The sequence below is a fragment of the Aplidium turbinatum genome, chromosome 6 (genome assembly GCF_918807975.1).
Source record: "Aplidium turbinatum chromosome 6, kaAplTurb1.1, whole genome shotgun sequence".
Taxonomy (NCBI): domain Eukaryota; kingdom Metazoa; phylum Chordata; class Ascidiacea; order Aplousobranchia; family Polyclinidae; genus Aplidium; species Aplidium turbinatum.
The window spans coordinates 13791655-13935833 of NC_137477.1; the positions used below are offsets into that span (position 1 = coordinate 13791655).

General features: G+C 38.8%; 4 protein-coding genes across 4 annotated transcripts; 3 read left to right on the forward strand and 1 right to left on the reverse strand.

The window, feature by feature from the left end:
• The first annotated feature begins 5993 nt into the window (after positions 1–5993).
• LOC145772423 (protein FAM200A-like) lies at positions 5994–7097 on the forward strand. The gene has a single exon (XM_082584301.1). It carries the CDS (start codon positions 5994–5996, stop codon positions 7095–7097), a length of 1104 nt encoding a protein of 367 aa, XP_082440427.1.
• Positions 7098–7888: 791 nt separating this feature from the next.
• On the forward strand, positions 7889–91157 carry LOC145772424 (uncharacterized). Its single transcript, XM_082584302.1, has 18 exons — positions 7889–8116; positions 8618–8767; positions 9035–9136; positions 9553–9645; positions 28967–29032; positions 29312–29417; positions 29623–29771; positions 32593–32699; positions 32931–33057; positions 68032–68090; positions 74496–74670; positions 75236–75328; positions 75441–75646; positions 76288–76496; positions 77340–77471; positions 87671–87824; positions 90399–90540; positions 90925–91157. Exons 1-18 carry the CDS (start codon positions 7924–7926, stop codon positions 91155–91157), a joined length of 2496 nt encoding a protein of 831 aa, XP_082440428.1. The 5' UTR covers positions 7889–7923.
• On the forward strand, positions 91089–121113 carry LOC145772704 (protein mono-ADP-ribosyltransferase PARP14-like). The gene is made up of 15 exons (XM_082584578.1): positions 91089–91136; positions 91597–91843; positions 92000–92187; positions 93020–93139; positions 93670–93817; positions 95175–95426; positions 97087–97413; positions 97653–97892; positions 99201–99559; positions 99721–99878; positions 100353–100551; positions 107774–107924; positions 111130–111260; positions 117368–117554; positions 117743–121113. The coding sequence occupies exons 2-15, from the start codon at positions 91726–91728 to the stop codon at positions 118021–118023; spliced, it is 2859 nt and encodes a 952-aa protein (XP_082440704.1). The 5' UTR covers positions 91089–91136; positions 91597–91725; the 3' UTR covers positions 118024–121113.
• A 4482-nt stretch (positions 121114–125595) lies between these two features.
• On the reverse strand, positions 125596–135493 carry LOC145771768 (pyrroline-5-carboxylate reductase 1, mitochondrial-like). The gene is made up of 8 exons (XM_082583500.1): positions 135382–135493; positions 133181–133251; positions 132637–132816; positions 132272–132356; positions 131766–131893; positions 131257–131349; positions 130524–130687; positions 125596–129892 (listed from the first exon to the last, which is right to left on the reverse strand). The coding sequence occupies exons 1-8, from the start codon at positions 135491–135493 to the stop codon at positions 129772–129774; spliced, it is 954 nt and encodes a 317-aa protein (XP_082439626.1). The 3' UTR covers positions 125596–129771.
• Positions 135494–144179: the final 8686 nt, after the last annotated feature.

Below are 144179 nucleotides of genomic sequence, written 5' to 3' on the forward strand. Positions count from 1 at the left end.
TCTCGATATTCATCCTCTGAAAAGAAGCGTGTGCAAATTGAACAACCTTGATTGATCAAGCTCTATAAAGAACATATGGGGGGCGGGGGCGTTGATAGAATGGACTAAAACATTTCGAACTATCGCATCGCAATGAGAGGTAAAAAATGTTATTCGTCCTTGATTTCATACGTGCTCGATATTTCTGTCAACAATGCATGGCAACTGCAAGAAATTCGCAATAGAGGCAATTCAATGGATTTTCTTTCTTTTCAAAGATATCTTGTCAGAGTATAGGCTACTTGTCACAACATCGAAAGCCACCTCAACAAGGAAAGTGGGGCAGACCACAAAAGGTTTTATCCGATGAACGTTACCATGCCTAGGCTATGAGCATTGGGTGCTAGCCCAGGACAAACTCGATGCGCCTATTGCCATGCAATAACTACTACAAGATGCGAAAAATGTGATGTCGGTCTGCATGTCAAATGCTTCAAGCAATATCATATTTCCCAATGACTTGTTTCAGTGATGTGTTGCTTTGCCGCTTTTCATCTTCGTATTTTGTGAACTTTCATTTCAATGAAATGCTTGATGACAACGCATTTCCCATTTACCACTTTGAGCGATAACGACTAGGCCTACGCATTACGCACAAGAAACTTGTGAAACTTGATAGCGGATTTGCCTAGCGTCCTATATGTAGGACGGTCTTTTTCTTGACCGGTACTAACATAATTAAGAAAAAATTAATTGTGAAATGTTTTTTAGGTCATGATTATGCAATATTTAAATTTTCAAAAATTTTTTTTAAGTACTTTCACTTTCGGCACAAATGGGTTAAATGTCTGTTGTATTTCCAGACGTTTGATATAAAATAAACAATAATAACAGTAGTAGCCAACCAAGTAGGAAAACCATTTACCTCTTGTACTTACTAATAATCATGTTATGGTTTTATTTATTGTCGCTCTACAACAGCTCAGGTCTTTTAGCGACAGGGCTCATTTTTAATTTATATCAGGTTTACGATGTTATCACATCACCATCCGACTCATTCTCACTGCGCTATGCAGGATAGAACACAATTGGTACCGTTTTTAAAGTCTTCGGTTTGACCCGACCTGGAATCGATCTCAGATCTAGCTGCACCAAAGCCGAAGGCGAAACCACTCGGCCACTGAGCTGGTTCTTGTACTTACTAATAATAATAATGTTATGGTTTTATTTATTGTCGCTCTACAACAGCTAAGGTCTTTTAGCGACAGGGCTCATTTTTAATTTATATCAGGTTTACGATGTTATCACATTATTACCCGACTCATTCTCACTGCGATTTGCAGGATAGAACACAATCGGTACCGTTTTTAAAGTCTTCGGTTTGACCCGACCTGAAATCGATCTCAGATCTACCAGCGCCAGAGCCGAAGGCGAAACCACTCGGCCACTTAGCTGGTCTTGTACTTACTGATTTAGTGTACAAAAGCAACGTAATATATAGTAAGAAAGAAACGAAAAACAATCAACTGAGGAACTTGGTACAGAACGCTTGATTACACGCGCAGTGCGGTGGCAATCACTTCCAGCGTCTGTACCAGAAAACGCTGAATGTAATTATGTAGTGAGACAGGTCACAAGTTACATAATATCAACGTAAATAAAATGACGACTATAACAACATAAGAGTTGAGATGATCAAATTGTAGGGCCCGAAAGATTTCAGAATAAAGAAGAAACGTTCAAGCCAGCGATTAGAGTAATTAAAGGAGACAAAGAGAAAGAATCCTTAAGCTTTCTGAATAAGAAGTGGTTTTATTTTGAACTGTCATTAAAATTAAACAAACAATGCTTTAATTCTTCTGTTGTGTGAAATTTTAATCATCTTTTACGAGGGTGGGGGGGGAGGCATTTTGTGGAAAAATCCAAGGGCGTTATATTGCGTTTCTACGCCACTGACGCTACCTAGCCTACTTTAGTCTACTTTGAACACTTTTCACTGACATTTGTATGTATTTTTTAAAGTATTTATGCTAAATATCTCAAATTTGGTCATTATTAGGTGTAACCAGACAAAAAAACTCGCTGTCCACTTTGAAAAGCACTACAAACACATTGATGCAGCCAAACAAAAAATAGGGAAAGCTAACTTTGAACACTGTCCAAACTTATGTACGCCAACATTGCGGTAAATCGCTAAAAAAAACACTAGATAGCAAAAAAAAAACACTAGAACACTGCATGCAATCAAAAAACACTAGATCTAGTGGAAAAACACTAGGAGTGGCACCACGGAAGCTATCATAGATAAAGATTTATAGGTTTGCGGCGCCATGGGTTGTAGCAACAAAGAGTTTCGTAGCCTACTTGGCTGCGTAGGTAGCCTACAGTGTTTCAAAACTTAAGTTTTTCTGGTGGGTGTTTTCCTTATTGGATCATACGGTGCCGTTTGTGTATGTCGCTTGAATAGGATAGCATTTGGTTCCTCTTTATGGACGTGTCACCTGTTGTATCCAGTTGAGTATATTGTTTTATCCGTAAAGTACATTCAGAGACATAAATTACATGTTTCTAAAGTTGCACTTATACTTATATGCTTCAGCCTTCAGCAAGTTTTAACAAGCAAGATCTCGATATAGTCCTTTTTCCTTTTGTTGGTTTTGTTCCTGTTCACTATTTGTAACTTTATCATTGCTGTTGTTTTCTGACAAAGAAAAAATGAATCGAATTGAATTGAATTGAATTGTTCTAATATATGGTTGCCAACGCAAATGAAATATTATCCCAAATAAACAGAAGGCTTGTTTAGTCTGGTATTGTTTGATGTTTGCCCACAATCATCAGGTGTAGCCTAAATAGACCGCTCTGATGCTCAAGTGAACTATAGGCTACAACTAGAATCAAGTAACTTCTGCTTTTGGTGGCGTAATGACTGTGTCACTGCCATACCAGCCAGTATGCCTATGTCAAGTAGGCTAAGCTTGATTTGAGACTATAGGCTACAATCATTTAGTCAGCTTCTCCCATTTTTCTTTGGCATATAAATCTCATGCCAACACACCGCTGATTGTCAATTGGTCTATCAATGAATTCAACTCAACAACCCGCCTAAACTGCTTTGGTTGCAAGTAAGAGTTGGGTTTATAAAATTTTAGCCCTTTTGCAAAAAAAGTCAAAGGACTATTCATCCCAACATATAAAGTAAAAAAGTGTGTTGTGATCTTTTAACTAGTCAATTTCCAATTGTGGTGTATCAAATTTGCCCATAATGTACAGTAACTTATACGCTTTACCATTAGTCTACAATACATGATAATTGTTTGTTTCAACTTCTTTAAACACTGAGTAGTAAAAGTTTGTTGTATTTTGAATAGACTTATTTTCAACAAAAGACAATAAGTGAAAGACAAGCAAAATAAAGCGAAGTGAAATATAGTAAGCTTATATAGTTGATTACACTACATTAAAAGTGAAAGACTCACCATCTAATAATAATATTATGGTTTTGTTTATTGTAGTTCTACAATATCTACGGTCTATTAGCGACAGGGCTCATTTTCAATTTTGATTCAAGTTTATATTAGGCTACGATGTTATCACTTTATTATCCGACTTATTCTCACTACGTTATGCAAGAAACAACTCAATAGGTAGGCTACTGTTTTTGAAGTCTTTGGTTTGATCTAACCTGCAATCGATCTCAAATCTACCTGCATCAGAGTCGAAAGCGAAGGCGAAACCCTTTGGCCACTGAGCTAGTGATTCACCACCTAATAATGTTATGGTTTTATTTATTGTCGGTTTACAACAGTAAAGATCTTTTAGCGATAGCCCTAAGAAGGCCTTTCTATCTAGCCGTAGGCCTTTCTATCAAAAGCAGCTTGCTGACTGCTGTTTATAATCATGAGAGAAATCACGGGCTATAGTCAAAGGAGCTCCACTTCGAAATCGACGGCATGCCTTTAAATGTCTTGCCAAACACACTACCACATGCTCTTGAGCGTAGTCGAACTCAAACCGGCGGCCATTTTTACGTCGAACCATAGCTATCATCTACTGGCAGGTAGGCTATCACATAGCACAGTGTTTCCCAACTTTTTTTAATAGCGCCCTCCTGGAAGACGAACAGAGCATCCAACGCCTCCTTCGACAAAAAAGTAAAACCAAAGTTATTTTCCATTCATCACAACTTAAAGTCCAACTCTAATGAGACGGATGAGGTTGGTGCAATGTCATCAGCTTCTTGATATCGGGTTCCAGTTTGGATAGGAACAATCTTAAGTCTCCCCGTCTAATTATGTTAAGACGGTTTCTTTTGTTGTCTAGCAGCGTTTTCACGTCACTGAAAGCACGCTCCATCAAGTATGAACTGGGAAAGGCAATGAGAAAATCTTTGACCCGATTCCACACGTTGTGTTGTGTAGGTAGCCAAAACGATTGATACGAGATATTGAACTTCGGTTTGAGTGCAAAATCGCTTTGGAATGTTATCAATTCCTCCTCAAGAATTTCATGTTCGGAAATATCACAGAATGGGTCGATTATCCAGTAAGGGATTTCTAACTAGACTACATCCTGGAATAGAACTCCTATGCTTAGTGTACTTCTTGAAGTTGATTGCTGTATGTCTTTACATCAACATCAGATATGCCTTTGTCACTGGTATCAAGTTGATGTAAGTTTGAGAATTGGAAAAATTTTTGTCTAATTAAATTTCGCTGATAGCCTACAACATGAGAGCTTATTTCGTTACCCTGAAGGGATAAATTAAATTCATTAAATTTGGAAAATATGTCTGACAAGTAGGCGATATCATTTCTCACAACCGGGACACGGAATAAAATTGTGCAAGGGAATTTCTCTTGGAAAGCCATCGTACTTCAGTGTCACGGTGTGAAGTAGTAAGCGCTCAAAAGCTTCATCATTCTCATTGCACAATTGTTTGAATAAGCGTGTATTCTGAACGAGCGCTTTAATTTTATTCTCTGCTTTGATGACAGTCTACATAGACCAGTGGTTCCCAAACTGTGGGCCATGGCCTACTAGTGGGCCACGAAGACAGTTTCAGTGAGCCACAGAGTTATTTGTAATTGAACTTATACTGTTCCTGTATTGTTAACAATTTCTAGATTTTTTACCGAAAAATTTTAACTGCCATTCTTAAAACTGTCTGCCACGGGGAGGAATTGTTACGTAACAATGAGTTTTTAAGCTTGCATGTGCCAGAAATCGTACTTAAAAACAAGCGTTCTTTATGTCGTGGACTGATAGTTGTGAGGTGCAGAGCGAAGAAGAGATTGAATAAAAATTTGCAAATCGAGACATGCTAAACTAAATTACTAAATACTAAATTATTCAATGGCAAACAAAAGAAAGTATGATGATAGTTACGTTAAATTTGGATTTACTTCGTTAAATGATCATGGAGTCGAAAAGGGACAGTGCGTAGTATGCTACCGCGTCTTAAGCAATGAGTCATTGAGACCGAGTTAATTGAGAAATCACCTGGAAAAAAATCATCCTGAGTTGAAGAATAAAAGCATTGAGTATTTTAAACGACTAGAATCTAGCTGTAAACGTCAACGACTTGACAAAACTGGAAACTTTCAACAAACTGATCAGAAACTTACAGAAGCATCTTTCGTTGTTAGCCAAATTATAGCTAAGCAGAAAAAAGCTCATAATATCGCTGAAACTGTTGTTAAACCGTCTGCACTGGCCATGACGAGAATTGTCCTGGGTGATAAACATGAGAAAAGTCTCAAAGCTATTCCTTTATCCAATAACACAGTAAAGAGACGAATTGCAGCAATGTCAGAAAACATTAAGGAACAAGTAATAACTGAAATAAATAAATCTGCTTTTGGTCTATTCGCCATCCAGCTGGATGAGTCTGTCGATGTATCTTCAGTTTCTCAACTTATGGTTTTCGTTCGCTATGCAGTTGACACCTCTGTAAAGGAAGAATTACTCTTCTGCTGTGCTTTGAACACACCAGCACAAAAGCATCAGATGTAATGGAAAAAGTCAACCATTTTTTTAATGAAAACGGAATATCCTGGGACAATCTGTGTGGCGTGTGCACTGACGGTGCACCTGCGATGCTTGGTTCCAAAAGTGGATTTAAGGCACTTGTGCAAAGAAAGGCTACTGGCGTTATGTTTACTCATTGCTTCATTCACCGGGAAGCTCTGGCTTCTAAAACTTTACCAAGTGGTCTCCAAGATGTGCTTAACGTTACTATTAAAATAGTAAATTTTGTGAAGAGCAGCGCTTTGCACACTCGTCTATTCAGAAAACTTTGTGAAGACATGGAATCTGATCATGAAAACCTTTTGTTTTACACAAAAGTTCAGTGGCTCTCTAAAGGAAACGTTTTATGCAGAGTGTTTGAGCTCCGCGATGAGTTGGAAATCTATTTAACTGATGTAAAACCTGAGTTAGCATTTCACTTTACCAATGCAAAATTTATTGCTTGTTTGGCATACTTGGTAGATATTTTTCATTCTTTAAGCACCCTTAACCTGAAAATGCAAGGAAAAGAAAAAAACATTATTCAGAACATGGACTTGATCAATGCGTTTGTTGAAAAATTGGCAAACTGGAGACGAAAAGCTCAAAACGGCAATTTTGCCATGTTTAACAACCTGTCTGATATTTACGAGTTAAACGATGAACTAAAGACCAATATTGTTCAACATCTGAAAGAGCTGGAAAGCGAATTCAAGTCATATTTTTTTGAAGTTAGTGCTGATGACCTATCACTTGCAAGAAATCCGTTTCGACTTTCCCCTGAAAATGTGGAAGATGAATTGCAAGACCAATTGATTGAATTGAAAAACGACTCCAGTTGCCGAGATCTATTCGAAACTTTGCCACTCACGGAATTCTGGCTAAGCATGGCATCATCATATCCAGAAATAAGCAAAACTGTACTTAAACAGTTATTGCCTTTCACTTCTACATGGTTATGTGAATCTGCCTTTTCAGCGCTAGTATGTATGAAGTCCAAGCAACGCAACCGCCTTGAAGTTGAACATGACATTTGCTGTGCTCTTTCGACAACTGAGCCAAGAATTTCTAAGCTTGTTGCTAAAGCGCAAGAGCACCCTTCCCATTAAAAAATAAATTGCAAAAAGCCATTTTGTTTGTTTTTGTGTTACATGTCATATAGTACAGTAATTAGGTAGTAGAACTTGGCCGATTAGCGTAGTGGTAAGAAACATCGCTATCTGTGCTGGAGGTCTGGGCTTCGATCCTCGGGCCAGTCAAATCAGGCACAGCGTCGCCACTTAGAAAATTGCTAGAGCCTATAGTGCTCGCCCATATACAAGTGTATAAAATATTTTGGGTGGGCCACGAACTTTTTTTGAATCAAAATTTAGGCCACGGAGTAAAAAAGTTTGGGAACCACTGACATAGACAGATTAAGACGAACGCTAGAACAAAATACTCTCGGATTGTAAGATCGGGTTTGGGTAGTCGCAGTGCTTCAAAGTAAGTCATGCGTTACGACCTCAACTAACCCGTTAGGCACTGCGAAGCGACGTTGCCAACATAATTGCCACAATATTTGCCACAGAGCTCTTATAGTCACCGTCTTCTTTTGTATTTCTATGAAGCGAAACATGATAAAAAATGCTTTGCCATCCTCTTCTTGTAACTGCTTCGATTTACTCTCAGCGCCCCCCAATCGCCCATTTTATAGCCAGCGCCCCCATTCATGGCCGCAAAAGCCCCCAAAGGGGCGCTAGCGCCTACTTTGGGAACCACTGACATAGCACAATAAAGACAATTACTTTTTTTGCATTGTTATGTAAATTTATTGTGCCATTACATTATTGCAGTTGTAAAGTTGTAGTCTTAAGTGAAGCAACAACATTGAGTTTGAATATTGAATTAACACATCAAAAAACTTCAAAAGTTTAGCAATATCTTCTATGTAAGATGGCCCAAGCAAGTCCAGGTGTATTGGCGACCTTGCATGGAACTCCAGACAAATGTAGTCTAAAAAAGGTGAAGTTAGTGATTGTGGAGATTCTGGAAATGAAGGAATCTGTGACAACAATAAAGCGCTGTAAGGATCTGAAAGGGAATGTCATTTCAGGAAAACTTGAAGTTGTGCTCAAATCTGAAAATGGTGAGAAAATTTTTTTTTAGTAATGGCATTTATCTAACTCCTTATCAATACTACAAACTATGCCCATAAAGGGTAAATACCATACAGGATGATTATATTTAAAATCTCATTTTGATAGTACAATAGAGTGGTTTTTAAGTGTAGGCTATTTTTATTTATGATGCACTCAAGGCTAATCGTACATTCACACATATCTAGTCTCTTTATATATTTCTTCATCTCCTATATTCTTATGACTTATAATAAATTTTTTTAACTTGTAGCCTAAGTGAGGAGTGAAAAAGTGGTAGGCCTACATCAAAAAGTGGTTAAAATACAATGGCGCAGTTAAAAAAAAACATATTGCTTTGATCTTCGCTCTTCCATAGGCTTCTGCAAAACTTTGATAGAACAGTTTTGACAGTCTATTTTACTCAACAACATCACATTTGCATGACACCTAATGGTTGTTTTTTGGTGATATGGGTCAATTTTATGTGAATAACGCAAAAAATATTTTAGACCTGCAGAAACTGCTTCAACAAGCTGTGATCGATTATGAAGATAATGACACTTTGTATTCACTGAAAGTTACCAGGTCTAGACCTGGAACTAGTTTAAATGCTCCTTCTCTCAAAAAAAAAGGTTTGGTTCAAAGTCCACGTGCTATGGGTAACGACAAAATCTTTGAAGAGTAGGCTACTGCATTCTTGCATATGTTGAAAATCTTTCGTTAAAACAATTTGTAAAGTTTGTGTTTCGCATTTTAAGATTAGCCTAACTTACTATGTTTTTTGATAGCATATGTGTAGTCTACCGCACAAGTTGGGACCAAATAACTTCTTGTCTGCATAAAATGAAGTCACAAATGTAACGAAACTGTTTGATCATTTAATGATAACTTGTAGTTTTGCTGTCACTTTTACTTGTTCATTTTAGAAAAGCACTTGAAAGTTTCACCGCACAAATCTAAAACTATTGATGCAAATTCAGAATCCTCAGGTGATACCAGCAGCTCCGAGGAAGACATAAAAAAAACAAGTAAATTTTATATGGCTTCATTCACTCCGAAAATTGGCAATTAAAAAAAAAAACCAGTAATTCGTTTCTGGTTTCCTTATATCATTAGCTCTTTACAGATGGCAATGTAACTGAGTGTATTCTTAAATTTTATTTGGCTATATTAAGTTTAAAATATTGGGTTTACTGATTGTGCTCCTTTAGTATACAAGTGAGTAAATGTTTTCTTTTGCTCCTATTCAACTATTTGTAGGTACAATATAATCAGCTTGCAAATCCCAAAACTTAGTTTCAATGCAATCTTTCAAAGTGGATTAATGTGTTTTTATGTAGTTTGTATATAATTTTTAATGTTGGTTGTATTTTATCCCACCAATCTGTTTGCAATAGCTGGACAACTTTTGTGCTTCAGCTTTATGCTCATATCTTCATTTCAGAATTGAAATCTGGATTTGGTAAGTTCGAAGGAAAATCTGCAGCTGAAACTTCTTCTGATGATGATACCACTTCGGAAGACGACATCAAATCTGGTGAGCCTATAGGTGTTTTACTCTCTCTCTTTCTGTCGCCAATAAAGTTTTATCAGCTTTTATGTAGACCAAACTCCATAGCCATCTTTCAGGAAAGCACAAAATCTGGGTTAATGATCAGTGACGATATCACAAACAAGTCATATACAGTATGAACATTACACAGTGTGTAAACTGTCAAAGGTGATAGCCGTGCTGTGATTCGTAATTTAACCCTATCTGGTATTCGTTTCAAAGATGCTCGAAAAGCACGAGAAGTGGCCATTTAAGCCCTCTCTGATTAATGGCTTATAACTCAGCCGTTAAATATCGCACATTTGAGAAAATTGACATCCACATACTGTAGTCAAATCAGTAGCGCACCCAGCATGGGGCTAAGGGGGCTCAAGCCCCCCCCAAACTCGCCACAAAAAATGAAATTTTTGTATGTTCCCTATGTATACCTTTTGCTTACAGGTTAGATATGAATAAAACACAACAACACAACAGGGATGAGCATTATAACAATATATTTTACATAATTACAAATAGTTTTCACAGTCGAACGTTTTCGGCTTAATTTTAAGCCCTAACCAAGAATCAGAAAATAATTAATAAATGCAATAAATTTTAACTTCTTGAAGGTAAATTTACATTAGGAAAAAGCAACTACATAAATAACTACAAAAAAATTTGCACCACAGGGAACGTGATACATCAAGTAAATGTTGAGGAGAATGGACGCACCTCCAGCAAATAATTATTTGTTTAAATTTGGGTTGTAGCGTATAGCGTTAACAGTGCTTCCTGAATTTTGGTGTCAAATTGGGATGGCTTTTGTGTAAAATTATAAATGAATCAGCAGAGAATTTTTGATCTGTGCAAAAAAAACGCTCCATGATATGGTCTTTGATGGCACCTTTCTTTAACTCCCTATAAAGTTCAGATGCTCCCGTACTCTCGTGGTCAAATGTCTGGTGGACAACTGGACATACCGATGTACCATACCGTCATACGTCAATGCCGAATCACCCGGACATGTAAAACTGTATAGGCCTACGACATTTGAGCAGAGAAACGAAAGCATCTGGGACTTTAATTGAAAATACGAACTAATTTTGAATGTTTTGTAAATAGCAAAAACGTCCACATCAAATTTAGTCTACTCTTTACAAAATTAGTGTTTTATTTCAAACTGTTTTCGTGCTAGTTGTTGGTTTCGCACTTATCTGTGTTGGCAAACGGAAAGCTAATTTTATCTTGTCATAGGCCTACATGACGAAAAGTCGAGATCTATAGAAGATTGCGAGAGTGGACGTAGGGATGAGAGTGTTGATGGTTCTAATAGCTTGGGGTTCACTAGGCCAACTTCTAATCTGATTTGAGGGAACGAAAATCTTGAAAAATTGCTTTAAATTTGGGGCATTTTGAGAGCATGTTCAACAAAAATTTAGGTATGAATATTACTGTAATATGGTGCTGTCCGGTGGCATAGCAAAAGGATAAGATCATGCTTTCCTCAGCACTTTTCGGAAATATAAAGCTATGTCTCTATGTTGATTTGGATGCAACTTATTTCATCCCCTAAAAAACTCTTACCCCGATTCCGTACCCTGAAATTGGAGTAACAAAATTAAATTTCGACCAAATTCGTCCCCTGAAAAGATCGAGAACAATTTTGAAATGTTTGCTGCAACTCCGATCAGCGACTTCGGCTCTGTTGTTTTTTTTCTCGATCTTTTCAGGGTACGAAATGTTCAGGGGACAAAATAGGTTGCACCCGTTGAGTCTCTATGTTTTCTTGTTGCTAATTCCTTTGTTGAATTCACTTTGTTGAATTTTTCCATTGGAAATAACAAAATTACTGCATTTTCTGAGTAAATTGCGGGCCCTGTGCGATCACACGGTTTGCACACCCCAAAGACCGGCACTGATGGCCGGTGATGGGCATTGGCCTACTGTCACTATTGTCGCAAATCACTCGGCCGACATTTCTGAATTAGCCCCCCCCTAAAAAAATTTCTGGGTGCGCTACTGAGTCAAATGCTTTTATTTTGTATTGTAATCATTTGTTTTCAAAATTAATGCTTAGTTTGTGTAATCTGAAAACATATGTTTCAAAAAATCTCTAAAAGCGCAAATTTTGCTGGCATTTAGTCATTTTATGTCCGATTTTGTTCGTTCGAATTTTAATTTAGATAATTTGCGAACATTCACAAAAATACTTTGAAACAAAATATTTTTTCCAACAATAAATGCAGTATTTTACATATTCATACTATATCAAGCGGTTTTGAGATTATTGTGAAGAATTGGTTCTCCGCGGGGGGGTGATGGCTGCTTGGCATCGTAGTATCTCTCATGACAAATCAAAATGAATGAAAACATAAATTAGTTGTTGCGATCCCTGCAAGCAAATCAGTTTTTTTGCATTGTTTCAACGTTCGCAGATAGATTTTCTGGTTGAAAAAACTCTAGTTTATCACATTCTTTCCAAGCCAGCAAAATTGGTCCTTTTTACATTTCTTTGACGTCTGCAAACGTCGAATCATTGTTGAAAGTGGTTGATTTACTGGCTGGGTTAGAAGTATAGTTAACACGATTTCCAGTCAGCTGTTTTGTCAGGCGTTTCATTTCATACTGTAGTGTGTAGCTTTCATTTCAACCTGCCAAAATCTTTAAGAATCAGAAAAAAATCTTCTTTGTGATACTTTTCAAATAGCTAAACGTTGAAACGATATAAAAGCCAACTTTTCTGCCTGGGCTGCTGCTTTTTTTAAAATTTGAGTCTTGTAATGTCGAGACAATGTAAGAAAAGTTAATTTTACTTTTCAAGATTCAAAATGAAATGTACCACAATTCTGGATCAACACACATCGTAGGATCGTGGAGTTATGAAAAATCCAGTTTACAAGCATTTAGCGAAACACAATGCTCGCTGTTCTGTAGTGAGTAGTCAGGTATAGTGCTGACGCCAGGAAGATCGCTCCTTCTCAACCGTACATGTCATGAATGGCATGACATACATAGTTTCAACATGTGCTTTGTGCACAAAGGCATATTGCATTTGGAGCAACAATGAGCAAGTTTGCCGGGATTATTTCTTTTTTTGAAATAACCCGTTTCTCTGATGTCTACACATATGGCACAACGCTTTTTGGATGGCTGTGGTTGATGATTCGGTTGTGATTAGCCCTGTTTTTCTTTTCAGAAGTAGCAAAATGTAAATTAATACTAAAGTAACGGATCATTCCTAGTTGCTAAAGTTTGCTTTTCATGCTTTGAATACGTCGAATTTTTGTAAAAACTGGTCAACTTTACTAGTCCAGATGTGTGATTGATGACTTGACTCGCGGTTGATTGCGGCCACTGTGTACACGATAGCAAAAGCAAAATGAGTTATTTCGAGGCCGATTGCCAAAATATAGGAATTTAGATAAAATTTCTGAACAAATCTGTGACAAAATGCTTAACCCTTACGAGGTTGGGCTCCCTGGAGTCTTGCTCAGTTTGGGGGGGGGCTGTCGATTCTTCTTATGCTTTAGGAGTGATATCTCTGTTATTTTTTAAGGTACGGCTTCAAACTTTGGGATTCACTTTGTAAAATTATTCACGCTGAGCATATCCGAAAATTAAACCTATGTGAATTTTAGAACTGCTCATAGACGTTGAAATGTTGAGGTGACTTATGACTTTTGGATTATTTTGCGATTAAAGCAATTGTAGCGTGAGTTTACACATTATTTTTTGGTAGAGTAATGAAGAACATGCATTGCCATGTTGTGATTAAATTTTTTTTACATAATCTCAATTTGAATCTATATTTTTCATGCAAAATAATAACTTTTCCCACGCTCAAAATAAAGCTTGCTTCTTGACTAAAAGAACAATGCTTCATCAATTACATGCAGTAATGAGATTTCTGAACGCGTGTCACACCAATTTGGATTATGATCTTGTGACCTCGGTTCCAAGAACAGCAACTCCTACGCTTTATTAACAAATGTAGACCAGCTGAAGAAGCAGGGTGGCGTTTATCAAATACTATTATGTAATCCACGAAACGAATGGAAGATCATGCAACAAAAAAAGCGGTTTAAATGCAATGTATTGTAGTTGCAACAGCGTCTCTCAATGTAAGTTCAATGTGAACTCGGCTACATACAAGGCTAGTACTAGGAGTAAGATTACCCGATAAAGTCGATGATGCTTTACATAAACAGAAGTCAGAAAAAAATTCAAAATAAAACAGTTACGGTTCATTAATTAACAGAACGTCACAACGCTTTTCATCAAAAGGAAAATCTGTAATGCCTCGGGTCATTTTCTTGTGGATTCAATAAGCTCTCTAAGATTCATATGCCACACACTAAAATCCAAACAATATTTAGATTTATTCAAAGTAGTATTTATTATGCGTCAAATCATTGTGAACCTGGAGAAATACTTTACAAAGAATTAGCTGCCTTTTTTTTTTGCCTAATGGGCGTTTATGCGATAAAAATGTCAGTTTGGCAGCAAAATATTGATAAGTATTTTGATTTGGTTACAGCAATACCGGACTGCAGCAATTGGCACAAGGCTCTTGCAGCAACGTTTTTCAACTTGATTCAATGGTAAAGCAACCTGTGTTCTGTCAGGTTATGTACACACAAATTCAGAAATATTTAAGAATATGCAATGAGGCACATCGAAATTACAAGTGGCTGCACATTTACAGTTCGATAATACGAGAAATTGAATACAACGCTAATACAATCATTTCGACGTGGATTCAACATTGCAAGACGATGTAAACATGCGCGGGTTTGCAATTAGATTACTTCTCTTCTGTCCTTGTTTGTATAAAAGTCATAAAATCAGTCGTTGTATCCGTGCTAAAATTAAGCTATGCTCAAACCGCATTATATTGATATTTTCTAAATAGAAAATGGATTTATAAAATATGAATACAATACTGTTTCAGCATATAAAAATGCTGAATTTTACATCGAGTATTACGATTAGTTTTATGACCCACTTTTTATACAAAAAAGGATAGATGATTTTGATAAGCAATCTAATTGCAAAACCGCACATTAGGGTGGTCCTCAAATGTATGGTAAAATTTTAAAGTTGGAAAAGTTTGGTTCTTACCCTCTCATTTGGTTCCTTTTCACTAAAAAACAGTTCACTAAAAGTTTAAAGTATTTTGATAAAGGTTTAGAGGTGCCACATGACCAGTGAAAATTGACAAAAAGACAAGAATTTAGTCAAAATAGGTAAACCACCTAACTATAGGCTACGTCTTAAAAACAAGACCTCAACAATATACATTGCACTGCAGATAAAAACGAAGAAAAATAGGCAACAATCTTGTCAAATCCGGCAATAGCAACTATGGTACTCCAGTCTGTAGTTGGCTATAAAGCATGCTGTAATGATACACTGAATATGTTTATAAGTTAGATCGCACCCACCTAGTGTGGACACATTTACAGGTCCCATATATCAAAATATAGTTCAATCTGTGGACTTTAAGTGTTTCTCAATATTTTTTATTGCCATTTGGAAGATCATGTCGGTGCTGCTCTACAACTTACAGAATATACTGCATTGGATCTTGATCTTTTGTCAGCAAATTATTAAAATTTTGCAGTAATGCAACACCTCTTTCAGCAAAATTGTTGATCGCATGAAGACTACTAACAATGCTTTTTGCTTTCTTATAACTTTCATCCACATCCCATGCTACAACTTCTAGCTTTAGAAAGTTAGATGGCAAATCCAGAATCTGGAACAATCGCATGGTGTTGGACGTGACAAAGTCTGATAAATCTCTGGAGAGACATCTGCATTCATCTTGCAATGAAGAAATACGCTTTAATGGTGGACTACTCATACTGTTATGGGTCAAGACAAAAACCATAGCTTCTTTTTCAATACTCAAAACACCATCATAAAAAATGCAAGGCCAATGAGTTCTTCACTTATGTACCATAAGGTCCTTGAGAATGTTTTCATTGCTTCCTTGGCTACCACTGAATCATGTTGCTGATATTCCTTTAGTCTTTTTAACAATTGCAGATCATTCCGTGGGGCTCACGTTGTTTGAGAAGCAGTAAACCAAGATTTTAGGTATACCGTACTTTTAACACAAAAAGGATAAATTTTTTGAAACCGCTTCTTTAAAGGTGCAATTAAATAAATGAAGACAACAACAGCCACATGCAGACAGGCACAGGCTGCCTGCAGTAAAGCATAGAGAATTCACTGAAGCAACATAGGGCAAAAAGTTTGATTTTAACCCTATTTTCAGTTTTTTTGCATTTTTTCAAAAATTAAAGCAGTTAGAGCATACTTTCCTCTTGAGTACAGATAGGAATATGGTTGCTTTGCATCTTTTGACACCAAGCACAGTTCTCTATCTCCTCTGGTTCTGGAGTTATGTAAATTTGAGCAAAAATTCCCCGCAACTCCCCTGCTCGATTTTCAAGTTCATTGTGGCACCCCTAAACGTAGCCCAATGGGTCACAACTTTTTATAGGTTTAGTTTTAAGTCATTTAGAGACTTTTCAAAGGGTAAGACATAGCAATTTCAAAAATTCGATTTTGGGGACCGCCCTACCGCACATGTTTACAAGTATTCAACGTCTTGATATGTTGAATCAACGTAAAAATAGCTATCTGTCTAATAAAAGGAAAAAAGGAAAATCTCTCATTGAGCTCCGCGTTTTATTTAGGCTGTGGTTGAAGCCAAAGTTTATAAAACCGCAATCATTCAAATAGTTTATTCTGCGCAAAAGCAAACTTGACATACTCGTATGGAATGTGCAGGGCATAAAGGCTTTTCACAGCATTGACATTGGCCACGGTTTTTTGGTAGTTTATTTTTTGTGGCTTTGGCACCTTCTCAATAAGCAAACGCAGTAGTTGTCCACCGTGGGGACTTCGCTTTGCACGTGAATGAACCAACCCATCCTTTGGTCGATGATATCGGTGCCACCCTTTGTGAAGTCGTAAGGCTTATACAAGCCTGGCTTCTTTTTGCCGTCATCCTTGGTAATCCCCAATAGAGGTTGCATGGTCGTCAACATCAACACATTCCGCATGCCAGAATTCTTCGTTTTTACTACATAAGAATGTAGGCAGAGATCAGCCTCACTCGTCTGCCAATAAATTTCGTACGAAGATTTCTCCCTACCACTCACTTGCTTCACTTCCAGGGGTATTCCTCTACGTATAGCGTTGAGGGTTCCAGCTGACGTTATACCCCTCTCAAGCAACCACTGCGCGAGTGGTATGGAGGTGTAAAAGCGGTCATACAAAATATTCCGACCTTGAAGGTCACCGTGTTGTTCCAGGCTCATCACCATTCCTTTTACCAGTTCTTCTGTTCCACGAACGTAAAAATTAAATGGCTTTTCCTTCGGTTTACCTGAATAGACCGATGCCGCAAATGTGTATGGGAATCTGCTGGCGTTTACCGACTTGAACAGAAGGCCATATTTCGCAGGCTTGTTTGGATTATATTGCTTGAAGGCAATTTGTGTCCTCATGGGGTATAGCGTTTCGTCCAACGACAAGTAGTCACCTGGAATGACATGTTTGCCGCAGTTTTCGTTAAACATTTCGAAAACGACTCGAAATGCGGCAAACCGGTCATTCTTCCAACGTTGCGGCCTAGTATTTTGGTCGTCGAACGAAATGTTCGAAAATAAAAATTTAAAGCGGTTCTTGCTCATTGTTGCACTAAACACGGGATGTCCTTGCAGTTGATTGAACAATACATCCGTGTAATGACCAGCCTGTCCTAAAAGCCCCCGAAAATACTCCAATTCAACAAAGGCCAGCATCTCCTCGTTGTTGGTTGGGCCAAAATAGCAGTACCTGCTGTCATCTAAAATTCTCTCTGGCAATTGAGAAATGAGTGTGGCAATTTTTCTATTTGTTTTTTGAACAATAATGTTCAAAATGTTTAAAGAAAAAAATGGTTCCCATGCTTGCCGAGGGGTCTTGGCTTCTTTGGCTTCTCCTCTAACACCAATCGGGCCAGATATAATGTTAGCCCGGCCCCTTCTCCCATTGTGCACCGGTCTCGCATTAGACCAAGTAATGCTGACGCCGCCCTCTTGTCTGTTCTTTGGCTTTTCTACAAAAGTTGTATAAGACTTCAGTGTGTCAGGAAAACTCAACAGCATCGTAGTTGTTCATGTCGAGATAGGAATCTATGCTGTTCACCAGTCTTTTCGATGTTATAATCCGTCCTGATGGCGCAAACTCCGGTTGAACATCGCCCATGGAAGGTAACTGGTCGTCAATCTCGATCGGAATCGCTGTTGCGGAAGTTGACGGAGAAGAATCCGCTTCTTCATCTGAATCGGAGTGCCATAAATCCTCCAAATCATCCGCCTGGCTTTCGTCGTCAGAATCCAGTAAAACATGTTGCAATATTTCTTCAGCACTGAATCCTTGCCATGTTTTATTTAAAAGTGAAAAGGACGTAATTTTTTTAATAATGGCGTTGAAATACTAAAGAAAATGTATAATGAAACAAATTGTTAGTCCCATAGAAACTAGTTAGAAAAAAACTGTTACACAGAATTATAAAAATCGAGAATAAATCAAAACTTTGCAATATAATAAATTGTCAGACCGTTGTTAAAAATTGTGAAGTGCACTTTACATATTTACTGATGATGAAACTATATGAATGCTATGGTTATCTATGGTGATTCAGATTAGCTTTTTGAGCAATGCTTCACGTTTATGATAAACTACACGTAGAAGGGAAATCCAACAGGCGTTTGCACAATATCGTCGTTTAGCGACGTAGATTCGACGAAAGCGGCGTAATAATTAGTAGGCCTACCTGGTATCAATATTGGCTGTTTCTGCAATGTTGCGTTATGACCATGAACGCCACGTGGCTTGAAAAACAACATTATAACGCTGAATGAAACCATGTGCATGAAACTGATAATCTATCTAATAAAATTATCTCTGATGTAAATTCAACGATTGGGCAATGGTATGTCTCAACAAAATTACCAAATATTCCATCATTTTGACGGCTAGAATGCATTGTTGAACCTAAACCGAAAAATATAGATGCGTTGTTCATTCATAATTTTTGATATTTGTTTATATGTTTAGTGAAAATAAGCTGTCATTCTTGTTATTATATTGAAAACGAAAAGAGCAGTTTGCAAAACGTCTATATTACCATGAATGCGGTTTCATCTATTTTGATTGTCCCTTGCTGTAGGCCTACTCAGGCAAGTTGTAGTTATCACAATCTAACTTTTCCAAACTGTGAGCACTATATCTCGATGCGCATTTGTGTATTGTGAGAAAATTTTGATGGTGTCCAAAAATCAAATACTATTTACAAAATAACTCGGTCTCTTACAATATCCTCATATGTCACATCAACAAATACTTTCCTGACTTACCAATAGGCCTAACTAAGGTAATAAAGAAACATTCTACTAACGGACAGTTCAGTGATAAAAAAAATCCAAAAGTTTGATATTTCTTGCAAATGCAAACAATATAAGTTTTTCATAAAAAGATGAAGTTCAATAGCATTACAAGAATTCCATCACCATAATTCAAAAAGAACCTTTCCATTACTTGGGTTGACCCTTGCGATTACCCCGCATATGGGTTATGTTATGTACCACTATAGTTCACCGTACTGCCGATTGCCTAAAGCATGAAAAAAGTTGCATCTGTCTGCGGTTATAAGTTATATTTTTTTCTAAATTCAACTAAAACAGCTATTCGCATTATGAAACAGTTGGATAAGTGCCATAAATCAAACTATGGATTAAGTTTGTATCTCTATAAAAACGCCTGCCTGCAAAATGATACCATGTTCATAAAAGTTACTAGATGTACATAACGCAATATACTTTATGATATTATATTTTCTGATTATACATTTCCAGTCCTTGTCACAGACTGCATAATGCTTACTCATTCACTTTCAATGTAACTGAAAGTAGTTGTTAGATAAAACCTATATATCACACGCGCTATCAAGTAAAAGCGTTCTATTTTACATTGATTGGATTGGCTCAATATGAGATGGCTACTTCTAAACTACACTTATGAAGGCAGAGTCTGCAATTGCTTGAATTTTTGCAGGTGTTACCTACAATAAATAATGCGATTAATCGAATACAATTCTCACACAACTCGTAAATATGTCTAGTCAATCAGCGCTGACATAATGCTGGATGATGCATTATTGTTTATTGAATAATTTAGTAAATATGCGTAACTTCATTTGTTTGTTATTGTGAGACGAAACTAGGAAGAATGGAAATAGAAATGGATAAAATAAAGGTATTTTTATTCAATGTAAACGCGCTGCCGCGTGTCATTATCTAACTAAAATATCTCTCGCCGCTAGCCTATGTCGATTCATCGTTTTCTGACGTCACGTCCATTCGATAATAAACGATTTCTTTCATGCATTCTCAGTTCAGTTTGGCAGTTACCCGCCTTTCCGTCGATTCAACGTTGCAAGACGTCGCATAAGTTCATATCTTTAGTTTGGTAAACGGAGATAAGATTTCATTGTGACATTGCTATGCAAACTTATATTTCACATGAGACAACTTGACAAGTAAATACACAAGTTTTCACAATTTATGACGAGTTATAGCACATGGAAATGTTACGCTACAATTGCTTTGCGAGGTACTGCATCGCGGTTTAGTTTATCAGTGACAGTGAACCTGGTACAAGAAGCCTCGAATATATTGATTCAACTAAGCTGCATCACGTATAAACGTGGTGGAACGATCGTCCTTTTCACAAAAGCGTGATGTTCTGGTTTATCCTACACAAATGAGAAGCGTATTGCATTTCAAATCTTTACATGTCGACTTGGAAATAAATGTTTACAAGTATATGTGAGAAGCTTTGGGAACATCGACGCCTTTTCTGCTTTTGATAGTGTGTCGGACAAAAAGAAAGATTTGAAACCAAAATCATAATATGTTACAGAGCAGCTTCTATAGTAGGCAATAACGTTGTAGCCTATGCTTTGTTTGATTGAAAGGACATAATTGTCTGCGAAAAACTATTCTCGCTCTAGATGCATTGGCACCAAGTCTTATGTTTAATTTTACGCAATTTCAACCGCAAGCGACGGTAACTCATCGTATCAAAGTTGAAGCTTTTCTTGTATCGACGTCGCTTATAAGCCGTGGTGAGAACAAAAGGTCCACGCATACTGTCAATTTCCTTCACGCTGTGAAGCAGTTAGGATTAACGAGACATGGGCCAAATTAATTACTTTCATCCAGCTGGTGGGAAAATTTTGAACAATAGAATATGAAATATTTCAGAGGATGTGCTGAGAAATGCCTTATATCTCTCAATTTATAACCTTTATTCGCTCAAAATTTCAGCTCAATAGAGGTGAATGAAAGTTAGGAAAAGTCAAGAAATCTCATAGTCGCAGCCTCAGTGGTTTTAGAGATACAACTGTTGATGCAAAAAAGTTGAATTGACAGCCCCCCCCCCCAACCTTCAAACAGTTAAGCTATTGTGAACCACATAATGTTCCAAAAATAACCAAATCAAGTTAAAACGATGCTCAAATAATAAAAAGTAAAAGTCAAGAAATATCATCGTCTTAGGAATGTTCCCTCTATATAAAATTTCAAAACTAGTGATGGGCGTGGCCATTTGGCCACGTCTGATAACAGGTCGAGTTAAATGATTTCGTATGCTTTTACAGTTATTGCGAATCTACATTGTTGCGTTGTCTGTCTGGATGAGAGCTGCCGACACTTGCAAAGGCCAAGTCAGGGTTTGTCCTGTTCCCCAGCAACCGGAGTGGAAACTGGCTGGTTGTGTTGGGTTGAATAGGAGGGCAAAATGGTTTGTACAGTAGAGGCCCAGTCAGCCAGCAACTCTCTGTCGCTGCTTGTGTTTTTGTAGCCCCAGTCGGTGTGCTGGCAGTTGAAATCGCTAGCGTAGAGACTGGGGAGAGGAACGTTACAAGGGATGATAGTAACATTTGCGAGGGTGGATACTTGTAGACAGTGTTGTACGCGTCAATGAAATAAATTGTCAGCGTCAGCGCAAATTGCCGAAAAACTTCACGGTGCAAAGTAGCCTACTGCGTCAGCTCTTAAAAAATTTGACCGCGTTAGCGTTAGTGCGAATTTAACGAAGTAGCCTACTGCGTTAGCTCTTAAAAAAATTGACGGCGTCAGCGCTCTTTTAGCCAGGGTCTCACAAAGCAGAAGTATTTCAACCAAGTTTAGGCTAACAATAGCTATGAATAAAGAGCAGGTATTATGTTTTGAGACTGTATTGTAATTGGCTGCTTAGCCTATTGTAGTTATTTCCTTGTAGAAACACAAGCATTTCAAAATGTCTCCGACATTCTGCTGCGTTTGGGACGCATAATGTCCTTCCAAGTTAAAACATGCGTTCCACAGCAGTGCTGGATGGTATTGGTGTGTTGTATTTCAAAAACAAGCCTTGAAAACGTTTACTCGGAAAGGTATCACTGTTCCAAGCGTGCTGTGATGGTGCAGCATAATGTAAATCTTTTAACGAGGTCCACTGCACCAACATCGCTCTTTTCAGGGGCATAGATCTCTCGAAACAAAGTATCTTCATTATTCAACCTCCGCGATGATATTCATTGATTTTTTGCTTTCTCTCTCTGATTCCTCGTTCTCGATACTGCTCACAATATGAGTTATTACCATTTGGCGAATTTCTTCCGTTTGTATTCCAGGGAGCCATTCCAATCCACGCGAAAACCGGTAATTCAGATGAGTCGCCCTGGCCAGAATACATTGTGAAACCTTCATTGTGAAACGAAATTTTCCATGAAAACAAAAAATGACGCATAGCGCTTGACGCTTAAAATCGGCAAAATAGTTGACGGCGCTATCACTTCCGTCAACTAAAAAATAAATTTACTGCGCTAGCCTCAGCGTTAACAAAAAGTTGACGCCGTCTAATGGCGCCGTCAAATTGACGGCGTCAACGTACAACACTGCTTGTAGATATTGACGATGTTGTATTCTGAGATACCTACATATGAACATTGCACACCCACCCAATCTCGGCATTAGCTAGAGGTTGATCGACAAAGGTCCACTTCAGGCTCTCATGCACAAACGTGGCAATGTCGTGCTTCCTGCTTAAGGTAGACCAGGCTAACGTGTAGTTTGGAGTAGCTAGCCTATCTGTAGAGGTGTAGTGGGTCTCTTGGAGGGGAATGACGAGTGGGTGGCCAAGCACCCATTTGGGGTGGGCAAGCTTCTACACATCTTTGATCTTGCTTGTTGTGTAGCCTTCAATGTTGATCTGCAGAATGGTGGGTGGTCTGAACTTGCCCATTGTCCCCTGCAGCTGTGCCGTCCCGGTGAAGGCTCTTGGTTGACAAGTTTCGTTTCTCATCTATTTGAAAGCAGATGTTACTTACAGGATGGGGCACGGGGAGCCACTTGTTGTTCATTCCGTCCAAATTGTTGCGCTATACTGTTATAGCATGGCACTCGAAACGTTGCTTAAAAATCTCGCATTCCTTCGTTTTGAAATTGTCTTTCATGTAAGCTAGCATCTCAACTAGTTGTGGGCTATGGTTGAAAACAGAAAATAATGAGAAAGTCACTTAAGCGGAAAACACTGTGCAGTGCAAGTTCGCGGACAACTCTACTCTAGCGTATTTTGTTTTAGCATTTACGTTTAAGAATTAGCCTAATTCATCTCAAACGCAATTTAAGAATGTACTTTCAACAAACAGCGTTTGTATCTTTGTAGTTAGTGCAGTGGGCGACTATCCTTTGCTCTCACAAATATCAATTGAAATTGTATTGTATGTATGAGACAACGTTTTCAACTTTATTGATACGAAAATGTCTGTTACATCACTACCTGTGTTCCCCACCCCTTGCATCTATGCTGGAGATTTCAATTGTCAGCATACTGACTGGGGGTACAGTAACACCAGTGCGAATGGATAATGCTTAGCAACCTGGGCTTCTAACAACGACCTGATCCTTCTTCAAGATCCAAAAGGCTCACCAACTTTTCTTTCAGGACGATGGAACACTGGTACCAACCCAGATTTAGCATATGCGAGAACCAACAATAACTGCCAACTCCCTGACAGACAAGTACTAGGAAAGCTCCCCCGGTCACAACATCGACCCTCTCTTATTACCTCCACTCGTCATGTAACACCAATAACCAGCAAGCCAGTAAAGCGATGGAACTTTTGCAAGGCTGACTGGAAGCGCTACGGCACAATTACCAACCAGTTTGCTAAGGAGCTTCCTTCTCCAGACGCTACTAACGCGGACAAAGCCTACCAGGACTTCTGCGACCTAACCATCTACGCTGCAAAAAAGTGCATTCCTCGTGGCTGCAGAAAATTCTACATACCGTGCTGGGATAATGAATGTGAAACACTCTTCCTCACCACACAAACCTCCACTGGCAACGCATCAGATTTAGCGGCCAGCAAGCTGATCACAAGGCTTGATAACAACAGACGAGAACGATGGGAAGAGACGGTCCAAAACATCGACTTCACCCACTCAAGCCGTAAAGCATGGTCCACGATAAACAGGCTAACTGGCAGGTCCAGACAACCCAGCTCTATTGCATCACAACTTATGAATAATGGGGTATACCCCTTAGGTTAGGGGTTAAAGCACGGCTCTCCAAGTGGCTAAGGAAGTGTCTGAACTGTGGAAGATTCCAACACTACCTGAGCAAAGCACTAAAATCTTGGCTGCACGATTTCCTCTCTTCCTGCCTGCACCACCTAAAAATATTCAAAACTTGGAGACGAGCTGACGTCATAGCCATTCCAAAGCCCAACAAGCCCCTGGATGACGCTAGGAGCTACCGTCCTATCTCACTCCTATGCATCCCCTATAAAATCCTCGAAAGGCTCATCCACACCCGAGTCGATCCAATCATCGACCCACTCTTACCACCAGAGCAAGCAAGTTTTCGCCGTGGCCGATCAACTGTAGAACAGGTCATTCGCATGAGCCAAGACATAGAGGATTGTTTTGAGGAAAAGAAAAAGGCTGGTGCCGTATTCATTGATCTCACTGCAGCATATGACACAGTGTGGCACCGCGGCCTCGCCTGCAAACTTCTTCACCTTCTTCCCGACCGGCACATGGTCAGAATGATTATGGAGCTTGTCTACAACCGCAGTTTCACCCTCACCACCGGACGCGGACGAAGAAGCAGGCCAAGACCCCTCAAAAACGGTGTTCCCCCAGGGATCTATCCTGGCTCCACTCCTTTTTAATGTTTACATCCATGACCTTCCACCAACAACATCTAAGCTGTATGCCTATGCTGAACGATCTGGCTATGGTGCATAACGCTTCGGAATGGTCTCCACTGAAAAGGACCCTAACTCAAGATATGGCTAATATGTCCGACTACCTCCACAAGTGGAGACTCAAGCTCAGTAAATCTAAAACGGTGTCGACTGCTTTCCATCTAAACAATAAGGAAGCAAAGCGTGAGCTGACCATCAACATCGATGGAAACATTCTGCCCTTTAACCCCACTCCAGTCTATCTTGGTGTTAGTTTGGACAAGACTCTCACGTACCGACACCACTTGGAATCACTTTGCAAGAAAGTAACATCACGCGTTGCCCTTATTCATCGACTGGCAGGTACGAGCTGGGGTGCGACAGCAACAACTCTGCGCACCACTACCCTGGCTCTTGTCCATTCCACCGTGGAGTACTGCGCCCCTGTATGGTGTCGCAGTACCCATACTCACTTGCTCGACAAACCCATCAACGACGCCTTGCGTATTTTATCGGGATGCCTGAAACCTACACCTACTGAATTTTTACCAGTTCTTTCAGGCATCGCCCCTGCGGAGCTTCGCCGCAAAGCTGCCACACTCTCCCTGGCTCGCCGGTTACTGGAGCCACACCACGCGCTCCACAGCTACATCACCAGATCGGTAATAAAGAAACGCCTCAAATCGAGAAGCCCCTTTGTCGCTCAAGCAAAATCCTTGCTGGAGCACAACACCAGTGCCTCATCCTGGATCGCCAATACCTGGCAAGAGGAGTGGACAAACAACACCTCCAGACTCCACACCTTTGTTCCGACGCTGGACCCATGCCACCAGGAAAGGAGCTTAGCCAACCTGCCTGGGTACGGTTGAATCGCCTCTGCACGGGTGTTGAGCGCTTCGCTTCCTTGATGCACAAATGGGGCCTATCAACATCTGCGGCATGCAACTGTGGTGCAGAGGAACAGATAGCAGATCACATCCTATACCACTGCCCGACGTTCACTCCTCCAAGGGCAGTTGGCTTGTCAACGCTGGAGAACTCTACAATCAAGTGGCTGCTCGAAGAATGCCCGGACATTTGACCCCAATAAAATGTAGTCCAAAAACAACCTCTCATACGAAAGAAGAAGAAGATTGATACGAAAACAAAATACAGGTCAAAACTTACTGTGGACTATGATTTGCGAGTTGGTCTGTTACAAATATAGCTTCGAGAGTTGATAAATTGTAGAGTAAGAAGCTAGTTTTCTGAATAAATTTCAGGACAACTGAGGCAAGGAAACTTTTTCTTGACTTCAGACGCCTGTGTGCTGGAGTCTGGCCATACAGTGAGTGTCTCAAATCCATGTCCTGGCAAAAGCTTTCCTTTCTGCTTCTAATGTTGCTTCTTCTAATGTTGAGGGGAGCGATTCCAGACAGAATGTGCAACGAGGTGATGTTAGTTGGTTTGAGACAACCTGTAATGAAACGGCAGCTTTGGTTCAATATGGAGTCAATTTTCTTGGCATGTGCTGAGCGTTCCCACGCTGGGCAAGCATATTCTGCAACCGAATAGCATAAGGCTGAAGCAGTTGATGGTATTGTATCAGGGAGGGCACCCCAATCAGAGTTTCCGAGTTTCTGTAAAATATTATTTCTACAGTAGAAGCCACCTTAGCTCTTACTTTTTCGATATAGGTTTGTATGTAAGGGACCTATCTAGTTTGACGCCCGGGTATGTGGGATTGATACAGTGTGTCAGTTTGGTTCCATTCCAGGAAATGTTTAGTTGGGGTAATGCATCCCAGGATCTAAGGTGGAATGCACAGACTTTGGTTTCATTGGGGTTGGCACGCAGGTGGTTGCCGTGTAGTATGTTCTCAGCCCATCCAGAGCATCGCTGAGTACTCTCTCCGTGGAAGTGAAGTGTTTGTGTTGCGTTGTTATACAGAAATCCTCAGCGTGTAGGAAGCTTCTTGTACCAGGATGGATTGTTTGGTCGTTGGTATAAATGTTGTACAAGATCGGGGCTAAAACACTCCTTTGTGATAGACCATTATTCTGCTGTCTCCATCTGATATATTTGCCACAAAAAATAAATTAAAATAAACATAGAAACGGCGATTGCTAAGCAATGATTGTATCAGCTTAGTGAATCGAAAGTTCTCGGTGATATTGAGGATCTTTGATATAAGGATACGATGGTTGACAGTGTCATACGCTGCAGATAGATCTACAAAGACAGCTCCAGTGACGGAACCCTCTTCAAACCTATTCTTTATGTGCTGTGTTAGATTCAAGAGTTGTCCTGTGCAGGATTTACCACGTCGGAAACCTGCTTGTTCATTAATGAGTTGGTCTTTTGTGAAAGATTGCAATCGGTTTAATATCAGCCTTTCAAACAACTTGAACAAATGACACAGCAAAAATATAGGGCAAAAGCTTTTAGGGTCAGTTGGTTTTTTTCCTGGTTTCAACAAGGCAATAATTTTGCTTAGGAATTTGGTAAGAGCTGAGGCAGTTGTTGTAAACCTTTAGCAGCCATCTGAGAGCAATTGAACCAAAATGTTTAATTTGTTCAGTTCGAATCCCATCTAATCCAGCAGATTTACCTTGTTTCAGAAGTTCAATGCTCTTCTTTAGTTCTTCAATCGAGATAGGAGATGTTAGACAGGGGTTGCGTTTATTTTGAGGTCTTATTAGCAAGGGTTTAGACTGCTTTTTCATGCTATTTTTGCTTTTGCCATTTAGAAGAAGTTGATGAGCAATTTGATTGGTAGATGCAGTGTAAGAAGGTCTGGATTTGTGTAGTCAGTCGGCCAACAGCAATTTGGTTGTTTTCCAGGCTTTCTGACTGCTATGAGACAGGATCTATGGATTCGATCATATCTTGCCACATTTCGCTGGCAATAGCTGCCATCACGTTTTCTTCTGCTTCAACTGTAGAGTGAGAGAAAGGATCAGATTGGAACTTTTCTTTATAGTCTTCATAGAGGTCTGTTGAGTCTGAGTTTATACTAGGGGTGTAACGTGTCCTACAGACTCTAAGAATGTTTTTTCTTGACGCTCTTCGTACAGCTTCTATAAAAGTCAGGGTATTTATCTGATGACATATGTAAATTGGCGATGTGGAAGTCCAGATCTGAAGTAAATCCCTTCCAGTTAGTTTTTCGAAAGTTGTATCGTCGTTGATATGGGACATCCTTTGGAGTGACAACTGCCATGATTCGAAAACGGATTGGGCGATGTTGAGTATGTGGGATTAGATCCAATATGTACTTCACACAGCTCATGGTGATGGAGTCACTTTCAAAGATGCGGTCCAGGTTTTAACCTCGTTTCCATCTTCCGCTGTTAAAGGAAGGAGGCAGCTTGGGGTCATGTATGAGGTGCAGGTTATTATCGTCAGCCCATTTTTTAAGAGCTTCTGCATCCTTAGTGGTGTTTTTATTAGCCCCAGCTCGAGCAGTGGCTGTTAAAATCACCAATAAACAGGCCAGTTGTACTGCCATTTAGCACCATCAGATCGTTTGGTATGAAGGGTTCATTTGGGGGCTTATAAACAGATGTTACGTCTATTCCATCGAGGTGGAGAGTCAGGCATTAAGTGTTATTGCTATCATCGGACGAAACTGAATTAATATGTAATCCAGACCTTACGTAGATAGCACTGCCATGTTTCCAATTGGGGATTTCGTTGACGAGGTCCATTCCGGGTATTCTTGGCCTATGGTGTGTAGCACTTCGGTGGGTTTCCTATAGGCAGAGAGCATCGCATTGATGTTGCTGGCAGAGTTCAGCAAGGATGGTTGATTTTGCTGAAGAAAATCCTTCGATATTAGCCGAGATCGCCATTAGAGCAAGCCCTGAAGAAGGCTGGCTAGGCGCTAGAGTGGGCACGGTTGTCGTTTGACGTCGTGAAGACATTGATTTCACTTCTGGTGCTTGTTAGCTCTGGTCGAAGTTACTTGTAGGGAAGGCCACGTGGAGGCTGTCTTCATCTTCCCTATTTGGTCAAACTATATGCTTACTTTACATTTTTTTAATTTTGCAGATGTTCGTCTTTCGAAAAGTAAACAAGAAGTACAGCAGTTCTCCAAGATTCGTGAAGACACTGAAGGTAAATTTAATCAGCAGTGAAAGTACAGCTTCTTGTTTTTGCGATATATCGACTTATAACCAGGGTTATGGAGTAGGGCGAAAAATATACGACTTCAACTCCTCGTTTTATAACTGGCCGATTCCGGACTCCCCCAAATCCCTCCGATCAAGATCGTCCAATTCTACAGTCCTGCTTATAACGCCCATACATTGGGACATTTGGTGTTTCTGTCGAGTATAAGCTTTCTTTCTTATAAAAAGTAGTCTCTTAGTAATTATACGCATTTTTTTCTAAAAGTAAAACGACCATTGAATACCTCTACCACTAAGCTTTCTAAAGCACCTATCGACTGGTTCCATCTTCTTCAAAGTGATCCCGACTTATTCGAAAACTATTGCGACAGGTGAGTTCTTTTCCTATTTTTTTTCACTATAGATTTGCAGTTTTGTTAGTAATGGGCGACATTGGAAGTAGCAAAAGGCGCGTTTTCATAATGTCTTGCGTGTGTGCAAAGTTGAATTGACTAGCATACTTCAATTTTATTTCCTCATCGGCTGGAAGAACTGTGTATAATTATGTGACATTCGCAAATATGTTTCGAAATTTAGGTGTGTTATGGTGCAAGATTCTCTGGATACCATTACCTCAAAACAACTGCTGTCTTCCTTGGAGTTACAAACAAACTCGTCTGCAAATGAAATAAAAAAAATTGCTCGTCTTCATGATGGAATCTTGGTTGTATTCCAGGACAACAAAAGTACGTGATTTTATTAAATATCAATTAAGTTATAAAAAGTTGAACGTAAATTCTTAAACGACTGTAAATTCTTCATTTTCATAGTTTTAATAACAATAATTAAGCTGTCTTGCTTCAACTTACAGTAGTTATTTTTCTTAAACTAACTAAAATAGCCCAATATATTTACCACATTCATGATATAGACCAAACTTCGATATGGCCCAAATTAAGATTCTTTTGTTTTACAAATTTATTTCCAATACAAGATGAAGGAAATCGTGTTTTATGCTTTTCTATTTGCAACAAAAACTTTAAAAATATTTCTACAACAATTAAAAATGTTTTATAATATGAAACATAAGGAACACATAGAAACACCAACATGTAGAGCAGTAGTTCTCAACCTTTTTGTTTTGGCGGACCCCTTTTGGTGCTCTCGAAGCGGTCGCGGACCCCTAAAAATAATATTCTTAAGAATCTGCTGAATTCGCAAGTCACAACTCACTTATGACGATTGGTCACATTGACACAGTTTTGTTATGAGCTATAGGTTGTCATACAGGATCAACATTCAATAATCGATACGCTCGTTTAATCTTTTCCTATAAAATTTATCGAAAATTAATAGAATTTTTGCGACTGTTACAAAAAAATTCTTCCTTTTTTCCTTTGCAATCAATATTTCGTTGTGATCACCGTTATGGCAAAATTTTGAATGCGAATCAGTTGCTGACTAACGTTTGCATTTATAAAAGCATTGATCAATAATCTGACATCTCAAAAGAACTAAGTTGAACATACATATCCTTATGAAAAGAGTTAATTTTTTATATGAAATTTTTGTATTTAAGAGACCAAACCTTTGTGCTACCCCTTGCCCTTTGGAATTTCCATGACCACCTGGAGATGCGGCCTGATTTGTCACATTTTGCAGATTTTTATTACAGCTCTGCTGTGATTTGGCAGAACCTAATATCCGCCATTTTCAAGTTTTCTAGATAAACAACTTTTTGTGTTCATAGCTGTAAAATTACCAAGGTAAAACACTCGAAGTTGACTTTTGTAAAGCTGGAACGGACAACCAAACAAAATTTTTAAGAATGAAACTTGAGCCAGGTTTTTGTTTGTTTATTAAAACATGGCGTGTATTTGGTTTTGCCAGATAACTAGTTATAAAAAATGTATTAGGTTTGAATGATAAAACCTAATATATACTCTCGATGTTGACTTTAACTGCCTTATTGGCTTATTTGATGTTATGATTTTGTATGATAAAGCCTAATATAAGCTAAACGTTGGCTTTGACCCCACTATGTTGGCTTTGTAAGCCTAAATCAAACCTAAAGTACAGGTAAGCTTCTTGATTTCTTCTTGAACTGTGTATCATTTCGTCACTGTAATCTGTAGATAACTTTACTGATATCACAGAAACCTGCTAGTTTAAAAACTATCGCCGACTTAAAATCAGTTGCTGGTAGCCTTCTTGATAACCATGCCTTCATTTAAGGCTACCGTACTGCATTGGCTACACAGCATCTGGTAGGCTACGGTTGATTACAAATGACCAAACACACTGAGTAGCGTACTCCCGGGCCTCTGCTTTAAAATCTTAATAATCGTATGCAAGCTAAGTTATTTAGCGTACCGTAAAGACAACTAAGCCATCAGTACACCAGTAGGCTACGAAAAATCAAACTGATCGGCGAGACGTACATGATACGGCATTTAATGAAAAGAAAAGCTAATGTGTTCGGACGGACATTTTTAGGCTAGTCTACATAATTAAGCTTAGGCTACTTAGTGCTTAACAAAATTTTATCCCAATCTACTTTATCGAACGCTTTTAAATCCGCTTTACGCAACTCAAGAGATGTAAGATGTGGTGAAGTAGCCTGCTGAAACGCTGCTGAAATTTTGCCTGCCACGTGACGGTATCCTGTTACGTGATTGGAGTAGATGAATATTATGTTAGGTTTCAGAAAATTATTCTTGCACAGATTAGAATATGTTAGGTTTTACACACCAATTATCTCAAAAACCATACTACATTTTGGCACAAATTTTTGTCAGGAGATGCATGAAGTCTTTAAACGTAGAAAAATGCAAAAAAGTTATTTTTGGCAACATGGCGGATATTAGGTTTACCAAAATCATGGCAGAGCTACTGCGAGTGTTTGACTGACATTTTCTGCAATGTTTTTACTTTTTGCTGTCTACTAATGATATAAAAGCTTTTTATTGCCTTTGGGAAGCAGTAGAAAATGAGAAAAAGTAAGTTGAAAAACGCTGATCAGTTATTGAAAAATAATTAACAGTCTGACTAAAATTTCCTTTGTTTTTCAACAATTGAGGATGTTAAAACCTATTGTGTCATCTGGGGAAAACAGTAAAGAAAGTGTAAAATATAATTTTTAGAAAATTTTATTTAAACATTCGCCCAAAGTTAGCAAAATCTGGAAATTTCTGCAAAATGTGACAAATCAATCTTTAGGTAGCCATGTATCTTTAGGTAGCCGTATCTTTAGGTAGCCATGGAATTTCAAACGACGCACCAGGGCGTCACGAAGCACAGTTTTAATAATCACTGTAATACACATATAAAGCACAATCAATTTTTGTATGTGGTCGCTTATCAATCGTGCAACAAATCTGGAAACTTTCCACAGACTCCTTGTGGTCCGCTGGCCCCGGTTAAGAACCGCTGATCTATTCTATAGCATATAGCCTAAGCCTACCCTTAGACTTAAAACATAACTTATATGAAAGAGCAGACTTCATATCTGAAAGAAATTTTCGAAAATTTTTTGCAACAAACTTTTGTTTCTTTCATGTTTTGCAGCTGCAAGCAAATTGGTCAGGAACAAGTATCTTGATATCAAAGGAACTAAACTACAAGTTTATTGGAAACTAGTTCCTTCAGTGTTTGATGATCGAATCCTTGTTAAGGTGATCGCTTATCTCACTTGAAATCGGCGAAAAATATTACTTTTTGTTATCTTATTGCTCATTGGAACAATGTTCCAATGCTGGCCACTGTTGCAGTGGCATCAATATTTATCTGGTTACACTCTAGGCGTAGATGATGCGACTGTTAGTTTGTTGTTTGTTAAAAGTGCCCTTTTTCTTCTGTTAGTTGGAACCGAAAGAACAACAAACAAATGGTTGGTTTCATTTCAGGGCAATTTCAAAGGGAAGGATAAAGAGGAGATTGAAGAGACGTTGGAATGCTGTACTGTAACAGAGTTTAAAGTGAAAAAACTTCCTCAAATAGACATGTTTTTAGTTTCCTTTGTGGAGAATGTCAGTAAGTTACTTTGGTTAGATCGCATCATTATTTCTTTTCTTGATATTAATAAAGTACCAATTTTGTGGCTTCTTTAGGGACCGCAAATTGGAAAATTGCTATGTGGGGTTTATAGCTCTGTGGTCACACCCAATGTATCTACTGCACTAACCCTAACCTTTCATCTCTACCCTGGATAAACACGTTTCCTCTTTGAAGAAATATTTTTTTACTCCCAGAAACTTCTGGCACTTACTTCCATCATTCTTCCGTCCTCGTCATACCATCTGCGGGTGCGGCGCTTCAGACAGTATGAGCTTCTAAAGCTCGATCGACTGGTAGCCTATTGCAGTGTTTGAAGGTGGCGTCTTCCCAGGTGGGCGTGCAGCGCTTTCTTTTACTGCAAGCCTACATTGGGGGGCTTTGGCGTGGAGAATCTCTGTTGTGAAAGCGACACGCTTTCGATAGCCCAGGCCTTCAAGATGCTGACGTCTCCTGCCGACCATGGCGTTCGGGCAGCTTAGGTGTCGTGCTAGTCTGAAGCTCGGCACTCCAAATCCTACCCCTAGCCACCTGGCCAGTTACTTTAATAAGGGCCCCCTTTCTGAAGGTACTCGTTCTCGACCGTGCCCAACAGGCGAACGCTTGTGAGGCCGCGTCCCGGCGGCCACCAGTCGTTTAAACGTACGTTGGTCTGCACGCCCGGATGGCGGTCTCGAGTTGACCCCGGGGAGCTTTAAAATCACCCCTTCTCTAAGAAGTGGTGCTGACCCTCCACCAACCTAATGACTTGTGGTAGAGGAGACAGTGGGAATCCAAACCTGACCAAGGCAAGACGGTCAGTGCCTGTCCGGATTTTCAAATTGTTGAACTCGGCGCCCGAAGCTCCTGGATCACGCGAAAGGTGCATTTACCTACAAAGCCCGTCTAAACCTACTGCCTTGAAATCCAAACCAAGCCATGGCCGCCCTTATAAACCTGCCATATGTCGCGCGTGTGGGAAAGCAGAAGAGACTCTCCCCATATATTGAACCACTGCCCTACCGTGATGCCTGTTGTCACGGAACGACACAATTCAACATTGGGGGAGATCGTGAAGCATGTACCTGCCGAATGGCATCCCTTGCTTACCATAGATAGTACGGTTCCACAACACGTGGAAGCGGGCGGTGCTGATCTGCGTCCTGACATTATCCTGCAACGCCCGTGTCACGGTACGGTTGTATGTGACGTCACTTGCCCGTTCGACTACTGCGCGGATTTCCTTCGAAAAGCCGCCGACAGGAAATCCGACAAGTACGGCGAGTTATGTGTAAACGTAAGGGAAGAAAGGACGCACCCTTGCAGGGACGTCCTGTCACTTTCGCTTGTCGTAGGCTCCCTCGGGAGCTATGCCCCGACGAGCTCTGACGGCCATGGGTGTACCTGCTCGTGGGGTAGCAGAGGTGGCTAGAAAAGTGGCTTCCCTCTCAATCGAAGGTTCCCTCCATGTCTGGGAAGCTTGGAACGCCTGGCTCATTCGTAAAGGGGCTACGTCATAGAAAAAGACGACTCCAGCGATCAGAAGCTCATTTTCCCAACAGCAAAAGCTTTGCAATAAGTGTTTGAGCGCGCAAGACAGCAAACTTCAAAACCTGCCAGTAATTGTGTGGTGTCATGGTATGTTAAATCCATTGTTCCATTATCAATTTAGGCTATCTATAAACTATTGTCTATAAACTGTTGAAGGTGGACCTCGGGCTTCTGGAAACATAACCTCATTGCCATACTTTAGGGCCTCTTTAAACAGACTTCCATTAGGGAAAAGCATTTTTTTGTGATTATTCAAGGAGCTGGGGGCTTCGCTCCCAGACCTCCAACGCTTTGCCCCCAACGCTTCTCTGATGTGCGATCCACACTACAAAGAAACACAATACAATTTTTCTTTTTCATTTCTTTGTTTGTGTCAGACAAAAATCCAAAGACGTGTTACATACTACCTGAAAAGTGCTTCGGTGCACGTAGGCTACTGGTTGTTTAAGTTTCGTGGTTGCATAATGCATTATGAAATATTCACCGCACCGCAAAAATATTCAACTTGACAAAATGGACCTTTGCTAATATTAGTTGAGTAGCCCTGGGCTATATAGTAGCTTAACAAATAAATTAAGTATTTATTGCATATTGTGAATGGACTCGTATCATCTATCAATTACGGTACCGTACGTAATATCTTTAACAACACTGGATCTGTATTCTTATCTTTCAATATTTTTGAATATCACAGACTAGGCCTACCTTGTCCTTATAATATGTTGCTATTGCCGGCTCGGATCAACCTCGTGTTGCTTTTAACACATCGATAAACATGATTTTCCGATCAACTTGATGCAACCTCCAAAGTTCCATCCCATTATTCTATATTTTTCCTGGTAACGTAGCCTAGTCATATCTACGCTTCGATAGCTAGTCCCCCGACCCAGCTGGGCGAATCTGCCCCAACGTCTGGCCAGTGCACATCCGTGCAGTGCCGTTGACAGAATTTCTCGGGCCCGGTACCAATTTATTTTCGGGCCCCCTTCATCGACAATGTTATGAATATAAAGATTGTGTACAAACTTTTATTGATGTGCCGTTAAAATGAGGATGACACGTATGCCATTCAAAGTAGAAAATTAAGAGAAATATCATTTATATATAGGCTATATTATTAAAACAATGAAACCTATTAATACTACAAAAAAGTTATCAATGCTAAGCAAAAAAGCAAAGCAGAGCAAATTAAATCAAATATAGTTATTACTATCTGAAACCTTTACAAATTGTTTCACCTAACGGATCATCAGAAGGTCTTATTCAAATAGAATCAAATTATATAATTCTATATTATATATATAATATATTTTTAAGACGTTATATATAATAGAATTCAAATATAATATATATTATTATATTCTCAAGGGCATTAACATTTTTCTACATACCACTATGTGCTTATCACAATCTTGGGGGCTTCTGGTAGCCTGTAATGCAGTAGCATGCTCTTGTTTGTAGTGTCAGTCTTGTCAGATGTAGAGCTTTTTGTTATTCTGTGCTCGATCAAACCTGATATGCCAAAAGTATGGTCATTTAACAAATCTTGTGCAATCTTAAAATTTCCCCAACCGCAAAACTTACTATCTCTATCTAGCGGTTGCTTTTATGAAATTTTATTTGTTACATGGCGCTAGAGTATTACTTCCTGATTCCATTGATGTTTCACTGATCATTCTAGGTTCACCAGAAGAGAATTTACAGCAAAGTTAACACTAGTAATTTATCCAGCAAAGCAGACTATTGCTTAGAAACCAAAATTTGTTTTTTCGAAGCGTATGCCAGTAGGTAGGTAGGCTACTGCATATGAAATTGGTTGCCCGACCATTGACTAACCATTTGTAAGAGGGATCACAGATATTGTGCTTATTTCTAATACAAGAAAAATATATTTTATTTCAATGTATTGTATCGATGAATGTAATGTCTACGCTCAAACTGTCAAAAACATGATAGCCTATACCATATTTTGTTTTTACATACTTCTGTAGACCATAGCATCTTTTCACATAGCTATAAGCTAGGTGGGCAATTGCCCACCTAGTCCCTTCGCTTGCCCCCCTAGCCCTTTCTTTGCTCCCCTAGTTTGAAACTAGGTGGGCAATTTTTAAGACGTAATTTTTGTTTAAGTTTGATCCTAGTTTTTTCTTAAAACAGCAAATCTAGTTTTTTTGCATTCTTATGGAACACTTTACTTTTGCGACCTATCAGCGCTACCGAACATGGGAATTCGTTGTATTTCATTGCAGTTATTTTTATATAGCCTATTTATGCTATAGCAACATAGGGTGGCATCACTAAATGCCTATATCATTTCTTACGAACGAAACCTGCCCGCCAACGCAACTACTACGTCATTCTCATAGCTTTTCCCAGTAGTGACTCTTAGACCCAGGATAGGAAGCTGACTTGAGAGTGTAACCTCACCCCTATGTCATCAAAATAGTCCTTTCCTATTTTGATAAAAGTGATTTGGCAATTGATTCTTAACGAAAAACTATAGGGAATATGTTTTGGTACGATGGGAATCGTCGTATTTTTATATTTAAGTATGAAGATACGACGATTAACATCACACCAAAACATATTCCCTATAATTTAAAAAAAAAATTAACTGGCTAGGGCAAAAATTGAGTAGGCTACAGTTTCCCTTTAAGTAGATTTCGTTTTGTAACTCTGTTAATTTACTTCTTTCTGGCTTATAGCAACTGAATTTTCTTGTTTTTTCTAGGTAGGCTATGTGTAATGATGCATTAGAATTATCAGGTTATGCCTTATTGTGCAATAATGTTTTATCAGCTTGTTGATGTCTCGCTGCTAGTTAGGGCCTTTAGGCTATTCAGTATTTTTATTGTATGATATGTGCGAACTGCTCTGAAGTTTGAATAAACTGCTACATGATCTTCTAAATTTCCAAAAGACATGGAGAAGGATTTGCAAGACTAAACAACAGCCAGGTACCCAAAAACCTTAGTCATCAATAGCAAAAGAACAAGAAAAGTGATAGCACAAGCTAGGCCTACATAACAGATTCTGCACTATTTTTTATTTCAAAAATATTTTTTTGTTAGGCATAGCCTAACAGTTGGGCGAAAACTTTGCAGCTTTTTTGGATTGAACTTTTTAGGTTATAAAAGTAATCAAGTAACGTTTTTGATACTCTTCACATTTTGAACGTTTCTTTGGCAGTTAAAAAATGAACAGCTAAATGGAAAGCTTCAGCAATTAGCATACATCTCTAGAACTTATGAGCCTACGCGTAGGTATATAAAGGTATACCTTTGACCAGGGCGGGATTTACCAATAGGCTAAGCAGGCTGAAGCCTAGGGCCTCAACGTCCAAAGGGGCCTCGAAATTTGGTTTCAAAGTTTGCAATTCTTTTAAAAGATTGACAAGTTTAAACCCTACCTAAAGTATATATATATATATCAAGCTTTTCAGAGTAGAAAATTTTATACACAACTGGTTTGACAGACTTTCTAAGCGAAATTAGAGATGAGTTTGACGAGTTTAATCAGCAAGCAAAAGCAACCTTGCCGAATATTAACTACAGAGCTGTCACTCGGAGACAAAGAAATGCACCTGACGCTTTAAATGAACTCTCTTCAACGGAAAGGTCTAAAATAAATTCCTTTATCCCTATGCTCGACAAGCACTTGAAGCCAATTTAAGAAGAAGCGCTAATGTGTAGGCCCACAGTGACATTGCAGAAATGTTCCTCTTTCTTGCTAATCTGAAAGCAACTAAGGTAGAAATTGTACGAGGCGTAGAACTTTTAAAGGAAGCGAATCCGGGAGATGTTGACCGGAAACTTATTGATGAACTTCTACATTTTCATTGGTACGTGAGACAAACACAAAACCAAGGGCTTGGCGGCACAGAAGAGCAATATATTTCCTTGTCTCATAGAGACCTTTATGAAATTATGTGCAAGGAAAATAATAACACTGCCTTTCCTAATGTGGAAACAATATTAAGACTGTTTCTAAGCTTAATGGTCACTAGGGTGGCTCGTTTTTAAACTTTTTTTTTAATTCTCTCGGGGTAGTGGGGAAATGGTGCCAATGAGTGAGAAAACAATCATGACAAAATTTGAGATTCGTAACAAATTGTCTTCAGCCTCCTCATGGGGCCCAAAAATCGAAAAATGGAGTCAAAAACGAAATTTTTTCCAAAAATATTTTTAGTTTGGGTAGATGCAATATTGTTTAGATATATCTAATTAACCTAAGAAAAAAAATTGGAGTCATTTGAACTATTCCTTCAGCTTCCTCACAGCTTCTGAAAATTTCCATTTTGCTAAAAATTTCGCATTTTTGTTTGTGGTTAGGCCTACATAACTACAAACTTCGTCAGTGACATAAATTCAAATAAAAGACGTAACTTTTTCCTACTATATTAACCCAACTTCATTAAAAAAATGACTCAACAGCTCAGGGCAGGTCTACAAAGAGAAAACAGTGACGTTTTATAGTTGGCAAAATGTCTAACGCAATTATGTATTATGTAACCACAAACAAAAATGCAAAATTTTCAGGAAAATGGAAATTTTCAGAAGCTGTGAGGAAGCTGAAGGAATAGTTCAAATGACTCCAATTTTTATTCTTAGGTTAATTAAGTTAGATATATCTAAACAATATTGCATCAACCCAAACTAAAAATATTTTTGGAAAAAATTTCTTTTTTGACCCCATTTTTTGATTTTTGGGCCCCATGAGGAGGCTGAAGACAATTTGTTACGAATCTCAAATTTGTCATGATTGTTTTCTCACTCATTGGCACCATTTCCCCACTACCCCGAGAGAATTTAAAAAAAAAGTTCAAAAACGAGCCACCCTAATGGTCACTAACTGCTCAGGAGAGAGATCTTTCTCAAGGCTCAAAAGCATCAAAAATAAACTGAGATCGACAATGTCTCAAGAAAGGTTGTCCGTACTGAGCAATATGTGCATTGAGAATGACAAACTTAAACAGATAAATTTAGATGAACTTTTGCATGATTTTGCTTTGACGAAAGCTAGAAAAAAATTTGGTAGCCTAGTCTTACTCTATTTGATGGCTGTAACTATTCCTTATGTCCTCGTAAATAAACTTTACAATTATTGTAACGGTTGTTTGATCAAAGAAATTAAAATTAAAAACAAAACTGCCTTAACTAAATTTTTATTCTTTTAGTTAAAAATTTGCACCCATGAATGTGGAAAATGAAAAGAACGAAGAGTTTCATGCACTCATATTTTTAACATTAAGCAATGACATGTGATGTTGTTTAGAGAAAAGTTCTGAGCTCAAAAATAGGGAGGGCCCTCACAAATGGAGTAGCCTAGGGCCTCTCATGGTCTAAATCCGGCCCTGCTTTTGACCTTACTTATAATATCGTTAATGTTCCATTCAAGCAGATTATCAATGTGTGTTGTGTATAGGCTACCTCAAATTTTGTGTGAGATTTTAAAAGTCTGAATTACCGAAGTTTGTTGCCTGATTTTTATCAAAATGAAATACCAGTTCTTTAGAATTATCTAATTCTGCAAAGATTCAACTCACTATAATATCTTAGCAGTTGTGTGTCATATATTATCATAGTTCTTTCTTTTTCTTTAGTTCAAGAGACCTCTGCAACTAAATGTTGCTATATTAAACTTTATTACATTATTAATATTTATGAAGTATTGTGGGTGGGGATGAATTTTGGAATCAATTATGGGTCTCAAAAGTTTAGCCTAAGTAGAATACGTCTTTTTACCCAAAATTTTCCTGAGAAATCTACATTTTTACTTGTTTTACGCTCGGAAAAAATGCCCTTTTTCCAATCATTTACGCACAAAAAGTGCCCTTTTTAACATAACTCTCGCGCTAGAAATGCCCTTTTTTGAAAATTTGCCCACCTAGTCCCAATTTGTGAAAAGATGCTATGTTGTAGACTAAACTAAATTCTTATTGTACTGTTTGGTGGCTGAAGTGGCTAATTACCCGAGAACTAAAGTAGGCCTGGTACCAAGAAAGGAGCCCGATACTTTACCATCTGACGTCTTTTTTTGCCCCCACCCCAATCAAGCCCTGGGATCCGCAATTCGAACTCGGGCTTGGTGTTCTTATCTTTTTCACTGGAGAACAAGGTATAGGTATTTCCAAAGTTTCAGAAGAAAGGAAGCATACAAAACTGTAATTATTTTTATCGTGTTGATTGTGTACTAATTACCATATGTTCAACCTAAATTCAGCTTTGTCAAGTTTTAAATTAATTAATTATTAGCCTATTTTTCTATTTTACCTTTTTGTTTCATTTTTAAGTTTTGTTTGGTTATTTTCGAAATTTCGGCATTCAAACTCCAACATTGGTAATCTAGTGTTGCCAGTTGTCTGCCAAATCCATTCAAATCTTCCTTTTCTTACATCTGAAACACGCATCTTTCATAACTTTCTTTCTCCTTGAAGTGTTCACTCGAATCATAACGTTACCTTGTTAACATTTTGTACCATAAAGTTGAGCAATTATCCTTTCTATATCTTTGAAGTCTTTTACCCATCCCATTGACTTAGCCTCCTTCCTTATTGCACGTTCAACCTCGTCGTTACTAATAATATTGTCAAGTACACATTTCTGCATATCCAGTTTATTATTAATAACATGGCTGCTTTTGATACCTGTAGAAGTGATCTTTGTGTATTCTCGTGTAATTATATCACTTCTAAGTATCCGTATTTTGCATCAAAGGGTCAGCCTCAGCCTGCTTGCTGGTTAAAGTTTTCAGCAGTGACGTCATAATTTACTTTAAAATCAATTTATTGTTCTCAAAGCGTTTTTTTAATCTCACTTCTAGCTCATCATCAAATTTATTTGAAGTAATTTACTAATATTCAAAGCCTAATTGCATTTAGTAAAGTTGAGTATATGTAAAAAAAAATAATTACAAATTTTTCAGTAGTAACCTCTGATTTAACCCTCTTGTAGTTCTTTTTTTGTAATCCGTTGCTTTCAATTTCCAAACTTTGAGCTGTCGCGTAAACTCTGAAAACATTTTCAACTTAACCAACTTTATATTTATACCTTTATAATTCTACTGACTATGTCACGCCCTTTAAGTCGTACAGGTTCAAAGACTTTTCAAGATAACCTGGCCGGTGTTGATTTTACCTCTCCATCTGCTGAGTCCACTAGTATAGGCTGGCCGACGAAGAAGCAGGTTCCTGTGAGTGGGCACCCAGTCCCACTCAACCCAGATAGTGAAGCCTCACCGGTAGACCTTGATGTTTTCACGAACTCGTTGCTTCGTCATGGCGACGAGTGTCCGATGAGTGATCCCACACCACACACTGGTTTACCTATCGCATACCACGTGTCAGCTTCACTATATTTAAGTTCGAAAAGACTCTAGTTTGTGTGCCCTATTCGCTTCACACTCCCCAATCTCTACTCCCTTCTCTGTACTTTCACTTCTTGCAGGAAGGCATCTCAACTTTACCGAGATGTGCAAGCTTACCAGGGACACTTGCGAGCGTGTCATCGTTCGCGTGCCGAGTTCCTGATCACTTGCAGCAGGTGCAGCCGCGTTTTCCTTCCAGCTTACAAGCTGTCAGGGACCCAAGAGCACTGGCAATCCTGTCCTGAGGGCATTCAATTGCCAACCTGCCTTCACTGGCCAAGCGATGACCCGACATCCTCGGAGAGCCGAACATGTTCCCACAGGAAGACCAACCATGGGCTTTCTTGTGCCGCTGCTGTCGAGCATGGGAAGCGCCGGCCTTGGACCGCAGGCACATCGGTTAAGGGGTCTTCTTCCCTACCTCCTCCTTTCGAGATTGTCAGATCTCAAGTTTTGTATAGCCAAGGCGGCGACCTCAGCTGCCCTACACCCTCTCCATCCAATGATCCCGTGCTCTTCTTCTTTTTCTGATTGTAGCGTCATCTGTCCAAAGATCGGCGCTGTCTGCCTAGGCCCAAACTTTCACTCCCTCCAGTTCTAATCTTCCAACTTCTCTACCTTCTACTCCTACCACAACACTGACTCGCTCCCAAAAATGACGCTATGGCATGCAACCAAGCCACCAATGACCTTGTACTCCCACAGACTACTTCAGGCATGTCAACGAACCTGAATTCTCAACGATCCATTCAATGCCTTGTTGAACCGGTCAGGGAAAGTAGCCTAAGACAAAGAGTTTCAGGCGAGCTCTTTGCAGTTTAGTGAACCTTTCCTTAGCGGGTGGGATAAATTTTGATCGGTTCTGCAGTGAATTGGAAGTGTGGATTGTGGACCGCTGGCGCTTCGCCACTCAAGAGGACTCGTCCTCGCAAACCATGCTTTAATCGTGGTTCGTGCGGCTCGCAGTCGTTCGAAATCGTTCTCGTCGGTCTGATGGCGGAGTTCGCGCGGGAACGGAGCCCGATATCGTAGAGGAGTGGAGTTGCGAGCCGCCTTCTCGCGGGACGCGAAGGGAACGGTCCATCGGATCATTGAAGGAAAGAACTGAGACCGTCACTGCGACATTTCGCCTCAAGAAATTGAGGAGAGATTTCGACGTGACATGACCGCTCCTAAAGCTGGGAGTTGCTCACAGATGCCTGAGTGGATGAACACCCACCGTTACGAGCATGTGCAAACCTCTCCTTCGTCGATGGCAGTGAAGGTCCCATTACGGCCCGGGAGGTGGAGGCGGTTGTCCAGTCGCTTGATGTCGGCTTCGCTCCTGGTTTTGACGGATTGTCCTACGGTTTTTGGAAGACCCTGGACCTAAGAGGGGGACTTCTGGCCAGCCTTTTTGAGATCTGCAGCATCAACCGCTGCGTACCGGACCAGTGGAGAACCAGCAGAATCACACTCATATGCAAAGACCCTGACGGTGATCTGCATAACATCAGCAACTGGCCACCCGTCTCCATCTGCCGAAATGTTTAAAAAAATTATGTTGCCGTATTGGCGCGGCGCCTGCAAGATGGGCGGTGGACGGGAATATTGTCAGCCGAGAATAAAAGGGATTTATGCCCAAAGAAGGCGTCTATGAGCATGTGTTCATGTTCGACATCATTCTTTCGGATGCACAGTCGCGCAAAAATGCTGTGTCGGTTGCGTTTCTAGACATCCAAAACGCCTTTGGCAGTGTCCGGCATAAACGCATAGCCGAGATCCTGAGCCATTCCGACGCCCTTACAGATCTTATTGAGTGCATCTCTGATATATGCATCGGCAACACCTGCAGCGTCCATTGCGGTAACGGTGAAACTGATCGTGTACCTGTGGGTCAGGGTCCGTCAGGGCTGCTATTCAATTTGGTCATCGAGGTGCTCCTCAGAGGCGTCGGGTGACAAAACGGATTACGGCTACAATCTTCCTGCCAAAGAAGACATCAAAGTGCGTTGTATGGCCTATGCGGACGACATCTGTCTCGTTTCTTCCGAAAGCGAGCAGATGATCTTCTTCTTATCTACTGATCCCTTCTCTTCCTGGACCGGGCTACGGTTCAATCCATGCAAGCGTGGCACCTTATCCTATGGGAAAGCGTCGGCGTTCCGTCTGCGGGTCGACCCGGAACCTTTCTCCCTAGTCGGGGAGGAAATTCGAGTCATCTCCAAAGGCGAAACGTACAAATATCTTGGCGCTCGAACTGGTTCCGCCTCGGATGCGTCCCTTACCTTTCATCTCCACACTGGAGAAACACATTTCCTCTTTGATGAAATCTTTCTTCACTCCAAGCCAGAAACTTCTGGCACTTACTTCCATTATTCTTCCGTCCGCGTCATACCATCTGCGAGTGCGTCGCTTCAGGCAGTATGAGCTTCAGAAGTTCGATCGACTGGTATTGCAGTGTTTAAAAGTGGCATGGCGTCTGCCAAGTGGGCGTGCAGCTCTTTCTTTTACTGTAAGCCTGCATAAAGGGCTTTGATGTGTTGAATCTGCGTCGTGAAAGCGTCATGCTTTCCATAGCCCAGGCCTTCAAGATGCTGACGTCAAGTACGGCGAGTTATGTGTCAACATAAAGGAAGACAGAAAGCGCCCTTGCAGGGACGTCCTGTCACTTCCGTTTGTCGTAGGCTCCCTCGGGAGCTATGCTCCGTTGAGCTCTCCTGCTCTGACGGCCTTGTGTTCCTGCTCGTGGGATAGCAGAGGTGGTCAGAAAAGTGGCCCTCTCAATCGAAGGTTCCCTCCATGTCTGGAATGCTTGAAACGCCTGGCTCATACGTAGAGGCATAGACACCTTAAATAGAAGGACTAGTATCTGCTATGCTCGGTATTTGGAACTTGGGTGTTAAATCCAAACTTGGGTGTAGGGGAAGCTTGGGAGAGTTGGGTCATTTTTTGCATTTGAACATGTAACAGAATCTTTGTTCACAAGAGAGAATTTTTTCCTAGCTTGTAACATACACAGACCTATAGCGCTTATATAGCAGGGATGTTGTTACAAGACAATGTAAATTAATACAACGAGAATAAATTTTCTAAAGGCAATGATTTGACCCAACTCTCCCACGCAGTGGGGAGAGTTGAGCCATGCTATTGGGTGAGTTGGGACATGTAGGGGAGACTTGGGACAGTGACATTTTCTATAGATGAAACACATACATGTTCACGAAAATCGTTATATTTTGCGCCAATCTGTATTTCAGCAAAATACGCAAACTCGAAATACGAAAGAATGAAGAGAACTGACTCGCTGAAACATGGAAAAAAATGTTAATATCAAAGCTATTGGCCTACAGATCATACACGAAGATGACTAAAAACTACCGGGCTTCTTATTGCCATACCCATATCATTCAGGAGAAAATCACACTAGGAAATCGAAATATGGCGTAGTCGTTAGCACTTTGGACTGGCAAACTCAAATTCGTAAATTCGATGCGAGGGCTGCAAACAGCCAAAACAATTGTCATTGTCATCAAAAAGTTTCAAATCCGGATGCTTAATAGAATGATGAGAAAAAATCCCATCTTGAAAAGTCACATAAAAATGTAAATTTTTCTGCCCTTCTAGCTGTACCACTGACTTGACAAAGAGCAGGAAGCTTCATAACAATGTCGTGATTAGAAAATGACGCTTTATAGACTACTGAAAAGTTTGGGTGTTCATCAGGACAATTATCGTTTCTAGCACTAGTTGCAACGTTCATCTGATAAAATTGAAAGTAAAATTAACAACAAACAAGATGGTTTATTGCTTCACTGACGTTTCGCGCACCATGACAATGCGCATCCTCAGAGCGAATAACATACAAAATAAAATTTCACCAGGTTATATACTGCAGTGCGATTGAAGGCAAGAAAAAATATAAAACACGCAAATTTTTTAAAAAATTGGCCAATAATGTGTGAGCGGTTACTTTCCACGTTAAATTACGTAAAAACTTCCAACAATTAACATAAACATTCGAAGCAGTGACAACCAACGCACTTTTTTCTGTTGGTCGTCACTGCTTCGAATGTTTATGTTTATTGTTGGAAGTTTTTACGTAATTTAACGTGGAAAGTAACCGCTCACACATCATTGGCCAATTTTTTGAAATATTGCATGTTTTATATTTTTTCGTGCCTTCAATCGCACTGCAGTATATAACCTGGTGAAATTTTATTTTGTATGTTATTCGCTCTGAGGATGCGCATTGTCATGGTGCGCGAAACGTCAGTGAAGCAATAAACCATCTTGTTTGTTGTTGATTTTACTTTCAATTTCATCAGATGAACGTTGCAACTAGTGCTAGAAACGAAATGACGCTTTGTCATTTTCATTGATGACAAAATGGGATGCACTTTAATTGAACAAGACTGCTTTCCCGTTTGAGAAACACACCTTCATACTCGTTCTCATCAACCACATCAATTCGTGCTATGTAATGGGCATTGGGCAATCCTCGATTTGGCTGACGCCAGTTTCACAACAACGAAATCAACTTCTATAAATTCTTCTTCTTCGTTAACATCACTGTCACCACTTTCTGCAAATACCATAGCAATATCACTTTCCTCTGATGAACTAGGTGTTTTTTTCTTTTCTTGCTCGAGCTTGAAATAACGCTTGTTTGGCTTTGCGTTCCACTTTTTTCACATGGTTTCTTAATGCATATTCCACTATCAACTCAAGGGATTTATTTCGCGTGAGTCCGTGAAACTTCTCTGCTAATATTTTTATGTGGATCGAAAGTTCTGTCTCCATCTCTAACGAAAATATCATATTTTTTGTCATACAATTTTTGTACCCAAAGGTTTTGTTTTGCTCGTCGTTTATTTCATTACATTTCTTTCTATATCTTTTTAATGTCATTCGAGCTATGTTCAATTCATCAGCAGCACTGCGTATACTAATTCCTTCTCTGACGTGATCTCTAGCTATGCTTAAATCTTCTTCTGTCGCTCCACGATTAGTCTTTCGGACGTATTTTCGTGGCATCTGTAAAACAGCCAATGAGTGTGCAATATTTATTCAGCACAAAGGCGGGTTAATTAATGTAAAATTTAACCTTTTTGTGTCTGGCCTGATGTAACTAGCCTATAAAACATTTAATTTAAGCTTAAAAGCAAAGAACTTATAAATACCGCTACTAAAAGTGTTTTTGTTAGTTACAATATTCACTAGGCCCCCAATAAATAAGTCAAAATTAGGTTATTTTTGCCATCGCTTTAATAGAGGGAGAGTTGGGACACGGCTCAACTCTCCCAACCATTGGTGTCCCAAGTCTCCCCATATCCAGTCATCTTAACTTTTTGCAACTTTGTAGCTGTAAAGCTAGACGCATGGTTTTCCTTAGCAGCCACAATGAAAGAGTAGCGCACTGGCTACATGACAAAATGTATTAAAATCAAACTGGTAAACATACTTCGATAATATAAAAACTTTTACCTTCAAGTCCAACTTTTACTTTTTTAGTGTAAATATGCTTATTCGTAAAAAAAGTTGTACAACGAGCCTAAACCTGTTAAGCATTTTAGGTCAGAAGCAACTTAACTACAAGTTCTTCCAATAGGTGGCGGTAATTCATTTCTATAACAAGTATATTTTGAAAAAGTCGGGGTGGCTCAACTCTCCCTGTGGCTCAACTCTCCCAAGTTTCCCCTATCTAAAATGTGGTATAAATTATTCATAAAACTTTGTTTTCGGCGTCTGTTATAGGGTTTTGAGGCGCAAGGATTCCATTTTTCACACTTGTTTTTCTCTAAAATGTCAATGAAAGGGCTTCTGAAGCTTATTTGTTGCAAAAATATCACAATTTTGGCAAAAATAGGTGTTTTTTCACTTAAGTCAATGGAACAAGAATTTAAATCAACATTCAGTAAAAGTGATTAGTTAAAACGGCAAAAATTATTAAACAGCAAGATTTAAAACAGCAAATTGGTGCGTGGTATATCAATGACAGCCTAGGCTATATCTTCACCAGACACGTTTCGAGCATAACCAACTACGCGGCCACCTGAGTATCTAAGTGTTTTTGTAAGCTTCACTTCATCGAATAGAACGTTGACAAGACGCTGTTGTGGTTGAAGTTGTTGGAAGAGTTGCTTCAAATTTTCATCTTGAAGGCTACCAGAGAGTAGTTTTTTAATCAGTTCTACTCTTGGCAAAACAATTGAGCCAGAATTCGTAGCATTCTATTCGTAGCATTCTATTCGTAGCCGGTGAAATATTATGAAGTTCTGCGGCAAAAACGTACATATTTCTATCAAAACGACGTCTTTTCGGAGAACAAAGTAATAATTGTAACTGGGAGTAAAGAAACTGATAATGAGGGGAATCGGAACATCTCATGCTATTTAGCATCTCTAAAGAGGAGTTAAGATAATTAATCAATATCTCTTAACTCGTACTCTGATACGCATGGAAAGATTTTGTCAAGTTGTGACCATTTACTAACCAGGCTGTTCTTTTGCAGACAATCGGTTTTCGAAAAGTACATTTTAGGTATTTCTATGCCATTTTTCTCCACACATTTGAGATGTAAAAATCCAAATGCTGAATTCACTTCTTGGAAATGAAGGAACTGGATGACAGAGCGTCCTTTAGCATCAGTTTTGGATATGTAAATATCATCATCATTGCGAATAACATGATGATTTTTTGAGAATCGCTTCATGATGACATTACAAAATGATGAAAAGCTCGCTATTTTATCCAGTGTTTCTGCTCGAAATTGTTCCTTTGCTGCTCGAGCCTCAGCTGAAACTTGTGTACTTCTCGGCACTGAGGAGGCCTGCTTCAAGCATGATCGAACCACTCCAGGAAAGATCGAAGGTGGTCCATTCGGTCTTGTTCCCCCCTTTGCTTTTATCCAATTACAATCAAAATGATTGTATTAACAAAATGATTGTAATCAAAATGATTGATCTATGTCTACAAGCATAGATCTGCTTCAGCTTTAGCAAACTGGAACGTTCATTTGGCAGAGCATCAATCGATCGGTTTCGTTCTGCTTCTTCAGTTAGAAACTTTACAACTTTGGTAGGCTATAAGGCTCACCCTTGTAATTACCACGACATACATAAACATTACATGCTTTCGGCATCTTTTTATGCAGTCATTTCAAGTACCTTAAATAAACATAATTTATAACAGGTTCTCGATCTTTTTTGCCCATCGACATTTATTTTATAAATAACTAACATTCCAATCGACTACTAGGCTACATTCACAAGATCTCAATATTTGCAACTGGGCTACTTGAAATTCCCCAGCAGCGTGATCTACGGCCAGGCTAACCTACAACGGCAAGCAATCAAAAGGCATACCTGTATTTTCTAACCTCCGCTCAAACCAATTGCACTGCAAATTGCAATGAAGCTCAACTCAAAGTAGAGTAAATAATAATGGACTGTTGCAAAACCCCACTTGCATTGTCATGTCACAATTAAATTTTGGCAAGCATTGCTTTCTCTTTATCTGCAATTGTTGTGGAAATATTCAATAGATTCAGCAACAGTTAGTAGCCTACAGCAGCCTAGGTCATAGTCATTTATGCGCATAGTAGTCTTAAGATTTTGGCACTCAAGTTTGAAAACCCGAGATTGCGAGATATGAGTCCTTCTATTTAAGGTGTCTATGCGTAGAGGGGCTACGTCATAGAAAAGACGACTCCAGCGATCAGAAGCTCAAATCCCAAACAGCAAAAGCTTTGCAGTAAGCATCCGAGCGCACAAGACAGTAGCTGTGGTACAGCATGAGAAGTTAGCGTTGAATATGAAGAAGCCATACTGAGCCAGAAGTTTATTAGCGAACATTCCTTGTAACTGAAAATTGAATGAGGCTGTTCGCCAAGCATTTAGTTAAATAACATGATGCGTTCTACTGGTGGAACTTAAACTATTTAGCTTAACTTGCACCAGTAGAATAGATCATATTATTCCTTATAACTGATATTGAACATTTTATAGCTTGTAACTACCATTATTCAACCCTATTTGTAGCTTAAGCTATAAAACAGTAAATGATATCTATCAAGAGCAATCATTTGACATAATTAACGCCTACTGACTACTGTCCAACAGGGTTGTACGACTTTTCTAAGCAACTGTGCTCTTTGTTGACAATTGACATGACCTGTATTTTGAAGATCGTAATGATACGAAACAACAAGAATAGTTACGTAACAATAACAATAGGCTTCGGATTTTTTATTTTGTAGACAAAATCAGATAAAGCTTTGGTAGAGAGTTTGCTTAGTTGAACCATAGAGAAATAAAACAAAGTAACTTCAGCGGGTTTAACATGATGTATTACATACACAAATATAACATAATTAAAAATAAACTCTAACGTTTTCGACACGTACGTGTGTCCTCATCAGGAATTACATATCTGCAATATACATAAAGTGAAAATTGTACGGTAAATTTGACTTTGCACTACAACTGTATAGCACACTAACGACACTCCAGAATGAAAAGCACAAACTGAACGAGTGACACAGGAATGATTACAAGTAAATTATACGGTGGTAAACAGATCACATGAGGTGTAAACTATAGGCATTTGACAAACAATTTGAACACACACAAGAGGAACGATGAGCCACAGGCGAATAACTGCCGGTTGAGAGACGCATTATTACATTTTGGTTGTTAAGTTTGGGTTTAAGTGCTCCCCGGCCCTTGTCAACAAATGTCTGGTTGACATACCAATGTATGTCTGGTTTGCGTCACGCAAACAACTAAATTTATACACAACATTCGAAGAAAGAGCAAAGGGAGAAGGCGACGTCAGTTAAAAATATTGGTGCACTTTAATTGTTTTATATACAGGATGAATGTCTCATGAAAATTTCTTTTTTATAAGTTTGGATAGTTCTTTTTTGCAAAGCTTGTTGAATCTTTTCCTAAAAAGGGTATACTAATAAAATAAAATCTACTTCTTCAGGCGAGTCTTTTGGTTCATCAGCCATGAAGGTGTTTAAGACTTTATTGAAAAAGTAGGAAGGATATCCATTTAAATAAAAGATGTTTTTCATTTTCTTGATTTCTTTCTGAAACAACTGATTATGAGAACACACCAAACGAGCACGAGACAACAGACACAAAATTAAACCAGACTTTCATTTGTTAGGACATAGAGCGTTATAATTTAAAAGCAAACCAGCGTTGGTAGGTTTTCGCCTAATCTAAGTGTCACCAGAATTGTGTTTAATTTCAATTCCAACATCTATAAAAGCGATGGTAGCCTATCATTAGATTTTTCAAGTGTAAATTCGATATTTTTATGCTGCGAATTTAAGAGGATTAAAAATTTTGAGCATGATTCATCATCACCAAAAATGGCAAAAATATCATCGACATAACGTAAATACAGTTTGGGATAAAAGTCACGATAAAATTCAAATAAATTGGTTTCGATGTGTGCCAAGAAGAAGTTTGCCAGTGTTGGGCCCAATGGGGAACCCATGGTGACGCCATCTATCTTTTGAAACAAACTATTGTTGTACAAGAACATGCCTTCTATGGCTAAATGTATTAATTTTATGAAATATTTTTTCTCAATGGGCGATCGATTCGGTTGGTTTTCATTAAAAATATGGTCAGCAATTATAGTAATAGTTTGTTTTAGAGGCACGTTGGTAAACAGAGATACAACATCAAAAATCACCATGCGACTATTGGGTGGACATTTAAAATCTTTTAACTTTTCCATAAATTGATTAGTTGAATTAAGCATGTAGTTATTAGGCATGTACGGTTTTATAATTTTGTCTAAAAATTTAGCCAGTTTGTATTCCGGAGTGCCAATCATGGAAACGACTGGTCACGCAGGAAAAAAATTCGGAAAGAAAGTTTCAAAACTGAGACTGGACCGACAATATTTCGAAACTTGTATCAATCTGAGCATACGCCCCGAATTTTTAAAATGTAAATTTCCGAATCTAACGGTGTTCAAGAAATCTGACGACAGTTTCCAACTGGTCCTCAGAAAAAAGTTGAAAGAAGTTAATAGAGATCTAGGTACTGCTGAATTGCGTTAGCAAGATATGAAAAAACGAACTCTTCCACTTCTCTCTTTTCTGGAAAGAACTTGCTTGATCTCTTTGTTTACTGATCACTACAAGAAGATGGCAACAAAAACCCTTCAAAAACATCATAAGAAACTCACAAATTTATGGAGACAACAAAGACAAAAAAGCCCAAACTGCATTATCAATCTAAGCAGAAATGCCTTAAGCCTAGAAGAAGAGAACGCCCTACGTTACGGCGTAAACCACCACATCCTGCAAAACAAAGTAAAACTGGACGAAGTAAAATGCAATATAAAGCAGCTGGTAGCATCAATAAAGCGAAAGACAGATACACCCATCGATGACGACACAAAAGACCAGGTCATGTTTCTCGTCCGACGGTTTATGTCTGATGCCAACCGAGTGTGCTCTACTTCTACACAACGAAACCAAGCGCTTCACCGCACCTTGACCTGCCATTCAAAAAACCAGAATGTTAAGGTATGCAAGTTTGATAAAGGTAAAGGCACAGCAATACTGAACACTGAAGACTACTTCGAATAACTGGACAAATTTTTAATGTTAATACAAAATTTATTAAAATTAATGACAATAAAAAAGTGCACCCAATTATTTCTAAAGAGAGGTCAATTTAACCTTATTCGGACTAAGCTATTTTTGTGAGGTAATGGCCTGACGTGTGGACTTATTCCATCCACACTTTCATTTGCTAATAACTTTTGATATAAAAACGTTACGAGGTTGCTTTTTTCGCAAAGTTAAAGCAAAATTATTGACAAACTGGTTAAAAATTTTAAGTGGACACACATACTCTATCTGTTATTTGCTATTGCTTTTTTGCTAAAAGTAGTCATTTTTTTTTTAATTTTTCTGATGTCTCCGTCATAATCTCCTGAAATCGTTAATATCTTCGTAAAAGGCACACGGTTCAGTCATGCATGTAATCCGAAATGGTCAGTAGTCATGTAGGTCACGCAGTAAATCTTGGAAGGCACAAAACAATACAAATGTTTGCTAACTTGCTTGTACAAGATGATAAAGTTTTTCAGATGAACTGGCAATTTTAGGAGTAGGGTGTCAAAAACTGCTGATAACTAAAAAACTATACCACATAAAAATGTCATTTTATTACTAAAACAAAGATGAATAATTTTTAGGAAAAGTCATAAAACTTCAGCTAATTTGAGCCAGTAACTTTTATGTAATCGATGAAAGTTTTAGGTATGGACGGAACCCGTCCACCTGTTAGTCCGAATAGGGTTAATATTACATTTGAAAGTATCTAAAAGAATTTGATCAAAGTGTTGTAAAATCTCTTATTCCAACCGGCAGCTGTCCTGGTAAATTATATGGATTAATAAAAGTACACAACCCAGGCAATCCTGCGAGACGAGTCGTTTCCATGATTGACACTCTGAAATACAAACTGGCTAAATTTTTAGACAAAATTATAAAACCGTACATGCCTATGCCTAATAACTACATGCTTAATTCAACTAATCAATTTATGGAAAAGTTAAAAGATTTTAAGTGTCCACCCAATAGTCGCATGGTGAGTTTTGATGTTGTATCTCTGTTTACCAACGTGCCTCTGAAACAAACTATTACTATAATTGCTGACCATATTTTTAATGAAAACCAACCGAATCGATCGCCCATTGAGAAAAAATATTTCATAAAATTAATACATTTAGCCACAGAAGGCATGTTCTTGTACAACAATAGTTTGTTTCAACAGATAGATGGCGTCACCATGTGTTGCCCATCTATCACACACACACACACATCCACACATCGAAACCAATATAGCCTATTTGAATTCTATCGCAGTTTTTATCCCAAACTGTATTTACGTTATGTCGATGATATTTTTGCCATTTTTGATGATGATAAATCGTGTTCAGAATTTTTAAACCTTTTAACCCTTTGAAGGTTGGGGGTGAGGAAGGGGGCTGTCAATTCAACTTTTTTGTATCAACAGTTGTATCTCTAAAACCACTGAGGCTGCGACTACGAGATTTCTTGACTTTTCCTAACTTTTATTCACCTCTATTGAGCTGAACTTTTGAGCGAATAAAGGTTATGAAGTGAGAGATATATTTAAACACTTCTCAGCACATCCTCTGAAATATTTCATATTCTATTATTCAAAATTTTCCCACCAGCTGGATGAAAGTAATTAATTTGGCCCTCCTAACTGTTTCACAGCGTGAAGGGAATTGGCTGTATGTAAAATCATGTAAAAAAATTTTAATCACAACATTGCAATGCATGTTCTTCATTACTCTACCAAAACATAATGTGTTAACTCACGTTACAATTACAGTCATAAGCAGGGGCGCGGGAAGTAGGGGTGCTCAAGGGGCTGCAGCCCACACTAGAGCTAATTCAGCCCCCCTTGGAATTTTCGATAATTGCTTCAGCCCCTCCTAAAAATTTCTGACAATTTAAGGTACATGAAGTTGTAAAGGAGGTGAGGCTTATTGCCGATGCCTACTTCGTTCAAAGAGTTGCAGCTGTAATTGGTGAATAGTTTAAACGTAAATCTTTATTCATGTCGCTTTTTGGTTCTGATGAAGTTGCCTGCAATTTGTGGGTTTGTGTCATATTCGTTGGTGCGTTTGTGCTTCTGCCCTCGCTCGTGTTGTTAAGTGGTACTCTACCCTGTTGCAATGTCTGACCGACACGACGGAAGATAGTGCAATGAGAGGAGACGCACGTACAAAGATATTCGGCTTGGTAAAACGAGCACGCACGATGCGACTTTATTTTGCGATTACCTGCAGCGGCCGGTGAAGTTTTTCAGCCTGCAGAAGCCGTCGCAAGATAGCTCCAAAACAAGAAGATCTCTGCTTCTACAGCTTTAGAATCCATCACCATTCTCCACAAACCGATCAAAAATCTCAGAAAAAATGAATCCGTTTCCAAGCTTATGGAAGCAGCGAACGTCTTTACGTCTGCCAATAACCTAAAGACGCCAAAGGATCTCCGAGAGAGCAAAATTCCAGTAAGATTTCGAAACGCAGAGGAATCGGATGCTTTGTCGTCTACGGGAGAAGAAACGTGGAAACGGTAATACACCGAAGCTCTTAATTTGGTTTAAGCTGAGCTTAATTGAAGATTCGACCAGATCCAGGCGGATCTGCTTACAGCAGCCAACAGAGAGAAAGCCCTTCTGAGCTGTGTAAACGGTGAGGAAAGATCTGATACTGAGATTATCTTACCCGATGCCATCAGAAAGATTGCCTAAAAACGGAACTTACCTTGCTCAGCGATGTTGTAAGTGGAAAAACCGCAAACTCCGTTCAAAAGGTTGCTGAGATACTATCGCAACTAACCCCCCAAACATCAGACCTTTTCAAAGAAACGCAAAAATTCGTGGAGCTCTGCCTTTGCCTCCCGGTTTCAGCTGCATCATCAGAACGTTTTTTTGCTCTAAGACGCCTGAAAACATGCTTGAGAAGCTCAATGACACAAAAAAGACTTACTCATCTTGCGTTGATACATGTCCACCAAAACACCATCGATGTCAAAGAACTCATGACACAGTTTATAGAGAAAACACCTGAGCGAAAAGCAATCTTCGGAAGCGTGTGAGAACTCATTTCCACAAACTGTCGTTTTCACATCACTTTCTAACTTGTTCGTTTTCATTTTGATTACCTGAACAGCTGCTGCTTTGTTGTTACCGTTCTTCATTTGTTACAATTTACAAAGTGTGTGATTTGGCGTCGTTTTTGACACTAGAGGGAACCGAAAACTTACTACCAGTTTCACATGTTCTCCCACATCAAGGGGTCTGGAGGCGAAGCCCCCAGAAGCTGACAATACTACAGCAGCTTCAGCCCCCCTAGAGAAAAATAGTTTCCGCGCCACTGGATAAGTCACCTCAACATTTCAACGTATATGAGCAGTAAATCTAATGATAGGCTACCATCGCTGTTATACTGTAGATGTCAAAATTAAAATTAAACACAATTCTTTTGACAACTGGATTTGGCGAAAACCTACCAACACTGGCTTGCTTTTAAATTATAACGCTCTATGCCCTAACAAATGGAAATCTGGTTTACTTTTGTGTCTGTTGTCTCGTGCTCGTTTGGTGTGTTCTGATAACACTAGCCGATACAATTTTTGGTGCCGGCAGTTTTTGAACTGATTTAGACTAACTTTGGGGCGCTGATTCCTAAAATGCAATCAGTTTTTCTCCATCAGGTTAACTTTTTAAATCACAGTGATTTTGACTGTTTTACAATTGCCCTACAAAGTAGCACAAACACAATAGTTTTAACCCTTAAACGCCTATGTGTTTCACCAACCGTTATTACCTATCTGGGTCTCAAATGACCCGGCCTGTTAAAGGGTATTGCTTTATCTTTCAATCTGTACATCTTTCTTAAATATGGTTATGAAACAAATCACTGTGTTGCAATTTCACTATTATACACTCCAAAGCATAATACTTCAAAAAAAACTAACAAAATTTGCAATACTGAAAAGTTTGGGTGTTCATCAGGACAATTATCGTTTCTAGCACTATAGTTGCTGTGTTCATCTGATGAAATTGAAACGTAATTTAACGTCGAAAGTAACCGCACATCATTAGCCAATCTTTAAAACATTGTGTTCTATTTCTCTTGCTTTCAATCCCACTTTTTCTGTTGGTCGTCACCGCTTCGAATTTTTATGTCTATTGTTGGAAGTTTTTACGTAATTTAACGTGGAAAGTAACCGCTCACACATCATTGGCCAATTTTTAAAATATTGCGTGTTTTATTTTTTCTTGCCTTCAATCGCACTGCAGTATATAACCTGGTGAAATTTTATTTTGTATGTTATTCGCTCTGAGGATGCGCATTGTCATGGTGCGCGAAACGTTAGTAAAGCAATAAACCATTTTGTTTGTTGTTAATTTTACTTTAAATTTCATCAGATGAACGTAGCAACTAGTGCTAGAAACGAAAATTTGCAATAATTGCAAAAGTAACAATTTTTTTTTGTGCAAAAGTAACCGAATTTAAGATCAACACTGCAAACTGTTAACAACAGAAAAGAATTGAAATAATGTGTAACTTCAAAACTCAACAAATTCTAAAGTTAATGAAAGAAAAGCAACAAATTGCAATTTTCTACTAGGCTACTAGGTGCTCTAATGTGGTAGCCTAGCCATAATGACGCTAAGCACAAGAATCATGCTGCACAATAGAGGCATAAAACCGTGACTTGTAGGTGATCGATACAACACGGCTCGTTACATTCCTCGCACACATGAGGTGTTTTACGATCCAGAGAAGATGGACAGATGTGGCACTGCCGTCTTTTACGCTTTCCACCCTCATGTGTAGCTGATGATTGAGAAGAGTCGATGTCAATTTTGTATCCACATTTTTGCAGCGATAGTTTAGCAGCTCTTGGAAGCTATTTTACTTGCACTCGACGTTGTAGCCATGGATGAAGCAAACTTATACCTAAGTTTGCCAGAAATATTCGGCGTCGATGACTTGCTTCTTTTTCCCTTCCTGGAAATTTAGCTCAGAAGACCACCATGCTATTGATACCCGCAATATTAAGGCAGTTGTAGAAGTAGGCAAGTGGCTAGCGATTTGTCCTTTTCTGCACACTGTAGTTGTGACAAAGTTAGTCAACTTTGTCAACAGCTGCTTTAGTAGCATTATAGTCTTGTATCATGTCAAGTAAACCTTTATCTGCATCAACTTTGCTATCATCAGGCCCGGATTTATTTGGGGGGCAGAGGGTGCAGGTGCCCCGGGCCCCCAGACGTTTGAAGGGCCCCCCTACGTGGAAAAAATGTGATTTTATGTTATTATTTTTTTTTCTTTCAGCCTTTGAAGTTTCTTCAAAATGCTGTGCAGTGCAGTGCTGGATTAATGCTACTGTAGACGTAGAGGGGTTTTGTTTTGCGCGGGGCCCTCCCGATCTAAAAGTGCCCCGGGCCCCCCATCAGCTAAATCCGGCTCTGGCTATCTTATGCATAGTTGATAGTAAAACTACAACTTTGTTTTTCCTTGGCGCATACGATAGCCTACTAACGTTTGCCTGTCACTAAAACCAAACAAGCTTGATCCAACCCTTTTCGTCTTTCTTGTTGCAAATTCAACGGGAAGTTTTCGCCTATTTTCAACTATACCAAACTTTCACCAACTATTGAAAAGATAGGAAGTTGCTTTATGGTTTATTTATTATACGAATTAAGTTTAATGTTTGTGGTGGCCTACTTTAAAGAGTTACTGCTGGCAAAATAAACTGTAATTCAAAAAAAGTTGCACTATTACCTAACATGGGTCTAGAGACCCTATAAATTTTTTCTGCTAAAACAGCAGTAACTATTTTACGAGCGGAATATTTTTAAAATTATAAATGTGAAATGGGAGAAGAATAAATGCTTTGAGAATACTGGAAGTCACACTGAATATAGCCAGATGTTCCAAGAGATATGGGGGAAGTAAAGACAGCTCGGGTCACTAGAGACCCACATAGGCGTTTAAGGGTTATTGCTGTCATTATGGGATTACAGCCTTTGTTATTACTCTTGCATTACATTCCAAAACAAACAATGAAAGCAGACAAAGCCAAGACAATTGTCTTCTGTGTTAAATTCTAGTAGGTGCAAATCAAGACAGCATAATAGTGCTTTTGTTTGGGAGGGGGGTGGGGGGAATCTAGCGCGCTTATGGCTACAACATCTAGGGGACTTTGCTCAATAACACTATTTTCTGCTACATCTGTGTTGATTACACATTAGAGCCTAACAGAAAACCAATCGATGATTTTGCATAACGTGCTTATCTTGCTTACTTTAAAGTGAAGCTGGGGGATCAAGATAAGTCTTGGGCTCCCCACATTGTTTCCAAAACTTGCAAAGAACATTTACGTCAATGAACAAACAAAAGAAGAAAAGGATTAACGTTTGCTATTCTAATGGTGTGGCGTGAACCAAAAGATCATAATAGCGACTGCTATTTTTGTGCAGTAAACATAAAAGGCATAAACAGGAAAAATAGGACTTCCTTGCAATATCCAAACCTAGCTTCAGCAATCAGGCCAGTGCTACACAGAAAAGAACTTCCTGATTTTGAAGGGTTGCCACAATTGGATTTACTTTCTGACAGGGAAGACGAGCAAGCTTCCACTGACTGCGATTCCACCCTTGCTGAAATCGAATTTCTTCCTGCTATTTTACCTTGTCAACTTTTTTCTCAGGGAGAACTCAATGACTTGGCGAGGGATTTAAATTTATCAAAGGAATCTTCTGAGTTACTGCATTGCAAATGCTTTTGGGAGAAGCCGGAGAAATAGCGTTTTTGCAAACAGTAATTGTGAGACATACTCAAAATTATGAGATAGGCTCCATTTACACGTAGCAGCTAACTCGATGGCTATATGTCCCTTCCCTGCTTTATGTCGCCTACTTGTTGTTATGTCCTGCACTTTTGTTTCACAGTGCACTGTGTGTTGGTCCAAGAGCGCAAAATAAAGATGATAATATCTCGTCTACACTACAAAATATTTTGTAATGTAGACGAGGCATAAAGCTAGGCGTCATATAAAACAAACAACAAATCAGCTTTCTTGATCATTGATTCAACATTTGAATACGTTGCGCCAATGTATGAGAGGCCGGCTATTGTGAAGACCCGCCATTTATAAACGATCCGATCATACCAAAAGTGGGACAAACTAGTGGATCAAAGAATGAATAAACAATGCTGAGAAAACTAAATCTAAGTGACGAACAATACCGATGTATTCATTTATCTTGGAAAAATGCTGCCTAAACTTATCAACAAAAAATACCGTAAATAACGGCAAGGATCCCGAAAGCAGAATTTGCTCGACTTTGGCATGAATTTAGTTAGACATCTAATAATTCCACACCTACAATAACGGGCTCTCAACGGCTGTAAAATACATAATCAACCTGGTTCTGGGCGGTTTGTGTAACAGTTTAGAGGAAGACACTACTTGAAATAATGCACCACACAAAATATTTTCAATGAAGACTGAGTCTACAAACCAATGTGGATTGTGCTGCACAATGACTTCCAGTTTAGGACAGAAAAAGCACAAAAATATCACGATTAAAATAAAGACCTTGTGGGAAATTTTCGAGAATCATAACACGATGCAAATACCATAAACACGTAGTTTGCATGCTGCTCTGAGCTGGCCGGCAACCACAAAGATACACAATACAGGCAGTTTATAATTCGATAACAGCGCAATAGACATTATAAATAGGTAAACCGACAATTTTCTTTTACAAACGTTTTACATCTAATAGTAAATTTTCCCCAACAATTTTTGTGAAGCGCTTGCAAACCACGGTTTTGTAAAATAATTCATCATTATTATTTTTTACTTCTTGGATGTTGTAAAACGTCATCAGCAAAACCACAAAAAAAAACATTTCATTACTTCAATGTAGTAGGCCTAAGAATTTTTTATAGAATTGTAACCACGTTGTTTCAACAAAGAAACCATTTTTTGGCAATATAAAGTTATAGAAAATAATTTGCAATCATGCAAATGTTTGGAAAGAATCTAGGAAGTCTTCTCACAATCTGGCACAAAATGATTATGTTTATTGTATCTCTGCAATATTTTTACGACAAACTTTGAAGCTTTGTTATAATCATTTTTATCTTTGAAGTAAAAAGTTAATTTTTTCGCCTTATGTCGCCTTTACGCGTATTTTTGTGCTTCAAACAATAAGGACCCAGTCAGCAATTCAGTCCTTTTACATTGATTCAACATTTGTAAACGTTAAATTTATGTAGATTTGCTGACTGTGGGTTATTTCACATTTCCTTTATTTACGCATGTTCCTCAATTCGCTGTTGCATTGTTTCGACGCTGGCGGACTAAGAATGTATTTTCAAATTGATTGACACAATCTTCAATAAAAAGTGAGCTTCGAACTTAGCTCTGTTGATGTAAATGCTGTATTTTTTGTGGATGTAATTCATGAGTCATGTTTATAAACACCCGTAATCGAAATGACATATGATGTAGCCTGCATGATATTTGTGATGCGACTTGAAACAAATCCACAATTTCAAAAGCACCTAATTTGAACTTACAAGTTTCAGATAATTTCAACAACTTGTTCAATTGTCTTCTCTCTCCTAAAAATATTCATACTACAAACTCAATTGTAGACCTAAAATACACAAACGAAAATGTAAACAGCTATTCAAGCAGGCTAAGGTGTTACTTATGAGAAGTTTGGTTCCATAAAACTAGAAGCTAGCCATGAGTTTCGTAAAGCATTAGTTTAGGACAAAAATGTAAAACAACAAACGCATTTTTTTTTTTTTTCAATTTCGTGTAACAATATTACTCTGATTGTAACTATTTTAGAATCAATGAGTACCGGTAGCCTACAATAAGATTTGCTCGCAAATCGTAAATCTTTATCAATGCAATGATTCGGCACACCGCACACACACTTCGTGCGGTTGATCAAGCTCTTTTTTATTCAGAACTTTGCATGAAATCGAATTAGCGCGGTAATTAAACAGCGGCAAGATAAATCAAAATTGTCGTTTTTGGGGACCTTTGCAAAAATTAAAATGTCAAGTTTACCATATAAAATTTTAGAATAATGACTTATCAAACTTATAGACAAATGATTTTTTTCACACCAGTGCATCTTCTGTTGAAATAGCACCAGCGGATAACACGTAACAGCTGATTGAATGTGATCAAAAAACGGCCCCCCTTGAGCAGTTAAATTCCAAAAAAAGGTTGAAAAGCAAAGGGTTAACATGAGCATCAAACTTCATTTTCTACACAATCATCTAGACCAGGGGTCACCAAACTACGGCCCGCGGACATAGGCGTAGCCAGGGGGGGCGAAAGGGGCCATGCCCCCCCCCCCCAAATTTTCAAAGTTTGGATTCCGAAGTTGAACCCTTTGTTGAAAATATAATATAATTTGTATAAATTTATATTATTTTTCAAGACATTTGGCTATTAACACCCTCCAGGACTTGTTAACACACAGAAAGACACCAATGAGTTTTGCAAATCGTAAATCGTGCAAAGTTTACGCGATTTACGCTTCTTTTAACTAATCTGTGGAAGCAACTTCAGGATCGCTTACTCTGTTGGGTTTTTTTGTAGATTTTGTGTAGCTAAGTTTTTTTGTGTTCTCTAATTTTAGCCGCAATTTTTGCCCGTTTGTGTGTAACAGCTACCTTTAATAAGTTAATAGCTGTTTATCTGTCTATAAATTTCATACAAATATTTCCTGAAAGTGTTTCCAGAAAGCGCTATAATCCATTATTTAAGTGTATTTTGCAAAAATTTTCTGGGGGAGCATGCCCCCGGACCCCCCTAGTATACGCGTGCCTTTGGCACGCTCTAACCCCCCATCAGCTTTATTGCTTCCCTTTCTTAACCCACCAGGAAACGCCACTGCAGATGTCTTAAATTAAACACTTTGTCGTTCTTTTCAATTCATCAAATATTTGCCCCCCCTCCAATTTTTTTTCTGGCTACGCCACTGCCCGCGGATCCCGCCCGCCACGTGCTGCAGAAATAACAGCTGCACTACAACTGTTAAGGAAAAAAGTTACCAAACTTTTGTAAAGGACTGACGTTGCTGTTTATCATTAGGCCACCACAAATGGGGACAGCCTAGGCCAAATTTTGAAAGATGTAATGTTTTTTCAAGAGCACGATGCCTTGTGATTTCTCACAGCAGGAGATAACTTTTCCAGCAACCTTTCGATTTTCATCACAACTTTGCTATTCCACAGCTGACTTTGTTATTTATTGTGCTCAATTCAAGTCAGTGGAGATTCTAAATAGTTGTATATCTTTCCGCAATTTGCATCCGGCCCGCAGCTGTTAATCTCGCAGCAATCCGGCCCTCAGAGAAAAAAGTTTGGTGACCCCTGATCTAGACTACTTTTCTGATAATCTTGGCGATTTGAGTGACGAGCAAGGGAGGCTGTTTCATCAAGACATTAGTGAGATGGAAGGCAGATATCAAGGGAGATATAAGGTGAAGAATCAGAAATCCTATGTTTGTGTGTACAGTAGGTTTTTAAGTTCTTTGTTGGCTTGTTGAAATTGATTTATGTCTTTTGACAATATATTTGACTCCTGAATAGATTTCACATGAGCAATTATGTATATGCGCACTCATGCACTGGAATCACCGTAACTAGAAACCTAGACCTGATAGAAAAAAAAACTGACTGCATTTTCGAAATCAGCGACCACAAATTAGCTATAAACAGTTGAAATATCTTCGGTACGACAACATTTTTTTTGTTGGTGACTATAGTGTAGCCTAATCAGTTGTTTCAGAAAGAAATCAAGAAAATGAAAAACATCTTTTATTTAAATGAATATCCTTCCTACTTTTTCAATAAAGTCTTAAACACCTTCATGGCTGATGAACCAAAAGACACGCCTGAAGAAGTAGATTTTATTTTACTAGTATACCCTTTTTAGGAAAAGATTCAATAAGCTTTGCAAAAAAACTATCTAAACTTATAAAAAAGAAATTTTCATGTGACATTCATTCTGTATATAAAACATTTAAAGTGCACCAATATTTCCAACTGACGTCGCCTACTCTCTTTGCTCTTTCTTCGAATGTTTTGCATAAATTTAGTTGTTTGCGTGACGCAAACCAGACATACATTGGCGGGCTCTGGCTTGTATCAATGGCGACGGTTGCCGTTCGGTTTAACCAATGCCGTTCCCGAATTTCAACGAGTCATTGACTGGTTCATCAAAAGCAACAATTTAAAGGGCTGCTTTCCTTACCTCGATGACATCACGATTGCTGGGAAGAACCAAGCTGATCACGATCGGAACTTGGAAGAATTTTTTAAAGCAGCGTCGAAAGCCAACTTAACTATAAACGAGAAGAAGACACAGCACTCTCAATCAAAGGTTTCTTTATTAGGATATCAAATCGAACATCAGTCAATCAAACCAGATCCAGACAGAGTGCAACCACTTCTCGATTTACCAGTACCCAAAGCGCACAAAGAGCTCTAGCGCCTGGTTGGACTATTTGCTTATTATGCACGCTGGATTCCTAACTATTCGGACAGAATACATCCGCTTATCAAAGCTTCATTGCCTCTGCCAGAAAGCGCCAATCAAGCCATTCAAGAAATCAAGTCATTGCTGGCTACAGCTTTGTTGCATCCTAACGACAACTCCCTACCCTTGACCGTGGAAACTGACACTTCCAATTTTGCTATTGCTGCGACTCTTAATCAAGATGGACTCCCGGTTGCCTTTCACTCACGAACCTTGTCGACGGGTGAACAGCGTCATTCTGCTGTGGAGAAGGAGGCATATGCTATCGTGGAGGCTTTGCGCAAATGGAGACACCTATTAATCGGACGTCACTTCACATTAATCACAGACCAAAAGGGCGTATCGTATATGTTCGATGTCAAACACGCAAGTAAAATAAAAAACGAAAAGATAACTAGATGGCGAATTGAACTCTCTCAATTTAGTTACACGGTCTTACACAGACCAGGGAAGGAAAATGTAAGTCCTGATGCACTTACACGTGCATTCTGTGGTGCAATTAGTAAAGACAATTTGCGTGAGCTTCATGTCGCTCTGTGTCATCCCGGCATTACTAGAATGACTCACTTCGTGCGAAACAAGAATCTTCCTTATTCCGTAGCAGAAATACGAGACATGGTTTCCAAGTGCTCTGTATGTGCTGAAGTCAAACCACGCTTTGTCAGGTCGGACCAATCTCAATTAATAAAGGCTACCCAAGTTTTCGAAAGACTCAACTTGGATTTTAAAGGACCTCTTCCCAACGCAACGAAAAATAAATATATTTTGACCATCGTCGATGAATATTCCCGATTTCCATTTGCTTTCCCATGTGCCGACATGACGCCAACAACAGTAATCAAGTGTTTAACGGAACTGTTTGCCACCTTTGGAATGTGTTCATATATTCACTCCGATCGTTGGTCTTCCTTTCAATCTCAAGAATTAAAATCTTGGCTGCACTCTCATGGGGTAGCTGCCAGTCGAACGACCAGCTACAATCCTAGAGGAAATGGACAGTGTGAAAGATACAAAGGAATTATATGGAAAGCGGTCCAATGTGCGTTAAAATCTCGTCAGTTGCCACCTTCCCATTGGGAAGACGTTTTGACCGATGCCCTGCATTCAATCCGTTCATTATTATGCACCTCGATCAACTGCACACCTCATCAACGATTCTTCCAGCATGCTCGACGTTCGGTCAACGGAACTACTATTCCGTCGTGGCTTAAACCAGGTCCAATTTACGTCAAAAGACACGTGCGTAATAAGAATGATCTTTTAGTGGACGAAGCGGAACTGCTTGAAGCAAACCCAGGTTATGCTCACGTTCGTTTAAGCAATGGAAATGAAACCACCGTGTCTATTAGAGATCTCTCACCATGCAACAGGTCTGCCAACGACGCTGCTGTAAATCCGGCGTGTAATTCTGAAAGCGAATCTTTCGCCGAACCTGATGCTACTACTCCAGAATTCTTGTTCATCGTACCTCGAGAAAGTAACAGTTCCGAGCTGTCGTCTTCAGAAACGATGCAGCCTGATGATGGACCAAGCGAAACTAATGAGAATAGCGTTGTCTCTCCAAAGCTGCGCCGCTAACGGAGACGCAAACCTGTCGATTACTACGGTGCTGTGCCTTACGTTTGATACAATTTGTGTTCAACTTCATGCTATGGCACCTGTAAATATTAGGTGTTGTAATAACGGTGTACCTTCAATTGTAATTTTAAGTTCCAATTGCCCTTTTTTTCAACTTTTGGTGTTGTTCAATTTTATATGGGGGAGCATGAGCTGTAATTGAACAAGTGCTCTGATGCCTAAAGCTAGTGCCTGAAGCCGACGTGTTGATTCACTGTTCACTGTTGGTGAAATTGTATTTCTGTTCGCAGTTTTAGTTTGTGCAAGTTGGAGTGAAGGGTGTTGATTCAGCTGGTCTGCTGTTAACTTGAGTTGTGTTATAGAATGATTATTTATTTTGCAGATTCGAGTTTTAAGTTTAATAAAGCCAAATAACGGTTACAACAAGTCTTAAACACCTTCATGGCTGATGAACCAAAAGACACGCCTGAAGAAGTAGATTTTATTTTACTAGTATACCCTTTTTAGGAAAAGATTCAACAAGCTTTGCAAAAAAAACTATCCAAACTTATAAAAAAGAAATATTCATGTGACATTCATTCTGTATATAAAACATTTAAAGTGCACCAATATTTCCAACTGACGCCGCCTACTCTCTTTGCTCTTTCTTCGAATGTTTTGCATAAATTTAGTTGTTTGCTTGACGCAAACCAGACATACATTGGTATGTCAACCAGACATTTGTTGACAAGGGCCGGGAAGCACTTAAACCCAAACTTAACAACCAAAAGTGCAATTAAAGAGCACATTGTCTCTTGTGAAACGTGCACTGACAATGTCTCGATCGACCAATTTAAAATCATCTCTCGAGGCAGATCTGAATTTCAGACTAAGATCATGATAGCCTTAAGAATAAAACGTAATAATCCGTCTCTCAACCGGAAGTTATTCGCCTGTGGCTCATCGTTCCTCTTGTGTGTGTTCTAATTGTTTGTCAAATGCTTGTAGTTTACACCTCATGTGATCTGTTTACCACCGTATAATTTACTTGTAATCATTCCTGTGTCACTCGTTCAGTTTGTGCTTTTCATTGTGGAGTGTCGTTAGTATACAGTTACGGTTATAGTGCAAGTTCAAACTTACCGAACAATTTTCATTTTATGTATATTGCAGATATGTAATTCCTGATGAGGACACACGTACGTGTCGAAAACGTTAGAGTTTATTTTTAATTATGTTATATTTGTGTATGTAATACATCATGTTAAACCCGCTGAAGTTACTTTGTTTTATTTCTTTAAAATCAGATAAACAAAATATAAAGTTGTGAATCCTCGTTTTTGTGAAAAAAAACGGAAGATTCGCGTACCACAGGTTGGGAACCCCTGCTTCACACCAATTAATTGAGCCTTCGCTCCAGATTTAATTAATATTTGTCTCCCACGAGTATTTAAATTTTCCTTGTAGCTAAGCTTCTCTTCCTCGTGGGCGACCCTAAAATTTATCTGCTCTGCCTACGGGCGGACCTGGTATAGGAGTCAAACGAACCTGTGTTACGGTCACGTAATGGAGACATGGGCGCTGTCCGGCTTCAATACTTCTGTCGGTACCAGACGTGAGCCGACCTTTTTGCGTTTGCGGAAAGCTAAGCCCGTCTCTCTGGGCGGTTGCGCCATTCTAAATTTGTCGGACGAGTCGCACAAAATTTTCGATCCACACTTTTCTTCCACAGGTGCTTAGACTCCCCAGCCAGGCCCCCACGATCTAAGCTGGTGGACTTCCCTTCCAGGTGCAACGCCACCCCATAATGACGCCGCTTCCCGCCGCCGCGGGGCGTGGCAGGCCGGTTCTTTAAAGTCTCTAACCTGACTATGTTTATTGTGTTCTTCTCGCCGCGTCAATTATTTTGTACTCGTGCGCTATTGATCAAAATACATTGACACAGCAAGCTGTTAAAATATTACAAGTGATCGCCTTAGAGGATTTTTTGAAAAATTCAGCCTTAATTGTTCGGTTTTCCTTTAATCTTTTGGTTTTCAACACATGTTTGTTAGCCTTGTGCTTTGCCTTAAAAACCAGGTTTCGTGTTATAAGTGAATTGGGTTTAGCATTTTATCCCTCTGGCTTTTAATTGAAGTACCAATTTTCGCCCTTCTGGGACTGGTTAAGGGCTCCAATGAAGTGCACCCACCAAGTTGTAAAAATATTTAAATTATTGTTTTATACAATTATAACAATTTAATTCACTAATTACACAACTTTATTGCTGCTGTCGCATTATCAACGACTACATATGGTAACCATAGCGTGATGCCATATATTAGAAACTCAAAAGACAACCTCTTTTCACTCAGATGTCAATGATATTGCATCAACAATGTCTGAACTACCTCAGGAAGAAATGCATCCACAAGTAAGGCTACGTCACTAAATTCTAAGGTTTAGTATTTAAATTCATGTGTTGACACTGTGACGTAATGAACTCTACTAATATGTTTGATATCAAGCAATCATGAAATAAAATAGCGTATATTATGTAATCAGTGTGCAATTAAAAGCACAATTGCGACACCATTAGTATATGTTAGTTTATCAAACTGAAATAAAATTTTCGATTGGAAGATCTCGTTTCGGTCGACACTCAGGACAAGGTGGCATGGAAAAATGCCATCAATCAAAGCAAATATAGGCTATGGTTGTTTTGTTTGTTAATTTTTTTTTTAACAATGCAGACATCAAACAGAACTTGCTTGGGTTGAACGAGAATGTTGATAAGTTAACTAAAGCAAATGTAGTGAGGTGGTATGGGAATGTTTTGAGAAGGGAGGAAGATGAAGAAGTTGATGTTTCAAAAAGAGCACTGGAGTTGCGAGTGGATGGTCAAAGGAAACTGAAATACTAAATAAAAATGGAAAAAGCAAGTTGAGGAGGAAAGCAGTAATGTCAGCTTGGCAAGAGTGAACGGTTTGGCCATGTCGATGTGGAGGCAGGGTGTAAAAGCGATTGCGACACGTTGGAGTGGACCCGGCAGCTCAGGGTACGTCACGTCAGGGACGTCACCGAAATGTCAGGCTTTCATTGAGACTTTGTGCACAACCCAAGATGTGTCCACTTGCAGTGGTGCCAAAGTTAGTTGAGGATTGGGGGAGATACATCAACATTTTTTCAAATTTTAGACGAGTTTGAACATTGGGGGGAGATGCATATTTTTATACACAATTTTAGTGGTACTGGTATTAAGTTTATTAAACAATTACCGGACCTCGGTTAATCGGCTGCAAACAGCATAATATACAGATAAGAAATCATGGAGATAAAAGTGCTACCAGTGCTCTTGTAAATGACTGCTGCAAGATTAAGAAACAAGCAAAGAAAAATTGGTACCTCCAGCGGGATTCGAACCTATGACCTTCCAATGAATACTTAGTTTTTCCAAAAAGAAAACAGAAGTTATACTTTTCTTCTTGTTCTCTCCTTCATTAGAATCAATACACTTAGTGCACTCAGGCCCGGATTTAGGGGGCAGAGGAGGCAGGTGCCCCGGGCCCCCCGACTTTTGAAGGGCCCCTACGTGGAAAAGATGTGATTTTGTGTTATTTTTTCTTCCTTTCAACCTTTGAATTTTCTGCAAAATGCTGTGCAGTGCTGGATGGATGCTACTGTAGACGCAGAGGTGGTTTTTCGCGCCAAAGGCTTGAAAAAAATTTTTGCAAGGGGGCCCCCCGATCTAAAAGTGCCCCGGGTCCCCCATCAGCTAAATCCGGCCCTGAGTGCACTATAGGATAAGTCATTATTCAGGAGACTGAAAACAATCGAAGCTACAGAAGAACATCGGCAAATTTATGACAAAAATAATAACTTTCAAACACATCACAAGAACTTGTTACAACCGAACATATTGCGTCTTACGATAGTACGCATTGAAAACTCATTAGCAATGTTATTTATGCTGATGTCATTAAGAATATTTTGGTGAATGTTGTAAACAATGCTAGCATTCAACTTTTCCTGTCCCAAAGTATCTCTCAGCCAGATTTTCAATCTACCAAGATTGGAAAACGACCTCTCACAAGCAGCAGAGCTTACTGGGCAGACTAAGAGGATCTTAATCAGCTGGAGCATTTGAGAGTAGAGAGATTATTCCAACTCAGACAATGCCTGGTAAGCTCTTTTAGCATCGTACAGAGATTTTTCTCCTGTTGCCTTTCTGAATGAATCAGTTTGATAACTCATCAATTGTCTATTCAGCTCTGGATAATTTTTGACCATTTCAGGAACTAAGCCGGTCTTGAAAATTCTTGCAAGTTCTTTATACTTTGCCGAATCGGAATTCAGGCTACTTTCAAACCGTTCGGTCAGTTCAGAAATAGCTCTGTCCATGAACTGATTGTAAATTATTTTATAATGCATTTGAGTGTCTGCAGTAGCTGCCATCGAGTCTCCACTCAATCTTTCAAGGATTCTTCTTTGCCGTGGTGCTTTGCAAATTAGCAGCAAATTTTTCCGGAAGTGAAACTGCATTTTTGTAATTGTTTTCTAACTCCAAATCACGATATTTCTCTACTGATTTTCAGGGTCTGAAACAGCTCTTCACAAGAGTCAACGTCATACTTTTTTCTCTGTAGAACAGCAGACACTATAGTTACGAGCTTCGAATAAACGCAGGAGATTAATCCATTGAATATCAGAGACACAAAGCCTGCACAGGAGATTAATACAATGAGTCCCCTCGTAAGCAGTACTGCAGTGCCGTGGCCAGTGGCCTGGTTTAACTCGTCCTTAATACCTTCAATGAAGATCCTTCATTGCTTAGCGTCAAATCCAAGACAATTTAGAACTGTGATCAAACATCAATAAAAGAAAAACAACAGCAATTTGAGATGCTTGCAGACAACTAAATCGAAGTAAACAACTTCATAGCAAATAATTTGTTCTAAATTATTGGAGCGGATGCTGCCAAAACATTGGGGAGATATATCCCCCCATACCCCCTACTTCGGCACCACTGTCCACTTGACTACCCCATCACACCAGTCTTGTACTCCGGTGCATGTTTCCACTTCAATAACCAATAACCATCCAACTAACGACGCATTGATGTACAGATGACAGCTCATTATGGGCTTCATAGCCTAACATTTGAGATTGTGGCACATCGATCTGTCTTAAAATCTTCTGTAGATGGTGATAGTATTTGAGTAATCTGTTTGGTGTTAAGTTACGATCTGTATACTTACGGCAGGACGACAAAGTCTTGTCGTCTGTGATCACTGCTTGGCCCAAATTAAGTTTTGCCTCCTGGTTGTTGTGATGGAAGGTTGCCGTCCCGCTTCGCTTTCGCTGTGCTTCAATTCTAATTGATAAAATTGTTCTGACAATGTCGTCATGCCTTGACTAAGTGTAACGCTTTTTACTATTTGCATATTCAGTTTTCTCGTCAGTTGCAGATTAGGATTGGCAGATGTTAAATGCTTCACACAGTGTTTAGTCAAAACTTAGCCACTTTGTGTAGTGTATTTCAAATTTCGGAAACTAATCGTGAGTGATGTTTTCATTAATATAAAGTAGGCTATCTTACTTTGCAAGATATTTTGCTCTGGATCTATAATTGAAGGTTATTGCGTATTTTATTTCCTTTTTTATAAACGTAATTAGTTCTTCCTCGTGACATGTTATCTAAACGATTTATTTAAAGTAATTTTAAATTGTCTTTTAAAATGGTGCTGCGATTCCATGTGATCTGTGTCAAGACAAGAAAACAAAGTCAGGCCCTCGTTATTCTCCTCCAGGAGACCCACTGCACATCAGTGGATAAGTTGGTATTACCCAACTTCACACTCGCAGGCGCAACCATCAGCAGGAAACATGGCCTCGCCACGTTTGTCCATGAGCAACTGAGCTGGACGCCAATAGACCAATCCAGTGCCCAATCGGAGATAGTGGCTATGCATAGACATATCAGGCTATCACATCATCAATGTCTATAAGCCACCACCCTCACGCTTAACACCAACAGCCATCCCAGTGTTCCCCCAACCCAGCCTCTATGCTGGCGATTTTAATTGCCACCACGTTGACTGGGGCTACAACATCACCAACACCGACGGAGAAAGCCTGGCCTCATGGTCAGCCAATAATAACCTCACCCTACTGCACGATCCCAAGGGTGCAGCGAGCTTCTTCTCCGGACGTTGGAACACTGGTACAAACCCCGATCTGGCTTTTGCAAGTGATGACCCCGATAATTGCCAACCGGACAGACGTGTGCTAGAGAAGTTCCCAAGGGCGCAACATCGACCCTCGATTATCACGGCTCCAACGCTCATAATGCCTGTCCCGAGCAAGCCTGTTAAGCGATGGAACTTCAGAATGGCTAACTGGGAGTACTATAGCCTCCTCACCAATGAAGCCACACAGTATCTCCCATCCCCTCACACCAACAACGTGGAAGAAGCCTACCAGGACTTTTGTGATGCAATAACATCAGCGGCAAAACAATCCATCCCCCGCGGCCGACGAAAGACCTACATACCGTGCTGGGATAAGAAATGCGAAAGCCTCTACTCCGATTTCCTCCACGCCCTTCAGGGCAATGACACCAACAGTTCAGCCACAGCTCTGCTGGCAAAGCTGGACTCAAAGAGGAAGGAGCGCTGGACAGAAGCCGTTGAATCAATCGACTTCACGCACTCCAGCCGCATAGCATGGAGTACACTGAACAACCTAACTGGCAGATCACGTGCCTCTCGTCAAGAATGTCCCGTTTCAGCAAATTCTATCGCCTCACAACTTGTAGAGAACGGGAAATACAAATCGAGAGACCGTGAATGAGGTAGATCCGTCTTCCAAGAAATGACGGACCTCTGGAGGGTAACAACCCCAGATGGGGACAACATTTCGGGTGAGTTCACCCCGGAAGAATTTTCCGCCGCCCTCCAGCACATAAAGCCAGGTAAAGCCCCGGGCCCTGACCACCTATGCCCGGAGTTGATACTCCATGCTGCTGCCTCCATAAAGTCCTGGTTAAAAGACTTCCTTTCCTGCTGTATGCGCCACCTGAGAATTCCAAGAATCTGGAGAAGAGCCCTTGTGGTTGCAGTTCCTAAGCCGAAGAAGCCCCCCAAGGGACCCGAAGAGCTACCGTCCAATCTCACTGCTCTGCATCCCTTTCAAGATCCTCGAGAGACTCATCTACGCCCGTGTCGAACCAATAATAGATCCGCAGCTCCCCCGTGAACAAGCTGGTTTCCGACACGGACGATCAACCATAGATCAGGTCACACTTATGACCCAAGACATTGAGGACAGCTTCTCGGCTAAGAAGAAGGCTGGCGCCGTGTTTGTTGATCTCACGGCTGCCTATGATACCGTATGGCATAGCGGCATTACCTGCAAGTTACTCCGTCTGCTCCCTGACAGACACATGGTCCATATGATGATGGAACTTGTGCGAAACCGCAGTTTTACCCTCACAACCGGTAGCGGTGGTCAAAGCAGACTACGCCGACTTAAAAACGGCGTCCAACAGGGCTCAGTCTTGGCTCCTCTCCTGTTCAACATATACACCTACGACTTGCCCCCCACCATCTCCAGGAAATATGCTTACGCAGACGACCTGGCACTCCTGCACTCAGCAGGAAACTGGCAGTCAGTGGAGAGGAACCTCAGCCAAGACATGCAAACACTATCAGCATACCTCCAGAAATGGAAGCTACAGCTCAGCAAGTCAAAGACAGTGTCGGCGGCCTTCCACCTGAACAACCGGGAGGCACAGCGTGAGATAAACATCAACATTGATGGGGAACGCCTGCCCTACTGTGCCGAACCTACATACCTCGGCATAACCCTGGACAGGTCACTCACGTACCGCCGGCACTTGAAGTCACTGCGCAAAAAACTATTTACACGCGTCGCACTTTTGAGGCGATTGGCGGGTTCCGGCTGGGGAGCTGGTGCTAAAACTCTTCGTACAGCTACCCTAACCCTTGTTCATTCCACCGCTGAGTACTGCTCGCCGGTCTGGTGTCGTAGTTCTCACACCCACCAGATTGATACCGCCATCAACGACGCACTGCGTACTGTGACTGGATGCCTGCGTCCCACTCCAACGGACTGCCTACCCATCCTAGCAGGCATCCAACCCGCTGAGCTAAAGAGCCACGATTTCTCTCGCTCGCCGCGCTTTGGACCCCGAACATCTCCTCCATGCAACATTCATGCGACCACCACCTATAAAGCAGCGGCTGAAATCAAGACGCCCCTTTGTGCCTGCCGCACAACAACTACTTAAGAACGCAGAAGAACTTGGTTTAAGTGCGGCACACTGGACGAACCACATGTGAAACACGGAGTGGCAAAATCACACCTCCACGCTCCGTGACTTCATACCCGACGCTGATCCCCGTCCACCAGGGATGTCCCTCGCAAGGCTTGCGTGGGTCAAGCTTAACCGCCTGCGAACTGGCGTCGGCCGCTTTCGTTCGGACATGCACAAGTGGGGCTTGGCTCCTTCATCAGATTGCGAGTGTGGTGCCACGGAACAGACCGCAGACCATGTCATCCACCACTGCCTAACCCACCGGCCTCCACAGGGTGCGCATGATCTGAGGGTCCTGGACGACAAAACTGCTGAGTGGCTGAAGATTTCCTGCCCTCCAATCTAGCCTGGAAAGATCGCTCATACGCCATCATCAAGAAAACAAAGTGCCATATTTTATTGAAATATGCACTTGGTGATAACCATGACACCACTGTCACCATGATTGCGAAAGAAGTTTGCTTATTTTTACCAGTTAATATGGTATTTTGTCATTTGCAGACAATCAAGTTATGTCGATCAGATTGCGTCAAAGTGGAGAACGTCAAGAAAGGAGCTTCTGATAAGTCCATTAAACTTGCTTTTATGAACAAAAAGTTAAACAGTGGCGACATAACTTTAGTTCAGCAAGCTGCTGCAAGAAACACAGCTTTGGTTTATTTCAGCAGTTACAAAGGTTAGTTAACAAGCTTTGGTTAGATGTGATATTAGTATTAATGGATTGCATCTTATGTCATTACAAACGTCTATTAGAGGTTTGCTTATTGCATCGTTTCAAGAGTTTACATCTTTGCCAACATCATGCACAGTTTTTGTACACATTGGTTGCATCCTATGAGACGCAAGGCTAATATTCTACGCAATCTCAAATCAAGCGTTTCTCGTTGTGATTATGTAATTTTATTTCACACAGCTCTTTACACAACTCATCAACACATTACGCAAATTTAAAGTGAATGTATATGATTGTAATGTGAATAGTATAATCTTAGTCAATAAATTTTACGTATGAAATTATTGTTTTATATTATTCATTTTTTTTTCAAATTAGCAGAAAGACGCAAAGATGCGCATTGCCAGCAGATATCACCTAGCAACACCTAATCGAATGGAAGTACGAACACTTGGCGTAGAAACAAACACTGTAGATACCAGAAAACATGGTGCCATTTCCTAACCGTTAAAATTGCTTTCTAAACGAAAATTATTTGTCACTCATTACACTAATTATTATTAATCAGATGCCGAAAAAATTGTTGAAAGGTCAAAGAAAATGGAAATAAAAGTGGCGAAGAAACCAGTGGAAGTGTCGCTGTACTGTCCTGGGATAAAGGGTGAGTAATGGGGCAATGCATTGGAAGAGAAATAAACTAAGAACCGAGAACTAAATCTTGTTGTCAGCTTACAACTTAAACAAATGAAAGGTTATACTTGTTTTTTTTTTAGGTTCTATAGATTTTTTCTCGTACACAATCAGACAGTTCCGGTATGAACTGGAAGTGGATGGTGATGTGATTAGATTCATCCAAAAGTCCAGAACCCTTCAGCATGAACTTTGCAAAGCAATGGGAGATCTTGCTGAGGTTGAGTTTAAAGAAGGCTCAGCTGAAGAATCAAAGTTTTCTGCTAAGCTAAAGCCTCTTTTGTCAGAAGTAAGTTTTTAACTCAGTTGAATCTCTCACATTCTGAAAATGCCACGTTGTGGTGTTGCTCTTTAACAGATTGCCGAAACTTTCTAATCAGAGTTTGGTTGGATGGCACCAAGGAGCATGATTTTAATTTTGGCACTTTACTTTGATGAATAGCGAAAAATTGACACCAACTAAAATGTGTTACAATTGACTCAATCACCTTCTTTGTGAAGACATTGAATTTTCTGAAATCTAAATCTTTTAACAATAAACAGATGAAACCAAGCAACCAGCACACGGCATTTAACATAATATATTAAACTGAACATAAACTATAAACTACGAACGTTTTCGGCCATACACATGTTAGCCCTTTTCAAGTAACGAAAAAATAACTGATTTTACATCTACATTGAAATAAATAACTGATCTCCTCACTAAATTGAAAACGAAATGCATAAGAATGAAACGGCAAAGCGGAGGAGAAAGGCACACTGTGATGTGATGTGCTATGGTTGAAGAAAGTCACCTCTTTACCAAAATTGTACTAAATCTTTTAAACAGGTCATTTATTAGCTTTTTAGTTTTAATACAAAAGGTGGTGTGATCAATGTATGTTCGAGGTTTGTAGATTGGTAGTATAACATATATCGAATTTTTAGGAAGAAAGTCAGAACATGGAGCAAGACAACTTTGAAAACAAATGCAAAAGTTGCATTCAAAAGTTTTGTTCCAAGTTTAAGTCTAAGTGTCGAAAGTATGAAGATGAAAGCTGTGACAGAGTGAGAAAGGAGCAACACTGGGACGAACAAGATGATGGAATAGTAGAAGTATCAGTGAAACAAAATGATGTCATTTCTGTGTTTGTCAGGTAAGTCTGTAGTACTAAACGTGTTTGCGTCTTTGAATGAAAGTTATTTTCGTACTAGTTTGATGCGTTTTATACCAATAGTTAGTAACTTTCTTGTCCTGTGAATGAATATAAATTAATTCGTGTCGAAACGTGGTAGAAATTCTGAAAATCATGCCTTATTTCCATTAATATCACCCATATGTAAACTGGCTGTGTAGGAAAATTGTAAAGTGCCTCACTGACGACAAGGATATTAACATGTACTGGTAAGCGCAACGTAGCCTACGCCATGTTGATTTTGAGAGTAGGGTAAAGGCAAAGGTGATTCCCATACTGGAACCAAGATTTGGAGATGAGATGATAAGGTCGTCATTAACTAAGCCTTTGGCATTCGAGAGTTGAATGGCCAGTTTCTTTCTCTGGATGGTCTTTCTTTCAGCAATGCTTTTCCAATTTGTTACATCCTGGGTAGAGGTGTTTTTTAACAACCAGTTTAAATAACTTAAAAATAAACCAATGTAACTCAAAATTTGTAAAAGTTATACAAATTAATTTAAAGTGGCCTTTTATCCACTCATCAAGTAGGCTAGGTGTCAGCCTAAATAAAAAAAAAAAAAGTAACTTATCAACCTAATGAATTTGATAAATTTAGGCTAAAATTAATTTTTTTCAAGCTACTGTATATCCTAAATAGCTTGAACAGCTTAAACTTTTAAAAGCATAACTTTTAAAAGCATGTTGATAAGGTGAGTTGAAACATTCATGTTGTCCAGAGCTGCATAGGTTGCAGTATTTCGCTTTCTGTTTCTGTGCAACGTCTTCTGCGACGGTAAAGTAATTTCCATGCTATTTTTACGTCAGATGGGAGCCTAAAGACGAAGATGGAATAAAGGTCACAGGAAATCCAAAGCATGTATCAACATTTCTGGATTGGTTCGAAGAAAAGTGCAACTTTGTCCGAGAGGTGGAAATATTCAGTGACGAAGACTTCCAGTAAAACTTTATGATCAATTTTGTTGAGATTAAATAAATATACATTTTTTTATTCTCAATCAAGGTATAAATATTATCAAAGTTAATTCAAGTTCATTTCTGAAATTACATCTCTCGCTCTGTTTATATAATCAAAACATTTTTTGGCGACATCATGTTTGCATAAATCAAAGCATCTATATTCTATAGTTATAAACGATTTCGATTGCTATTTAAAGTGCCTCTGACAGGTAAATAAATGCGCTAAATTTACCTAAGATACCAAAAAGATGACACTAACAAACTTCCCTGACCAACAAATCGTAAAAAATATCAACAGGCTACTAAGTTACACGCTTGCAAACTTTTGTTGACATCGGCGAATCTGGCACTCATTCAATTGCGAAAATAAAAACGGCAACACCGCTGTGACGTCACAGTAAGCGGGAAGGATACATTCTTTCTCTGTGATGACTTGGTAAAGTATGGTACAGCTACTGCAAAACGTGAATGTGTGGGGCTCTGTTGGTCTAAAGCATGTGCAAATTTAGAATTATCGAAATGAAAAAGTGAATTTATTATTACTATCAGGTTTCGATCAAATAGGTTGAGTTTACTTTTATCAAACAGCATCTCAATTCAATTGAAATTGCAGTTTCATAGGGCTACAATTTTCATACTTTTTTATTGGTCCTAATCTGGCTATAGCCATTTGCAGTGTAACAACAGTATTTCACAAACAGTACCTTAAATTTATGATTGAGGCAATGCCTACAAATTGCTGTTTATGTGACATTGTCAGTGACAAAGACCGTGTGCTTTCTTTTCCCACTTTCCCACAAAACAAGGTAGGCTACTGGGAAGAAAATGGTCAAAGTTTTCTTCAAGTGTTCGAAAGTGGGATGGGCCATACAAAACTAGTCGTATATGTTCACTTCACTGAAGATGATTTTGTTAATAGGCCTACCACTCAAGTAAAAATGCCTACAGGCATATGTTGGAGTGTATACTACAAGGTGATGCTCTCGGAAGCAACAATCGGATTGTGATGCCGTCATGCATTGTAGCTTAAGGAATGTGTGTATGAGAAAACACTTACTGATGGGCTTAGGTATTAGACTCTAACTCAGACCAAGTAGGGTAAAGCTCTGTCTAACTGTTCACACTGTCAGGCACTACAACTTCAGCACAACAATATTATGTCCAAATGACTTGTAATGCACTGAGTTTAAACACTAACAACAGCATGCAACACAAACAAATAAGAGAGCACTTACCACACCTTGATTACAAAACTTACCAACTGGTTAAAACATAATCCAGAATTAGAGTCCACATACAACGCACCATTTGTAAAAAATATTTTCCCTCACAGCAAATTTCTGCCGGTCGAGTCGCGCACACATTCCAAAAAAACGAAATTTAAAGAGCGCTACGGTTCAATGATAAATTTAGACTCGAGGCAGTCGCATTACAATTTAAATAAAACGGGGACATATTATCGTTTGTTACACACCCACCCCCAAAGGCGACAGTCAAATAACGGGAGCCTTTAATAATAAAACAAACCTACTTAATTTTCTCACCTACGGAAAAAAAAATGAAGTCAAATACACAATAGCGGTGATCGGTATAAACCGCAAGCAACAGATAACACAAATAATAGATTTCGCACGATATCGTGCGCACAACAAAAGGAGCACCAAGTTAATTAAAGCAAAGTTGGTACTGCACAGTCTTACAAACATTAGTGCCGTACAAGCATTAACTAAATTGCACACACATTACGGACACTCTCATTCATGTGCATGTCGCGAAGGCAACAAATTGGACAACGCATTACAGCAGCGACATCTGTTGTCATGAAACCATATCTACTGACGTACACAAAACAATAAGCAAAAAAAATTGGGACCAGTGGTTTGTGGAGCAAATAATACAAACACACAATATAATTCACTCCAGCAAATATTAAAAGAAATGTAACACAAGGCAACCAAGCATGCAAATCGATCACCACTTACTGCGGCTGGCCGCTTCGACTATGAGTGAACAAGCAAAGGTTTATTTAATTAACTAACACTAAAACAGATTTTCATTATTAGACATAAGCCATCTGCATTTATTAGAGTTACGCGATTACGACGGCACGCGATTACGACGGCACACAATTACGACATCGGCACGGCACGCGGCACGGCACACGGCATCTACGGCACGCGATTACGACATCGTACCGCGATTACGACGGCACGATGATGGCATCAAGATACAAATCACAAACTAAAATAAAAATTAAATAAATCGAGGGCGCGCGAATCCCTGAATAAGTTCGCGTGGAGTAATAACAGTCTGTAAACAGTCCTTCAAGAGTCCTTTTGTTCATCGACACTGCCCTCAAGCAGGCAAATCTTTCGAATATCTCGCACCAAAGTCGTAGCATCGGCAGTTCTCAAGCGCACTCGTCTCACCAGCCCGTTACGGTCAGGCATTGCCTCTACAACAATAGCTTTGGGCCATTGTCCTCGTTTTGTTGCTTCATCTGCCACAAGCACCAAGTCTCCAGTCTTGAGATTGGGCGCCGTGGCAAACCATTTTTGACGTCGTTGGAGCAGCGGGAGATACTGTTTCAACCAGCGTTCCCAGAAAATGTCTGCCAAGAACTGGGTCTTTCTCCAAGATTTACGATATCCGTCGGCCTTAGCAAATTCATCAATCGCACACGCGTCTGCTATGGAGCCTGTGAGAATCATGCTCGGTGTTAGCGCAGCCAAATCATCAGGCGAAGAAGGAAAGTCTGTTATTGGTCGATCATTTAAAATTCGTTCAATTTCTGTCACAAGGGTTAGTAAGTCGTACTCGTCCAGCGTAGTATCGCCGACTAAAGATCTTGTCAATTGGCGTACAATGCGAAAGAAACGTTCATAAAATCCTCCTTGGTGAGATGCTCTCGGAGGATTAAAGCGCCAAGTAATCTCGTCCTTGACCAAGGCTTCACTGACAGTTTTGCTGTTTAAATTTCGGATACCTTCACGAAGTTCACGATCAGCGGCGACAAAGTTGCCACCGTTATCACTATAGACGGTAGTAGGTTTTACATTCCTACGGTTGCAAAACCTCCGAAAGGCTTGCAAAAAGGCGGAAGCTTCCAATGACTGGACAACTTCAAAATGGACGGCTCTAGTCGAAAGGCAACTGAAGATACACACGTATCGCTTCAACGAATTGCGTCCACTTCTAATAGACAGAGGTCCCATCAGATCGGTACCGACAGCTGAAAAGGCAGGCTTCTTGTTGACACGCTCCGCTGGCAGATTTCCCATCTGTTGTCTGCCGACATGTGCTTTCCAATAGCGACAACTTACACATGATTGCACAACTCTTCTCACAACCGATCTTCCTTTGATGATCCAATACTGGTGGTTCATTGCTGCTAGGACTTGTGAACAGCCCATGTGTCCCTCTTTTTCGTGAAAGGACATGATTAGGAGATCTGTTACTGGATGCTGTGGAGGAAGTACGATGGGGTGCTTAGATTCAGCTGATAATGACGAGGCTTCCAGCCGGCCCCCAACTCTAAGCACACCTTTGACAAGATAAGGGTGACTTCAACACCATTCGTCATAGCACATGACTAGGGAACTGTGTTCCGAAAGCTAGTGTAATTTGATATTGCCAAAAAGAACCCGCAGCATCAGGCTATAACAGATCGTTTGAATCTACACTGTGAAGTAAGGTTTTATGTTTGTAGCTCTTTTAGAGCTGGTGTCACGCGCAGTTGCTGCTCCGTTAGCAGTGACACAGGCTCATCGAAACCAAGGTGATCCACTAACGAACTGAATGGCGCAGGATAAGACTGGTGCTGGGTAACCTTCACTATGGCGAGTCGAGCTTCTTTCAATTCTTCTGCAAGAAGGGGACCAACGCGAGGAGCAGAAAAAACTGTCCTAAATTTCCAATTTTGAAACTGCATATAGCGAAGTAACCAGGCTACTGACCGCTGCGTAGAAGTCTGAATGCCGAGAGAAAAGCCGATACAACACATCACCCGACCGGTGCATTTGGGCAGAACATGTCTTGATTTTCTTTACCTCTGGATCTTCAACGAATTCTTCTACGAAGTCCGGTTGCTTAGGCCACTCAACCTTCTTCTTTCTCAAAAATTCAGGGCCGCAAAACCACAAGTTCGCTGAGGCGGCCTGATCCGGCCACACACCCCTGGATGCAAGATCAGCAGGGTTTTCGGCCGATGGCACGTAATGCCATTGTTCGACAGAGGAGAGCGTGTGCAGCACCTCCAAACGATTAGCAACAAACGTGGTGAACCGTGTTGACGTATTGTTCAAATACCGCAGAACCACAGTGGCATCAGTCCAAAAAACAATTTTTGATAAATTAAGTTCGATTTCACGAACAACGAAATTACTTAGTTAAGCCGCCAAAACGGCAGCAACAAGCTCAAGCCGTGGCACACTTACAGGCTTTATGGGGGCAACATGAGCCTTCCCCATTACAAACGCACAAGATACAGTGAAATTAGCATGCAAAACACGTAAATACGAACACGCTCCACAACCACTGGTGCTCGCATCAGAGAAGGTGTGCAGTTCGAAATTTAGCACCTTCTTTCCCAATTTAGTAAAACTTCTCTGCAGCTTCACATGTTCTAAATGTGGCAGAGCTTGAGCCCACTTATCCCATTCTACCCCAACCCCAGGAATTGATGTTATGTCGTCATCCCAGCCTAAAGCGGCAGAACAGGCCTTCTGCAGCAGCTGCTTAGCTGGCAGTAAAAATGGTTGAAGCAGACCAAGGGGGTCATAAGTTTGTCCTATCATGGAAGCCAAACCTCTCCGAGAGCACGATTTTTGGGTGACGTTCACACGTACTCTCATTTCATCGGATTTAGGTTCCCAGAAGACTCCAAGGGTCTTCTGCACTGGTAACTGGGGACACTCCAACTCCACATTTGAAGCAAGGTCCTTCTTAGGCAATGAACGGAGTACCTGTTTCTCATTGGAGCAAAATTTTGTTAAGTAAAAACCACCAGTCATTAACAAAGTACGTAGTTGATCAACTAGGTTAATTGCTGCATCAATGGAAACACATGATTTGCACAAATCGTCAACATAGATATTACGCATTACCGTGTTGAGAGTCTCAGCATCTGCTCCAGTCGCATTATTCGATGCTGTTGTCCGAAGAGCATATGCCGCACAGGTTGGAGATGACTTTGCTCCGAATACATGTGTACGCATGCGATAATCAACCGGCTCTGCATGGACATCGTTGTTTGGGGACCATAAGAACCGAAAGGCATCTTAGTCCTTCTCATCAACCCGAACCTGTGAAAACGTTGCCTTTATGTCACCGATTACTGCAATAGGATGCTGTCTAAAACGCAGCAACACTCCTACCAGATTATTCATTAAATCTGGTCCCTGTAAGAGCATGTCATTCAGGGATTGACCATTGCATTTTGCGCTACAATCGAACACAACCCTGAACTTTGTGTGAATGGCCGTACAATGATGCGGCACATAACAAACTCTTCCCTCATAACCAGGAGAGTCTTCAGGAACACGAATGGCATAACCTGAATCAATATAGTCCGACATTTTGGCGCAGTACTTTTCAAACAAGCTTGGGTCTGCAATAAACCGCTTTTTCAGGTTGTTTAGTCTCTTTAATGCCATAAAACGATTATTGGGTAGAGAGGGCTTTTCCTCTTTCCACAAAAGCCCAACCGAGTAATGGCCATCTACCTTTTTGATAGTTTGTTCAATAATACCCAAGGCACGTTTGTCCTCAAGAGATGGGCATTCTACTTGGGGGAGCTCTACATCCTTAAAATCTTGATCAAGTATTTGTAGAATATCTCTACAAGAATTGTCTTCAACATCATTGTGATGAACAATGTTAACCATCACACGTCGGCACCCACCTTGTATTTCCTGATCACTTACATTCTTACCGTAGATGGTCCATCCAAGTGCAGTGTGCAAGCCACATGGCTCACCAGGTGCACCCTTTTTAATATCCTGCAACAAATATGCTTAGTGAAGGTCACTTCCCAGCAAGAGGTCAATTTTCCTATCCTGCAAGTGGGGAAAATCTAAATCCTTTAAGTGTGGATAAGGACGTACAAGATCTTCTGTGGGAATGCTTGCACTGACGTCAACGATTTCGTCAAGGACTAATGCATCACGTACCACAAAGGCCGCTGACTCTGCGAAACCTTGTATACCTATACATTTTACCTTTTTATTTACAACTGTTGATGCATTAGTCGTGACGAGTTCAACATTCGTCTCCGCAACTGGAACACCAAGCTTTTCTGCTAATCTGGCAGAACACATGTTCACACTGGACCCCTCATCGATGAAGGCATAGGTAAAAACACAGTTGCCCGGGTCACCAGACCATACTTTGACTGGCACGACCTTGAAGATAGTTGGGTTCGGCTGAGCTTTTGCCATCTCAGCATAGTCAAACCCTGGTACGTACTGTACATTGTTGATTTCTATACGAGACAGGGTGTCTGCCACACTGTTGTTTTTGCCGTCGATGTGCCGTAAGTCATTGGTAAACTCGCTGATGAACGATATAATTGACGAGCTCGGCGTGGGATGAGAGATTGATGCTGGGAATGAAAACGTGCAACAAGTGGCTTATGATCGGTGAAAATGGTGACGTCACGAAGTTCCAAATAATGCCTGAATTTTTTTACGGAATCGAATATAGCAAATAACTCTTTGTCAAAGGTGGGCTTTTTAGTTTGACACAAGTCGAATTTTTTTGAGTGGTAAGCAAGTGGTTGTAGCTCACCGTTGATGTCTTGAAAAAGACAACTCCCAATAGCAAAATCGCTCGCATCAGTTTGTAAAATCAGTCGTGCCCCCGCTTGAGGGTAATTGAGCTTGGTAGCATCAGCCGCGATGCGCTTGCTGTCTTGGAATGCTTTAATAGATACGGCATCCCATGAAATTTTCCTGATTTTACTGAACTGTTTCGTTAAAAATTTTGTCAATGAAGCAAGGCATTCCGCTAATTTAGGTATGTGGGCATGATAATAATTGATCAATCCTAAATAACCTCGAAGTTGTTTGATGGATTTCGGTAAGGGAAACTTGTTTATAGCATCAATTTTCTCACTCAGTGGATAAATGCCGCCTGGTGTTATTTTATGACCCAAAAATTGAATTTCAGACTCGCCTAGGACACATTTGCTTTGATTCAGGGTAACACCATACTTGCTCAGCCGAGCGAAAAGTTCACGCAAATGATGAGCGTGTTCTTGTTTAAACTTTGAGAACACAATAATGTCGTCTAAATAGGCCATACAGTGGGGTAGAGGTTGAACAATGAAATCCATGAAACGTTGAAAAGTAGCCGAAGCATTTTTTAAACCCATGCACATCACTTTAAATTGATGCAACCCCAAAGGTGAAATCATGGCAGTGTACTTTTTACTTTCTTCGTCGAGTGGGATCTGCCAGTAACCCTTGGAAAAGTCTAATTTAGAAAAATAGTTTGAACCTCCAAGACGGTGAAGTAGATTTTCTATTTTTGGAATAGGGTAGCGATCGGGGACAGTTTGCCTGTTTAAATTGCGTAGATCACAGCATAATCTGTAAGGATCAGCGCTACCAGCTGGTTTAGCAACGAGGTGAAGTGCACTGCTATAGTTTGATTCACTTACCTCCAGTATTCCATCTGTAATCCATTTGTTGATTTCTGACTTCACCCAATTGTACTTTTCCGGCGGTAGCGGTCGATACTTCGCAAAGCATGGATATCCCGACGTCACAATTTTGTGCTTCACCGAAACGCGTGCGGCATATTCAGCGGTTCGTGGTGCTGTCAGCTCGGGGAACTTGTCCAATATTGCTGAAAACTCGTTGTACTTTGTCAGTGATATAGGTGCGATACTAGCTTGTTTGCGTAAATGTTGCAGTGCGTGACGCTGTTTCGTGGTTTCATCAATAATGCATTTATTCTTCTGGTTAATTGACAAATTGAAATGCTGTAAAAAATCTAGACCAATAATATTTTGTTTTACATCGGCGATTATAAATGTCCAAGTCTTTATTTGATCGTACCCAATTTTGATGTCCATGGTACGTCTGCCGTAAGTCGGTATTTTAGTATTATTGGCAGCATACAAGATGTCGTTGGAAAATGAAATAGAATTTTTTTCTAATCGAGTAGGTTGAACGCAGCTCACAGCAGCACCGGTGTCGCAAAGAAATAGCTGTTGGGAATTTAGATCTTCAAGAAATAGCATGTTGTTATTGAAACCTGGCCCTAAGTGTGATATACCTACCTTAGGGCCGACACCTCGTTTTTTGGCTTCTGTCTGTTATTTTGCGTTGAATGAGGGTTGTTAGGCCGTGCTGTGTTCCATGAGCATGGCCATTGACACTTAAAGGCGGCGTGGCCAAACCTTTGATGATAAAAGCAAGTAGGTTGTTGTCTTTGGGGAACGTTGGATCTGGGCGTCTGAAATGATGTGCGATATCGGTTTGGGAAGGAATTAACAGGTTGACGGCTTCGGTCAGACTGAAGATTCGACACACTTGCCGATAAGTGTTCCATTTGATGTTGTAAGCGATCAATCTGTTGCATTAGTTGGGCATTGGGATTTTGTTCTGTAGTATGCTGCACTGCGTTTACTGTGGCATGGGAAACGTTTGTTAGTTTTGACATTTGATCGGCAGCTTTTGCTAATTCGTTTAATGACATTTCGAGGTTGCCAGCCAAAACAAGTTTGATTTGATTCGGGAGTTTATTTACAAACAATTCCCGAATTAATTCCGTCGATGCGACATTTTGAGGAAGTTTTGCTCGCATCTCGGCCAGCACTTCGGAGGGCAGTCGATCGCCGATTTCAGACAGTGACATGACGTCAGCGATACGTTCGTTCAACGTCGGTTCGAAACGCTGAAGTAAGCGTTCCTTTAATTTATCATAGTCTGCCCCGGCGCTGAATAAGTCTTGTATGTTTACAATAATATCGTAAGGCAGACACGATACAAGTTTGTCTGTTTTCAGACGTTGGCAATCAATCTGATAAGTGATGAATCTATTTTCTAAGATGGTGAACCACAACTTAGGGGTATCTTTCCAAAAGGTGTCGCAAAACTTTTCGCCAGGAGAGATTTTAATTTGAGTAGAGGGTTCGCGATATTCGCTTTCGGGTCGAGATTTTCTTGGGGCCATAATAGATTATACAAGGCTAAAACTACAATTAAATTGTGAGATCTACAACAAGAGATATTGCTGCGATCGTAATACAAAAATAAGGAATACAAGTACTTACCAATATTCTGACGTTTTCTTTTGTAAAACCTACTGACGTGCGGGGTCACCAATGTGGTAGCATTTTATTATTATTATATTTAAGTATAAGTTTAAGTATGAGAATGGTTTGTTTATAAATTGAATTAAGATGAAGGCTGTCTAACTGCCTGATGAAATTTCTATTTATCTAATTTAGCTAGTTTGGCTATCTGACTCCATTATCTAATTTCCACACAATTTTTATTCGAATTATAATTTTAAGTTATCATAAGGTGTTCGTATAATGTTGTAGGTCTATAACACAATTTGAATTTAAACAGTACAGAATAATGAAATTACAGGATAGTGAAACATTATCACGAGTTATTACATTTTAATTAAACAATCAATTTAATGTTTTTCTGAGAACTGAACTGGTCTAACTGAGCTCTCGCCAAATGCAAACAAGTCATTTTATAATCATCAGTTCCCTTTTTCTTATTGACTTCGGGAGCAGATTAAATGGAAAATTACAATTCTTTAGGAAATTACGCATGGTTTGAAATGGTTCATTTTAGTTAAAGAAAGGGAATTTATATGATGAAATATTGGATCGCTACAATACCACCAAAGTCGTCCCAGAGCAGTGAAATATGGAGTTTCGCCTGTGGTGGCGCTGCGGAGCAGTCGTTTTATTAAATTACGCCCTAACCAGTTGAGCTACGAGGTTAAGATTAAAAAGTTCGCTAAGTGTAATTCTGCGCTAGGAAATGCTTTAAAAAGTTACTATACTTGGATCCAACCTGTCAGGGGCACTTTAACTTTGCACAAGCGACAACTGTTAATATAGCCTAATTTTTGATTTGCAAAAATCTTGCAATATTCTATCCTTTTCAAAAATTTTTTAATTAATGGAGCGCTGACACTTGTGTTATTAGAATTCTTATGGATTGTGGAATTGTTGAAGAAGCTTCAGCTTATGTCGATGAAAACGTAGTAGTCAATGTTGACAAACTTAACAAGCAAGTGATCTTTGAAGGATCCAAAGATATTGTCGCTCCAGCTTCGGTTGCTATTCGAAGTAGCCTGAAGGTATGCTGGTCATTTATCCAAACTTGCTACATTGTGATTGTTTATGGCGTTTCTTGGTGTGAGTATTTCGACACTAGATAGCAGCTACGCATTATGCAGCACTGTGAACAAATGGTAGAACTCTTGTTCGTAGAGTTATACTGGTTTCGCAGCAATCAGGAATCAAGGTCCTTCCAGACAGTGTCGCAAATTGCTTTGTAGTATTTTGCTGCAAAGTAGTAACTAAGATTTTTCTGGCGTATTTAATATCCTAAAACAAGTTTGTTACTCATTTGCTAGACGAAGTTGTAATAGTGAGTCGATGTTGCATACCAACTTGTAAACAATACAATGACGTGCGTTAAGTGTTTAGATATTAATTGTATTTTGTTTGAGAATTATTAAAATAAAGTTCAACCAGCCTCATGTTTAAAAAGAATATATATTTCGCTACATAATGAGCGAAATATAAAAACAACAATTCGGTATCAATTGCAAACATCTGTATGCATTACATTATTAGATCAGTCGCTACTACTATCAACCGGGCAGAAATTTTCAAGAGATTTATAGACGACATAATGTTTATATCATTCGGTGCAGATTTGACAAACGACATTCAAGAAAAATTAAGGCAAGTCTTTGAAAATTGGGATTTAAAGCTACAGTTCAGGGTGGTCTCAACAGAAAAAGATGGCACAGGAGTAGAATTTTTAGATGTCCATCATATTATTGACCAGAAAGCCCCAGCAAAATTCTTTACAACCAATTTTGTGAAACCTACTGCAATTAACTCAAAATTTTTACACGGAAGTTCTCATCATCCCACACATGTTTTCAAGTCAATCATCTATGGAGAGGCAATTCGCATGCGCCGACTTAATGAACGTGAGGATTATTACCTGGCCAGTTTGGAAAAACTCTATAAAAAATGCATAGACTCGGGTTTCAACAAAACTATCACGAAAGAAATGATCACCTTGGCAAAAACATGGAAATCGCGTCTTGGACCTAGCATTACTAAACGAAATCAAAATTTTAAAAAAATTATTTGGGCCACTTCTTTTCCACACCTTTTGAAAGTTACCACCAAGGAAGCAAAACTAAAACCCAATGCAGCAGTCGTTTTTAAACGCCCAGCAACACTTGCAAACCACTTAACGAACTATAAATCTATTTCCCTAAGCACAAATCTTAAACCTGAAACAGGGACATCGCAACCTTGTGGACAATGTGCACTTTGCGGGAACAGAAAAAATCATCAAACGAGTATGGTGCCTTCTACCACATTTCTAACTGCATGCTCTGGAAAAAAAATTAACCTGAAACAAAACTTAACCTGCAAAAATTTTGGAATTTACGTCGCAACTTGCAGGATCTGCAAAAATCAGTACGTTGGCCAAACAAAAAAACCCTTTTCCGTAAGATGGACAGGTCACCGACACAACTGGAACAGCTTTGATTGCAAGGACAATTCAGATAAAGCAGCCTTACTAAAACATTTTCACCGATTTCACCCCAATATTATCAAGAATAAACCCACCCTTCCAGATTGTTTCGAAGTTATTTTCGTTGAAGAACCTAAACCTTCCATTCTTGATAGCCGAGAAAACTTTTGGTTTCATATTTTAAATGCAAACATTAACATTAAAAAAATGTTCTTACCCAAAATCAGATAGAATGTTTTTAGAAATGATAATAGGCTTCACTGTAATTTCAATGGTTACTGTTTTCTACGGTTTTAAATTATCCACTGTTACTACTATTTCTTGTAATTCACGCTTGTTTTGAATGAACCGAACCCCTCCCAAATGTTCACTTCGCCTTTATAATGTATGACCTTTATAATTTGCATAAATATGTTTCATTATTACTGCTCGCAGACTATTTTCGCAAACAAATTTGTTCCTTGGCAACCACATCAACAATTTCAATTGATTTTTCATTTTACAAACTGAACTGCCGTTTTTGAATGATTTGCATTTCTTGATACTACTTTACTTTACCTATTGATAGCTCTTAGAGTAAACTGCCATTTACCGACAAGAGAAGATTTGCCAAATCCATTCTTGGTTTTTATTCTTCACTTTAAACATTGGTTTTTATATCCCATGACGTAAACAATTTTCCTTATATGTAAATATTGAAGAAATTTTGCTCATCATTTTAATTTTGATTATAGAGGCTTACAGCATAGTTTCCCTTTATGCAGCAGTCATTGCAGTAATTTGTTTGTTTGTTTGCAGAACTGAAGATGCTCATTATGTAGCGAAATATATATTCATTTTAAACATGAGGCTGGTTGAACTTTATTTTAATAATTCTCAAACAAAATTTTCGATGTGATCAAGTCAACCGCTTCTTGCTGACGGCGTGCCAGGGTTAGGTCTCGGTGTCTCAGAAGACATTCACTTTATCGATATTAATTGTATTACCTGTCTTATTAAACGTTACATTTTCTTCAAGTCATTGTTCTTCCTTTATTCTAAACATTTGGGTTTTTCTAATTTTCTCCAAACTGCGCAGTAAAGGGCGTCGTGGTCTTGTCAGTTTACCTACATCTGTGGCTTTATTGTGATCATTTTATTGTTGCAGCGAGTTCAAGATTGTGATATGTCTTTCCTCCATGTCATTCAGAAGCAATTTTTGCAATGCTCATTGCAGTCAAAAGATTCCAAAGATCAAATTGACATTGTGGATTATCTTCGAAGCAAGTTGAAAGAAGCTCAAATAAAAGGTGAAACATGCTTCAAGAATTTTAATATTGTTTGCTGACTTGGGAGTGCTTATGTGCTCGACGAACGGAATAACGGAGCTTGATTCATTTCAATACACTTTACGTCACAAAATATTTTGTTGTATTCAGCACTTTCGAATAACCGGCACATCTGTCAGAAATTTTTAAAACAAACCGAATTCTTTATCTAAATTTTATGTTCTGTATTAGAAACTTTGCGAAACTACTGTACATTGGAATGGATTTTTATTTTTGGAAAAAGGAGAACGTTGCTTTTTGACATCCTTTTGGGACAAGTCTCAAAATAATGCTTCGCGTGTTTTTGTTTTATTCTTTAACCGATAGCTCTTCAAATATGTATGTAAGCTTTATAATTTCATACAGTTTGCTTGACACTGAAGGAAGACATGTTGAGATTAGTATACTCTAATCACAAAAGAATGGAACTTAAACAAGCGAAAGAAACGATCAGAGACTTGATTAAGTGTGACCTAGTTTCCTGCCAAAGCAACTTTGATGATCTGATGCAAGAAGATGAATGGAAAGAACTGAAGACTAAAGTGGAATCTTCTGGAACTCTTCTTATATTCAAAAATGTAATAATTATTTTGTTTTAGTAATTTTGCTCCTGACAAACTTGCTTACCACTGTTGGGCACAAAACTTTTAACATTGTTGATTACCTATTACCTTGGTTGACCTAAAACTTGTTTGAGACTTTGAGAGTGTTGATTCAAAAAGTGCATCACATTAGTATCATGCTTACATGCATTTTGGTACGACTCTACGAATTATTGAATCTCGATTCTCCTTTCAACATTTCAAGCATTGTCCTAAAATCAGTAAACTTCTACTCACATAACATGGTAGTTTCATTTCACTTCCATATTTTGTGCAATCTGAAAGGATTTTCTGTGCCAACCTATGTAGTATTTTTTGACTTTGGACCCTTCTGGATCTAAAGTGGTTAGTATTTGAAGTCTACAGTCTGTGAAAGACTAGGTCCAACGTAATTTTTTTTAATTATTATTTCAATACAGTAGTTCTTTATCTTCAGCCAAAGACTGCCGAAATTCAATTGGTGGGTCTTCCACAAAGCTTTAAAAGAGAACTAAAGCGCATTAAAGCTTTCTTCGAAGACAACGTTGAAGTTGAAAAGCGAGTAGATCTTCCGTATCCAGAAACAATGTTTATATGCTCATTTCCAACTGAAATTAATGCAAATGAACATCTCAACAAAACTGAATGGTATGAGGAACCTGGAGGTATCCATGTGAAAGGAAAAGCATGTCATGTCCGCAAAGGTGATTGTGTAGTTTATTTGTCATGGAGCTATTGTCCTTTAACTAAAACAGTTAGTAATGTTTGGCTAACGAAACGGTCATGAAAGGTTAAATGTCCAAACAAACGTATTAGCAGCACTTGACGTCTATTCCTTTCATATTGTGTTCATTCTTTAGCCGAAAATTGGATTGAAGAGATTTCTCATGTCATTAAAACAAGCACAAAAACGCTCTCTGTTCCTGGAGCAGCCGACTTCTTTCGAGGAAAAGGCGGTGATCAGTTTTTGAAAATAACATCTAAAGATACCCAGTGCGTTATACAACTTGATTCGGTGGAGTCCGAGGAATGGAACGAAGCTGCAAATGTGAGCATTTGGTCAAAGATTGCTGTTAACTCGTTATACTTGTCAAGCTTTTCCTTACCAAATATTTGTCGATGTCAATAGTATTCACCTACACGTATAATATGTCATAGTCTGCTTACGACATACTTCATTATTTGTTCTCGTCATGTAGGATTTATGCGGGATATTTTACAGCATGGGTAGGCTACACATTGATAAATCAACAGATAAAACAAGCAACGTCACGGCATTTAACATAATATACAACAATAAGCTAAAAATTGCAAATAGTTTCAGTCATGTAACATGTTACCCCATATCAAGCATCTGAACAAATAATTACTACAAATGAAATACCAAATCCACAAGAGTAAACTAAACATGGCAAAGGATTTAAGTTACATAACATGACAGTTTGAGAACACGAGGAAAACACATCGCCAGGCAAGTAAATACGATGTCTTTTTCATGAAATTATCATGTGATGTGTTTACCCCGTATAATCAAATCGTCATGCGAAATGCCTTAAATCCTTTGCCATGTTTAGTACCCTCTTGTGCATTTTGTGTTTCATTTGTAGTAATTCAGTTGTTCAGATGTTTGATAAAAGCCAACATGTGATGTAGCCGAAAACGTTTGTAAATTTTTGTTTATTGTTGTATATTATGTTAAATGCCGCGTCGTTGCTTGGTTTTATCTGTTTGTTATTGACAAAGTTAACTCTTTACTAAAATTAAGTTAATAAATAATGCAGAATTGAAAGCTGACCTGACCTCTTAAATAGAAGCATAAACCAATCTATTTTTTGATATGTTTGTTTTTGGGGATTTTCAAGTGTAACTTCTTACTTTAGGACTCGATGAGCGAATCTCTCGTTTTGAAAAAGATGGAAAGGGAATATGTTGTTATTCTAGATGATGAAGTAACAATTCAAGAGCAAGCCGGTACTGGATGGTTTAAATCAGGCGTCAAGGTAGTATTTGAGTTCTAGATTTTTGAATATTATTATTCTATCCTGCAACTTAACCTCACAGTGGTGATGCACTTGCAAAACACGTATTTTACTATTTTTTTACACTTTTCAAAGGAAGTTTTTCTTTCGTATGAGACAGGATTGTTCAGATTTTATGGCAGGTAATGGGAAGCCAGGTTAGTGTAGCTTCATCAAGTGTTGCTATACCGTATATTCCATTTAATGCCTTGTAAATGGAACATTCAGCAGCGACATGGTCAGCAGTTTGTTTCTCCGTGCCGCATTCGCAGTCCAATAAAGGAACCAAACCCCACTTGTGCATATTGGAATGGAAGCGGCTGATTGTTGTTGGAATTCTATTTATCTGGACCCAAGTTGGCCGGGGCAGGTCCATACCGGGTGGGGGGTGCGCGATTGGGTGAGATATATACCACCAAATCGGATTGTGGAACGAAAAACTTCATGTTTCTCATTTTGTACGTGATTGTTCGAACCATGATACCTTGTTATAATCATTTACATTGTTTCAGGCAATCGGAAGTTTCTTAGGAATTTCCGAAAGTCCTCCTACACCAAAACAAGATTCTTCAGTGGATGTCTCCGTCATCAATGGCGACATCTTGCAATCTGATTGTGATGTGATTGTCAATACCACTGGCAATGATTACAATTTGAAAAGTAATGTAACTTAGAACTAAAAGGAGCTATTTTACTTACTCAGTTTTTTTTATAAATCAGTTGCTCTGCGCTGACACTGTCCGCTTTTGTAAAACGCCAAGAGCAATGCACGTCTACGATGAATACAGCATCACATAAAAACATATTAGTATTGATTTAATATTAACGAAAACATTCTTCTTTCGTGCGAGATAGCATTATTCAGATTTCCGGGCATGTGATGAAAATTCTGCGCGAACTGAATGACCAAGCAATTTAATGGCTGCTCGACACTTACCCAAACATCTAGCCCGACTCACCGCCACTGCTCAAGGGTGATAAAAGGCAGAGCCTTCCAACTCTTTGGCATGGCAAATATCAATGAATGAAATGTAGAAGAAGAACCTGATGATGATGGTGCAGCCTCGTAGAATATTATAAATTTGAGATATACTATACAATAATACATAGTAGCCTAATTACAATTTAATTCAGTTTTTGAAAAGACTAAAATTGATTGGTTGCTTGGTTGTCGGACATAATGTCGGACATGTCGAAATTTTTACCGTTGGAGTCGGACATACTTGCAGAGACTATGAATCACTGACGCAATCTCGGTTTACCGAGATTGACAAAGTGAACTTGCCGATTGTCGAAGTGTTGTTGTCTGTGAATTTTTCCATCTACTAGGTGCTGGTGGATAGAAATCTGTCCTTGAAGTGCATTGCTCAAGCGCATATCCCCATGCAGAGCCTGCAGCGCTGATTGATCTGGTATTTTTAGGCTGCACTAGGCTGCACCGGGTGAAGAATAGCTGACTTATTCGAACCATTAGCTGTGTTGTGTATCTCAATGATCTTCGCACCTGTAAGGCTAAAGCTGTTTGAAAGACCTTGTTAGTAAGGACTCGTCAGTGCTTCGTTCCACATTTACCTGGAAATAAATAACAAAAACACATCAACAAGTGTGGGTTGGTTTTACGTGGACAAGATGAATATGTCAAGTCATACATTGAGTGAAATCATTCCTACAGGCACGCTTCAGAGATTAGGCGCGCCAAACTCATCATTCTTCTTGTCATTATTATTGAAATCGGGCTATGGTACGTTAATCCACAAAAGTGGAGATTTCTCGGAGTTAAGGTTTCCATTGCAATTGCCTAAATGGTCACCCACCACTGCTTAGCTTTCTTAGAATATGAAACTTACCGTTTTTGTAATGCAATCTGACGTAGGTTAATAGGATGGTTTTTTGAAATTGATATTTTAAATTTGATATTTATATTTAATATAGGTATTGATTGATAAATTAAAATTTTATCAAGACAGCAATTTAATGACAAAACCATAAAATTAATAATGCTTTGATTTCTTTACAGTGAGCAAGCTGTCAGCCAAGCTCATTGCCAAGGCTGGAAAAGTGATGGAGGAGGAGTGCAAGTCCAAACCTATTTACGAGAGAAAAGACATTTACAGAGTGACCACTGCTCCAAACTTGCCCTTCCGCAATGTCATCCATCTTGTGAGTCCTAACAGCGCTGATGAGATAACAACTCACCTTTGCGACGTTTTTCTTCTGGTGGAAGATAAACTCAAGTTGTCATCAGTGGCAATTCCTGCTATTGGAACTGGTAAGAATTCTATGGCAACATAAAATTTGCTGAAGGTATATTGCATCTATTCAATCATTCATCATCCGTTCAGTCAATTTCTACTCTCGGTCACTCTATAAATCTTCTCCTTCCACAACTCTCGATTCCTCGCAACCTCCTTGAGCTCTTCCATGCCCATCCTGCTGCCATTCGTCACTGTATTGAGCCATCTCGTTTTGAAACGACCCTTTCCTCTTCCTCTGCTGACAAAACCAAGCATGATGTCTTTATCTAGTGATTTACTTCTCTTTATATGGCGAAATGTGTGGCCTTCTCTTTATGAGGCCTATAGTTTCTGCTTGACTATTCTGGCATCTAGGGATATGTCCGGTTTAGTTTGTGTAAATCGGTTTATTTCCCAGTCACCAAAGGTTCGTGGGGCCCACTTGGGCTGCATATGGGTTACCCACATTGTATTGCGTGGGCCCCAGTACCTATGTGTCCACGGTTTGCAGAAATGTCCCAAGTGGGCAGCCCACCTACGTCTAATGGGTGAGCAGCCCACCATAAAACCATTGTTAAAATGTAAACCGCCGTCGCATTGTATCGTTGTATATATTCAATTTTTATGATTATTGCACTTTAATATAGCATAATGGACCGGTGCGAACGTATACTTTCTAATTTTTCATCATGGTGGGTAGCCCACTTCATGCCCACAGAAAGCCCAGAAAGTTTATTTCAAGAAATGAAAATAAATTCCCAGATACATTTTCATGATAAGTTATGATAACATTATTAAGATAAATTCAATAAAAGATGTCGGGAATCGGTTGTAAAGAAAAAAATATGAAGTAGGCCGCGCACTTGGGGCCTAATCGGAAACATCAGATAAACCCACCTTAAGCCCACTTAGACCACGAATGCCCATGGAAATCCCACGTGGGCCCCACGAACCCTTGCTGACTGGGTTTGTAGCTTTTGCTCTCTAAGGAACACGCAGCATCCTTCTCCACTGATGAATCTAATGCAAAGTGCAAATAGCCTACCCGTAAACTACATATTCTTCTTTGTTTAACCTAAGCTTCATTTGACAGTCTGAAGGGCTCTGTCTTTTACCATCATTGACACTTTGACATTAACTAGACTTAAGTACAATAGTACATGACTGTATCAAAAAATTATCATGTTGCTTTGCCAATAAGTTCATTTATGCCCCTACCTTGCATATCTAGATCAATTTGTAATCTGCAATTTTTATGGTGTTTGTTAAACGGCAAGGTACACTGTAGTAGTGCTACTGCACTAGGTCTGATATCTTCACATGGATGCTATTTTACTTAAAAGCTGTATCATGTTCTACTGATAAAAGAGTGACTACGATTGTAGCTTTGCGGTAGAATTATAAGATGCTCAACAAGTTGTTCTACCTTGTTTCTTGGCCACGTTTCTCTAGAAAACAAATAGGCTGTATGTTACTGTACACTGACATTTCTAATACCCTGATTAATCTGTACATAGTTGTGGTATTGCAGGGATTTTCATCTGTGATACAGACTTTCCAGAAACCTTTGATATTATTAATCTAAGTATCAGCCGCTTTGGCCCTTTTATAGCCTACGCTATTTTATTATAACAGAAAAACCACTTAAAAAAGAAAAAACGGCCTGTCATTTTAGCTTTTATTGTATTGATACAGGACAAATCGGTTTGTCAAGCTTGGAAGTGGCAAAAAGCATCCGTAAAGCTACAGACGCTTTCAAGAAGACCGATCCAGTGCATTTGCAGAGGATTGATGTGGTTGTGTTTGAAAAAAGAATGGTTTTTGACTTCAAAAAAGCTCTATTAGGGCCATCTCCTCCGTCTAAGTCAAAGAAATCCAAGTCCATCATATCAGCCGTTGACCCACAAACTCCTCGTTCTCAACCAGCAGGCCCTATTCAAGTCACAGTCACACGTGGCGACATATTAGCTTCCACGTGTGAGGTTATGATCAATACAACTGGCTCTGATTTCAACATTACGGGTAAGCCGTAATTGATTTTTTATTTTCATCAGTAAAGGAAAGAACAAGTTGAGTAAGGGAGTCCTTGCTCTAGCAACAACATTTTTCAAATTATTATTTTACATTTAAAGCGTGCGACCGCAAGTGTGTAAAAAGCATGGATTCAAAATAGTTAGATTTAGAAAATGAAAAGGAAACTTTTTATTTGATTTTATTTCAAGCATTGTCTAAATTTAGTATTTTATTTTTGAATTTTGCAGCCAGTCAGTTGTCCAAGATGCTGGTGCAAAAAGCAGGACCAGAAATCGGAACTGAAACACCACTTCACCAAGCCGACATTTATAGAGTGACATCTGGAGGAAAGACTAAGTTTCACAACATCGTTCATTTTGTGACACCAAGTACTGCCGAAAGCATATCCAGTGGATTAGAACGTGTCCTCACTTTGGTAGATGCGACATTAAAGAAATCATCTTTGGCCATTCCTGCAATCGGGACAGGTAGATAGACTTATGTCTATTCATCAGTTGATTTGTTATTTGAAGGAACGCTTATTTTCCAAATGAAAAAGAATTTATTACAGTTCACAATTCTGAAAGACTGTAGGGGTTTCGAGTCATTACTTTATTTCTTGTCACCGTTGATCGCAATGTAAAATTTCCCTTTGGAGAAAGAAACTCACTCCTTTTAAATAATTGGGTATGCTTAATGCTGTTGGATGTAGAGCAGTTCTGGGAGTGCTCATTTCAACTGCACACACACCAAGCATTGAACCAACGAGACTTGACTTTGCTTTGTGGCTTAGTCACAAAATCCAGTCTTTCGATTTAGCTAACGGTGCTTGATGAAACAGTTGCTTGCTATCCCTCTTCAAAAAAAAAAAGCAACAACAAGAATAAGAGATGGGTGACCGGCCTCAAAACCTTAAAATGTCAACTTAGAGTTAGGTTATGATAAATATTTCTCGATTGTAGCTATTTGCGGTCCGCAACTGGTGAGCCGTTGAAACATTCCTCGTGTTTGGTAAAAGAACTAAAGTTATCTAGAGTTCTTTGATTACATATTAATCGTCTCGTTAATTAATCTTTTCTCACTTGTAATTGATAATTTATTTCAATACGTGAAGTCAAAAAAAAAACTTCATTTTTTTCAAATTTCACTTTTTGTGCTTTTCCGATTCCTTTCAGTGTTTTTATGATACCTGAAAAAGGTCTACATTTTTCAGGCATAGTAAACATGCAAAATACCCTCCTCAATATTTCCATTGATTTTAAGAAAGGCCCAACTCCAGCAACTAGGCTTCAACTTTTCCATACTTTCTCCACATAATCTTCCTCGAGTGACATTTTCAGGCATAATATTTGTTAATGATATGTTGAAGCATACAATAATCATCGACATTCCACCACGAAAGTAAATGATCAAAATAATTAAAACGCATTTTTCTCAAAAACACCTCTGCGGGAATTGGACCTTCTTGAATTCATGTAATTATTTTTTACTGTGTTTCGCAACAAAAAAACTAAAGGATCTCATTCATACAGCGACGTCAGTTCATACTTGTCAATAATTATTGTGCTGCAACATGCTTCCTTGTGTCGATGTGTTAAATCTCATAAAAAAATTATGCCGTTGTTGGTGATTGAAATACGTATTTTTGATTTTGAAATCAACCTATTACTTGCTACTTTACCCAAAAGAAATGGCAGAAATTGCGTGATTAATTACATGTTAAAAGTTATGCAATTCATAGTGCATTTTCAATTTTAGTCTTAATGAACACTAACTTCTGGTTAACATGATTCTAGGTAATGCAAATCTTGGCATTCCAAACGTTGCTAAAGCAATGCAAACAGCAATTGACAAATTCTTGTCTAAGAAACCCAAGTTTTTATATCGAATTGAAGTGGTGATTTTTGACCAAAAGATGCTGTCCGTATTTCAAAACCACATTTCCCCCAAAGTTCAATCTGTGCCAACGGTAGCAGCCTCGCCTCCTACGAAAAATGAAACGTCGAACGAAGACGACAACAAAGGATCTTCCAGCAACAAAACGCCCGAATCCAAAAAATCCAGATCTGGATATTTTCCTAAAACGGATGAATCTGACACCAGACATTCAGTTGTGCTGTTTTTCACTTCGAACAACAAATCCAGCATGACCAAGGTAGGATGTTTCATATTTTTACCTTTTTTGATTTTCAAATAGCCTGGGGTGTGATGTGGGGTTTGGGTAAAAACCCGACACCTAATGACGATATGACATCATAAAAATGTGGAACATGGCCCCAAATAGTCTAATTTTCACGTATTTTGAAAATTATTTAGGCCTGGAAAGCTGTTCGTGACAAAGCTGAGGACAAATGTGCCAAAAAGGTAATTGAAAATGACATTTTGGAAAGTTTGGACAAGGATGATTGGGACGACATTATGGCGTTGGAAAGGGAATTCAATGTCACCATAAGGCCACCAGATGAAGACGATCCGTGAGTATTTTGCGCCGTTTTATTCTGCACCATAGTGTTGCTGTCGAGCAAATGTATAAAAAGGAATAAGTGGTTTTTAAAGAGAAAACTGGAATTCGTTCTACGCTTCTTTTAAAATGTTAACTCGTAGATTTACTATTTCTTGTTTCTCTGATTTTGAAAATGACGTTGCAGTCAAAACAAAGTGATGTGGTTTCAGTAACCTTTGAAAATGAAATTTTGTACAACTATGTTACGTGTTGTTTCCTAAGTCCGATGATGAAATAAGAAGTTGTATTCTCAGAATTGAAAAATAGAAATAATCAATCGCGTTCTTGTTCAACAGTTGAAAATAGCTTTTCGTGTCTTGTAATTACGATGAAAACAATAAGAAAACAGGATACGTCATGAAAAGGTGTTGCCACATATTTTTACGTTTCCAGACAAAATAGTACAAAACAAACATTGCATAAAACTTTCAGTAATCTATTTCAGAGTGACCAACAAGTTTTTCATTCTTGGTTTGAAAAAAAAAGTGATTGATGCTTACACGTACGCTTTGACTCTTTTGCAAAAGTTCCACAAAGCTGTAACATGCCAGGAGTTCATCAACTGGAAGTATGAGGACGAGCAAACAAAATCTTGGGAAAACTTTTCACTTTTGACCAATTTGGAGATAGAGAATTCTTACAAGGCAAGTTGTGTATACCTCAGCAGTAGTGGATCTAAAAAAAAATAGAACAGGACATCAGTCCTCTTAACGCAAAAATAGCATCAGAACATGGCAGTGTGACAGTTAAGTTTCAAAGAATAAAATATCTTGGTTTGGAATCTCGGAGAAAATTTAGACAATTTACTTTTTCTTGATTTGGTCGCACATTCTCAATAATGTTTTTTTTTTTTCAAGACGCTCATGTCGTATAAAGTAGACTCAAGATTAATCTAACATAAGGCTTTATTCACTTAAAACGAAACATCTGAAAACATAAAGTACAATACAATAAGATACTCTCACGTATAGCTTACACCAAACCACAACTATCTTCACAGCTGACAACACTAACTGAAAGAGCGTCTACAACAAAAGAGAGAGAAACTAAATTAGGACGTTTGCTTTTAGCAGAAGTCGTGAACAGCAAACGGCAAGGAAAGGAGTTAATGCTCAAGGCAGAAACTGTAACAAGAGTTGTTCCTCTCATCACATTCATCCTCCCTAAAATATTACCATAAACACTTGCAAACAGGTTTATGCACAAACAGTTCAAACGTATGGAACACATTCATAACGATCTACAGGTTTTCTTATACGCGTGGATCTCCTTGAGGTAGTCGGAGAGGAATCAACAGGAGAAGGTACATTAGATTCACATGAAACGTCAAGATCACGATCAGTATTATCACAATTATCAGGAACATCACGTGAAATTTCAGTAAGAACATCAACGTCATGTCTCTGCAATGAGTCCACCGACTCTGGCAGTTCTGCGTCCATCGAAACATTCTGCTCACATGAAGACTGCCCTATCGGTGCAATATGTCTGAGCGATACTGTTGTTTCCCTCCCTGTAGGGAATCGAATGCGGGCATAGTTTGGAGTGGCATGAACAAGCTCCACTTCCTCAACAAGCGGATCGTATTTAGTAGAGCGACTATGAGACTTCAAATACACATTGCCAAGTGTACTCAACCACGTAGGCACGGAAACACCAAAGGATGAGCGACGTTTAAATGCAAATAGCCGTTCGTGGGGTGTTTCATTTGTAGCAGTACACAACAGTGACCGAATTGAATGCAAAGCATCAGACAATACAAGTTCCCACTGCGATATGTCAAGTTTACGTGATTTCAAAGCAAGTCTTACTGCGGACCATATGATCCCATTATACCGCTTACACTGGCCATTACCAGGAGCAATGGTGCATTGTATACAGATGTGCGGCTACACGCAATTCCTCTGCTATGCAAGTAAGTGATGAGTTCACCCGAGAGGAATGCAGAGCCCTTATCGGAATGAACATAGGCAGGCATTCCAAACATAAAGAACAATTTGTTCAAACAAGAAATTACAGATTGTGCATCCGTACTGCGACAAGCAAACGCAAATGGAAAGCGTGAAAATTCATCAACAATTGTCAGTACAAATCGATTTTTAGTTGAGGATGGCAAGGGACCCTTAAAATCTAAAATTATACGTTGGAACGGTGTGTAGCTTTTATAACTTGCGCTGGAGGAGGCTTGTAAAATTTGGGTTTTACTTCGGCACACATACTACAACTTTGTACAACGTTACGAACTACATCGAGAGAATATGGTAAATTTTTCGCCCGAACAAAATGGTACAAACGAGTACCGCCAGGATGGCATAATGAATCGTGAAGTTTATACAAGGCGTTGCTATGCGTAGTGGCGCAATAAACCCGAGAAAGTGCATCGGGGGCAGCGTTACAGTGTCCAGCACGGTATGCTATGTCAAAATCATATTCGCCAAGACTCATGCGCCAACGCAAAATTTTGTCATTCTTGATTTTACTATAGTTCTTTGAATTGTACATGAATGTTACTGACCTTTGATCCGTAATTATGGTAAAATGTCTACCTGCCAGGAAATACGACCATTTCCGTACAGCCTCCACAATGGCTAAGGCCTCCTTTTCAACACTGGACTGATGACGTTCATTCTTATTGAGCATTCTTGAGAAGGCCACAGGGCGACCTTGGTTTAGGGTTGCTGAGATAGCATTGTCTGAGGCATCAGTTTCTAGCACAAAAGGAAGCTGCTCATCAATAACTCCAAGTGCAGCTGCTGAGCGATCCTCTTTTAATGCCTTGATTGCTTGCAGTGCTTCGTCGTCTAGTGGAAACCTTCGTGCCGCAACTAAAGGTTTAATTTTCTCGGAGTACCCCTGTACCCATTGCGCATAGTAGGCGAACATTCCCACCATGCGCTGGAGCTGTTTCGGGCTTGTTGAGATTGGCATGTCAAGGACAGGTGTAACACGGTCAGGGTCGAGTTTCATTGCTCCATGTGATATGCAGTACCCCAACAATGTTATGGTCTCTGTACCATAAACACATTTGTCTTCATTTAAGGTTAACCTACATTCTTTGGCTGCATCCAAAAACGTCTTCAAATTTTCGTCGTGTTCCTCGCGCGTATTGCCACATGCGGTGACGTCATCGAGGTAAGCGTAGGTTCCTTTACATTTGTATGTGGAAATAATATCGCTTGGAAGTCCCCCGTTGTAAACAGGGTACTGCATTTTTCAGTCTGAATGGAATCCGCTTGAACTGAAACAACCGTCCATTAGCTTTGAAAGCTGTATAATTGCGTTCTTCTGGTTGAAGAGGGATCTGATGATAGGCGCTCCGTAAATCCAAAGTGGAGAAATACTTGTACTGTGAGACATTATGGATAATACTCTGCATACTGGGAAGGGGATACGCATCCAGATGTGTAAATCTATTTACGGTCCACACACATTCGCTTTTTGTGGTTTTCGTTTTTGACAACAACCAGCTGCGCCCGCCATGGTGAAGAACTGGGTTCTATGATATCGTCCTTAAGGAGTTGAGTAACTTGACTTTCAATGATCTCCTGATCAGCTTTTGAATAGCGTCTAGATTTTGAAGCAACTGGACGACAATCCGAGGTCAAAGGTTCGAATAATTGCACTGGTTTGACCGCTCTTAACGCATCCAGAACACCTAAGTGTAAAGAGTTATCAGGTCCCCCAAAGTTTAAATTGACACTACGGTGTTGTTTTAGGAACTCACATCCCAAAGCAAACCATCCATCACTGAGAATTCGATATCTCGATAGCTCCGATCTAATAGATCCACTGAGGCAGAACAAGACCCAAAAGTATTGACAGATGCGCCTTCAACTGCCAAGTCAATTTTCTCCGTGTTTCTTTTGACAACAGTAAGTTTAGCGAGGCGAGCAAAGTTCATCTTGATGTGGTTACGGGTAGCACTTGTGTCGATGAGCCCTCTTCCAGAAACACCATTGATTGTGACAGCGACATTAACTTTGTCGTCATCAGAATTTTGCATAGGACACAAGACAGCAAGATTTGTTGACTCGTCACAAGCAGCTGTTGTAAGTTTCGGCGTTTCCTTGGAACCCCTCTTCATTCGACAAACTTTAGCGAAATGCCCCTTCTTTTGGCAGTTAAAACAAATGCAATCTTTCGCTGGACAGTTTGCCCGAGAGTGCCGCTTAGCACCACAAAAGAAACACATCTCTAGCTTTATGGCAGCACATTCACTTTTATAAGGCGTCCTTGCGGCAGAAACGTTTTCAGCAAGAGGGCAAGCGATAACATTCTGAGCATCCGGTGTATGGTACGACTCGGCATTTAACCGGGCATCGTTAAGTGCTCGAGCTTTGTCGAATGCTTGCTGAAGTTGCAGCACATTGTCTTCCAGCAGTCTCTGACGAATATACGCAGAGTTAATTCCAGCAATAAAAGCATCTCGAACGGCTGCTTCTTTGTTTTCCTTAAGACTAACGGCTTTAAAATTGCAGTCGGTACTAAGTTTCTGCAGCCTTTGAAAAAAATCTTCGAGAAGCTCACCCAGCTTTTGTCGACATGTATTAAGCTTGTGTCTAGCGAAGACCTCGTTTACCGGCTTCAGATACATCCCTTCAAGACGTGCCAGGACATCGTCATAGGTTGTGGCTTCACTGATGAGCGAGTACACGGAAGTATTTGAAGGTTGATCAGAACCAGTGACGTTCGGTGGCTTAAACCGTTGGGAAAGCAACTTGTAAATATGCTGCAGCAAGGTAGTAGGCCTAGGCACGAAGGGCGTAACCGTCGGGCGAAGCCCGAAGGCGTGTTGCCGAAGGCAACACTTCCAGCGGGGGGTCTGGGGGGCCTCCCCCAGAAATTTTTGAAAAACACTTCCAATTTGGTGCGCTCTGAGAGCATTTTCAAAACAAATCAAACATAAAAATCTGTCAAATTGTGCTTCGCCTTTGTCGTGATCATACATCCATTTAATGTTTAGAAGTCATGAACAATCTTAATTTTAACGTTGCAGGACCAAAATCCAGTGTTAGACATGGAATAATAGTTGTCTAAATATTTAATTCGTCATGAATATTCATTCTGAGATATTCAGTTAGGCCTACACTACAAAAACTAACACTTAGGTCTAAACATTACAACCGCAAGCAATTTGTACAAAAAGCTGGATAAGTTTGCCTCCTGCGTATAGAAGCTTAACAAACTAAATATTGCACCCGCACCTGAACGTTCATTGGCGAAGTAACGTTACATCAACGCTGTAAAAAGGGCAAAGGCATGACTATGAAAGCTAGTAGGCTAAAATACAGTACATGGCGAGGAGACATCAAAAAACAGCAACAATTATTTCGGCATTATGATGCTTGTGTGGTGTACCGTGACGAGCACCATTCTGACGAGTTAGTCTAGCCGCTCTAGCGAATGTATGCATTGACGTCACTGGGAAAGCAAGACTCACCTGGTCTCACCATAACACATCTGATTGGCTAAGCAGCTGGTGACGTTTTGCAAAACGAGTGATGATTGGATAAAACGAAGGCGTTTTTTGACATTTTTGAATTTGGGTAAGCAACTTTGATAGTTGCTTACCTTGGAGCCTCAGTGATTGTTTCTGACAGAAGCGTTTGCGTTAATTGGCATTTATAGGCAAGACATGCGGTTTGGTGAGGATTTAGACTACTCACTAGCGTTACGAGTAATTCTAGTCACGAATACAGTAATTTTCAAGTTAAAATAGACATGATAAAAATAATAAGAAGTTAAACCTAGAATTCAGTCATTATACTTTGCATAGTTTTCGCTCAGGTAAGCACTGCTTTCCTTGCTTTCCCTCATCGATCGTCACTGATCAGAACGGCCAGTTTGTCATCGTCGGTAGCGTCGTCGATTCTCCTGACGTAGTTTTGAAAGGCAAGTTTCCAGTGTTCCCACTTCCTAGCAGCTTCAGGTGCATTTGGATCAACATCAAATTCTTTTGGCCTCAAATGCTCATTCATGTTTTTAAGTGAATAAATTGTCGTATAAAGTAGACTCAAGATTAATCTAACATAAGGCTTTATTCACTTAAAACGAAACATCTGAAAACATAATGTACAATACAATAAGATACTCTTACGTATAGCTTACACCAAACCACAACCATCTTCACAGCTGACAACACTAACTGAAAGAGCGTCTACAACAAAAGAGAGAGAAACTAAATTAGGACGTTTGCTTTTAGCAGAAGTCGTGAACAGCAAACGGCAAGGAAAGGAGTTGATGCTCAAGGCAGAAACTGTAACAAGAGTTGTTCCTCTCATCACAGCTCAGTGTTACAAAATTTGGTTAATAACCAAAATTCAGTTTTAAACCATTTTTTTCATAATCATAGGGACATATCAAATAATTAATTTTGGCAAAGCTTTGTGTAGTTTGTTTTTTTTGTAGTGAGTTTGTATTAGTCCTGAACTGGATTTTGAAAATCCGTCTGAGATGTCCACATCTCCAGAGTTTATGATTGTGTTCATTAATTATCAATGTCGCGATTTCTTTCTATCTCTTATCAGGAAAGAGACTTGGAAAGGTTCAATGACGTAGTTTAATGGAATATTACCGAAAAGCAGTCAATTAAATGGTCGAATAGTTCTACTAGTAAGATGATAAGCGAAAATTCTTGAAGGACTTTATAGAAGTTCACTCACAGCTTCTCATGCAACTCTAATTTCGATCACAATTCAAATAAGCACCAACTCTCATCTACTTGTATTCAATTACTTCAACTCTCAATCAACAATAATCTCTGCACCTATTACCAACTACTTACAACAACAATCTACAACTCATAATAATCATTTACGCAAATTACACCACTATTTATAGCAGGTTATTTGGTCTAGTAACTTCGAGAAGGCTACGTAATATTACAGAACTCATTGTTTTGTCAAGCTGCATTACATGTAAGCATCTTTGTGACGTCATACATCCTGCACCTGGCAAAACATGAGAAGCAAGCAAAATATGCTTCCAGATTTTCATGTAGAAGTAGAATGTTCTGGAAATACGTTACATAACAAAGATTTCGCAATCAAAGATCTACTGGTAAACATCCTTATGACGTCATGACAAACAACATTTGGCAATTGTAAAAAACAAAAGAATATTCCAGGTTTGTATGTTTACAGAATGTTCTGGAAATACGTTACATAATAAAGATTTCGAAATCAAAGGTCACTACAGGGCAGTAACCGATAATAACATAACGCTCAAAAATTCCACAATCAAATCAGCACGTTCGGTCAAGATACAAAGCAGCCCGTCGCGAGACCTCGCACATTGATTATGACAATCAATATGAAGCATAAAAACAATGGTTTGAGAGAGTGGGCGGATGGTTAGGATGTTGAGAAGTAGCGTACTTGCGTGGACGCAGTCTGAGATGGATGTAACATATTGAATATGTAGATGAGAAGCTACCAAAGTGAGTTTAGAATAGGTTAATATTGGGGGAAATGATAAAGGGAAACGAAAAAAAAGCGTGAAAAGAAGTGGTGAAGAATGATCTGAGAAAATGAAATTGAAAATTAAACATGCGAAGATATGGAGAAATATTGGAGTTGCAGACAACCGGTTGTTTTTTAGGAGCAAAATTGGAAAAATATATGTATGTTTCATATTTTATCTAGTGCAGGAGATAAGCTTTTACTTGGTTGACCTTTATCAATTGTTGTAAGACTTCAATATTCAGGCTTGATAAGGCTTCTTCACTTCTCATACAGAGAAGGCCTACACTACCTTAATGAGATATAGCCTAAACAACGGAACTTTGAAGATTGCATAGTGTGTTTTTTGTGGAGGTGTTTCTGTGTTGTTTTTGTTTTTGTTTTTTTATACAATCTTTTTTTACAGGAAAACAACACAGGCAATATACAATGTTATTCAAAAATGAAAGGTTCCAAGGCATCACTGACGTTCGATTTTCATAAGATGACAGTAATTATTAACGATGATCCCAAATCAGAATGCAAAATCAATCGGGTTGCCATTTCCGGTGTTAACAGTACGTCAAATAAGCATTAATGAAAAATATATCATCATCCATGTGTCCCTTCATTAGTAGATGAGACCGATGAGTCCTCACTAGCAGTTTTTGCAGCTCTTTCGCCATGCTTCCCGGTTATGGTTGATTCCAGCCATCTCCTTTTTGATTTCCTAATTTTCTTTCCCTGGACAGAAATCTTGTTTGCCATTACTAGAGCCTTGTCATCAGACATAAGTTCCACATGCTGATTGGCTACCATCGCAAACGGTGGCTTCTACGAAATTTATGATGCTTTTTATTTGTGCCATTTCTCGAATACTTTCATTTCTAATTCTATCTTTCAAGGTTTTTTTTATACATCATTCGGAGCATTCTCATTTGTGTTGTCTCCATCCTGCTCGTATCTTCGATCCTCGTGGCTCATCATGCAGCTCCGTAGCACACTGTACTTACGCATTGTAACGTATTACGTACGCTCTTCAGAATAGAATCCCACACACATAATTACACACGCTCACTCCCAGACTCTTTCTTGAAAATTTTTTCAACCAGCTCTTATTCTTGATACGATTGAATCTTGCGCTCTTCTAGTCATATTTAAAGCATCTCCTAGGTAGCAGCACGTTTCAACCACTTCCAGCAGTTTATCCCCTGCCAAAGGGATTGTCTCTTGATTGATAGAATCTTTATCCTCGGACTGGGAAAGCTTCTGGCAGAGCTTAATCCTGGCAATTTTGCATACTTGTAGAGGCATTGAATCACTGACGCAGGCCCGGTTGCGAAATTTTTTCCCACGAACTTTCTGTCTCATTTGCATATTTTTGTAAGTGGCGCGGCGCGCGTAACTGTTTTTACCAATTTTCGACCTCACAGCAGCCGATTTTCGCCCTCCAGATCCAAATTTAAACATTTAACTTGAAAAAATACGCAGCCTGGAGACACACCTAATCTAGTCAAGTTTAAAAAAGTTGAGAAAATAAATTGATTGTGGTCACTATAGTCTTAAAGTAAGATTTTCCGAATTGATTAAGAATTAACCCTATAACCCATTAGCCTTAACCTTACTTTTTTTGAAAAGCTTTTGTGCACCGCAAAAATTAATGTAGGCCTAGGCCTAAAGAAAAAAAAATTGACTTCCTTGGGCGTCGAATCGATGTCCTCACGATTATAAAGCAAACGGCGAAACCGCTGAACCAAACGCGCCAACGAGAAAAGTTTGCATTCACACGGTATAAATACAAACTCTATGCGAGAAGTAGCCAAAAGTTTGTGGGAAAAAAATTCGCGGCCCGGTCACCGAGATTGACAAAGTGAAGTTTCCGATTGTTGAAGTCTTGTTGCCGGTGAATTATTCCATCCATTAAATGTCCCTGAATGGAGAGCTGTCCTTAACGTGCGTTGCTCAAGCGCACGCCCCGGGAGTCAAACCAGCGCCAATTAATCTTAAAGCTTCTTCGTTCCAGAAGTGACGTGCTAACCAATTGAGCTATCGGGGCGGATTATCTTTTGTCTTTCGTCTATCTTCCCTTGACAATGTTCGCATTTAAAGTTTTATTTATACCAGGTTTTGGCCAATTGCTGTGCATTTCTTATGAACCCATTCATTGTAGGCCTAGCAATTGCATCATCTGAAGTTACTTTCAACTCTTTTCTCGCAAACTAAACAAGAATCAACCTTGGCTGAATTGACGGTGTTTTCAGCAGTATGAAATGCTTTTGTTTTGCTCACATTTATCTTCAAGTCTTTAGGTTTTAATACCGTTTTCCATTTTGCGTATCGCTCGTCCACTTCCAACCAGCTGTCCCCAGCAAGAAGTACCAGATCATCCGCTTACAAGCATTCCTGTGTTAATTTTATTCTGACATCCTTTGCCACTTCGTCCAGCACAATAGCAAATACAAAAGGGCTGGCAAATGAACCTTGGTAAACACCCACGTTTCCGTCAAACCATTCTGATCTTCCATTTTCCAACTTTACGGCTGTTGTGGCATATTCGTACATCTCCATCAAAGCCTGAATCCCCCTTTTCCACCACACCCTTTCTTCTTTATAATTATGATATTTGAAATATAAATTCATTATCATCAGTCGCCACCTTCGTTCGCAGCAGATTGCCTATCAATATGGGTCAATCGTTTCCAAGAGTGGTGATTTTGAGCTAACTCGCCCAGTGTCGCCAAACTGAGACCGGTTTATGACTGAATGTTGTCTTGCCATCGTTTTGGTCGTCTGCCACATTTTCTCTTTCCTTTGACTTTACCTTCTGTGCAAACTTTGCTTTTTCCGAATTTTAATCTTTTATTGTGGCCGAACAGTTTTAGAACTTTTGATTTTATTTTTGTTGCAATTGGATGTAGCTTTGTCATTATTAACAGATCTTTTATTTTAGTGTGGTCAAGTAGCCTTTTGTTGGTCATGTTTTAAATGATTTGACATAATTAATCAATTATACAGTATATGTGAATTTAATTGAAATATTGTAAAATTTTAACTAAAATAACTTTGATTATTTGTTTTGGCTTTCAAAATCCGAAAAGGTGTATTTTTACTAAATTATTATTTCTTGACCCGTTATTATGTTAGACCTGTTGTATTGATAATAGGCTTTTTAAAATTAATTTAAGGTATGTGGTCTCACTGTAGTAAGGTTTGTGATTTACGAACACACGTTATTAAATCAGCAATTTATCGAACGCCAACGTTCTAAACCGAGTTGATCAAACAAAACTTTATCAAAACAACAAATATTCGAAACTGTGTTGTTAATCTATTCCATAAGAGCTTGTTCAATATAGCCTCGTTTCGGTAATAGTTTGTGAGGTAAAAAGCTCATTTTCTATCTCGTTGTTTTTTTGTGTTCTTTTTTTTCTTTCTGCGCAGAGGACGGTCTTGCTTTTAATCACTTTTCTCCGCCAATCACAATCATCTGCGTCTCTCCTCTCCGTTTCAAGCTTCATTTAAATTTCCCCACGCCTTTTCTTTGTCGTGTGAAATTGTCATTTTGAATGATATGACTTTTGATAAGTGTTGGGTCATAATTTCCTTTGATATATATTTCCATTTATATTCACGAAGCAACGAAACTAACACTCTACCAAAGCTCTATCATTTACAAATGCTTTCGATTGGCCTGCTTACCATTTAAGGAAAAAGGGGCACAACTATAAAGCTAAAAATTCTCACTTTCTGTCTCGCTTCAAACGTTTGTATTTGTTTCAACAGATTTTCCATCTACTTGGAACAACACAAAGCATGTTCAGCTGGTTGCATTAGATCCAACTAAGACCGAATACAGTACAGTATTGAAAAAGTTTAACAGCACCCGTGGAAACATTGTGTTTAACGTTGTGAGGGTGAGTGTTGAATCGGTTTAATATTTTTCTATTTGAATATCATCACAAAAGTTTAAATGTGTGCAACCATAGGAGAAGTAGGTTTTGGAGCAAAATGGTTGGAACGTCTGGTTAATCTAATCAAAAAATAAAGAGCCCAAAATGTAGATACCAAACTCATGTTCAGCAAACAAACGTTTCGAAAACTATACTGTCTTCACAGGGATGAAGGAACCACGTGGGCCTCGTGGGCCTGGGCCCACCTACTTTATTTTCTGGGTGGGCCTGGCCCACCCACTTTTGAAAGCCAAGTTTCTTTGAAAAGGTAGCGAAAACGGCAAATTAGAGAAAGAGTTCCCAAAAAAAGCTCTTCAATCATTTAATACACCTTAGTTTGATTACACAGGCCAGCAAAAAATGTTGGGACCAAAGGTGAGAGTCATTTTAGAGTATTTCAGGGCCCCTGATTCCAAGAACGCACTTAGTTTTTTTGAATTTTCGAAACTACCAGGAATTGAATTTGGAACCAAGATTACGTTCCTCCGTAACAAGGATAAAATTTCAAGCAGCTACTTTACTGAAGAACATAACTTTGTATTCTGTAATTACATAAATGGCCTTCGTACCTTGATGGGTGTTGCTCAGTAGCTATAGTAAGCCTACCATAATAAAGAATTGCGCTTGTTCATCGATGGCTTTGTTTTGCTTATTCGTCTAGTGTGTTAAGCAAAACAATGTATTTATTTTGTTTGTACTTAGTAGCTTAGTTAATAATAATGTTATGGTTTTATTTATTGTCGCTCTACAACAGCTAAAGTCTTTTAGCGACAGGGCTCATGTTTAATTTTATATCAGGTTTTACGATGTTATCACATTATTACCCGATTTATTCTCACTGCGTTATGCAAGAAAGAACACAATCGGTACCGTTTTTAAAGTCTTCGGTTTGACCTGACCTGGAATCGATCTCAGACCTACCAGCACCAGAGCCTACGGCGAAACCACTCGGCCACTGAGCTGGTAGCTTACTTAGTAAGTCTGATATTGTTGAATTCAACAAATACATTTAAGGCAAAGCACAAGTTGTTTATTCTACATCTTGTATCCTAAGGCTTGCTTCACGTCGTATTTTGATTGTTACTAGGCCAGTAAACGTTAAATAGCCGTTCGTTTGGGTTGTAATCAACGTGATTGGTTCCAAATAGCGTTTTTACAACTCAGAAATGTGCCTGGGATTACTTTCAGTTTTATCTATGTAATAAACGACACGACGTTAAATCTATAGGGGCTCAAAATTGCAAAAAAAATGTTTTTGCGGTAGGCTAGGCTATCTCAAAAGCTAGAGCCAATTCGAAAAAACAAGTGCATTTTCTGAATCAGGGGCCTCGAAATACCCTAAAATGACTCTCACATGCCGTGCCTTTTAAAAAAAATTTTTTTGTTTACCTGTGCTATCTTTGATAGCTCAATGATGAAATCTAATCTTCAAACTTTTCTGTTGAGCCCACTATTGATGGGCAGCACGTGTGGGCGTGGTTGCGTGTGATTGGTGGAGTAATCTATAAATCAATCTAACTGCTCTTTAATGTTAAAACAATGATATCATTACATAGGCTACTATGCAGTGCATGCACGATTGCATGTAGGCCTACTGTATAATGCTGCAGATTATTTCTCCCAGGTTGGTATTTCAATTGTGTGTGTATTTTTGCTTTTTTATTTGTGTGTAAATCGCCATATTTTGTACAGCGCTGTAGAGCAATTTAACAATTTTGTAATTGGTTTGGCCAAATCGGGCCCAAAAACGGAAATTTTTTGCTGGTTGGCACAAAAGGCAATCATGAAAACACAATGTATAAGCGATTGCAAGTATTAGGTATGCAGCAATGTTATGGGGGGTCTGGGGGGCGAAGCCTCCCAGAAGTTTGATTAACTTTGACTGCTACGCCTTTGGGCCCACCTACTTTTAAAATGGTTCCTCCATCCCTGTGTCTTCATCTTCAGTGTTATAAATGTAAGCAATCCCTGATGCCGCTTAGGTTTAAATTAAATTGCGGCTGACGTCACAAAGACTCATCAACAAGCTATTATGAGAGCGAAAAACGTAATAGAAGTCAGGTTTTTTCATGAAATGATGCGTAATAGAAGTCAGTATTTTACGATAAGACTTTACGAAAAAAAAAAATTACAATTTACTGGATCAACGAGATGGGTTTGACAAGTCAGAATAAGTGCTATACGGTATATCAGTTCAATTAAATAAATATAATGGTGCAGATGCCAAGTCCAAGTTTAATTGCGGAGATTTTTCTTTGATAAAAAACGTTTCCAGAATTTTCAATTTCCTTGAGTCCTCTCCTCTCCCTAGTATTTCAACTTCTTCAAAATTAATCTTGTGGTCTGAATTGGTGCGCAAATGGTTTGCAACCTCAGATTCTTTTGAATTTTGATGATCCGGTTTGTGTTCTAAAATTCTTGTGTATAGATTCCTTTTTGTTTCTCCAATGTAATTTGCTCCACACGAACAAGACAGTTGGTACACTACATTGGAGCTTGATAATTTGGATTGGCGGTCTTTAAAACTAAAACGTTTTGAAAGATCTGTGGTTTTGTGGACGAAACGAATAGATAATTTTCCTTTGGTTAGTTGAAATGCTAAATGTTGAAGTTCTTTGCGTATTTGGTATGACATGTCACCGAGAAACGGCAGCTTAAAGATTAAAAATCGAAAAAGAAGTTGAAATACTAGGGAGAGGAGAGGACTCAAGGAAATTGAAAATTCTGGAAACGTTATTTATCAAAGAAAAATCTCCGCAATTAAACTTGGACTTGGCATCTGCACCACTATATTTATTTAATTGTTGAACTGATATACCGTATAGCACTTATTCTGACTTGTCAAACCCATCTCGTTGATCCAGTAAATTGTAATTTTTTTTTTTCGTAAAGTCTTATCGTAAAATACTGACTTCTATTACGCATCATTTCATGAAAAAACCTGGCTTCTATTACGTTTTTCGCTCTCATTATAGCTTGTTGATGAGTCTTTGTGACGTCAGCCGCAAAGCGGCATCAGGGATTGCTTACATTTATAACACTGAAGATGAAGGCAGTATAGTTTTCGAAACGTTTGTTTGCTGAACATGAGTTTGGTATCTACATTTTGGGCTCTTTATTTTTTGATTAGATTAACCAGACGTTCCAACCATTTTGCTCCTAAGTTTTTGGAGAGCCATCATGGACCCGCTTGTAAGCGCATGCTGCGCAAGCTAGAGTCCTTGCAATCAAAGACCATCAAGCAAGAAGCTTCCACCAATTTTTTATCCACTTGCATCATTTACAAACTAACTCCTAAATTTGTGCAGTTCAAGTTATACAAACCAGAGAATCAGAATTTAAGAAAGGTAGTCTCTCTAAGAAGAAGTTTGGTTTATCATGAACTGAGACAAAAGCAGTTGCAATTATCTTCCACGCAGAAAAAATTTGAAAAAGTCAAAGCAAATTTATTTTCATCTCTGGGTATGTTCAGTTGCTTCTACGTAAAAAAGTTCTTAAATACTCGTAGAGAAGAAGAGCTAGCGTTGGTTACTGGGCGTCATGAACGTAAGTTGAAAAGTCTAGGCTTACACATTGATAATAACAACCAAAAATCTATTGTTGAAAATCTTTCTTCCAAAAAATTATCTAAAGTTCAACTGGACGTTCTTAACCGTGGGTTAAATTTCTGTTTCTTTCCGTCCAAAATCAATTTTCGTAATGTGCAGGTTGAATTTGAAAGCCTTTACCAACAAATACGCAGTTTTCTGTCATTCCAACAACGTCTTAAATTCAAAACAACCCTAATAAATCTTTACAACAAGTATGTTTCTTCCTTTTTCTTTGAACGTAAAAGAAGCATTTTTGCTCCTACACTAGCTCAACAGGAAGCCATTGATGAACTCAGTAAAGACGATTCCATTGTAATTACCAAATTTGATAAAGGAAACGGTGTTGCTATATTAGACAAATCAGATTATTTCCAAGATGAACAGTATTTTGAAAGAGGAATCTAAATTTCAACCAACAGATACGGATGACAATATTATAAAACTTCATAGGTTTCAAAATCACTTACGTTATTTAAAAGCAGCTAAAGCACTTTTACCTGAAGATTATTCCAGAATTCGTCCTTCTTCTGCTACCACTCCCACTCTTTACGGACTTCCAAAAATTCATAAACCCAACATCCCACTAAGGCCTATCTTATCTTCAGTAGGTAGCTTTAATCATCAATGTGCTAGATGGCTCAACGAAATTCTTTCACCTATTCGATCTCACACTACAAACTTAAAGGATACCTTTTCTTTTGTTTCTCTTATCGACCATGGTTCTTTTCCTAATAAAATTCTAACTTCTTTTGATGTAAAAAGTCTGTTCACTAACATTCCTGTAAATTTTACCGTTTGGCTTAATCTTACAACTAATTTTTACTAAAGACGTAAAAGAATTTCATGGTCTCAACAAGCGCCGACTTAAATCATTATTGAAATGGGTAACCAAAAATACGACTTTTTAGTTCAATGGAAAATACTATAAGCAAATAGATGGTGTAGCAATGGGAAGTCCCATTGCCCCACTCATGGCCGATGTGTTAATGAACTACGTAATAGACCAAGCTTTGCTTCGTACTACCGAAATGGAAAAACCAACCTTAATTTGCCGCTATGTGGATGATATCTTCTTAATTTTTCCAACGTCCTCTTCTTCGTCAAAGTTTTTCAAATTAATTAACTCCATAAAAAAAGAAATATCTTTTACAAATCAAGCAGAAGTTGACAAGTGTCTACCTTTCCTAGACGTTCTAGATAGTAGAACGGATGAAGGTAACATCAACACCAATGTGTATCGAAAACCTACACACACTGGACATTATTCCCTTTGGTCAAGCTTTGTTCCTTTTCACTACAAACGTAATCTTGTTAATTCTCTTCTTTCCCGAGCTTACCGCATCTGCAATTCATATTCTTCCATACACCAAGAATTCGAAATCATTAAAAAGATGCTTGGACATAATGGCTACCCCAGAAAATTCGTAAATAAATGTATTGCAACTCTTTTGAACAAAGCACACAGCACTTCACCCAGTCAAAAATTATCCAAAGATCAAACTCGATTTTTAATCTTTAAGCTGCCGTTTCTCGGTGACATGTCATACCAAATACGCAAAGAACTTCAACATTTAGCATTTCAACTAACCAAAGGAAAATTATCTATTCGTTTCGTCCACAAAACCACAGATCTTTCAAAACGTTTTAGTTTTAAAGACCGCCAATCCAAATTATCAAGCTCCAATGTAGTGTACCAACTGTCTTGTTCGTGTGGAGCAAATTACATTGGAGAAACAAAAAGGAATCTATACACAAGAATTTTAGAACACAAACCGGATCATCAAAATTCAAAAGAATCTGAGGTTGCAAACCATTTGCGCACCAATTCAGACCACAAGATTAATTTTGAAGAAGTTGAAATACTAGGGAGAGGAGAGGACTCAAGGAAATTGAAAATTCTGGAAACGTTATTTATCAAAGAAAAATCTCCGCAATTAAACTTGGACTTGGCATCTGCACCATTATATTTATTTAATTGAACTGATATACCGTATAGCACTTATTCTGACTTGTCAAACCCATCTCGTTGATCCAGTAAATTGTAATTTTTTTTTTTTTTCGTAAAGTCTTATCGTAAAATACTGACTTCTATTACGCATCATTTCATGAAAAAACCTGACTTCTATTACGTTTTTCGCTCTCATTATAGCTTGTTGACGAGTCTTTGTGACGTCAGCCGCAATTTAATTTAAACCTAAGCGGCATCAGGGATTGCTTACATTTATAACACTGAAAATGAAGACAGTATAGTTTTCGAAACGTTTGTTTGCTGAACATGAGTTTGGTATCTACATTTTGGGCTCTTTATTTTTTGAAGTAGGCTTTGTTATTGTATTATAAAGCTTTTAAAAAGCTTAGCCATGGGCTACAGGGCACAGGCCACACATGTTTTTTGCTAGCCAAGTAGTTTTCAATATGTAAGTGAAAGAAAGAAGTGTTTTGTATTCACACTTTTGGCAATGTGATGTTGTATGCACTTAGATTGAGCGTGTGGAAAACAGAAGACTTTATGCGCAATTCATGGCCCAAAAGAATGAAGTGGAAGACAGAATGAGAAACAGTAAAAAAACTTTACCAGTAACACGAGAGTTGTTCCATGGAACTCATCACAATGTAGCAGAGCAAATCTACAAAGGAGGCTTCAATCGAAGTTATGCTGGGAGAAATGGTATCGTTATTTTGTTGAGTGTAAATCTACAGTTCCGGCTTTTTATGTTTCAGAAGATCGCTACGAATTTAGATTTAGTTTTGAATTATTATTCTTGCTTTGTTTTTCATTTTAAAGGTTATGTTTTAGGCTTTTGATTATGTTCCTAAAAAAGTGTATCACTCTAGTGAAAACAAAATATTTTCCAGCAACTGCTTATGGAAATGGAGTATACTTCGCATTAAGTTCTCAATACTCGAATGGATATGCTGCTCCTAACAAGCAGGGAGAGAAGAAAATGTTTCTTGCTGATGTGGTCACTGGAGAGTACGGCCAAGGTCAGCAAGGACTGATTGCCCCACCTCAACGACCAAACGGAAATGCAGCTGATTTGTATGACAGTGTTGTTAATAATCTTGCTAATCCAGCAATGTATGTGGTGTTCAAAGATGCCAGTGTCTACCCTCTGTACCTTCTCACCTACATATAAACAAGCACAACTTCCCTGTAATTTCAAATCATCTGAATCTATTCGTTTGCTTGAGATGTTTTATCATGTCACTTTTCTATATAGATCAACGTTTTTCAGTTTCTTTTTACATGTGATTGGTATTCCAATGAGCATGAGGGTTGTGTGATCTTTGCCCTTGCTGCACGTTTTCCTGCTTACATCGTTTCGAAGTTGCCTGACGATGAAAAGATGTCAAAATCGTAACTACTTATTGTGACTATTTCCTGGGACTTAGTTTAATGTAACAAATTAATTACGACATTTCCTACAGTTAGGATGATTTTGCAAGAGGGCAGGGCCCACAAGAGGGGGGGACAACCGGTGCATTGCACCGGGGCCCGGTTAGTTCAAGGGGGCCCGACAAAATATCTAAATTCATGCGTTAAAGTTGATTGCAACGGTTTTGCATAAAATATTGTTTTTATATTAAGTTAGTTCCGTATGTTGATTGGGCCCCTTCATGGGTAGCCTATGCCCTTTTTCAAAACTACAGAATTTTCAATTTTTTGGGTTCATGGGGCCCGACAAAATGTTTATATCTGCGTGCTCAGGTCGATTTTGCATAAAATATTGTTTTTATGTTAGTTTCGTATTTCGATTGGGCCCCCCTCATGGGTAGCCTAGCCTATAGATGCCCTTTTTCAAAACTACAAAATTTTAAATTTTTGAGTTTATGGGGCCCGACAAAATGTTTAAATTTGCGTGCTCAAGTCGATTTTGAATAAAATATTGTTTTTTTATATTAGTTTCATGTTTCGATTGGGCCCCCTCATTGATATGCCCTTTTTCAAAACTACAGAATTTTCAATTTTTTTTAGTTCAAAGGGGCCGACTGAATGTTTAAATTTGCATGCTCAGATCGATTTTGCGTGAAATATTGTTTTTTATGGTAGTTTCATATTTCGATTGGGCCCCCTCATGGGTATGCCCTTTTTCAAAACTACAGAATTGTCAATTTTTTGAGTTCAAGGGGCCCAACAAAATATTTAAATTTGTGTGCTCAGGTCGATTTTGCATAAAATATTGTTTTTTACTGTAGGCTATATTAGTATATTAGTTTCATATTTTGATTGGGCTCCTTTAAGCGTAGGCTATGCTCTTTTTTATAACTACAGAATTTTCAATTTTTTTACTTTCGGGGCCTGACAAAATGTTTAAATTTGCGTGCCAAGGTCGATTTTGCATGAAATATTATTTTTTATGTTAGTTTCGTATTTCGATTGGGCTCATCATGAGCATTTTTTTTTTAAAACTACAGAAAACACATATTGCAGGGTGAATGAATATTTCAGTTTATTTCAGTGTTAGTCTCCGGGGTGTTTTAATGTGAATATTTGGGTGTGTACGGTATGTTTTAAATAAGCAATTGATTGATCAGGTGAGGTTACAGTCATTACACAGAAGGTATTCGGATTCCCATTCCATGCATTTTTCTGACATCTTGTCAATTTATGACACAAGCAAGCAGTGACAGTTATGTGTAGGCTATAATCATGTTGAACTGGTACAATTTTAGTTGTATATAATCTTGTTTAGTGTGATATTTTAAGAGTTCAGAAAATAGTAAAAAGTACTGAAATATTGTTAGAATTGCTTAGCAAGAAGTCGTTACTGTCACTTTTTCAGTACAAAAATGCTCAAGTGTTTTTTTGGATAGGCTACTGATTATACTGAAATCATGGAACTTCTCTAATATAGCCTGAGACAGTACAGTATTTTTGAGTTTTTAGGACTTGTTGAATGATTTTTCTATATTGGAATGCAAGCAAGTTTCGTGGAGGCAGTGCTGGAAAATAATTTTGTCCTTGTAGCGGGGCCAAATGTCATGTTCAGTCTAACGAAAATCGAAAAAAAGTTAAAAGATTAGTGAAAGTGTAATTTTTTGAGTAAAAATCATAGATTTTTACTTCTGTTGAAGTAGCCTACAGTTTCTTTTAACTCTAGACAGAATCAGAAGTGTCCTAATTGCAATGCAACTTACTTTTTCCAGCACTGCAGAAAGGTGTTGATTTTCAAAAATATGCTTAGTAGGCTAGGCTATATAGCCTAAACAAATATTTTTTTTTATATCTTAAGTTTTCCTTTTCGTTTGTTTTCACTATTTATTTCTTAGCAGTCTTCTCCAGCCAGGCCAATCCAACCTTACTCTTGAATTTCAGGAACAGTGTCAATATTGACTCAAAACAGCCATTCTGAAGTTATGCAGGGTAGCCTATTTTAAAGGTCTCGATGCATAGTATAGTGATAGATGTAGGTACGGTACATTTACGGTACATTGATAGGACTTGAAAATAGAAATATATTCAACTTTGTTTTCTACTGACCACTTGCTGTAGAAATGAAAAGAAAGTGACCCTCAATCGTGCTTGAATGCAGTTTCACTCAAACAAGCATTTGAAGAAAACTAAAGGAGTAAAAATAAGAAGCAGCCTATTGATCCTGAAATGAAGTTGGTATATATTTCTTAATGTCATGAACAATAGCAATGCATTCATCCAAGTTCGGTCCCCTAGTCTCTGCTGATTTTAAGGTCAGAAATGATAGCCTATTGTACGGCATGTTAATGTAAAGCTGTATGCACACATAGGCAATGCTACATATGTATGTCAGCCATGCCGGATAGTGTTGCTATTTTTATCTTCAAAGTGGCCATTTTTGCCATAGTTACAATCAGGTGTTGCCAGAGTTAGGATTAAAGGTAGGAAGGGTTAAGGTAAGGGTTAGAGTTAGGAATAAGGTTAGGGTTTTGATCTTTGCCCAGGACTAAAAAAAATTTTCAAAATATGATACAAGTTTTTGTTTTCAACAGCTATAAACTTTTCCTCAAATTAGGGCAGAATTCCTTATCTGGCAACGCTATTGAGGCTATATTTACACTGCATTGTGTAACTATAGCCACAGCCTTTTATCCTTGTGTATAACTAATGTGTGTCTGTGAATTTAAAGTCATAAACACCCCTACAATATGATACTGCATTCTTTGTGAAATAGTGGAGTGTTAATATTTTAACCTAATGTATTCTTTGTATTATTTTTTAAACAGGTCTGGTTTTAAAATAAAAACACTGTGCGGAACACCATGTATGCATTGGCCTTGTGGATTAACGCGCACCGCAAACTTTGCTTGTGACTTGTGAGATATCACGCGCTGGGGGGCCCGGCAGGGCTCTTGGAGGCCCTGCAAGAGGGTGTGCACCCTTGTAGCCTACCGTAGGCTAAATATCATAGTGAACCTCTCGCTGAAACGTATTCATGCATCACCATAATGCACTATTCACTCGCTTGATCCATCATCTCGCTCGCACTCAGCACTATCGAACGCTTGCATGCAGCGTCTGTGAAAAAGTGTAACAATAGGCTACATTTTTTCGTCGGTTCACCCCGATAAATCACTCGATTTTGTAACCGACTTTATGTGGGACAAGATCTAACAAATTATGACTCAACTCTTGGAGTGTGCGCTTGAACAACAAACTTTAAGAACAGCTTTCCATTCTGCAGTAGCCTACCAAGATGAAGTAATTCACAGACGCCAACAAGAGAAAAAGTTTATTCTGTCAATGCGTCAGTAGGTCAAAGTAACCTATCCTATGCAAAACTGCCGTGATTGAGCTAAACAGGCTTCCCAGTCTTAGGATGAAGATTTTCACAAACAATTGGACTGACTGAATGGTGCACGGTCGTTTGGTCGACAGGACGTTTGGTCGACAGGACGTTAGGTCGACAGAACGATTTATTTTAGGGTTAGGGTTAGAGTCAGGGTTAGATTAGGGTTATGGTTAGTTAACTAACCCTAAAATAAATCGTTCTGTCGACCTAACGTCCTGTCGACCAAATGTCTGTCGACCAAATGACCGGGTACCGACTGAATATGGAGACTGACAACAGCATCTTTAACAATGTTGATAATAATCTATTTGGACTGGTAGGTAGGAAAACAAATCAGTAAAAAGGAACTGTTTGTTGCTTGTAAGATATGTTCGTCTGTTCTACAGACTATGTGTTGTACTCAGTGGCGCCGCCAGACCTTCAACATTGGGGAGGGCAAAATATTGACAGTGCAAGACAGTAGCGTAGTCAGGAATTGTGAAAGGGGGGGGGGTGTTGACGGCCGGCGGGCGAAGCCCGATGGCGTGTTCGCCGAAGGCGACAGTTAGCGGCGGGGGGTCTGGGGGGCCTCCCCCAGAAATTTTTGAAAAATTGCTTTCAGTTTGGTGCATTCTGAGAACATTTTCAACAAAATTGTGGGTATGAATATTCCTGTAAAATGGTGCTGTCCAGTGGCATAGCAAAAGGATAAGGTCATGTTTTCTTCGGCATTTTTCGGAAATAAAGTTAAGTCTCTATGTTTTGTTGTTGCTATTTCCTGGCTGAGATATTTGAATGTTTGATATTGGCAAAACTCGCTCTTTTAATGCAGTTTCGTTTAGAATTAGGCAAACTTGTTTTAGAGACATAGGTTGATTGCTTTTTTTGCGAGATTATTACAGTTTTTAAGTTAATTATTATTACAGTATTAACAAGCTTCACTGAGTAAAAACAAGCTTCACTGAAAGTAAAAATAATCAATTAAAACGCCAACCCCAGCCAGCTAAATCTTCTGATTTTACATCGGTTCAACGTTGTAGGGCGTTGAATCGATGTAAAAATGCACAATCTTGCTCGCGGGGACGCAAATCTTCCAATTTAAAGGCAATAAGCAATGCAATATCCTCAGAAATAAAAGAATGAGAAAAGAATTTTACTACAAGTGAAACGTATTTTAACGTCTAATAAACGTAGGAACATGTTGACTTTAGTTGCATTATTTCGTCATACTGCAGTTTTTGCATCTTAATACGTATATAATACAATTGTTCGCTCATTTTGTGTTTTAAACTTTATCGTCATTATATTGCGCATGAAATCTTCGTGGATAGGATAAAGAAACATTAAGAATAAAAAATCATTTAACACCGGTGGAGCATAATGCAGTTTAATAGAATAAACTTTAACTAATATTAACAGGACTATAACATATACCAAGCTGTTGAAAACTCGACAGGGAAAGCAAAATGTGGCATCCTTAGCTTCTGAATACTCCAGCCAGAGATAGTCATCAAACCACTGGTTACTTACTGTATTACTTTAGTAGACTTCGTTGAGTTAAATCTACATTATATCCTTGAAACATTGAATGACCCACTGCTGTATGCACTGCTACCACTCTATTACCAAGCAAGAGCCAATCTGCTGAGCAGCCGGTAACAATTGTTACGTGACAGGCAGCAGGAGAAGTACGTGAATAGAATCACAAAATCGTAATAATAACAGCAGCAAGAAGAGCAAGTTTAAAATAATAGAAAAAGCTTTTACCCCCCCCCCCCCCCCCCCCTTGCAACTTAAGTTATAAGTTGACTTCAGGTTGGGATTCAAATATTAAAAAAAATAAACAATAATTATGTAATAATATAAAAAAAATCAAAAAGATGATGCCCAAAACATTGGGAGGCAGCTGCCCCGCCTGCCCCCCCTTTGCCGGCGCCACTGGTTGTACTTGTGTTACCGTAGATAATGTGATAAAAATAGCATCAAGTTTTTATACCATAGCCAATTTTTGTGCTACGTGTAGGCTTAAGCCACGACGGTTGTTACTCTACGCCATTATATTGACATGCAACCCCAGTAGGCTACACACCACAGATAATTTATGCAATTTAAGAGATAACATAGTCACTTATTTCTCATGTATCATCTGCATTCTGACGCTGTTTTTGTGACTGTCTGTAGCCGACATGACCTACAGGTAGTAGATGCTTTTGTTCGCATATTGTAGCTTCACGGAACATAACTTTCATCTTTAGTAGAATGTTTCTAATTTCATACTGTTCATTATAAAAAATTGGTGCTGTCGCAACATAGGCGTAGCCAGGGGGGGGGGGTGAAAGGGGCCATGTCCCCCCCCCCAAAATTTTCCAAGTTTGGATTCCGAAGTTGAGCCCTTTCTTGAAAATGTAATAAAATTTGTGGCAATTAATAACGTTTTCCAAGACATCTGGCTTTATGTTTCTTTGAACTAATTTGTGGAAGCAATCTCAGAATGGCTTACTCTGTTGGGTTTTTGTGTAGTTATTGATGAGTTTTTGTGTAGCTGAGTTTTTGGTGTTCTCTAATTTTAGCTGCAGTTTTTGCCCGTTCGTGTGTAAGAGCTACCTTTAATAAGTTAATAGCTGTTTATCTGCTAATAAACTTCATACAAATATTACACTAAAAGTGTTTCCAGAAAGCGCTATAATCTATTATTTGAGTGTAATTTTGTAATTTTTTTTTTAATTTTCCGGGGGAGCATGCCCCCGGACCCCCCCTAGAATACGCGTGCCTTCGGCACGCTCTAACCCCCCACCACTTTCATTGCTTCCCTTGCTCAACCCACCAGGATATGCCACTGCACATGAAGTGGCGATGGCTTAAATCCAAACACTTTGTTGTTCATTTCAATTCATCAAATATTTGGCCGCCCCCCCCAATTTTTTTTCTGGCTACGCCACTGTGTCGCAATTGTAAAAAAAATCGGTTAGTGATGTGCAATCAGTGTGTTAGAAAGATATCTATGGCTTGATGTAATGTTTATTTCAAACTTTTAGTAGATATGGTTATCTTACACTTGAATCTTTTAGAATAGCCAATGGGGTTGACTTCCAATTTTTCGCTATTTTGTTTTAAGGCTACCGCCTACCAGAGTCCCGATGGCACAAACGCAATCTCATTGTTTTGAAGAAGTGTTGCCAGATGGAGAAATTAATTGGGGTATTCTGTGGTTCTGGGAATAGCGTAGTAGCCTAAGAGGCCTGAACTAGAAAGCTGGTAGGCTAATAGCCTACGGGAATTTGAACAACCAAAAAGTTTTTTTAGAAATGAGACAAAAATTTGCGAAAAAGCATTATTAAAACGGGTTTGATTACCTTTCTCCTATAAATCACCTTAATTTTGGTGGAAAAACACTCAAGAGCGTTTTGAGATAAACGCCGCTAATGTGATGAAATCGCGATTGGAGAAATTCATCTAGCAGAGTCTGTCAACCCTGCTTCGAAATTATGATGTAACGTATTCTGTTTTTCAAACAGGCCACTACGTTTGAAAATGTCTCAAGCTAACTTGTGAGCAGAGAGAAACGGCATTTAATCTTTACATTTAGAGCAATGGTCGTAACACTACAAGCCACTTATTATTATTTTACATACATAGTAGATAGAGTTTCGTTTTTAGCAGCATGATGGTTGTTTGCACCCGACTAGGGAACTGTGTTCCGAAAGCTAGTGACAAACCGCAATAACCACAGCGAACCCGCAGCATCAGACTAAAACAGGTCGTTTGTAGGCTATCTACACTTGTGAAGTTATTATTTTAGTTTCTTACGGTGGTTGCGAGAATGCAGATAACCGTGTATGCAAAGAAAGTTGGTAGGCCTATTGGTGCAACACAGTTTCATTGAAATGTTTGGTTGTTTTTGAGACTTGATTCATTTTAGTGACTGCAACTTGCTTTAGCAATACGTACGATTAAACGTAAAGAAACCGGTTAACATTGTTTATTTTAAACAAAAAAAAATCAGGATCTAAAGTTTGGTATTGCAAATGGTACCAGTATCCTATAACGAGACTTCTTTTTTTACATCAATATCAGTGTTTCGAGTGCTCCAGCAAATGTGCTAATGCATAGTCGACACCACCGCAACCACGATAGGACAACACAGACAAAAAAAATTAATCGCATCTCCCTTGGGTGTGTTGTTGTCTGAAAGCATTTCTTTTCAGCAACCAGTCGCTGCACAAAGCCCACTCTCTCTACAAATTTATTCTGTTTGCGGCCACACAATAAGTAATGAAATCATACCATACAGCAAAATCCGTCAATTTTACATTGACTCAACGTCTGCAGTAGGATTTTGCTATTCGGGATGAAACAGTCAATGCAACTAACTAAAAACTGTGCCATGACGTCACTAAAACCACTAGATGGCGCACCAGACATGTTGAAACCAGCAGAATCTACAATAACAGTGGACAGTTAAAATCATTTGAATTCACTTTAGTGTTAGTGGTTGAAAAATTTAAAGTATTTCAAATAGCAAGTCCGAACTGAAAATGACAAATCTTGTCAGATAAAAATACCAAATGCGGTAAATTAAACCATAAGAATCGATAATTTTACAAAAAAAATAACGTAATGCACAAAGAAATAAAACTGTAGGCTATATCTCATTGTGATAAAAATTCTTTCGTTCTCACGCAACGGAGCTTCAGTGAAATAAAACGGTAGAGCACAGATTCACCGGCAGGTGGCCTAAAAAGGACCGGCAAAAAATTACAAAGTTGTTGATTCTTACCGGTCAGTAAAATAACATTGATCAAACAAACATCAATGTTACACGGATGAAACGTCTGCAAACATTTTTTAATCATTGTAAAAACGACGGTATTTTTGACGAGGTTGTCATGATACGCACGTCGGGAGGTTGGACAGTCCATTGATCCAGGACTGTTTGTGTTGGCACAAAGGGAGATGAAAACGACAAGAATACTTTGGCGAACCGGGAAGCGTTTTAGCCAATAATGACGCAGCTGTAGCCTACTACCTTGCAACATATTGTCTAACTCTGAGCACCTTATTTTTATGAGTCAAGAGTTAAAAAATACATTTGCTCGAAGCGAATACAGTAGACCATCTGATCTGAAATACCCATGACAATTATTCGGAAATAAGGTGAAAAGACTCTCAAAAAAGCAGGTTATGTTGATTTGATTGAATGAAAGTTTGCGTGTTTTTAAACAAGGTATCACCAGTTGACAATAGACAAAGCTGTATGCAAGCCACATAATGAAAACACTATGAAGCGGATTCACCACACAGTACAACAACTAAAAACAATCTGAATAAGAAGTGGAAGGCCTAAAATGGAAAAACTAAACTCAAGGGCCACATACCATGCTCGTCGTGCGAACACGAATATTCGTGATATTACGATGTAGAAATACGCACAAGTCAAAAACTCATAATTTTGAATAATAAGACTAATCAGTATAGACTACTACGTTTATTTCTTCGGAAAACCGTCTTAGGGAGATTTTCGCCGTTTATGACCACTAATAACTGGCTGAAGAACAACAGCAAATTTATCCAACACCTTATAGCAAAATATTAGAAAGCAAGCTTGTTCTTGAGTACGCTATTTATTACTAATACTAATCATTGTTTTAAATGTATTGTCAATTGTCATAATTACTTGTTAGTAATGACGTTTTTTATTCGTAAGCAAACTTTTGCGCTCCAAATACAAGAACAAAACCTACAAACAAGAAGATTTTTTTATGTCAAAAACACTTGAATGATTTTTTTTATTCGTGCAATTATTCAAGAGAAGTTTTGACTATTTGTAAAACATTTTGTTAAAATTAAAATTTTCGTGTTTCAAAATAGTCGCACAAAACTTTACGAAAAAAATATTTAAACACGAACGGCTTACGAATATTCCTGTTCGTACGAAGAGCATAGTATGTGACCGCCTCAGAAACTGTCTCCAAAAAATTGCATTATTTTCATACTAGGTGCTCAAATCGATTGCTAATATATCATTACTCTGTTGCGCCATCAAAAAAACATTTCGTAAAGATTGCTATGTCATGAGTTTAAATTCTGCATTTCGAGCTTTGTACTTTCACCAGATCGAGCAAGCGTTTCAACTACTTTGCTCCGATAAAACATTTCTGCACCGGTTTACTACTGCTAAGATGGAAATGAGAAGTATTCAAAAAAAATCAGATAATATTAATTGTCAGTAACTTAACGATGCCGAACACTAGAAAAACGATACGAAATTAAGAATTAAAATATCTATACATAGATAACAACCAGTCCACTGCTTCATCAATATGACGTGGGGAAATAGTTAAAAATACTGACCTATCTGAAAGCCTTTCTCAAACAGGGGAATTTGATTGAGATGGTCTGAGCAATTTTTCAGAGACAAAAAAGCTATTTTTTTATCGTATCCAGGCTTTCGCCCAGTGGTTGAACGTTTAAATTAAGTGGACGGAAAGGCAAGGAAGCCGATCTTCGTGTCAACCTTCAGGTTGATAGATATTATTCATGAACTGCACGCATGTGAACAACTCTTCCTGCAGACGCAACTTCATTTGATGACACGTTTCAATTCGTTAAAACATATCACCACTGCTTTGAAAAGCAAAACAATTGATTTTGTGCTGATGTTTGAGGCGAACACATTGAATATAAAATTAAACATGAATAGCTCTGGTTCAAAAGTCGGCATAGAATCGATGTGATATTACTAAGCAGAGATTTTGAAATGATGGTCAATAAAAAAAATATCAATAACTACTCGCATACAGCATCATGCTCACATGCCGGTGCCAGATTAACAAAAGTAGTGACTCAGAACCAGCGTGTTAACTGTTAAGACGTATTGAATTATCATAGAATTAAACAAAAACGTTTATGGCAAAACAAAAAAACTTCATTACTTGCAACCAATACATTAAACAAGATACAAGCTATTAACTTTCTAGTACATATTATGCCATCTCATTATACACTGGGCCATCACGTAATGTTTTTTTGAAAATAAATGAAATAGTTTTTTGCTCAAGTAAACTCTACGATAATGTGTTTGTATCACACAACTGGCAATATTGACATCGCTATCAGCAAAAGCTTTCAAAAAAATCTAACTTTATACTGAAATCCCAGCTAGTATCGAGGGGGTGGGCTTATAGGAACCAGCTTTTAATTCGTATAATCCAAGAGGATACTTAACTGTGTGGAAGAAATGCAACAAAAAGAAATAATACTTCAGTCTATCATATAATATTGCCAATACAATTCAACTGACCGACTAGTTATTGCATCTCGCACTGCCAAACCAGTGTCGCTAATATCCCAGCTAACAAAATTAGTGTTTTTCACATTGAATTAATATCTAATGAAGTTGAATCAATGTAAAAGCAAAAGATTTTGTTAGGTCGGATGGTAACTTTTTTGGTGACAATTGTTTTGTTGGGCGCTATTTGATATAAAGCAAATAAACTAAAACCCGTCACAAAATAACGTAATGAATAAAAATGAATCGATCTTAACTTCATTTTGCGTTTTTTCTTTGGAAGCTTTCACATTAATAAAGCTGTTACTTTTTTAACTAGAGTACTAGACGATCACACACAAACACTTGCAAAAACACCGCAGCCCACATCTATTAAGATTATGCTTCCAACACAATTCATACAGGCCTCATCTGGAGAAATTAAATATACAAACTTGAACAGCAAACCACTCGGCACAAACTGATACAAAAGGATCATGATTGCTAAGAAAATGCACAGCCTAACGAGAAAACGATGCAGTATTGATAGATTCATAGGTCACTTTTACTGCGTCAACATAAATTCAAATCTTTGTGTTGAAATTCTTAACAACACAAGGCAAAAGAACCATGTTGATCATTCAAGCAACTTTGAAACTCAGGTAAAAACAAAACCCTACGATGTGATAACTTGACGCAAAAAGTTTTTTCAGCCCATATTATGGCGCACCTCTAAGGCTGCAGCGAATACCTAAAGCTGAAATACATCGCTTTACATTGATTCGAAGCAAAAAGCACTTGTTACGATATTTTGATGATGAGCATTGCAGGTAAGTGGCATCAGATGAATGAGTTTTCCAGGATTTAATCTCTCAATTGCTCTTCAGAATCCCATTTGTCTCTAAGAGCTTTTTCAAGTGAAGACCCTCACGAATGCTTTTTTTAATAGATTCTGCATCCGTTTCATCTTCGGATCCTTGAATCTGTAGATCTCTGAAAATACATCCAGCAAAATCAAATTTAATTATGTGCTTACAAACGTGCTAACTTACAAGACGGACTGCTCAAAACTTTTGTGCAACGTTCAGCATAAAAACTGTTTTTTCTTTTTCATAGAAAAGCGACCGTCATACAGTTCGGTGAATGTTGTTACATAATCGCCAACGGTGTAAGTTTTTTAGAAATTTTAGCATAGGTTTCAATAAAATTGCGGTCTTGATCTTCACACTACAAACATCATATTAAACTAATTTTACCCGTTCAAATACCAATTTAGTGTTTCAAGTTGTTGCAAGGAATAAACCAGCGCTGTGAAGTAAGACCACAAATTTCTGACACCGACGGGTCTTCATCCTGTGGGATCCACAGCCCTCGAAAAACCGCACTACGATTTACAATTAAGTTTTGTAGGCTACGTTCAAAAGAAGCAACTTTAACGATTAAGGGGGGCTTCATGGTAAATAACGTTGGACATATTTTTTCTGTTGTAGTCATCTATGGCATATAAAATTTTGTATATTTACTTTTGTATAAATGCTTTAAGTATAGCCTAGTTGATTAAGTAGGTATTGTAGTTCATGTCAATGTGCATATGAAACAGCTTTCGGATGAAATTAACTTTAACCTTGTTCTCATGCATGAAGCCTCAACCGCGTCGATCAACAGACTTCTAAATCCTCCTTTCTCCAAATGATGCAAAGCGTATATCGTGGCTCCTTCCGGGGAGCATATCGCATCTTTCAACTCTCCCGGATGTTTTCCTGTTTCCAGCAGCATTCTTCCAGCGCCCTGCAACGTCATTTATCGTCAAAACAATGTTTGAGCAACAGCAGAGCTGCACTTGTAACAGTGAAGTTGTTTACTCTGTGATAACGCACGTCACATAACAATGCGTCAAGCAGCCATTCTTTTCCGGACATATGAAACAAGGTTGGATATAGTTGCATACAGACAGTTTTTTGATGTTCACATTGGGACAAATCATTACAACCTTGACTGCGATTTGGTACAAAATGGAGAAAGCTTGTCGAATTTGATTACTAGCTTTGTACAAACAAATATAAATGAAACTAAAATCAGCAAAAGTGCAAAGAATGCCCAAGTGAAATTCTATGGCAATAAGATATACAGCAAAAATCACAGTACATCCAGGCGCATGCCGTGAATGAACCGGGTAAACCTCACTGTGGTGCTGGGCGATTTAGGCACATTTTTTAGTATGCAAGCATGGACAGAAAAAATGCTTTTCAAAATAATTGTTTGTCATACTGTAATTATATTCACGTTTAGAAACTCACAATCTTATCTTCAAAAAAGCGTTTTTGTTTAGCGATACTGCGATAACAAGCAAAACTTACAATGAGTGACTGAGCTCCCAAACGCATCGCCAATCCACGTGGAAGACCCATCTTCACAGCTCCATCTGACAGTGCCTCGATTGCTTCAAACGCCTGTAAATCATTGAATTGGCGAATTTAAAATGTTGTTGATAGAATTCATGTTCAATTGTTCATATACACTTTTCTAAAAAAAAAGAACTGCTTCACAAGAAGAAAAGATTTTAAACAAAAAACAAAAAGCCCAAAATGTAGATACTGAACTCATGTTCAGCAAAGATTTCAAAAACTACGGTATGATATACAATACATACTGTTTTCACCTTTAGCTCTATTGAATTTTAAGATTTGAAGTGTATAAACAATGTAATAAATCTTACCCCAACACAACCAACATAATATGCATGTTTACAGTACATGTCTTATGATTTGCATTATAGTCTGCATGACGGGTTTCAAACGCTATACGCCGAAAAATTATAGAAAAGTTAGACAAAGCATAAATTTGCAATAAAATTTAAAGTGCATACATAGGCAGGTCCTGAGCCGCTTAAGCCAGTAACGGCATCTATGTGTGCTTCTTCCACCTCTTCAATGGTGCCAACACGGCCGAATATGTCTTCAATCATCTCACTGTCTTGTTCAGTTGCGTTTTGCCCTGGATCACATACATGTTAAAGTGTTGATTATATCATTATCTAAGACTCATTTCTAAAGAAAATGGAGCAGCTCAAAATTCTGCATTTTATTCAGCCTTACACTGATGAACCAATGACCATGACACTGTTTCTTCTTTCATCTCTGGTCTTAAATACGTAAAGTTTCACTATATTTATTGCAACACTTAAAAACAAAATTGAATGATTGAGCTACAACAACACCATACATTTTTAGGTAACATTGTGTATTAAAGACATCCTTAAGCTTGTTATCTTTGACTCCTATAACTGATATTTTATCATAACATTGACACATAAGCATTGTAGCAGTTCTTCTATCACCAATTTATGGCAAAAGGCAATTGTTGTTTACATACCAGATGCATACACTGTGGCTGCTTCTTTAACCGCACAGCAAGTATTTGTCATTCCTCGCATAACTTTTGCATCAGCAGGAAGTTTCTATAAAATAAACAACAATAAAAAGCTGAATGATACGTTACATAAATAGGTAAAGGAATGTTATTGATCTTTAATTGCTCTTTCAAAATTTAAACCAAATTGCAGTAAACCAGTCCTCACAAAACTAGTTTAAACAATAAAAATAATGTTATCATCTCTTGTTTTCAATTATAGTAGTGGGGATTTCCTCAATGCATAATTTAGACAATTTAAAAAAATATCTGCTGATGACTACACTTCTAAAACTACATAAAATTCATGTTAAACGTTTGCACAGTACCTTTTCAATAGACGAGAGGTTTACTCCAGCAGCAAATGACAAGATAAGGTGATCTTTTGTGATATAAGGGTACAAATCATCAAGAACAAATGGAATAATTTTTGGCTTCACAGCAAGAATTAAAAGTTTGCTCTTTTCAACTGTCATCATGTTGTCTGGAGTAAACTTTACACCAAGATCCTGAAAAGTATAAAACACAGCATACTTATATATAATTTACATTATGCTGTTGTTGCAAGTGTTTATTCATTGTAAAAGAAATAATCAGATGAGTGCGGAAAAGATCAAGTCTAACTGTGAGTGACTAAACATAATAAATGAACTATATCAGGAATGTTGAAGACATGTTCCTTTCTAACCCAATCCCATACTATGGTGGTTTACCAAAGCATGTAGATCGGTGTTGTAAATCTAGATGAGTTATGCTGAGCAAAATAACCAATAACGTTTAATAGGGTTAATGTTTGAACAAGATATCAATTACTTATATGCACAAAAAGCATATACTGTATATTTAAAACAAACATGTCACAATGTTGATTACCTTCAACTGTTTAACAGTCAACTTTTTGGTTTCTGGTGAACTTGCTATAATTTGGCTAGAACGAATTGCTCCTAAAATACAGATTTGTTTTTGTTGGTAATGAAAGAGTAAGCAATAGAATGAGTTTCGCTTTTAGCAGCATGTTCGTTGTCTACTTTACAAGTATCATATTATATAGATAAAAACGAACTGTTTTAGCCTGATGCTGCGGGTTCGCTGTGGTAGTAGCAATTTTTAATCAGCTTTCAGAACAAGGTTTCCAAGTCATGTGCAATGATGAATTTATCATCACTACACTACCACAGCATCAGGCTAAAACAGGTCGTTTATATCTACACTTGTGAGATAAAAGAGTAACCATAAACTTTCTCAACATATACACATATATATGTAAGATGATAGTAACAACAATGGCCGAGTGGTTAGCGCGTTGGGCTCGCAGCCGAGAGCCTGCGTGTTCGACTCCAGCCACCCGCACTTGCTGTTGTTTCTCTGGGCAAGAAACTTTACGATAATTGCCTCTATCCAGTGATCGATTTCGAGTAATGGGTAGTACCAAATTTAAGTCATAAATAGAGTAGACAACCGGAAACAGACATTGCCGTCAGCTGCAGCGTGGGTCAGGTGTACGTCGGAAGGCGTACACCGATGCATAGCGCTCAAGTCCGCTTTCCCGCAATGCAGGATAAAGATAAACAAACAAACAAACAACACAAACACATAAACACAAGCATACACCACATTTTGAACTCAGTGCATTTGATACGATATGAGTACTTCAAAGTACGTAGTTCAAAAAACTCAAACACCATTAACAATAATTTCCTACCAAAATTAATGCACACAAACTGTTTTGGATTTATTATCTACATCAGTTTGATGCTGTGTTATCTGGTAGATGGAGTTTTATCTCTTATACTCTGTACTGAACATATATATCCCAATCCACTGCTTCACTTTGTTAATTAAATTGCAAAATCAAAGAGGCACTGGACATAATAATATGTTCTGCATCTTTGACTTAGCATAAGCAAAATATTCTCCTAGGGACAGCAAGACTAACAGGTCTGCTCTCTGAGTGAGGATTGCATAAATATAACAATTAGCATCAGAGGTGTATATAAACCAAATCTTGCTGTTTTTTACCGTATCCGGATCCTGGTTTTTTAAAAGAAACAGGATCCGGATTGGATGCTAAGTTGTCATAACTTTTTTTTTTAACTTTGCACAGAGATACAAAATTTTAATGAGCTCCTGGCAACATATTCAAACCTGAACAAAGTTATGAACCATTGCGTTTGTGGCAACACTAAACTTTATTCAGGTCAAAGTTGATATTGTAAAATCATAGTTTTTCCAAATTCTAATCATTACTGGTACCGGTAGTTTTGGTTGTTGTATGTTTACTGCAGTATGTGATAAAAGTGTTTTGTGTTAGAGAGATAAATATGCATGGGTTACAAGGTAGGCTACGGTACTACCGTAGGTTGCTAGGCTAGGTAGATTTCAAATTTGGCTGTGTTTTTTATCCACCTGATGTAGGATTGTTTTTAAGAGATTGAAGATGTTTATTGACTTCTTTGACCAATTTTTAAGTAATATGCTTGCATTACTACAATACCACAATGAAACATAAAATTGCATTTATCCCCAGTCAGGTCATAAACTTGACCACAGCCATACACAGTTGGGACACACATTTCCGGACTAAGCCACTACCGCCTCCGGCCTTGAGCCGGAGTTGAAAACAGTGGCCAGAATTTGGCTTGAGCCGGAGGTTGTTTGATCACTAATTCGGTTAGAGAATAAAGATTCTTTCAATCAATAAGTGAGAAGTTTGCTTTGCTAATCCTGGTGACTGGGCCTGCAATAGTGGTTCAAAGCCTCTAGAAGTATGCATAATTTCCAGGAGTAAATTGGCAAACAAGCTTTCTCAGTCTTAGGATACGACTTTCTTAATCAATTCCATGCATGAATTCTCTTCTTGATATAGCCAACAAAATAACTAGGTACAGTAGGACATGATTATTGATCCACTTCATTTTATTTTTAATAATAAAATGACAAATATTGCAAAGAAAAAAAACAAAAACAAGTGAGTAGTCGCCAGTTGGCACATTTTTTGCTTCCTAACTCAAAAAGCGGGGCTGCTATCTGAAGCAAGGTAAGGAAATTATGAAGTCAGCAATAGTCAGCCTTACCTGATCGAACAAAACCTTGAGCCATATACAAGGCCAAGTTTCCAGCACCTATAAAACCAACATTCATGTCTATTGTTTTCAGTAAAACAGATAAACCTTTTCCTGAACTCATTTAGGACAATTGAAGCTAAGACGAAAGCAAGATTTCATTCAATCAGTACAACCGCATAACACTCCAACATAAAACAAAACATCACGAACTCGCGATTTGGCCGCTTGGCGTGACGCAATCTGAAATCATAACGGGGACTTCCCAATATTGGTAATCATTTTTCGAACTTTCCATACAATGGAAAAGAATAGATTTTTTTTCATATCTTTATCCTGCATTGCGGGAAAGCGGACTTGAGCGCTATGCATCGGTGTACGCCTTCCGACGTACACCTGACCCACGCTGCAGCCGACGGCAATGTCTGTTTCCGGTTGTCTACTCTACTTATGACTTAAATTTGGTACTACCCATTACTCGAAATCGATCACTGGCAACTATCGTAATGTTTCTTGCCCAGAGAATCACCAGAAAGTGCGGGTGGCTGGAGTCGAACATGCAGGCTCTCGACTGCGAGCCCAACGCGCTAACCACTCGGCCACATTGCACCATTTCTACAACAATATCACGCTTTGTTGGTAATGTCAAGACAGCTCTTTAATTTTTACAAACTTATTACGAAAACAAAAGATCACCTGAGTTTTCCCATCGTGCCTGCTCAAGTCAATTTATTTTGTTTTAAACGGATCAAACTTTTTGCAACAATTTTTAAATTAGCCTATTATTTTACACAATATTTTTTCACAAAAAAATGATCACTAATTCACTTTTGTTTTTATATTCCAGTTACTTGTCATGACTTTCAACTGGAAGTGATATTGCATGAATGTGTTTAGAATAACCTAACTTGAGTAGGCTACTTACTTATGTCTTAATCGTTAGCTAATTAGTGGTTATTGGTTAAAGCACTTGACTCAAAACCAGGCGGCGCCGGTTCGCCTCTTGAGGTGTGCTCCCAGCTCTATCGTTGAACTCGGCTAAATCCTGTGCAGAACATTTTGATTCAGGACAGGGCATTCGAAAAGACGTTGCATCGTTTGCTCCTGTCCAAATTTATAACTTGTGCTTAAGAAATACCCCCAGTGTTGCATCAATGTCTTACATCTTTAGCGGCTTAAGCATTACCGATACTTCCGGGTTCACGCTTTTCGGGAGGAAGGCTTTCTGTTGGAGAAAGCTCCATATTCGCCGGTAGCCACTTTAACAAGTCGAAATTCTGCCACTGCGAATGACTACAATGCAACCGCCAACCAATCAAAACATGTTATAAGAAGCTACCGTCCAATTGTGACCCTTCTAGCACTCATCCAGAGAGTTAATGCTTGTTTTGAACTTTATTTGGTAATTACAGAAGAAAAAGAGCAATAGCAGTGGTGGTGTGGTAATATGTTTTATTTATATTATTTAAGTGTAAGGATAGTTTATATTTAAGTATGAGAATGTTTTGTTTATAAGTTGAATTAGGATGAAGGCTGTCTAACTGCTGCCTGATGAAATTTCTATCTATCTAATTTATCTAGTTTGGCTATCTGACTCCATGAACTAATTTCCACGCAATTGTTATTCGAATTATAATTTTAAGTTATCAGAAGGTGTTCATATAATATTGTAGGTCTCTAACACAATTTGAATTTATACATTACAGAATAGTGAAATTGCAGAACAGGGAAACATTATTGAAATTACGGAACAGGGAAACATTATTACAAATCATTACATTTTTAGCTAAACAATCAATTTAATGTTTTCTGAGAGCTGAACTGGTCTAACTGGGCTGGTTTGATGTGAGCTAGTCCGATTTGATAGAGCTCTTTGTCTAATTGAGCTGGTTTGATGTGATAGAGCTCTCGTCAAAGGACGAACAAACCATTTTATTGTGTGCGCCCTTTTTTCTATTTTCTTTGGGAGCAGTTGCATGGAAAATTACAGAAACTTTAGTAAAAGGCAGGAAAACTTATATGTTGAAATAATGGATCGCTACAGAGGCCCCCCCAAATTTGGGCTAAATTGGAACCAAGGGTATCAAGTTTAGTTCAAATTTAAGGAGTTAAAAACGTTAACACAATTGTAACAGACATAGTATGAAATAGGTATGTTTAGTGTTTATGATAATAATGTGGTGTTGTGTTTGTGATATCGTGTCGCGAAGTGATTCTGCGTGATTCCACCGCCTTCCGCAAAGGAATGTCTGAGTTTGTGCCGTATAAGAAGAGTCCACCGCATAAAAGAATTGGTTGTTTTGTTTGTGAGCGCCGTTGCAAACCGTAGCAGGCATTCATTGTTTGTCTGACTTTTTCTGTTGAAAAGCAGACCATGCCGATTGACTTGACACAAATGTAGCCTAGTCTTGCTTTTTGCTTGCTAGAGATCATCGCAGTTGGAGATCATTGACGTAGTCGTAGCATTTAATTGTTGGCATTTGGCTTTTTGTATTCGTTGAGTGGCGCTAGAGAGTCGAGTGCAGGTGGCTCTGGAGCAATTTTTTTGTTTCAGGCGGCAGTACGCATAATCACGTCCTTCTGTTGTTCATGAATATGATGCAATATTTCTGAAAAAGGCAAAGCAAATTGATTACAAGTTCAACTTTAAAATATTTAGCGACTTGGTTTATAAGTCGACCTGTACAAAATGTAAAGATACGATTTGAAAGGCGAACAAAACTAATTAAAACAAAAGAACATAGGCATCGACAGGTCTAAATACCATTCACAAAATCGTAAATGTTCATAAGTCTGAACAGTCGTTCAGCAACTGCAAACAAAACACCGAAATAAAAAAGATGCAGTACATGATTCAAAACCATGTGGTTGTTTCATACAGTAGGTAAACTAATGTTTCGTGGGCATATGCATGCTTGCCCAACATAGGTTAATTAGGTTAGTAACATGCCATGCCAACTGTTAGATGCGCGCATTTGCATGCCACTCGCAGTCATATTCAACCATACACAATAAACAAAAACGCTTAGCAGACAACTTATAAAGAGAGAAAGGTTGAAATAGACAACCACTGGTTGTCTGGTGCTGCATTGGAAAGAATGCAGACAGTTGGAGAAAAAGACAACGAATTCGCATTAATGCGATATTTGCATTTTTCTTGCGATGAAGCTATATAACCTACAGTGTATATGCAAGAGCTTTTGAAAAGCAGGTTGGCCAGCTTGTAGCCTACAAGAGACTTGAAAAAGAATTGCCAATTGGCTGAGATGCATCTCTTTCCGAAGTAGGCGTACTTGAGATGGCTATACTGGAAGACGCTGTACTGTCCTGCAAAGAACTACATAGGATGATTAAACAGTCACATGTATTTAGAACAAACAAAAATAACCTAAATTGCTGCGAGTCTGCAGACTTCAAAATAAACAAATGGACGAATGCTGGAGTGGACAATCCTTAAGACCATTCGTCTTAGCACAGCAGCTTGGCGCTGTTAAAAATACACAAACACTACAGTAAAAAGTTACGTAATTACAATATTAAAATACAACGTAAACGAAAGATATTGCAGCTTTTAATCACATGAGCTGCCCATCGACTGTTCGCCGGATGACGTCACTGATTGATGAGGTTGTTGTTTAGCTACATTTCTGGGGTTCGAAGGTCCATCACTGTCGTTCACAGCATGTGACATCATTTGTGGCGATAATAGCACTGTTGACGAAAAAAAACGTTATACAGCAACATAACTAAAACATCGAAAACTGTTCATGCAACGTGAACACTGAACACTAAGATTTGCAGTCAACCCTATGGGTGGTCAGGAAGATTTTCAGGGATTTGCTACAAAACGGTTATCCAACGTTGATCAGCCATATTTCGATACAAAATTACAAACGGAAGAAATTATATAGTGTCAGTTGAGTCGATGCGAGTGATGTCATCAATGGATAGTAAAAGTTTAAGTGTGATGGATAATGCTGTTTTGTCGATCTCAGCACCAGAACACGTGACAGCGATTCTGCCTTCTCAAGAGACAAAAGATATTGCTAACTGCCAAGCAAGCTTACACAAAAGTTCCATTACAGGGTAAAAAAAAACTGTGCATAGACAGTAGTGCAATGCAAACAAAAAACAGAAACAACCTTTCTTAAATCATGTTAGCTCCTAGTAATATTAAAAAAAATTGGGGCACACGAAAACTACAACCTCTTTGGGTGGCTTCGCATAATTTCCCCTGTCTTTGCGCCACAGAGTTATACAAACTGATGCTTCAGCTGAGAACATAAGGGTGGCAAAGTTGTGAAGCAAAGTCTTCACAATGATTTCTCCTATTTGGAGATGCTCCTTGTCGGAGTAAAAAGACGCACAAACTCACGGATGGTTGCTTGGAAGCGACACCATAACGCTTTGCAGAGCTGTGCCTGCACGTGTACGTCTGTATAAAAAGTGAGATTGGGGCTCGAACCTCGTAATCTCGCATGCTAGTTGCATATTGGGAGGCAAAAATAAAAAAAATATATTAACATGAGCTAAGGATTTAAGTAACATTTGACACTGCGATAATTCTACAAAAAATTACATAATTATGTTTCCCTGCAACGGCAACTTGTTGGCAATTAGTAGGCTTTATCTAAGCAACGTTTAAAAACATTACATTTGGCGAGTAGCGCTTCGGCATAAAATTAAATTATCCACATCGGCTGCTGAAATGAGTAGTCTGCCGTTGAACAATTCGCTTTATTGAGCGAACAACAACAAAAATCAGTTACGTTTAACAAGCGATAAATTGCCGGCAGGGTGCTTTAAAAAGTAGTCTGCAATGAACTGCAGAAAAATTGTTGGAAAACCGACGCGTGAAATCATAAAAGGTAACATGTTTTTACAAAATAATTGTGAGCTCGTGTTTTTTTTTTTTATTGACGTAGAAATGAAAGTTTTGTAGCATAATGTACTTACCAGAGTCTCCATATTTTGGTTATCTTGTTAAACTTACTTTTATTTTTAAAAACCTAGCCTACTTACGTGCGAGGTAACCAATGTGGTAATATGTTTTATTTATATTATTTAAGTGTAAGGATAGTTTATATTTAAGTATGAGAATGTTTTGTTTATAAGTTGAATTAGGATGAAGGCTGTCTAACTGCTGCCTGATGAAATTTCTATCTATCTAATTTATCTAGTTTGGCTATCTGACTCCATGAACTAATTTCCACACAATTGTTATTCGAATTATAATTTTAAGTTATCAGAAGGTGTTCATATAATATTGTAGGTCTCTAACACAATTTGAATTTATACATTACAGAATAGTGAAATTGCAGAACAGGGAAACATTATTGAAATTACGGAACAGGGAAACATTATTACAAATCATTACATTTTTAGCTAAACAATCAATTTAATGTTTTCTGAGAGCTGAACTGGTCTAACTGGGCTGGTTTGATGTGAGCTAGTCCGATTTGATAAAGCTCTTTGTCTAATTGAGCTGGTTTGATGTGATAGAGCTCTCGTCAAAGGACGAACAAACCATTTTATTGTGTGCGCCCTTTTTTCTATTTTCTTTGGGAGCAGTTGCATGGAAAATTACAGAAACTTTAGTAAAAGGCAGGAAAACTCATATGTTGAAATAATGGATCGCTACAGTGGGAATCGAACCCGCGTCAATGAAATGACTACTTTCTAGCCCTAACCCTAACCCCTAAGCCAACCAGCTGACAAAAAATCCATCACTTAATTTGCTTTTTATCATCTTCTTTTCGCCCTTTTTTACGTCACTTAAACCGTAGCTTATGATTGGTTGGCGGTTTCATTCTAGTCAAGTTTAGTGGCAAAATTTCGAGTTGTTAAAGTGGCTACCATATTCGCCGGTGTCAGGCCGGCAGCCAGCTTCTTCTACCACAGTTCAACTTGCACATTAGCAACGACCTCATCTTGACCCAGTGGGACAACTGAAGTACGGTACCGTAAGCAAACTTTTTTTCTTGACTTCAATCGCCTATAGGCTACGTCCTGGGGTTTGCACCACATCCCGGGATTCGCATTGATAAACCATTGAAGATTGCTCATGGTGCATCCACAAAACTTCTGACGATCGGGAGTGAAATATATACATCTTGAGTTTAACTCGATCACAGACTCGGAGTAAGTTACCCTAGAGGGGAGGGGGATGTGACCGCATTATAACTCGACTATACCAACTAAAGAGCTAAAGGGCTCAAGGGCTATGGAGAGGTAGAACCTTTTACTGACTGATGCGCAATTCACAGCCTCTCGTCGGTTACTGGTCCTCACAACCCAGGCAAAAGGACATGTTGAAAGGAACTTCAGCCTCTGTCTGTGTAGCAAGACCGTCCCAGTTAAAACCTGCACGAGGAGAGCCTGCTATGCTGATCTGGGCGGATCTAGAGAAGCCAACTCGAAAAAATTGTCGAAATTGCTGGCAGCAGGGTGATGGATTTCTTGTCTCACTGGAAGTGCACCAAGATGAGTTCAACGATGAGGTCAGAATAAGATGTTTGGCGGAAGATCCCTACATGTGGACAACGACAAAGATCAAAAATCTCAGTTAGCGAGATACTGCGATGATGGGAAGAACTTTGGAGGCTCTACCACCCTAATTTTCATACCTCCAGACTATCTCCTATTATGAACAATTTATTTAATTTTATGCCGAAACGCCAATTGCCAATGTAATGTTTTTAAACGTTGCTTAGATAAAGCCTACTAATTGCCAACAAGTTGCCTTTGCAGGGAAACATAATTATGTAATTTTTTGTAGAATTATTGCAGTGTCAAATGTTACTTAAATCCTTAGCTCATTTTAATATTGCCTTAACCTAAACATGCAACTAGCATGGCAGATTGCCAGGTTCGAGCCTCAATCTCATTTTTATACAGACGTACACGTGCAGGCACAGCTCTGCAAAGCGTTATGGTGTCGCTTCCAAGCAACCATCCGTGAGTTTGTGCGTCTTTTTACTCCGACAAGGAGATCTCCAAATAGGAGAAATCATTGTGAAGACTTTAATTCACAACTTTGCCACCCTTATGTTCTCAGCTGAAGCACTCAGTTAGTATAACTCTGTGGCGCAAAGACAGGGGAAATCATGCGAAGCCGCCCAAAGAGGTTGTAGTCTTCGTGTGCCATAATTTTTTTTAATATTACTAGGAGCTAACATGATTTAAGAAACGTTGTTTCTGTTTTTTGTTTATTGCACTACTGAATGCACAGTTTTTTTTTACCCTGTAATGGAACTTTTGTGTAAGCTTGCTTGGCATTTGGACATATATTTTCTTTTGTCTCTTGAGAAGACAGAATCGCTGTCACGTGTGCTGGTGCTGAGATCGACAAAACAGCACTATCCATCACACTTAACTTTTACTCAGCAAAACAATCCATTGATGACGCCAGTCTCCCTCGACCCAAATGACACTGTATAATTTCTTCCATTTGTAATTTTGTATCGCAATATGGCTGATCAACGTTGGATAACCGTTTTGTAGCATATCGTTGAAAATCTTCAAGACAACCCATACGGTTGACGTGGCAAATCTTAGTGTTCAGTGTTCACGTTGCATGAACAGTTTTCGATGTTTAGTTATGTTGCTGTATAACGTTTTTTTTTTTGTCAACAGTGCTATAATGGCCACCAATGATGTCACACGCTGTGAACAACAGTGATGGACCTTCGAACCCCGGAAATGTAGCTAAACAACAACCTTATCAATCAGTGACGTCATCCGGCGAACAGTCGACGGGCAGCTCATGTGATTCAAAGCTGCAATATCTTTCGTTTACGTTGTATTTTAATATTGTAATTACGTAACTTTTTACTGTAGTGTTTGTGTATATTTAACAGCGCCAAGCTGCTGTGCTAAGACGAATGGTCTTAAGGATATTCCACTCTAGCATTCGTCCATTTGTTTATTTTGAAGTCTGCAGACTCGCAGCAATTTAGATTATTTTTGTTTGTTCTAAATACATGTGACTGTTTAATCATCCTATGTAGTTCTTTGCAGGACAGTACAGCGTCTTCCAGTATAGCCATCTCAAGTACGCCTACTTCGGAAAGAGATGCATCTCAGCCAATTGGCAATTCTTTTTCAAGTCTCTTGTAGGCTACAAGCTGGCCAACCTGCTTTTCAAAAGCTCTTGCCTATACACTGTAGGTTATATAGCTTCATCGCAAGAAAAATGCAAATATTGCATTAATACGAAATCGTTGTCTTTTTCTCCACTGTCTGCATCTTTTCCAATGCAGATACAGTGGTTGTCTAATTCAACCTTTCTCTCTTTATAGGTTGTCTGCTAAGCGTTTTTGTTTATTGTGTATGGTTGAGTATGACTGCAAGTCTGCAACTGAGCGTGTGGCATGCAAATGCACATATCTAACGGTTGGCATGGCATGTTACTAACCTATTTAACCTATGTTGGGCAAGCATGCATATGCCCACGAAACATTAGTTTACATACTGTATGAAACAACCGCATGGTTTTGAATCATGTAGCCTACTGCACCTTTTTTATTTCTGTGTTTTGTTTGCAGTTGCTGAACGACTGTTCAAACTTATGCACATTTACGATTTTGTGAATGGTATTTAGACCTGTCGATGCCTATGTTCTTTTGTTTTAATTAGTTTTGTTCGCCTTTCCAATCGTATCTTTACATGTTGTACAGGTCGACTTATAAACCAAGTCGCTCAATATTTTAAAGTTGAACTTGTAATCAATTTGCTTTGCCTTTTTCAGAAATCTTACACCACATTCATTCATGAACACCAGAAGGACGTGATTATGCGTACTGCCGCCT

Bases quoted from the DNA above. Each gene is read 5' to 3' on its own strand.
- LOC145772424 (XM_082584302.1), top strand. From the start codon at position 7,924: ATGGCCCAAGCAAGTCCAGGTGTATTGGCGACCTTGCATGGAACTCCA. The intron at 74,671-75,235 runs GTTAGTTAACAA...ATTATTAATCAG, and splicing joins TTATTTCAGCAGTTACAAAG to ATGCCGAAAAAATTGTTGAA. The intron at 77,472-87,670 runs GTAAAACTTTAT...TTGTGTTATTAG, and splicing joins TTCAGTGACGAAGACTTCCA to AATTCTTATGGATTGTGGAA.
- LOC145771768 (XM_082583500.1), bottom strand. From the start codon at position 135,493: ATGAGTTCAGGAAAAGGTTTATCTGTTTTACTGAAAACAATAGACATG. The intron at 130,688-131,256 runs GTAAGTTTTGCT...ATGACGTTGCAG, and splicing joins TGGGAGCTCAGTCACTCATT to GGCGCTGGAAGAATGCTGCT. The intron at 129,893-130,523 runs GTTAAAGTTAAT...ATGTATTTTCAG, and splicing joins GCTTCATGCATGAGAACAAG to AGATCTACAGATTCAAGGAT.
- LOC145772704 (XM_082584578.1), top strand. From the start codon at position 91,726: ATGTTTATATGCTCATTTCCAACTGAAATTAATGCAAATGAACATCTC. The intron at 93,140-93,669 runs GTAGTATTTGAG...ACATTGTTTCAG, and splicing joins GGTTTAAATCAGGCGTCAAG to GCAATCGGAAGTTTCTTAGG. The intron at 117,555-117,742 runs GTATCGTTATTT...AATATTTTCCAG, and splicing joins AAGTTATGCTGGGAGAAATG to CAACTGCTTATGGAAATGGA.
- LOC145772423 (XM_082584301.1), top strand. From the start codon at position 5,994: ATGGAAAAAGTCAACCATTTTTTTAATGAAAACGGAATATCCTGGGAC.